At 37.7% G+C, this 128,069-nt stretch overlaps 3 protein-coding genes across 5 annotated transcripts; 1 reads left to right on the top strand and 2 right to left on the bottom strand.

Annotated features, from left to right (window-relative positions):
- The first annotated feature begins 9,866 nt into the window (after positions 1-9,866).
- LOC117997223 (uncharacterized) lies at positions 9,867-13,475 on the top strand. Its single transcript, XM_034985468.2, has 3 exons — positions 9,867-10,126; positions 11,959-12,150; positions 12,431-13,475. The coding sequence occupies exons 1-3, from the start codon at positions 10,039-10,041 to the stop codon at positions 12,595-12,597; spliced, it is 447 nt and encodes a 148-aa protein (XP_034841359.2). The 5' UTR covers positions 9,867-10,038; the 3' UTR covers positions 12,598-13,475.
- Positions 13,476-14,349: 874 nt separating this feature from the next.
- Positions 14,350-81,314, bottom strand: jbug (filamin-type immunoglobulin domains fbug). Its single transcript, XM_069498339.1, has 43 exons — positions 81,101-81,314; positions 80,405-80,531; positions 79,573-79,984; positions 78,945-79,120; positions 78,499-78,604; positions 77,726-77,897; positions 76,258-76,433; positions 74,358-74,449; positions 72,933-73,109; positions 46,982-47,121; positions 45,225-45,350; positions 43,921-44,041; positions 41,186-41,259; positions 40,274-40,430; positions 39,062-39,270; positions 38,465-38,644; positions 37,559-37,633; positions 37,042-37,201; positions 35,413-35,561; positions 34,940-35,012; positions 34,403-34,570; positions 33,576-33,745; positions 33,242-33,334; positions 32,471-32,615; positions 31,957-32,042; positions 31,450-31,642; positions 30,418-30,639; positions 29,421-29,584; positions 28,284-28,434; positions 27,022-27,270; positions 25,934-26,154; positions 25,197-25,404; positions 24,751-24,879; positions 24,114-24,278; positions 23,301-23,458; positions 22,579-22,758; positions 22,150-22,294; positions 21,508-21,723; positions 20,803-20,976; positions 19,998-20,173; positions 19,114-19,275; positions 17,989-18,168; positions 14,350-17,643 (listed from the first exon to the last, which is right to left on the bottom strand). Exons 1-43 carry the CDS (start codon positions 81,173-81,175, stop codon positions 17,506-17,508), a joined length of 6,870 nt encoding a protein of 2,289 aa, XP_069354440.1. The 5' UTR covers positions 81,176-81,314; the 3' UTR covers positions 14,350-17,505.
- A 1,583-nt stretch (positions 81,315-82,897) lies between these two features.
- Positions 82,898-116,026, bottom strand: LOC117982000 (filamin-A-like). Of its 3 annotated transcripts, none has more exons than XM_069498314.1 (10): positions 115,852-116,026; positions 95,484-95,778; positions 93,645-93,825; positions 93,240-93,339; positions 90,541-90,683; positions 88,317-88,540; positions 87,567-87,708; positions 84,505-84,668; positions 83,998-84,173; positions 82,898-83,556 (listed from the first exon to the last, which is right to left on the bottom strand). In XM_069498314.1, exons 2-10 carry the CDS (start codon positions 95,697-95,699, stop codon positions 83,469-83,471), a joined length of 1,434 nt encoding a protein of 477 aa, XP_069354415.1. In that variant the 5' UTR covers positions 95,700-95,778; positions 115,852-116,026; the 3' UTR covers positions 82,898-83,468. The 3 variants fall into 3 exon arrangements, with proteins under 3 accessions (XP_069354415.1, XP_069354416.1, XP_069354417.1); XM_069498315.1 differs by lacking the exon at positions 115,852-116,026 and adding an exon at positions 115,675-115,829; XM_069498316.1 differs by lacking the exon at positions 115,852-116,026 and adding an exon at positions 115,671-115,826.
- Positions 116,027-128,069: the final 12,043 nt, after the last annotated feature.

Below are 128,069 nucleotides of genomic sequence, written 5' to 3'. Positions count from 1 at the left end.
AAGGAGATCCACAGAACTCAGTGCCGCAACAGCGACTCTCAGGTCCTGGTCCTGGAGACTCGCTTGAGATCGTTGGACTAAGTACCTTATGGGGGAAAATTTAATATTAACAGCTTAAATAATTCTTACTCAAATCTCCCCTTTCCAGCTAATGGTATAGAATCATAGATTTCACCCTCCATTTCATAATGTTCTGTGAACCCAAAAAGCATTATTTAAGTAGGTAGATATGTACGTATAATTTAATAAATTAAAAAGTAATGTTTATACCTATTAATAATTTTAAAACCTTTTTATTCTAATTTCTAATATACTTACTTATAAATAGATTTGTACCTACTTGATTTAAATAGGATAGACGGAAAATTTAAACATAAATCAATGGCAATTTCATTCTTTATAAACTCTGTTTTATATAGTTGGTAGTTCCCAAGGCCACTGAAAGCTCCATTAGCAAAACCAGCGTGTAAGCTAAAATAAAAAATCTCAAAAAATCTTAGTCAATAATATCCAATAACGACAATATCCGTAGACACCTGCAGCCACTGCGCGGGCCCACACCTGCGCAGCGAATGCGAACTGTGGAAGGCTGGAGACAAGCCCACCTGTCGCAATTGCCAGAGTGCCAAACAAGATCGAGCGGACCACAATGGCTTCGACGAAAGCTGTCCGATAAGAAAGAAATGGGATGCTCTGGCAAGGGCGAGGGTGGCCTATTGCTAAAGGCTCCTCGGGCGAAACAAGCGAAGGGTATAAATTCATCCAAGCTAACCTCCAAAGAAAGCAGCTGGCCCTAAAAGAAATGTTCCTGGAGGCACAAAAGGGTGGGATTAGTCTGGCCCTCGTTCAGGAACCCTATGTGGGTGCGAAAGGAGAAATCGCGCAAAGTGGTGGCTTTAGGGTAGTTCAGCGATCGCAGAATCGGACAAAACCCGTTAAGGCTGCAATTGTAATATTTGATAACGACATGCAGATCGTCGAATGCCCTACAGCCACCACAGAGAATATAGCCGTTGCGATCCTCAAATCGAATAACTGGGAACTCGGAATCGTCTCCGTGTACTTCGAGGACAGCCAGCCCCTAGACTCATACTTATTACAACTCAAAACTATTGTGGAAAATCTAAAAACAAAATACATTCTAATAGGGGGGGACTTTAATTCATGGAGTCCATGGTGGGGCAGTGACTCAGAGGACCACCGAGGAAGGGAAGTGCTCGGAGTACTCTTGGAGACGAATCTACACGTCTTGAATGAGGGAAGGACTCCTACTTTTTATACGATCAGAAACGGTAGGGAATACAAGAGCAACGTGGACATTACCGTGTGCAGCCAGGAGCTCCTAGGGCTAGTTGAGGAGTGGAAGGTAGACGAAGGGATGACCAGTTCGGATCACAATGCCATAACTTTTACAGTAAAACTTAAGAAACCCACAGAAAAGCGTTTGACAAAATCCACAAGAATATATAACACCAAAAAGGCTAATTGGAAAAGATTTAAACAAGAGTTACAAAATGAACTAAATAGCAATAAAATGTCAACTACGGAAATTAACGAAATTAAAACAAAAGAAAATCTAGAAGAAATAGTAGACAAATTTATAGACTGTGTTAAAATATCATGCAAAAAAGCAGTACCATTAATAAATAAAAATAATAAAAAAGTGCACTTACCTTGGTGGAACGCCGACTTGGAGAAATTGAAAAAAGATATGACTACAAAGAAGCGCAGAATACGCTGCGCCGCACCATAACGTAAACAGATAGTGGTAAACGACTACCTCGAGTCAAAGGAAAAGTATGAAGAAGAAGCTGCAAAAGCACAGATTAGAAGTTGGAAAGAGTTTTGCCGCACCCAAGATCGAGAAAGCTTGTGGGACGGGATATACCGCGTTATAAGAAGGACGTCTGGCAGATACGAAGACAAACCGCTCGTGAACGATGGAATTGTTCTAAGTCCAGAAAATTCGGCAAAATTACTAGCAGCAACATTTTTCCCACAAGACTTAGAAACAGAAGATAGTATAGAACATTCGGAAACTAGAAATAAATCAAAAAATTCTGACAAATTGCTGCAAGACGATATACAGGATCCACCGTTCACGAGAGAGGAACTCGTATACGTAACGAACACCTTCAATCCCAAGAAAGCCCCCGGGCCGGACGGGTTCACTGCTGACATCTGCGCTGAAGCCATACTGTCCAACACGGAGGTGTTCCTCGCGATACTGAACAAGTGCCTCGAATTATATCACTTTCCAACATCTTGGAAGCTAGCCGTCATAGTGGTCCTACGGAAACCGGGAAAATCCGATTACAATCATGTCAAGTCGTATCGACCGATAGGGCTACTATCCATATTCGGCAAGATTTTGGAGAAGATGATGGTACGGAGAATCCGATGGCACTTGTTACCGAAAGCGAACCCCAGGCAGTACGGCTTCACACCTCAGCGCAGCACAGAGGACTCCCTCTATGACCTCGTGCAGCACATTCGTGAAAACTTGGTAAACAAATTGATCAATGTTGTGGTCTCGTTGGACATAGAGGGAGCCTTCGATAGCGCATGGTGGCCCGCCATCAAATGTCGGCTCGCGGAGCAAGGCTGCCCACATAACATACGAAAACTTGTCACTAGTTATTTTCAAGGCAGGAGGGTGAGCGTGCGATACGCTGACCAGGAGTGCACTACAGAAACAACAAAAGGGTGTGTGCAAGGGTCCATAGGGGGGCCCACTTTCTGGAATGCACTCCTGGATCCTTTGATCAACGGAATCGAAGAGAGAGGCGTATATTGCCAGGCGTTCGCCGACGATGTCGTTCTGGTGTTCTCCGGACACTCAGTCCCAAAAATAGAAGAGCAGGCCGATCGGGTCCTGGACTATGTGTATGAGTGGGGAGTGCAAAACAAATTAAAATTTGCACCGCACAAAACCAGCGCAATGGTCATAACTAAGAAATTAAAATATGACACCCCATGCATACACATGGCGGGCGCAATGATTGGCCTGGAAGAACAAATAAAAATCCTAGGGCTGATCATAGACAGAAAGTTGACATTTAACAGCCATGTTAAATATATTTGCACAAAAGTGCTAAATATTTACAAGCCTCTGTCTAGATCAGCCAAAATAAACTGGGGACTGAGATCGGAGATCATCAGGACGATCTACGTCTCGGTAATAGAGCCCATAGTGCTCTATGCAGCAAGCGTCTGGGCTACAGCCGCGCAGAAGCTGACCATTCAGAAGCACCTCAATGCCGTGCAAAGAGGGTTCGCTCAAAAAATCATAAAATCATATAGAACAGTGTCACTTCCCGCGGCTCTAGCCCTGGCCAGGCTACTTCCTCTAGATCTAAGGGTGCAAGAAGCAGCAAGACTGTATAGAGCCAAGAGAGGAAAACAACAAGATGTGTTAGGAGACAGATTGGTAGAGACAAAGAAGTGTTTTTTGGATGCTCTCCACCCTGCGCAAGAGATAGGCATTAACTACGCTAAACTAGAGGACATATCGGATCCCTCTGTTGGGAAGAGCGACCGGGAAGGGCTGCAAATATTCACGGATGGTAGCAAGATCGGCGGCAAGGTCGGCGCAGCTCTGGTGTACTGGAGAGATGGTATAGAAACCGGAAAAAAGAAATTCCTCTTGGAATCGTACTGCTCAGTATACCAGGCCGAAATGTATGCGCTGTACCGAGCCACCGATGTTGCTATCAAATGTAAAGATAAGCAGATAAACATTTACAGTGACTCAAAATCATCTTAGGAAACTATTCAAAATTTAAAATCTTATCACCCATTGGCATTCGAAATTAGACAAAATTTGAAAAAATTAAAAGATAAACAAAAAATAATCAGACTCTTCTGGATTAGGGCTCACGTCGGGGTCGAGGGCAATGAAAGAGCCGACCAGTTAGCTAAAGAAGCAGCAATAACTAAAAAGACAGCCCCCGACTACGACGCGTGCCCTATATCCTTTATCAAAAGACATATCAGATACGAAACCGTGAAAATTTGGCAACATAGATATAAAATAACTGAAAAGGCTGCAGTCACCAAGTCGTTCTTCCCAACAGTGGAAGGAGCTAATGCCATCTTGCGCAGGTTAACACTAACACCAGCTCTTGTTCAAGTGTTCAGTGGGCATGGCGGGTTTTCGGAGTACCTGCACAGGTTCAAGTGCAAGGAGGGTCCTGGCTGTGTCTGCGATGAGACTGTCGATGAGTCGATTTTACATCTACTCATCGACTGTCCGCAGCACAGCAGAATACGTGAGGACCTACACCAGCAAATACAAATAGAACTGTGCAGGGGCTCTATCCCCGCCATACTGGAGAGCACGGCAAGCCGGCAAATATTCTTAGAATTTTGCTTGAAAATTGCGAGAATAGTCATTGAAAGGAACAGAACCAGATAATAAAGGTCCAATGTTGTTTTATATTATAAGAATACATAAACTAACATGGACAGAAATTGCATGGTTCTGTTCCTTTCACATAAAATGACACTTCTGTCAACAAATAAAATTAAATAAATAAATTAAATAAATAACAAATTAGTGTAATTCAAAATTTATAAAGTCTAAAAAAGTCTCTGACATCTTGTCAGGGGAGCGGTGACACTTGTCATAGCGACAAGTAATATTTAAAAAAAAAAAAAAATAACGACAATAATACAATAACACCATAGGTTGAGGTCAAAATTATAGATACCTATAGTTTCTTAATTCCTTACCTCAAGGTATTTGCAGGCGAAGAAAATTCGACGTCTGTGTATTCGAAATGAAATGGATCCAAAATCGGCAACTCTTTTTCAGAATTTCCATTTTCTATAAAATATTTAAGCATTTCGAAGAGCTGTCGTATTATTGCACTGCTATTAAATTGACGGTCAAGTGTAGGTTGAAACGGAACAGCTAAAAAAAATTAGACGTTATTTTAAATGTACAGGACAAACAGGACAACTTAATATCTAATCAATTGCATAAGGTAGAGTTGTATTTAATTTGTAATAGCAGGGTACCTGAAATACTTCTTAACTTACTTAACTTAGTGAAATATTTACTTATCAGAAAGTTTAAAGGTCCATCTGAGTTCTTCATTGCCTTCTCGCATCTGGCAATTGGGACTGGAGGAAACTGTTTTGGAATTTTTAGTCGATACCTATAATAAATCTGTCATTTTTCTCTACTGTAAATAAACTACCTACAGAATCAATGGCATGTTGCCATCATGCATACATCATACATGCATCATGCATGAGCTATATATTTTATACTAGGTGATGCCCGCGATTTCGACCGCGTGAGTTTCGGTTTTCATAAATTCCGTGGGAATTTAATTTAATTTTTTGGGATAAAAAGCAGCCTATGTCATTCCCCGGGATGCGAGCTATATCTGTACCAAATTTCGTCAAAATCGGTTAAACGGATGGGCCGTGAAAAGCTAGCAGACAGATATTTTTGCGTTCATTATTTACTATGGATATGGACTATGGATTATGAAGACGTGCACATTGCACTTTCTGCCGAGTCGCTCACACTTGCGACACACCAGCACAGCGGTTTAATTGTCTGCACCTTTAAGCCAACCTTACCATTTGTTGTACTTCCAACTGCAATTACCGTGAGAAAAAAGACAATTTTCATGACTGTTAGCTATCAACTGTATGCTCTAAATTTTCGTCTAAGGTCTTAGGATTATATATCACGCAAGTTTGGCCGTGAATCAATTGATTAACCGCGACTCTATCTTCTTGCGGTTTCGAAATTGGGATAAGTTTTCTTATCTTGACTAATCCTGTTCTAAGTACAAACTGTTGTGGTAAATAATCTGTTGATTAGGTACTATGATATTTATTACGAGATACGGCATTGCTGTTTTGGATTTATATACCTATTAGCTTATGCCTGCGACTTCGTCCGGGTTGGCTAAGCAAATTTCAACCCCTATTTTATCCCCATAGGGTATGTCTGCTTCATATTATAGCTTGCTAGCTGCATGACTTCTAGTAGTTTGAGTGCGTTAATAGATCAGTCAGTCACCTTTTTCTTTTATATACTTATATAGATATAAGAAATATATTTAATTTACAAAAAAGTCCACGTCACTTGATGCCATGCATTTACACAATATTGTAGGTAGTGTTCCCTTAATAATTGAGGGAGGGAGGAATCAGAATTATTCTACGATCTCGATGGGCAGATTAACAAATTTCTCAAAAGGTATGGAAGTACCTACCTTGGGTACTCAAGATGTCATGGGCGGCGGTAATCACTTATCATCAGGTGATCTTCTTGCTTGCTGCATATTTATTCATTTGCGTTCATGAACATTTTAATAAATTATGGTAAGTAGATGCTTAAACATTTGCATAAAGAAGTGTTTGTAAGTTGTGATTTAGATTCAATCCCGGTGGTACGTATTTTTTTAAAGAATATTAGCCATGACATGTCTATCATGATTTATGAGCAATATTTCCCTTTCCCCTCCAAATAAGCGTAGGTAATGCTTGTGCTAGGAGTAGGTACGACAATAGCGCAACCGGGTTTGACCTGTCGACGTTTCGGATTTCAGTCCACTCCTTTAACCGTTGAGCTATTGAGGCTATTATTGCATGTAAGATCCTACCACAATAATCAAATTGCATGAATGTTATCGCGACTATAATGTACTTACATAGCAACCATATGATTGACTAGCTTCTGCCCGCGGCTTCGCCCGCGTGGCTTACAGGAAACAAATGGCATGTTTTTATTCAGAAACAAACATTATAACATCAGGTTGCGCACCCTGCACCAGCACCGAATAACACATATAACCTTCCAATCCCCATTTCATCCCTTGGGGGGATTTTCTCATAGTCGTTTCTTAGCTGACACCTAACCTCAAGAAAAAACCTACTTTCCAAATTTCAAGTTAATTATAATATCAATAATTAAAACTTTCCCATACAAACTTTCATCCCCTATTTTAACACCCTTATGGGCAAATTTTCCAAAAATCCTGAAACACGTATTTCTTCATTTGTGACCGAAAACCCAAATACCAATTTTCATGCAAATAACTTGAAAAATGACCGACTTTCATACAAACTTCCATCCCCCATTTAACCCACTTAGGGGTGGAATTTCGAAAAATCCTTTCTTAGTGGATACCTACTCTTTACAAAGAATAGACCCTCCAAATTTCATGTCTTTAGGACCAGCGGTTTAGGCTGTGCGTTGATATCTATGTCAGTCAGTCAGTCAGTCAGTCAGTCATGACTTTGAATTTTATATATATAGATTATAGAAACCACTATAGGTACTTTAGAATGGGTGGGCAGGTACGTTAGGTATGCATTGATAAAAATAAAAATTGAAACCTGATCTAGATTAATTTATTCCGATGACAATGTACAATATACCTTACCTAAGTAATTGTTGCATCTGACTATCTGACAAATTGCATTAGGCACATAGTTTGAAGAATGGTGGATAGGAAATAGATGCTGCCAAATGTTAACGTACCAATAAATCTTTTGGTTAAGCCCCATAACGCTCATTGAATGGTGTACTTTAATTGAATTAATTTCCCATGATGATAAAAGAAGCGGAACAACAATGGATGGCATGAACTCTATGGTATTCAGGACCTTGACACAATTTCGTAAAGTATATGAAACTAAGTCGTAAACGTATCGACGCTCCCATCTTATGCTTTGGATGTAAAACCGTAAAAGAAACGGTTTTCCTCAGGGCTGCCATGCAGTACTTATTTTATTTTAATTTTATAACCACTTTGCTAACAATAGATTTATTTGTTGGTATATTAAGTAAATAATAGATCTATTTGTTGGTTCCACTCAGGGTCGCCTCTGGCCCATGTAGCACCCGGGTGCAATCAATATCCTTGCCTACTCTACCCCTCTATTAAGCGGTATCAAAATGGAATAATACTTACAGTTATGATATTTTTACCAGTGCGATCGGAAATTCGGGTGCAAATGGTGCAGTTATAAATGACTTGTAACACAGATTTTTCTAACTTACTTCAGGGTTCCCGACACAATAATAATTGTGAAACGACTTATGTTTAACAATACATTTTCGTTTGATTTCATATTTTTATATTGCGGCGAGCTTATTTATGCTCACGACTTCATCCGCGTGGACTACATATTTAAATTTCAACCCCCCATTTAACCCACTTAGAGGTGGAATTTTGAAAAATCCTTTCTTAGTGGAGACCTACTCTTTACAAAAAACACACCTTCCAATTTTCATGTCTCTAGGACCAGAGGTTTAGGCTGTGCGTTGATATGTCAGTCAGTCAGTCAGGACTTTATTATATAGAGATATGTAGATTTTATACTTATATAGAGGCAATACCCCACTGACTTTGCTTGCGGTACGCCCTCCGTGGATTCCTCGTTCATTTCAAAAATATTTAACTTAAAAAGAGGGCCGTGAGCCACGCATGCTCTTTAGATGCGTCGCGAGCGTGCGCTCAGCTCTGAGTCTGCACCCGTGTGCGCTGCACACCCATCGATTACAGGGAAAAATGCACACCCTATACCATACGTAAAGCCGGCACTGGTTCCTCTCTCAGCGTGGCAACATAGCGATTGCATTGCGCGGCAGCACGGCTAGTAAGGTTTTTTCGACCGAGGTTTCGACGAGCAGCTGCAGCTGCTCAAATTGTTTAAGGTAGGTAACGGCTTGGCATATCCTTTTGTGTTTAGTCAGTGTAAGTAAATATTGTGTTGACAATATTACCTAGGTTCTTGAATCTGTTGGGTGTAATGATGAGTCATATCACCATATGATATGGCGTTAGTCTGTTAAAGCAAGGCTACATGGCCTAACAAGGCCCACTTTCAGTCTTTAACGAGCTGATGTCAGACATTTGTTTATTTTAACTGGCCTTGTTTTTTAAAGTGTATTTTTCATATAATACAGTGTTTGATTACTAAACTCGCGAGCAAGGAATTCGGCTTGGTTACTGCAACACAAACTATTGTGACCGATCCGGACTCTTGCTCGCGAGTTGAGAGACTGTATGGAGATGCACCTATCTATACTGCACACGAGTAAACTTATGTGCCTATGTTCTTGTGCGCGCGAAACGATGGGTTGACTGACGATCCGCACCTACTTACCTACTTTTCTATCTACCACCAAATACTTACTACGAAAAATCACCAACTGCGCAGGTTCAAGGTCATTGCTCTTTTTTCTTGACACCAGCTTCTTAAACAGTTCAAGACTATTGTATTAATCAATCTTACGACTCAACAGATTGATTTCTACCTACACTTTAAAAATAGGCCAACGCCTGATAATTGAAGTAGAGCATGACCAAAGGAAGCCACGGGAGTAATTAAATGACTTCTGAATTCTGATAGTAAACTACGTTTGTTACGATCAATCATAGTCCATACTTAATATTATAAATGCGAAAGTGTATGCGTCTTGTCTGCTGTCAGCTAGGTTTTTAAGGCCCAACTGATTTTGAGGGACCTACAGAGATAGATGCTTAGGTACTTATCAGTGTGCTTCATAATGCGTAAAACATGACTTCTCACGCGCTATTTTGACTTTGTGTCAAATTTCATGTCAAAATACGATTTTCGTCCTTATTTTAAGGTGAATCGTACTTTTGACATGACATAGTGAAAAAGCGCGTAAAAAGTCATTTTGTACGGATTACAAATTACTTTTAGCAGTTTCTTCAATGGAAATGCATAGACCGTACCTACTGTATAGTAATGCCACAGTTTTGAGAATAAAGTTTCAACGCGCGTAGCAGGAAGCTACGAATGTACATAAATCGAGATGAACTCGTAGAGCAGATCCGCAGGTAGATTTAGTTTTGGTACTGATTTAGTCGTGGACGCAACGCGAACCGCTCAAAGTTCTATTCCAAGTCTCGCGATATAAACTCCTTTTAATAAACAAGTCGGTTAAAATAAAAACAGTTTGTTAAAAGAATGTAGGCAGATTTTTTTTTAAATTTCAAAACAAGATTTTAAAGATACCTAGAACAATAAATCGAAATGGAAAAGCTATGGCGATGTGTGCTGTTCTTAGGGATTACGTTTTATGTGATGGTTTCGGTTATTACTGCTCCTGCAAATACTTATTGTAAGTACTATTACTTACCTACATTTTAGTTTCTAGGTTTTAGTTTAGTTTCTAGGTTATTATTATTACCTACACAGCAACAGCAACCTTTGAACAATCAACAAAACAACAACAATCACAATCACAATCACAATCACAACAACAACAATAACAATTTCAACAACAAACCATTCCTAAAGCAATTTTTAACAATCTTTGAATTCAAAACGTTCGAAAATATTCTATACCTAATACACGACGATTGGCTCGACCTTTCAGCCGGGAGTTCGCGGGGTCGATCCCGGGTACGCACCTTTAACTTTTCGGAGTTATAACTTATACCGCTACGATGCCGTGTAGAAACCAAGGGGCATGGGTTTCATAAAAACTACCATACCCATTCCAGGTTAGCCCGCTTCCATACTAGACTGCATCATCACTTACCACCAGGTGAGATTTCAGTCTAGGGCTAACTTGTATCTGAATAATAATAAAAATGACCACAATTTAATTTTTTTTGTGATGTAACCACCACAGTTTTTTAGATTTTTCCCCGAATGTCTGCCTACCTGCCAAATTTCATGATTCTAGGTCAACGGGAAGTACCCTGCAGGTTTCTTGACAGACCGACAGACAGACAGACAAACAGACAGACAGACAACAAAGTGATCCTTAAGTGATAAGGGTTCCGTTTTTTCTTTTGAGGTACGGAACCCTAAAATCAAAAATCTTACTTGATTACCTATAAAAATTACAACAAGTTATTGTGGCTCTCATAATTTTTTAAAAGATTGTACCTACCTAGGTAGGTACCTACCTACTATTGCTATAACTTACCTAATTATACAGGTTGATACAAGTATTATGTCATAGTCTCAACCAAGCCCTTAGAACTATTAGAGCGAATTACACCGTTATCTTCAACTAGTAGATACCTAACTAGGTACCTATCTAGTAAAGTCTAGATGTTGCGAAAGACGCTCGTTCTGGCTCGGCGATTCTAAAACTCAATAAACTTTCCGGAGTTTGGTGGTTTTATATCACTCGTTTTGACGGTGAAGGAAAACATAGTGAGAAAACCTGTGTTGAGTTTTCCATAATTTTCTCAAAGGAGTGTTAAATCAGCTAGTCCGCACTGGGCCAGCGTGGCTGACTATGGCCTAAACCCTTCTTTCTGACAGGAGACTTGTACTCAGTTGTGGCCCGGCGCGTGGCGATGGGTTGATCATGATGATGATGACGAAGCTTATCTATACTGCACAGTTGGTTACCTATAGATGAATAGGTAGGTACCACTTTTCTACCCCGTGGAACTACCTATTAGACAATCTACTGCATTTGATACTGTTTAGTAGTACCTACGATGAGAAAACAGGTCGTATACCTATCTACTTATTTTCCGGGCTAGTGTTTCCTGATGTATACCTAATCAGCCGATAGTTACCTAACAACGTATTAGTTCTCAAAGGACAAAATACATAAAATTTCTTATCCCTACCTAACCACCGTTACTTACAAGTTACAATAGAGTATTATTTAACTCAGCTGTTATCTAGCTGAATAGATATGTGCTAATTTTTTTAGACACACATCAATGAATCAATTTATTAGTGAACAATCAAGACGTGTTGTGTTGCTCGTCTGAAGCGCCGAAGTTGTATAGTCCGCGACAGGTCGAGATGGCAGTCGGGGTATCGGCGGGGGGACATCACGCTCACCCGCACGTCACCCGCGCTCGCCTGTACCGGGTTAGCGCGGGCGCTGTGCGGGGCGTTCCCTCCCCGATTAACCTGTTCCATTTCAACCTGTTGCGTACTAGGTTTTTTTTTATATTAGACATTTTAATTTTACAGCACGTGGGCCGCAATACACAATCAGTACGTCCAAGGTTAACAAGCAACCATACATCGAGGTGAAAAACGCGACATACCATGGGAGTGGTCCCAGAGAGGAAGCGCGTGCTATGTGCTCGGTCAAGACTCAAGAGGTCAATGCTACAGCCAACGCTACTATTACGAGGAGACTCCATGGAGTAGTCACATCAAGTAAGTAACTACGTCAGCAGTGGCAGATTATGGATATGTGTCTCGTTCACTCATTCACTCATACCTACTTATATGACGTTTTGTCGGTCTCAACTCTCAACAACAGATACAACGCGAACAGAACAACGAAATTTTATCAAAATCAATTAACTGTTGGGCCGTGAAAAGCTAGCAGACAGACAGACACACTTTCGCATTTATAATATTAAGTAGTATGCAGTATGGATTAGTATACATTTATCAGTCTGTTTGCTATCTTGAAACAATATTATCGTTTCAGGAGAACTCCATTCATCCATACAGCGATTGGAAGTGATCATCTACGGGCAGATGCAGCAGCTATGGCAGAGTCTGGATGCTCTACGCACACAAATGGCAGGCAGCGCTCGAGTGTCATACCCTGACCGTCGCAGTATCAGCTTTCGATATAGACCTAATGCATTATGAATTAAAACTAGACTGTTACATAATCCTATCTTACTAGGACACCAGTAGTGTTGGTGCAACCACGTCGCGCTACCAACAAAGTGTATGGGTACAGCTCTTGGAAGGTGAAGTACGCGACAAGTTGAGATTGTAATCGGGGAGGGAACAACCCGCACACTCGCACAGCCCCCGCGCTAACCCGGTGCGGGCGAGCGTGGATGTGCGGGGCATCCCCCCGCCTCATACCCCGGTTTGCCATCACGACCTGTCGCGTACCTACTATAGATCTGCTTTAAGTATACCTATATTTATATATAATACAGGTAATGTTTTAGGTGTTTTACATAATGCACGATTCCATGACTATCTATATAATGCCTAAAAATGACTCCTCACGCGCCATTTTAACTTTATATTGTGTCAAATTTCATGTTGTCAAAAGTACGATTTTATAATTTTCACAGATATTTAGTCCTTATTTTAAAGGCGAACCGTACTTTTGACATGACAGTTTACCCATAGTTGAAATGTCATGTGAGGAGTCGTTTTGTATGGACTATGCCTACCAACTAAGAACTTTGTATTTAAGTAGGTAGGTACCTAGCAGGTGTATATTTAGGTAATATGTGCCTCGCTATAAAATTCTTCTACGGTAAAATAATATCAAACAATATTCGTCAATACAGATTGTTTTTTTGTACTCTTTAAATAGGTTAGTATGAATTATTATTCATAGCAGTGTATGTACATACTCATATATTTAAAGCGTACGCCATGTGTTTTTAAATGGCCTTACTTTGTTGTAGGTATATTTTTTCTATAATGTTTGTTATTGTTTAATTCCTTTATTTCTTTGTTTAAACAAGAAGTGAATTGGTAATTAAATGCAGTGCGTAACACCTGTGTAGTGTATTTATAATTCGTACCTACCTATTTACTACGCGATAACTTAAACCTTGGTTCCTATAGTAGGTAAGTCATAGGTCGAAGTAGCGATCGGGGTATGAGGCGCGGGGCGTTTTCCCTCCCCGATTGCCATCTCGACTTGTCACGTGCGTTACGTAGCATTTTCTTTTTAAATTTAGAAACAATAGTTTTTGATAATTCGCATGTTTTTTGACGGTAACTCAAAAAACTATTTTTTAAGAGTTAACAGCTTTTTAAGTTTTTAGTAAAAAGTACTCTGTGCTTTTAGACAAGTACCTAAGTATATCTAAACTTCTAAAGACAGTAGCATAGTGGTTTTGCATTATGACGAGTTTTTCGCGCGCTTTTGAAGAGCACTAAACTGCAGTGACTAGCCGTTGAATTTTGCATCTCATAATTTAATTTAGTCAGTGTAATGTACCTACATATAGTCCACGACAGACTGAGATGGCTATCGGGGTATGAGGCGGGGGACGCCCCGCACCGGGTAAGCGCGGGGCTGTGGGTGTGCAAGGCGTTACCTCTTCGATTGCCATCTCGACCTGTCGTGCACTATAGTTGCTAACACTACAAAAAATGTCCACGCGGACGAAGTCGCAGGCATCATTTAGTTGTGTACAAAAATAGATTATTCTCTATATTATAAAAATGAATTACTAAATGCTCATCGCAAATCTCGAGAACCGCTGAACCGATTTCGCTAATTCTTTTTTATAATATTCCTTGAAGTACCTACGAGGATGGTTCTTACGGAGAGAAAAATTTAAAACCTCCCCCTCAATTTTCTAAACTCCACCCGAGCGAAGCTGGGGCGTGTCAGCTAGTTATAAATAAAAACAACAAAAGTAATAATGTTCAATTTATTAACAATTAGTAACTGATAATTATTCAGCATTTACCCAGTCAATTTGTAAATCAAGATGTAAACTAAACGTGCAGACAATAGTAGAGAAGGCACGAGCGTAGTACTATCCTTCTTTATTTATTTGTATTAAAATTTAACCACTTTATTGCATACAGTATATAACTAGTACGCGACAGGTCGCGTGATGGCAATCGATCAGGGAGGGAACACCTCGCACACCAGTACAGCCCCCGCGCTAACCCGGTGCGGGCGAGCGCGGGTGACGTGTGGGTGTGCGGGGCGTCCCCTCCGCCTCAAACCCCGAATGCCATCTGAACTTGTCGCGAACCATATACATATTAATCTATGTCGCGAACTGTACGCGCGTTTCGAACCCTCGTAGTTTTAAGTTTACGTAATTAATTATCACCACTGTAATATTATCATTCTCCAAATCCTACCTACTTTGAATAAATGATTATGATTTTGATTTTTGGTACAGAAAATATTATAATACTTGTAGAACGTAATGTATGTATTATGTTCTATTTAGTGCCTATAAAGGCTCGTACACACTTAGAATTGAAACGTAACGCGCAAGTTTAGTTTACATCGTACTTATACTTTAATACTAGGCCATAGTAACAAGAAACAAGTTAGTATACAAAAGTTAAATTATGACGCCTATATCTAAATACCTAGTTATTAATAAATATTAACATATAGAAAAATATTATGCTTCTTTCCTTTTAATTTTTTTGTATCCAAATGTACTTCATGTACCTACCTTAGTATTGGACAGTATGGATCGAATTTTATCATAGTGGTGAAAAATTGAATTAATACAAACAAAAAATGCACATTTGCAATCGTTTTTATAATGTCAAAAGATGGTTGTCCATTACAAATAATTTAATATAAAAATCATCCATAATTACACGTTTTATAAATATTTAAAAGAGAGAATATTATCTTGATTTATTATTAAAATAAAATCTTTGAAATACATTTCTAAATTAGATAAACAATAAAAGTTATGACTGTATTTTTTTTTATTAATTGATTTCATTGCAATTATTATATTATTTTTATGTATGGCAGAGAATGTATGTATAGATAAAGTATTTTATATTCCCGTGTATCCTATTTTAGTCCTTACAAACCTAAATATAAGGTACCTATCTAAATGACTCGTACCAACCTAATGATATAATAGAGATTCTTTTATTCGAGTAATTATTACTCTTACCTTATTCAAATGGTTTTAAGCATAGCTTGACAGCTCCTGCTAACTTTACTCACAATTTGGTTGTTACCAACATGGAATATAATGCGTACAAAATGATACACGCGCCATCTTAACTTTATGTGTCAACTGTCATGTCAAAAGTACGATTTTTTTAGCCCTTATTTTAAAAGTGAACCGTAGTTTTGACATGCCAGTTGACACAGTTAAAATGGCGCGTGAAAACTCAGTTTGTACGGACTATACATTAACAGGGTATTTTACCCTTTTTTGAAAAATGTCTTAATTTGATCCTAAAGTGATAATAAAGTACCAAAAAATTTACAAAAAATTTATTCGATTGATAAGTGCAATAAAAATGCATTTAAATTTTGCATTTTCGCTGCGAAAACGCTACCCGCCATCTTTTTAGGTTCATGGGGTGTTATGACGTCACACAGATTGGCAGGCAACGGTGCTTTCTTAGTGAAAAATTGAAATACATTACAATTTAAATCCATGTGACGTCACAGTCGCAGAATTAGCATGGCGGCTATGGTGTCATGCGTTTTGGATATTTGTAGAACAGATTAAAAAAGTGAAATCTTTAAAATGAATTATGAAATTCATTATTAAAATTTTATAAACTGAAATTAACATTTTCGATTATTTATTGCTAGTACTATCTTGTTTATACATTTTTGTCGGTTGGTGTAAAATACCATATCGTGATTAAAGTAAGTAGGAATCTACTGGTATTTGAATAGGGTAGGATTACGGATGAATGAATATGGGGCACTGAATATAATAAAAAATACCTAAATTTTAATATAACTTGTATATCGTATACATATATATACGTCACGCGAAATAAACAGCAGTTATTCGTTTTGTATTGCAGTGACGCAGTACTGTGTACATTAACCTTAATAGTAGATAGGCATTGACGCAAATTCTGCTGTGCCACAGAACATAAAAACTTAATAGAAAGAGAAATATAGTCATTGTCAAAACAAAAAGTTAGATGGAATTTTTAGACACAACTTTATATTTCATATTATTTTGTTCTTTTAATATTACAAATATTTTACACAGATTATTGTTTTGTTCGAATGAATATTGGCTTCTTAGCAATAAAATTATCTCTAATAATAATTCTGTTTATTTTCGGTTTAACAGTACAGGACAATATTTTAGAATAGTTAAAAAAGAGCTAGAGGATTGACGGGGTAGAGATTGGAACGCATTTCCTGAAGAATGTTCCAATTCAGAAGTTTACAACGGGATGATCACGGTAAAATGATATGTCGCATCGGGAAAGAAATATCCAGTAGCTTTAGTAGAAGATTTTACATGTGACCAACGTTGATAAAATTCGAGCTTCAAAAACACTTTAGAGTCAAATTAAAATGCACCATAATAGGCTTGTTTTAAAACTTTAGTTCGTCCTTGCCTCTAAAGCCAGCGCTTCAAGTTGAAACCTTGCGAAATTAAAGTCAGTGGTATTGCATTTTCGACTTTAACTCAAGAGAGTTAGGTCCATTTTAGTCTGACGTTTTTGTGTTGCGATGCTCGAATTCTATCAACGTTGGTGAGATGTCAAATCTCATAATAACCATACTACAGTCCGTTCACTATAACTTTTCCCCTGCCGTCAATGTTGGCACCATTGCTTTGTTTGCTTTATTTCTTAGAGCTTAGGGTTTATTATTGTGTGATTTGCAATGGTGCCAATATAACGTCAGGGGAAAAGTTATAGTGAACGGACTGAAGACATAATCGAAATATTTTTTTGATAACGTTTTCCAGAAAATACGTCCATGGGGCTCGAGAGCTGGAGCCATTTTGAAATGACACTGTAAGAGCTAAGATACCCTAGGTTGTAGAACTTGTATAATGATGATTTTGAATGGTGGTAAAGAGGACTAAAGTATTATGCGGCGGTGGCTTGTATGTATCTGCGCAGCTCTTCCTGTGTGTCGAATATCATAACGGGGAAAGGCGATCCGGGCACGTGGCGGCCCGCCCATCGCACTTCTACGCGGTAATCGCCAGGCTCGGTGGGAGAAAACTGGGAAACAATAAATAATTAATGTTAAAAGATTTTCTTGTTACTTGATTAGATAGGCTTTGGTATTCATTTTGAGGTTTATTCTTCGGATTTAAGTTTTAAAAATCCTGTGGGAACTCTATGATTTTCCGGGATAAAAGTAGCCTAAGACCTTCACCGGGATGCAAGCTATCTCTGTACCAAATTTAGTCAAAATAGGTTAAACGGATCAGCCGTGAATAGCTACCAGACAGACCCACTTTCGCATTATTAATATTAGTATGGATTTACAGGAATCATCCAGTTACAGTTTTATTATAAGTATAGTTGAAATGACTTTAAAATAATAATAATCATGCAGTATACCTTGCAAAGTATAGTGCGGTCCTTCTGGTTCTCGCGTTGCATTTCGACCCTGAACGCTCCCTTGGGCCCGCGCACGCGCACTGTGAGCTGGCCCGCGCCCGCGCCGCGCGTGTCGCACAGGAAGCGGGACTGGAACGTCGCTAGCACCCCTGGCTCCACGCCTGGACCGTACACTCGGACCTGGGACATAGATAAATAATTTGTAGGGAGTCAAGAAGGCGCCCCTGGATCAAGTAGCGGGGGTTAGGTAAACCCGCGATTGGTCCGATATAATAGAGGTTGGTGGGGCCATGGGAGGTGGAGGATTGGAGCTAGGATTTCAATTCTCAATTTATTAATATGACTATTTAATGTGACAAATTTTATCAAAACTATGTACACGTTGTTAGGTATATCATAATATATTGCATGCTAATAGGCAGAATTTGGCTGTACCTTTTTGTTTTGTAATATCTGCACTGTTTACCCTTATTCGCAATAAAGAAATTTGAATTAAATTGAATTTGAATTTATTTTCTTGGAACAATTAAAAAAAAAATGGCGAACAAGCGCCAGACAGGTCACCTGATGTTAAGTGGTTACCGCCGCCGAAGAACATTTGCTTGTACCAGAGGAACCACAAATGCGTTGCCGACCTTTCAGTAATTTAATTCAATTACAGGATTTTTTAAAATATAGGAACAATTTAAAAACTAGACAAGTTAGCCCCGTACTCGAGTCTCGCCTGGTGGTAAGTGATGATGCAGTCTAACAGGAAAGCGGACTAACTTGGAAGGGGTAAGACAGTTTCATTAAACCCGTACTCCTGATTAGTTTCTACGCGGCATCGTATTGGTGGCGCGGCTCTGCCGGTAGGGTGGTAACTAGCCACTGCCAAAGCCTCTCACCAGGTCAAACCAGAGAAAATTTAGAAATTATTATTAGAAACCATATTTCCCCCTTACAAGGCCATAGTGCTCACCGTACCAAGGATGTCCTAACTAAACACCCTTAAAAAACACGTGGACGAAGTCTGGCAATAGCTTTTAAGAAAAATACTACACTGCTCGACATACAAGGAATGTAGCATTCTATCAAAAAGTAGATAAAGAGAGAAATGATGTTTTATTTGCAAGAAAGTCTTACTTTCGAAGGATCGGGTGCACCCGCGACCTTGAGAACAAACGGCGAGCCGGGAACATGTTCTCCCGCGAACTGCACGCTCAGCACATGTCGGCCAGCCTCTGCGGGCTTCACGTTGAGCGTGAAAGTGCCATCGCCGTGCTCGTACAGCTCGCAGTATGCCACCTGGAATTCAACTAAATATATAAAAAGTCCTGACTCATCAGCGCTCAAAGCTAAAGCCCTTGGAGCTAAAAAGCTGGAAATTTTGCGCAGAATTAGTTTTATAACGTAGACAAGGAATATATAAGGCTGCTTTTTTTCCCGTAGTAATTTTAAAAATTAGTAGTCAGTGGCGGTCGTCAGTAAATAATAAAAAATTATATGTAATATTTTCTAGCCAAACATCTGTATTCATAAAAAGTCTAGTAAATTAGACTATAGTAGCTCTTCTCGTGTCTATCTAAGAGCGTACTATGTATTTCCCTGTCAATTACGACTCCCGCCAAACGAGCCCCGGAACAAACCACGTCGGAAGCATCGACGCTTTCTGAACTAGATCACTTTCACTGCCAGTGGACAATCTAAGGAAAATTTGATAGCAGGACGAGATCGTCTCGTATGACCTATCTATCCACGAGCGTATTTTCCTGCCAACGCGTCCATGTCTATGGCAAAACCGGCCCCAAAACAAACCACGCGGGAATCATCGTCGCATTCTAAACCAGATCACTTTCACTACCAATGGACAATCTAAATACAATTATATGAATCAACTGCCCAGGACGAGATCGTGTCGTAGGATCTATCTATTCAGGATTTTTATGCCAACTACACCTCCAGCCAAATAGGCCCTGGAGCAAACCACACTGCCACTGGGCAATTTAAGGACGATTTTATGGGTTTACCTTATTAGGTCCAGTACAGTGTGCAGTCAACTCCCCAGGGCCAGCTCGTCTCGTATCTATCCACGAGCGTATCTCTCTGCCAACTACACCTCCAGCCAAACCAGCCCCAGAGCAAACTACGCGGGAAGCATCGCCGCTTTCTGAACCGGCCATTACTTTCACTGTTAGTGGACAACCTGAGGACAATAATTTTCACTACCAACTTTGTTCACAAACAATATCAGTTTTTTATATTTCCAGCGAAAGAAAGTAGCCTGGATCACTTTTTGCAAGCCGCATCCGCATTTTTAAATCACGAGTTTTAGCTATTTTTTATAGCTAAAACGCGTGAATACAGCGATCGAAGGCAGAAAATTGACAAACCGCGATGTAGCGTTGATGTAGTCGCAAAATCGCTGACGATGAAATTAACATTCTACTAATATAACCTAAGTGGCTATTAACTAACTTCTTCTCAAGTAACTATACTACGCGACAGGTTGAAATGGCAATTAGGGAGGGAACGCCCCGCACACCCGCACAGGCCCCATGCGGGGCGTCCCCTGCCTCATACCCTAATTACCACCTCAACCTGTAGCGGACTATATAACATCTTATGAAATATATCTAGCTATACCCTAACCCTATCTAAACTATATTAATAACTATAACAACTAAACTGTACAGGAAATCCGACACGTCCCATACATTTTTGGTTTGAAGCCTTCACTTTCGATGCGAATGTAACGTATCAATATCTTTTTACATATGCCTACCTAATATCATTGATTACACCCACTTGTGTCTGTTTTACAATTCAACCTACCTTTAACAAGTCTTCCTGCCCACGTGACTCTAAGCTGGTGATCGCCAGGCCGCCTCGGCGTGTACGTAGCGCGCCACAGGCCCGGCCCCGCGGCTGCCAACGCCACGGATACCGACTCCCCTTCAGGCGATGTCAGCGACGCCTCGGGAGCTCCCGGCCCCGCTGCACTACCATCTGATACAAACACCAGGGTTAAAGTGGCGATTAGAGGTTACACGGTTAATAGAGCTCTATAACTCGGTTAGAGCAATAGAGCCCCTAAAATGGACATAATATAAAAGTCCGCTGAAAAAGATGTGCCATACAAAACGACAGTTATTACGCGTACAATTTGACAAAGGACTCGCCATATAAGGACTCTATGTGTCAACTGTCATTTGAAAAATACGGTATATCGTACTTTAGAGTAGGTGATGCCGAGTGAAGGAATAGTGGAGCGAGTCTTCTGGCCCATTTATAAAATAATTCAGTAAAAGTATTATTAAACGCCGAATCAAAAATTCAAACTATTGTATGTCTCTGAAGTAAAACCTAGGATTTACCGAGTGAATGCTAGTAGGTAATAGTCTGAAATTAACCATTAGCACAGAATAGTTCAGAGCTTTACTATTAAGACTGGGTAAATCTTAGGTTTTACCGGCAAATCCCAGGATTTCCCGTATAGTTGTTACTATAAAATATTAATTAGTATTCATCGTAACTCACCAATAGTAAACACAGCGGGTGTATGCGGCGCCGCGTGCGCCAATCCGCGTCCAGCTAAAGTCACTCTATCCGCGGTATTCCCTGACGCAACTAACGCCTTTCTAGGCGCACCAGCCACTAGAGCGCCGTTGTAGGTAAGTTCTAACTCTTGTTCCCCACTGACACCTTCAACCGCTGTTAGGGTAACTACCGCTCGGCCTGCTACTGTTTCTACTCCTGTATAAAAGATACGACAAATAAGATCGAGTTTTATGACATTTTTTAATCCATACTAATATCATAAATGCATAAGTAAGTGTCTGTCTGTCTTTCTGTTTATTTGGCTGTCTGCTAGCTTTTCACAGCCAAAGTGATTTTGATGAAATTTGGTACAGAGTTCGCTTTTACATCTCGGGGACGGACATGACGGCTAATTTTTACTCCGGAAAATCAAAAATTTCTCACGGGACTTTTGGAAAACCTAAATCCAAGCGGACGCAGTCGCGGGCATCATCTAGGACTTTATAAGTATATTTGTGAAGTAAAATGGTCCTGCCCTCAATCATTTTCCAAAACTACTCAAACCTATGTCCACCCATTTAGCTATATTATTGATTTAATACAATTGTAGCTAGCGACTATGCTCAATATAATGGTACTCACGTTGATGCCTTCCCGCTAATAAGCACTCCAGAGTTCCAGGACCAGCATTACTTGTATCTAATACAATCTTGGAAGGCGCTCGAACTCTACCAGAGTTATCCGTTCCCCACCCACCTACTGGTAATATGGCTGATGTGTCAATTACCTAAAACAAATGATTAAAGGTAAATAGTTTTTATAGGCGGGTAAGTACAAAGAATTAAGATAGAGGGAGGAGAGGAAGAGAGAGGAAGGGAGAGAGGGAGGAGAGGAAGAGAGATGGAGAGAAATAAGAGTTACTCGCTAGAAAGAGAGGCGTTTATTTGGGCCGCTGCGCTGTGCGAGCTGAATTGTACTTTATTTACTGCGTCGTAACAACAGTTGCGATTTATTTAAACGTCTTTGCGGAAAACCTGGAAGGTGATTAAAATATTCTGTGGTTATACTCACTTTAACAGAGAACGGGCTGCCAGGCAGTGGTCCAGAGGACGTGAATATCCGCACTTCGTACAGGCCCACCACTAGCGGGATGTACGCACACAGCCACTCCCGCGCCGCGCCCGCTACCACTCGACACTCCAGCAGACCTGAATCTGTGTTATCTTCCATGAGATCTGTCAGTTTTTCCACCTAAAACAATGCTTATTCCTTAAATTTCAGCATACATTTCCGACGGCCGGGTTTTCTGCCAAGTATTTACTTCAATACCTTCTTCTAGGCATCTTTTAGGCAAGCGCGCTCCAACCTCATCTTTTTGTAGTCCTCGGATTGTCGTCAAGCGTAAGCCTATCTCACAATAATAAAAAAACCCGCCATTAAAATATAATATCTACAGTGCGACAAGGCTGTCTTAGCGTGTGGCGAAAATCGGAACTAACGTTGCCGTCAAGTGGCCCCCTTGGTTTTGTTTGAATGTTCTAAGCCTTTGTTCTCCAACAGATCTCTCCTGTCAGTCATTCAAGTGCCAAGAGAGCCTAGTCGCACTGTAATTACAGATTAGTAGAGTATGAATTTTCCCAATCAAGACCGGCATATTATCAGGAAATTGTCTGTTAGAAAAAAATCGAAGCGCCGGAAAGCACTCTGTATACTTATTATGTGCTAAAACTCCATAGACATGCCGCTATATAGACTATATATAGACTAAAATGAAACATAAAATGCCGCCCTACCTGAACAGTGGGTGCAGTATCTTCGACACAGTTTATTGTGAAAGCGGCTTCTTTGCCCACGTGTGCATGCGCGAGTCCTGTGCCAGAGCATTTCGCAGCGTTACTTGCTTTGCCGCTTAGGACGCCGAGCGATACTGGACTCCCGACTACCGGCGCACCTACGAATTCAAAAAGCATTTTCAATACATCAACCATTTTTTTATAAGAAAGGTCTACTAAAAAAATATGAACAAAAAAACAGATTTTAACGTCATAAATATCCCATCATTTTGTGTATTGTTGCTGAATACCTTGTTTAAAGTACGGCGATCGAGAAAATCGAGAAAAGAGTTTGACACTTTAAAGTTTCCATCGAAACATCGGTCATCAGATTACAAATTGTCAGAAAATCATTCTGTCAGTTTATTTTAATAAATATTGATGACATACACAACTGGCTTCACTTTTAAGTTTAGGTACCCTTTTCCGCAAAAGTTAAGCTAAATTTTGAAAAGGATTTTTTTTAGTTTTCTTGCTAGGCAACACAACCTAAGCTATGAGTACTTAGAATGTATTGTGTTCTCAAGGATGTTTGGTCGCTAAACAAAAGGTAGCCTGTGCCCATTCCATGAGCAGAATATGTGTGTTCGCAGGGATAGGCCATCTTTGGTCTCTAAACAAAAGGTAACCTGTCCATCCCCGAGATGCAAGCTAACTCTGTACCAAATTTCGTCAAAACCCGTTAAAGGCCTGTGAAAAGCTAGCAATCAGACAGACAATTTCACATTTAAGTTAATATGGAAGTATGTATTTAAATATTTAATTCAAACTTACCCCCGTATGTAATATAAATACGGTAATGCGCCGGTACAGAAGGTCGTAGCCGAACTTTGTGAGTGTGTCCGTCTTCCCGTATATCGATAGGTAACCGCACTCTTCTGTCCCCCATCGCTTCGCAGACCACTTCTAATTCCCCGAGACCTGCGTCCTTTGTGTCGACTGTAATAAACCAAACCGCATTAGTACCAATGATATTAACACTATATATTTGTTACGTCCAGTTTAATATCGGACATGAGCAATATGCATAGCACAGCGTACAAAATATTCGCAGATACACATCATGACAATTGGGATGGTTTCAGTGGACTCCACATGGCACATGTCAAAAACCTCGTGAGCCGGATCGAGATACTTACTTGCGTTTTTTCTTCGTCTCGGCTTATTGTTGTTATTCGTCTTCAACCGAAGGTTGTGGCGATAACAGATTGATTAATGTATTTGTCTTCAGCCAGAAATCGACCTTCAGTCGGGCAAACAGACTTAAACCTCGGTTAACCTATATAATCGGTTTCAACTCAAAATCGTACAATGTTAAATCTATTGGTGCTACACTATATTAGCTGCGACTGAAGGAAGAAGAACTTATAAGGTCGGTACAAATCAGTACTTCAATGAATATTTAAATTACCTGTAAAATTGATAGGCGTCTGCGCGATAATATTCCCAGTTGGAAGGCCCGATAGAATGACTTTATGCGGGTCAAAGGATTCGCACGTAAATGGACTTCCAGTGACGGGTTTTGAGAGATGTAGTACTTCTGTAAAAGTATAAAAAAGATGTATCATAGGACCGACCAATTAAATACGTAACAGATAAGCAATAAAACCTACCTACATTATATAGGGTTCTAAAGCTACGTGTTTTGCTTTTGAGTAAAATCAAATTGACACATTAGGGTGTCGAGTGTCTTAGTGTTCCGTACGTCTGAATATAAAAATGGAACCCTTATAGGATCACTCGTGTGTCATAATTTTTTCATAATTTCAAAATAAACAGTTTAAGCTTAAGTTACTTAAAAATAGATGAAAGTTGATCATTCTCCCCCTTTCGTAAGCTAGGGCAAATCTATTTTACCTATGGTGCTTTGTCCAACTTCATTGATGGCAAATTCGGCTTGTAATAGTCCCGATTTGGTCTGGTAACATCTGACAGGTAAAGCTCTTGACCCGGGGCCTGAGACTACCACGTCGAACTCCCTGGCTGGGCGACCTAATGTGTCGATACTGAACGACGCCACTTTGCCCACTTGGGCCTGGTAGAGACCTAGACCTGATGCCGCTACCTGAAAACAAAGAGCTGGTTTCAAACAGAAAGTACTAGTAAGTAATAGAAGTAATAGGATTTAATAAAATAAGCGCGAATTAACACTCAGGATAATATTACAATATAATTAGAATATTTCTAAGGAGGGTTGGAACGTTTTTCAGAAAATACGTCCAATTCTAACGACTTCTAGACTAATAACGAACGCCCTGTTTTAAAGCATGAGCATGCTTCAAAACACGTGTCGTTTTCCCTAAAGATGCGTAGATTCTGCACCAATATCTATAGAGTTTGTATCGCTATGCGCTCGCATGCCACATACAAGCGTAAAAAAATCATTTTTAAATGCATGTTCGTAGGTGTCGTTTTCCCAAAACATGCGTAGGCACCGCGCCAGTGTCTATGCAGTCTGTGTCGCATTTATTTGCACGCATGCCACATACAATCGCACTAATTTCATTTTTAGCATCGTCATTTATAAAATAGGAATGTACGAACTTGACCTATACTGGAATGTTATATTGTCTTTATCTAATTCAAAAACTAACCTCTTGACCATGATGCGCGGGTAGAACATCAACAAGTAACGGCTCTTTTGAAATTGGAACGCCACTCCACAACAATGCCAGTCGATGCGTGGCTGCTCGCGAGGGATGCCACACTAGCTCCATCCTAGCTCCGCCTCGTCTCCGCACTGAATGTGCCACGGCTGATCCTCCGCACCACACTCGAGCTGATAGTCTACCCGCACCCGCCCCTGCCGTACTCACTGTAGGAAAACAGTCGCGTTATATTTGATTGCTCTAGTGATTCACATTTTAAAAGGTAAAACGATTCTAACGTGAGTGATTTCCATTATAAATACTATCTGTCCCGGCTTACTCACGTGTGTAGTTGACGTTAGCCCGACGGCGCGTGCGCGGACGGACTCCCTTGAAAAAGGACCCCGGATGGGTTCGAAACTAGTCGGGCTAACGTCGACTACACACGTGAGTAAGCCGGGACAGATAGTATTTATAACGATTCTAACAGTTTAGATACAGGTCAAAAATTTATTATGTAGTGGCGGTAGCTATAATATACACACTGTCATTGCGTCATCGTTCTCGAACTTGGATGAACACACTAGCGTGTGTCGTGGTCAAGATGATTTTGGGTTGTCTTAGTATGTTTGGATATTTGATAATCATATTTATACAATACTAGCTGCCCCGGCGAACTTCGTACCCCCTAACTGTCAATTCAAAGTTTTTAAATTTTTCCCTCCGTAAGAACCATCCTCGCACTTCAAGGAATATTATAAAAAAAATTAGCGAAATCGGTTCAGCTGTTCTCGAGATTTGCGATCAGCAACACATTCAGCGATTCATTTTTATATATAGAGAAAGATATTGCAAAATAAATTTGATTTGATTTGCTAATATTATAAATGCGAAAGTGTGTCTGTCTGTCTGCTAGCTTTTTACGGCCCATCCATTTGACGAAATTTGGTACAACGATAGCTTGCACCCGGGGATAGACAAAAGCTTCTTTTTGTCCTAGAAAATTAAAGAGTTTCTACTGGATTTCTAAACCTAAATCCAAGCAGACGAAGTCTTTACGACTATAAAGAAGAAGAAGAAGAAAACGTACTTACCAGTGAGTATCGCAGGTCTGTGAGCCACCGCGTCCCCGATAGACAGTACTTTGACCGCCGCAGCATCGAGCGCTTCGACTTCAGCTATCGGTCCTCTAGGACTCCTCACAAGGTACCTTCCTACTCGGTTGGCGGGGAATGTTAGGAGCCCAGTGTCCTCAAGGTTGGCTTCAGATATACGACTGCCGGTGGGCGATATCACTTCCACGTCCGATAGACTTTCATCCACTTCAATTGCCGCTACACCTCCTATGGTAAAAGTTAAGAAAGTGACGGCTGAAGTCGATCCCTCACTCTACTATTTTTTTGTAACATCATTTAGGTAGTTTCGTTCAATTCGTTGTTTAGAAATAGAAAGTAAAGTAAAAGTAATATATTCTTAATTGTTCACCAAATTTGCATAATGAAATCCATACTAATATTATAGATGCGAAAGTGTGTCTGTCTGCTAGCTTATCACGACTCAGCAGCTTAACCGATTTTGATGAAAGTTGGTACAAAGTTAGTTTACATCCCGGGGACGGACATTGGCTACTTTGTATCCCGCAAAATCAAAGAGTTCACACGGGATTTTAAAGAACCGAAATCCACGCAAACGAAGTCGCGGGCATCATCTAGTATACAATAAAGATGTTTGTACAGGCGGCCTTATCGCTAAAATAGCGATCTCATACAGGCAACCTTAGGGTAGAGGATATAATAAAAATTAAAGAAAGGGGAAGGGGTTTCAATTAGTACCTACTAATTAAATAAAAAAAACACAAATACTATATTATGTAGGTATATAATGTAAATGTATAAAAGTAAACAAGAGAGTAATAGACGACAGGTAAGAGGAATAAAAAAAAACAAATAAGCAAAAAAAAGTGATTTAGACTGTTTGTTATCCAAGGGGAGCGAGTTCGGTAGCAGTACAGCAGTGACAGTAAAAGATTTACCATAATTATATTGGGGACGAAGAGAAAAGAGTGGGTATCATAAAGGTGCTCAAATCGTTCTTAAAGATAAAGAAGAGGGGGTTCAGAGAGTTCCAATCAACTCCCTCATCAGATACAATCAATTGTATCTGTTGTCTTCCAAAGCTCGAGTGTTTGTAAGATTTCGATTCAATCGAATCGAAAATTAAAAGTAGCCGAAAAATCAGTTACCAATTTTACGACTGACTCTGAAAGACAATATACGAAGAAGTAGTTAACCTGATAAAAAAGAAAATAAGCAAGTAAATTATGTTAGGTTCAGCTAAAATTGCTTTATTATCTTACCAATTTGTACGTAAGTGTGCGGTTCGCTAACTCGACAGACAAAGGGGCTGCCGGGTACTGGCTGCTCATTGAAAGTGACGGACACGCGATGTGGCTCGCGCGACACCGGCACGAAGGTTACGTCGTAGAGACCGCGGGCCACAGCCACTACCTAAGGGAATACGAAATAAAGTTTATAGAACCAAATACTCATAGTATAGTCCGCAAGAGGTCGAGATGGCAATCGGGGCCTCATAGGCGGGGGGACGCCCCGCACATCCGCACGTCACCCACGCTCGTCCGCCCCGGGTTATCGTGATTACAGATGATTACTCCACATTCCGCAAAGAAGTTCAAATAAATAGCGACTCTTGTTCGGCACAATAAAGACCAATTCAAGCGCTGCGGCTTAAAATGTAATAAACGCCTCTCTTTTCATCACGTTAACTCTTTCTTCTCTTTCTCTCTCACATAATAATCAAAGGGGAGCGCCGTACGTATATTTCTCGGGTCACGTGACCAAGTGAGCCCAACTTGATAAGTAATGAATTCACCACGAAAACTAACATGTTTAAGGGCTAATTTTTCAACCGCCTAGTAAACTTTGAGAAACTATTTTGATGCTTTGAGAGTTTTGTATAGGAAGTTTTTGAATTGCGCAAAATTCATCATTTAAAGATTATTTCGTATTAGACTTTTGGTAGCTTTGGCAAATATTTAGACAGTTTTTTTTCTATAGACGTTTTTATTAGATAAAATTTAATGTGATATTTAAAGTCCAACCAAATTGAGTCCAACCTATTACTTATTTATCTATACTTCCTTATTGTGATGGATGTGACCCATCCACAATAATTGAAAGTAATCTATAGGTACTTCCATGAACTTACATCATAAATGCGAAAGTGTGTGTCTGTTTGCTAGTTTTTCACAGCCCAGCCGTAAACCGATTTTGACAAAATTTGGGACAGAGATAGCTTGCATCCCGGACATAGTCTACGTTTTATCCCCGAAAATTGAGTTCCCATGAGATTGTCAAAACCTAAATCCACGCGAACGAAGTCGCAGGCCTCATCTAGTACTAAGTAAAAGCAATCTTTTATACCATATTTTTACATTTTATAGCAGTTAACATGTAATGAAATGTACATAATTTACCTCAGCTTTAACTGTAGTTGTCGGTGTAGACACCACCAGTTCAAGGGTGCCCTCGCCAGCGCCGGCCGCGTCCACGCTGAAGGTGACGGCCTTTCCAACTTCCACTCCACGCTCCTCGTCACCACTTTCGTCTAGGCTTAGACCTTCTAGAGTGCCTTCCAGTTCTGTAGACAAAGTTAATTCTTTTTGGGGTTCCGTACCTCAAAAGGAAAAACGTAACCCTTATAGGATCACTTTGTTGTCTGTCTGTCTGTCAAGAAACCTATAGGGTACTTCCCGTTGACCTAGAATCATGAAATTTGGCAGGTAGGTAGATCTTATAGCTGACATTTGGGGAAAAATCTGAAAACCGTGAATTTAGGGTTAGATCACACAAAAAAAAATTAAATTGTGGTCATGAACTAATAATTAGTATTTTCAACTTTCGAAGTGAGATAACATATCAAGTGGGGTATCATATAAAAGGTCTTCACCTGTACATTCTAAAACAGATTTTTATTTATTTTTATGCATCATAATTTTTGAATTATCGTGCAAAATGTCGAAAAAATACGACTGTAGTACGGAACCCTCATTGCGCGAGCCTGACTCGCACTTGGCCGGTTTTTTTAGTTCATAGATCTACCCTTTACAATGGCTGAACATAGTCACAGAGCAAAGAATTATGATAATTACATATAGAAGTTCAATGAAGCCGTCTAGACATAGATCAATCATGCGGTAAGTGCGGGACGAAGGAGCGACTCGCATCCCTATGTTGAAGGGGTCGTCGTGGTCGTCATTTACGATATCAAAGGCGTCGGACTTATACTGTCGGTCACTGGTCTGTAATTCGTGTGACAATTTTATTTAAATTAGTTACTACAGTGTAAGAGTGTGAGAGCATCAACCGTCGCCTTGACTTGAAGCTGCGTCCAGTAAACTTGACGATGTATGGCTATCAGTCTGCATGACAAGTCGACTTGTCAGTTAGGTTCATTTAAACTGAACTACTTACCGCCAGCGCCAAGTCCCGTAACCCTCACGCGGCGAACGTCATACACGTTACAAGTGAACGGCGAGCCGGGAACGTGTCTCCCGGCGCACTGCACTTGCACGCTGTGTCTGCCCACCGCCTCGGGCGTGTAGGATCCCGTGTACCGACCGTCGCCAGTGGGAGTCACGCGCGTGCGCACGCTGCTGCCGCCGGGGCCAGTAACGAATATCGTAGGTTCACCAGCTATAAAAGATGAAATGAGAAACTTCCTTTTATAAAATCAATCGAAGAATTAAAAAAAACAAAGTGGAGTAGAGACCCTTGTTATTGAAGTCGTTAAAAAACTAAACTAAAGCAAAAGCGATGACTTAAAATATCTTAAGATTACAGTTGGCAACTGGACGTACTAACACATTTTTACCAACCCGCTTTCTTGTCGGTCTGTTTGTTTGTTTGCCTGTTCGGCAAAAATTTTACAATCGATTTGAAACTTCCTAATGAGCTAGAAGCTTGAAATTTTAAACGTAGTAGGTTGAAAACGGATGACTATGCAACATTAAATTGCTTTCAATATACTTAGTCAAAATTGTGATATTATGAACATCGTTAAAGAAATATCCAGGATATTTCTTTTGGGATGCTACGTCATATTATCGTAATCAATTTGTTCGTTTTTCAGGAAACCTTTACGTCCACTTTTGTCATCGAATTCATTGCGAGAGACAAAGATAGACAGTAAATAAAATTGATTATTGAAGAGTATGAAAACATACTGAAAAATAGAAGACTGCAATCCATGAAAGAATTATCACGTGTAACTTACTATGAAAGACAGTGAGGTGGATCTCAGCTGGTTCGCCCCTAGGCACTGAGCTTAACCCGGGCCCGGCGGCCCTCGCGTCCGCCGCTGCGGCCGGGGCCGACACTATACGCGTGAACGAAGACCCTGGTACTGAGTGACCGTTAAACTTGACCGATAGTGTGTGTGGCGCTGCTTAAGTTGGCTTGAAGTTCACCTATGATATAGGCAAAGAATAATCACAAGTAACTTACTATGAAAGCCAGTGAGGTGGATCTCAGCAGGTTCGCCCCTAGGCGCTGAGCTTAGCCCAGGCCCGGCGGCCCTCGCATCCGCCGCGGCGGCGGGGGCTGACACTATGCACGTAAACGGAGACCCTGGTACTGCGTGACCGTTGAACCTGACCGATAATGTGTGGGGCGCTGCTTCCGTTGGCTTGAAGTTCACCTGTGATAGGGAAAGAAATCTTTGGTATTTAAGAAATCTTTTTAAAGGTTTTTATTTGTTTGACTGGTCTGTATAGGACTTGTTCATTCCCACTAATGGCATATGACAGATATTCGTGTTTGGACTGGTTTTGTTCTCATGAGTAAGTTTCAATCCTATCCACAGTAGGTACATCACTTTTACTTTTAACCACTTTTAACGTTTACAGCGAGCAAGCAAGCATGATGTATTCAGGATTTTTTTGCTCTCAAATCTGGAATGTGAGTTGATGGAGATCGTGTCATTTGGTAAATTTTAAAAGAAGACAAACATACCTTAAATCGAGCATTTCCTTCACTCTGTACATAATTAGGTACATTTCTGCCGTTTACAGCTACTATGATTTCCAAGTTTCCAGCGCCTAGAAACAAAAAAATTACAATGATAAACAGACAGAAAATAGCATATAGCCATCCTCGGAATGCCAGCTATCTCTGCGTCAAAATCGGTTAAACGGATGGGCCGTGATAAGCTAGTGGTCAGATTTTCGCATTTACTAGCTGATACCCGCGACTTCATAGGCGTGGGTTTAGATTTTCAAAAATCCCGTTGGAACTCTTTGATTTTCTGGGATAGCCAACGTCATTTACCAGGTGTTATATCCATGTAGAAAATCAGGTTAACCCATTGCTCCGTTACGGCGCGATTGACAAATCAACAAACCAAGAAGAAACACCCTTTTACCACCACCCCACACCCATTTATAATATTATGGGTTATAGTATGGATAGATGCCCTGAAATGATAAGAAGCATTTCGACATTCAGCCATTAAGAAATATAAAGTTACCGGCATGAGAAGCGTTGATGGTAAAGGCCACAGGTCTACCCACGACTCCGGGAGAGATGTCAGTGACTGAGACGCGCGATGCACTGTAGGCTTTCACTAAGAACGGACTGCCTTCTACGTGACCGCCCATTGCGCCAGCCCGTACCTATGAAACAGATAAGATTATAAGATTCAATTTCATGCCAGTCTTCGACACAGTGCGTGTTGCCAGTTATGACATATGGATCCGAAACGTGGTCTATGGGCTTTATAAGAAAGCTCAGAGTCACTCAGCTGGCGATGGAGAGAGCTACGCTTCTAGTTTCTCTATGTGATCAAATCAGAAATGAGGAGATTCGTAGTGTCAACCAGAGTAGCTGACAAAGCTCAATGGGTTGCAACGCTAAAGTGGCGATAGGCGGGACATATAGTTCGAAAAAACGATAGACGTTGGGGTCCAAAGGTTGTAGAATGTACCTCGCACGGGAAAGCGCAGTCTCCACTAGATGAACAGGCAAGAAAACGAGTTGCAGGGAGCCGCTCGCTGGATTCAGGCGGTACAAGACGTCCGCGTGTGGAAGTCCCTACAAGAGATAACATGTCCAGCCGTTGACGTCTATCGGTTGGCGATGATGTTTCAATTTCATCATTGGCTAGTTACAAATAAATGGTCTTGCGTCTGTCTGTGAGATTCGCACATAATATAACCTAAATAGGTGACAGTTCGTACCTGTGTGGAACAAAGAAATAATAAATAATAGAATAAAAGTATAGGTATAAGAAGAATTTTACCTCAATACTGTGGTCTCCTACATCTACTGGTACGAAAGAGATTGTGTATCTTTTGCTTGGTTCATTTTCACCTACGGTCTCTTCAGCAGAAACCTGCAATAATAATTGAAAATGACATTTCGTTCTTCAAGTAAGAGAAAACGCAAGAAAGAAGCTGTAGATCTTAGTTTTTTTAACTTTTGTTTTAGCTGATGAAAGGAATCAAGAAGGAATTTGAACGAATAGGGTTAGGTTAGTTTGTCAACTAGAAATGGACATAATTTTTTTTTCGTTGATTCACTTCAATAGTTTGAGATTCACTCAACCTGCATTATTGGGGTTGGACAAAATTTACCTGTACGGGAACTGGTCTTCTAGCTGGTCCCAAAACCTCCACATGTGGGGAAGTGGGCGAATCCACGCTGAATGTATACGCATCGCCCACCGACACTTTATCCGGGGATTCCCCTGATCCCGCTCCTATGACTCGCGCAGGCGCAGAGACGTGGCACACAAATGGACTACCTGAAATACATTTCTACCTGAAGAGATTCTGTAACGGTCAATTAATTTTACAGACATGAATGATGTCTTCTATGAGCAAACTTGCAATGCTGGCGTGGATCAATATAGCTTATTTATCATAAGCTTAATTAGAAGGTATAGTACGCGACAGGCCGAGATGGCAATGGGGGTGGAGACGCCCCGCACATCCGCACAGCCATATGGGCTGACCAAATGCGGACGAGCGTGGGTGATGCGTGGGTCTAAGGGCGTCCCCCCGCCTCATACCCTGATTTCCATCTCGACCAGTCGCGTAGGTACTATATGTTTGCGTAAAGTTTTAAAAATGGTAGACACTAGACACTTTTAATAGACTCCTGCGGTAGTAGAGCGATGGGTGCGGGTGGGAGGGTGACAGTTGCTACAAGTTGCTTAAGCACTGAGCTCTCGCGTCACGTCATCACAACCCTGGGAGGGTTCACTACCGCAGGAACCTACTCAGTTATGCGTAATGCACGACAATAGCACAACGGACGAGGGCTTTAACCGATTCGAAACCACCCTGAAGAAAGGTGTCAGCTCAGCATAAAGCCTATCATTAATCGAAACTCTTGCAGATTCTACTTATTCTTTTATTTGTCTTATTCTTGACTTATTCTTTGGTTGACAGTAATTTACCGGGAACGTGGTCTCCGTTGAACCTCAGCTCGACGGTGTGTGGGCGCGGGTCCCTGGGCGTAAAGCTTATGGCGTATGTATGGGCGCCTTGCGCTGCAGCAGCCGTTGGCACGCGTCCACCGTTCACGGTCACCTCCAAGTTGCCAGGCCCCGCCGCCATTGTTTCCACTAGCCAAAAAGGGGAAAGATTACGTTACTTTCATAACTTGATAATAGCAGCACAGAATATGAAATAGTACCTTCCAGAAGAGAACCAGTACAGAAGGATCACTCCGCAAAGACGTTTAAATAAATTAAAACTCGTGTTACGAAGCAATAAAGTGCAATTCAGCTTGCACAGCGCTGTGGCCTAAAATTTAATAAACGCCTCTCTATTGTATAAACTCAAACAAAAGTCAGTAGAACAGTTTAATTATTTCGTTCGAGTCGGTATGTTGGTGCTACGACCGTAAAGCCGGATCGTTCCTAAATACCAAAGGCGACGTCTCGCTGTCATAACAAGATGTCTAAAGTTTTATGAAGCTTGTTAAGACTTACCTAGGAACGTTACAGGTTTTCCGACGGTGCCGTGTGCTACATCTTTGACTCGAATGGCGGTGACGTCGTATACCTGCGTAAAGCAAAATCGGTATTGAAAAAACAAAACTGAAACAGGGCATACTTACGTCAAAACTGTTCAAAATCGTTTACACACACAGTTCGGACTGCAGGCAGCATGATATCGCTTATATAAAACAAGCTTATGCTCGCGACTTCGTCCGCGTGGACTACACAAATTTCAAACCCCTATTTCACCCCCTTAGGGGTTGAATTTTCAAAAATCCTTAGCGGATGCCTACATCATAATAGCAATCTGCATGCCAAATTTCAGCCCGATCCGTCCAGTAGTTTGAGCTGTGCGTTGATAGATCAGTCACCTTTTTCTTTTATATATTTAGATTACTACGCGGATAAAAAGTTTCACTTCAAGAAGTAGTTGATAAATTCTTTATGTAGTATATAAAATTTACCTTCAAATGGAATGGGCTGGCAGGTATAGGTACGGAGTCCACAAGCACGTTCAGGCGATGCTCGCCAACGGCGCGCGGCACAAACTCCGCTCGGAAGGTGCCTGCCCCCGCGGCTGCTACCGCAGCCGGCACCGACGCTCCGTTGGGACCTACGCCCCACGATCTCTCAACTCACCGCTACGCCCTTACTCCATCTCTCTTACTCTTTCTTTCTCTTTTATCTTTATCTATTACTATATTTTCTATTTCTTTCTTACATCTTTTGTTCGAAGAGTGGCAGTTTCATTTATACATACAACTAGTTTTATAATATTTTGTGAATCTTTTGTCTTATTGTCCTACGATTGTTAGGAGTTAGGGCGAAGCGGATGAGCTTTGTAAACGAGTAAAAATGTATGTTAAATTATGCCTAAATAATAATATTTCAAGTCTTTATTTTGAAATCGATTGTATACACATCTAACAATATGTTAGTATTTTCTTTTGGTATTATTGTGAGCAAAAGATCTTAGCCTAAGTTAGTACAAAACTTCAATTTCAAAATAAATTGATAGTTTACGAAATATAAAAAAATATGATAACAAGCATGAGTTAAAAGGTGACGGTTAGTATTGCAAAGCGATTTTTTTTTTTCTTTTTTATTTTTTATTTTTGTTATCCTAACTACATTTTCTACTATTCAGTCATTCCTTCAAAACTTCTTCCCTTATATAAAGGTATATGCATTTTAATGATTTTGATTCTTTTCATGTCATCGTTCAAAATGATTATCTATTCTGTCTTTTATGCCAGCCTGTAAAAGAACCAAATTATGCATGAAAAAATGACTTGTGATCTTGTGATACTAAAATTTCAATACAAATGCAAGCAAAACACCATGACATGGCAATGTAACATGACAAGTGTTAGTTACACAAAAAAAAGTTTGTTTCTTTACAATATTTATACTAAGGTTAACTAGCGTATGCTCGCGACTTCGTGCGTGTGGACTACACAAACTTTAAACCCCTATTTCACCCCCTTAGGGATTGAATTTTCAAAAATACTTTCTTAGCGGATGCCTACGTCATAAGCTATCTGCATGCCAAATTTCAACCCAATCCGTCCAGTAGTTTGAGATGTGCTTTGATAGATCAGTCAGTCACCTTTTCTTTTATATATTTAGAAAACAGTTTTGTAATTTACGCTAAAACACAAGTCTTTAGCTTGAGAGGAAAAGTTTTTTTTTTCATGATAGCTTTAATTATAGTTAGCATAATAGCAAAAAACATTTTCAGCTTGTACCAAGAAAGTTGGTACTTTATAGTCGATTTCAAGGATCTGAGGCGAAGCAATCAAGTCTTGACTTTGCTCTGTGCAGCCTAAACAATAATTATGACTAGACTAATACAATAATCAAAATCTATTAGAGTAGGTATTGGTTGAATTTATGTTACTATTGCTGCGGCTGTGTATTTTAAACCAATAGCTTTTAGTCAGCAAAAACTGACTGCAATCATCACTCTAGATATTAAACTTCAGTGATAGAGGTTCTCTGGATTGTTACTGCCCAATTTTTATGGTTCATGGTGCATCCAGTAGATTTTAAGTGTTCAATTTTGTACTAAAATGGAATTGTTGATGCCTTACCCTCAACATTGACTTCAATCTGGTCCAGAGTGGCAGAGGAGTGATGTAATGTGAGCGAGGCAGGTTGGTGTAGTGGAACAGGGCCTGGCAAGGTGACTCTGGCGGCGATTCCACCACCTTCTGACACATCTATTATTAGAGGACATCCTGGGACACGCATCTGTGAAACAAGTTATAGATCAAAACTCAAAATCTGCTTAAATATCTTTCTTGTCATAATAGAATAAATAGGTCATATTGTTACATAATATCATTTATTTATGCTCATAGCTTAAGGTCCTGAGAAAAATTCACACAAAAATAACTTGTTATTGGTGATATTTTTGATACTGACGCTTTATAATTTATACAATAAGTATAATGATAATGATTTTGGTATGAAAAAAAGGTTCATTGTTCTTAATGTGTTGTTTGCCATGTTAGATTTGTCATAATTTCATATTATAAATTATATCATTACTTCACTTATATTTTATTATCTGCATTTTGTATGATTGCTAAAGAAGTGATTCCTTACCTTGTTGAAGGAAACATTGACTATATGTTCGCAAGCTTCTGTTGGTGTAAATGATACAGTGAACCTGGCATTTCCCTGTAACAACAGATTAAACTTTTCATTAATATCATAGCAGAATAAATATTTAGTAATAGCGGATGCCACGGGCGACATCAGATGAGTCGCAGGGAGCCGCTGGATTCAGGCGGCGCAAGACCGTGGCGTGTGCAAGTCCCTACAATAGACCTATGTCCAGCAGTGGACGTCTATCGGTTGATGATGATGATGATGATGAATAGCGGATGCATGATTCTTCGTCTCACAGTTATGTTAGTGCTTAAGTATAGGTTGTTTGGAGAGATCACTGAAGTGATAAGGTCACCCTTTGTTTTTAAAATATTTCCAGTATTTTTATTTTTAACTGGTTAGGAATAAAGGTGTTTAAATAAATAAGAAAATAATTATAAAATCCAGTATTAAGTTATTCATTGGCTTTTATCTCAATAGATAGATAACGAGTTTAGTTCTAGACATCTCTTCAAAAACCTGGTGTGACAGATGGAAAATTAGAGAGACAACTTTCATTCTTAGGAGTTTGGAGTAAAACAAGAAACCCTAATAGTTTCATCCAGTGTTATCTGTGTGTCACAGCCATTTTAAAAATAAATTGAAAGAGTTGCAAGGTTGAAATTTAGTATGAGCACTTTTTAGAAACAGGTTGGCAGATTTCTGCTCTAAAAATGAAATCTATAGAGCGTGCTTTGACTTTGCTTAGACTTAAGTCACTGTTAAAAATAGACAGATTTATGCCAGCTATATAACACTGTCTCGTTTTAACCATGTCTTAAGTCTGAGCAAAGTCAGAGTGCGCTGCGATAGATCTCACCCTAAGATGTAGATCTAAAATGTCTCATGTATTTTTCTCACTTGTGGATGAACTTGTGTTGGTATATTGAGTCCTCTTGCAGCCACTGTGATTTCTAGGTTTCCCTCACCGGCCTGAGCTGCATCCACCGCCAGCTGCACTGGCACTCCAATGCGAGCTGATGATCCACCAGTTACGCTAACTAGTTTACTATCATATGCTTTGCAGACAAATGGAGTACCCTGAAATGTAAATTAAATTTGCTATAAGACACCAAAAAAACACACACAGCTAATCCAAGCATTATTTTAGTTATATTATAATCTGTTGACTTACTGTAAAATATTAGTGCAGGTTCTTACTGAATAAGTATAACAACTAATTTATTAAGCACCTATTCTTAATTAATTAGCCTTTAGGTAAGTACATAGAAAGTCTGTAAGTACCTACTGAAATAAATTATTAAACTTCTTAAGTTAACTAAGTTAAGAAAGATACAAAATAAACTCCTAACTCTAATTAAATTGTATTCTCAACTAGGTAGTAAATATCAATGTAGTTTTCAAACTAGACTTTTTTAAATACCAAGACCAGTACATCTTTTCCTAAATAGGTAGTAGGTTTCCTACCTATTCAGTTTTTAATATTTTTAAACTTACAGGCACAGGTTGATTATTATAGTGGGCAGTCAAAGTGTGAGGTCCGACTTGCTTCGGTGTAAAGCTGGCCACGAGACCTGACAGAGCTTCGCCGGTGAGGCGCACTGGGACTTCGCCCCTCGGTCCGCGCACCGTCACGGTCAATTCGCCACCGCCGGCACCTTCTACTCGCACCGAACATGATGCCACCTCGCCGACCGATATAAGTTCTACAAATTTCATACAATAATCAAATTCAATTAAGAAAATTAGCTTTTGTTGTTTTTTATCGATGTTTAGTCGTTTTGTTTGTTTTGATTTTAAAACGTCAGTTGAAATTCATGTCCCTCATTGTCAGTGTCATTGTCAATTTGACGCGTTGGGTAAGTTCGGAAACGCCCAGGAAATTCCAATTTTTAGGGTTCCGTATCTCCAGAGACCTCTCTCTCCACTGGCCATATTTGCTCTATGTGTCAAACATAGTCGAACTGTTTTGTCGTGGTCGAAAGAGGTTTTAATTATCATATGGACTACAAAAGACAGTCTATTCTTTATACCTAATCTAAGGACTAAGTGCAATCAACTAAAAATCCTCGAAAAAGCTAAATCAAAATTAACTTTTACCACGACAGTTGACACATAGAACAAATAGTTATGGCGAGTCCGTTCTCAAGCAAAAGTACAGTGCGACAAGGCTTTCTTGGCGCGTGGTGAAAATCGGAACTACAAAGGGGACACTTGACGGCAACATTAGTTCCTATTTCCGGGACGCACCAAGATAGCCTTGTCGCACTGTACCTAGTTAACGTGGGTAATTTGGTAATGAGAGCCACGTGGTCACGTCGAAAAGCAACACATTAGCAGCATACAGCGATAATACGTAAATGTTCCACATACAGTACGTACAGAAAGTAATGTACATCGGCCTTTAGAATGACATTTCAGCTTTGTAGAGCGTTGTCTCTGTCATACCTATATGACGTTTTGTCAGTCTCAACGACAGAGATAATGCTCTCTACAAATCTGCTATCTCCTTCTAAAGGTACCTTCTGCTGCGTACTGTAACTCCGAAAAGTTAGAGGTGCGTGCCCAGGATCAAATCCCGGATCCCCCGAATAGGGGGCCGGCGTCTTACAACTAGGCTATCAGTTATCACAGCTTTTTATATCGCTGCACGCTGGACGTTTAGAAGGCAAATATTTTCATGATTTTGGTGCTGAAACAAACACTTACCAACTTGTGAAGTGTCTATCGTCACTCGCTGCGCGGGTGCTACGTGGAAGATGAAAGGCGACGAAGGCACGGGTTCACCATTGAATTTAATGTCTACTCGATGTGGTGTTGGTGTCTCCGGTCTCCAGAATACAAGGCAGCGACCGCCACCGACCACCTAGAAATAAAACAGTAGTAGTAATACTTATAATAGTAGTAGAAAATATTGTAAATCGACCTTTATTTAGAAAGAGATAGTGGTTTTGTAGAGCGTTGTCTCTGTCGTTGAGACCGATAAAACGTCACATTGTATGTGTTAGTTATTTGAACTAACACCGAAGATCCGATAGGCAGATCTTCTAATTTTTAGGTTCGGAGAAGGAACAATGAAACAACGTACTTCAGCGGAGTGTGTGTGTGTGTGTGTGTCAACGCTTATTATTAAGTTGACAGTGCGTTCGCGGCTTATCGGAACTATTATGTAGATTATGCCTAAAATTAGTCTACGGTCAGAAATTGTTCCTGTATTGTATTGTGTTGTCATGTAGAAGCATTGACAAATTATTATGTTCTTATTATTATAAACCAAAGAATTTCTAAGTACTACTTCGTAGTCGATGTTATAAACAGCATTTTTTTTCAAACCCTCAAACCTTTTATAATTCAACAGTAATACAATAAGTTTGAGTAATATTTATTACGTCAGCTAAATTCTACAGTAAAAGTTTTGAATAAATAATTTAATACAACTTCGCTTTGTAGTTTGTTCTAAATTAATAGTTACTTACCTACGAGGCCCTTCAAGGTATTTAATTTACTCGCAGAGTTTAGCTTATTAATAAGGCAAGTCTAGGCACTGTCAATAGCAGTGCCTTGCATGGTTTACTTAACGGAAGTTCGCTTAAGTTTATTAATATTAAGTTTATTACTTACTTGTACATGATTAGGGACTTCGCCCTCATTGATTGAAATTTCTAATTGCCCTTCACCCGCAGCGCTCGCGTCCACTGTAAAAAGAAACATCGTTTTATTTTAGCGTTTAAACTATCGTGAGTGATTTCCATTATATATATTGGAGGGTCGATATTGAAAGAGTTCTTACTGTATGTACACTCCGTGAAAAGAAACGTATAGGCGACCATAGGTAGGGTTAGGTTAGGGTGATCTGGTTGTGTTACGTTGATGGTTTCCATGTGCGATACGTTACTGAGAACTATTTGTAAAGAACATGGATTAAAGTACCTACTTATTAATTACTACCTTCTGATGTCGGCTAAAGATGAATAATAATTATCAGCCATCCTCCTGTTCTCCGACATATATAATATCTGTCCCGGCTTTACTCACGTGTTTAGTCGACGTTAGAAACAACGTTTTACCAACAATTACCTAACGCGATGTTTACACTTTATTTTTAGGGTTCTGCAGCTAAATGGTTACACAAAAAATTCAACATAGATTAACGTAAGGCATAGATATTTTTATTTAAAACTAGCTGACCCGCCCCGGCTTCGCTCGGGCGGAGTATTTCGGACTGGGAGTGTCATCGTGAAGCCGTTGCTTGATACCTAAAATATCAATTCACTATCAGAAATTCTAAAATCCCCACGATTTAGGACTTTAGTACTTTGCAGCATCAGGATTGAGGAGTTAGGATCCGAAGTTCAATGATGTAGCCTATGCTTAGTACCTAAATTAATTTTGCATCATCCGCAGTTGATGAAACATTATAGTTTAGGAGTGCTGTACCCTACATCATCAGGGTTGAGGAGTTGGGACTAAGTCTGAGAATAAAGTCGTTGCTTGGTACCTACAATATGAATTCACTATGAACACTTCCTGAATCTTGATAACTCAGGCGGGCAGTAACCCTGCAGCATCAGGATTAAGGAGTTGAATCCAGATTTTTTATGTGACCACCACGAAAGCTTTTTTTGTTGATTTAAAAAAAAATTGCAAATCGGTCCAGAAACCTCGAAAAAATCGATGTAGAAAAAAGAACCACCGCTTTTTTGACAGTCGGTTAAAAACCGATGACCTTGAAATATTTACGGAACAATCTTTAAAATATCCCCTTTCTAACAAAAAAAGAATGAATGAAATCGGACTACGCGTTAATGAATTACAACTCAGTATACATTTTAACTTTCATCCCCTCTCCTACGGGAACCATGCTGAATTTCGGGATAAAAAGTATCCTATATTCTTCCTCATCGTATGACCTCAAATCGTACCAAGTTTCATTGGAATCCATTCAGTAGTTTCAGCGTGATGCGCGGCCGTGATACAGACAGACAGACAGACAGACAGACAGACAGACAGACAGACAAAAATGAAAAATATTATAGTTTTGGGTTCAGTATCGATTATAGAGTGCCCTCGAAAAAAAAATTCAAAATATCTTCAATGTACAGAATTTGACCTGTTACAGTTTTATTATAAGTATTGATTATGAATCCTTTTATCACCCGATATTAAGTATCTAGATTCTAGGTATGCTAGAATAGCTATAGTGATATGGTGGTTTTTGAGCGTGAACGCAATTTCCATTTAGAAAATCAACACAAACAATCATTCTAAACAATGACACAAGTTTTATTACTGTGCAGGTTTATTTCGGTATAGAACATTAATTGATTTTCACTTTTCTATCTATTTTTTTTTTGTTGAAAACAACGAAAACGCGTTAACCGGAAATATAATAGGTAGGTAGGTAGGTACCTAAATGGATATTGGGAATTGAAATGGGTAGGCTTTGTCTGACATTTTTGCTTTATAATCCGAGCTTTGTGCGCGGAATATTCTATTTAGTGGTTCTCGTGTTCAGTTTCAAATTTCAATAGAAGTTTCATAATTCCATTGAACACAATTTATGTAAAAAATGTGCTACCCACAGTTACGATTTGTCGTTACGCGCTCTCTACCTGAATTAGGCGTGGCTATGGATCGATCGGCTGTTATGTGTGGTTTAAATAAATAACATACCTTGATCGAAAATCTCTAAAATCTGTTAATGGAATTTAAGATACTTTTATATCTAGGTAAAATTGCATATAGCAAGTAGTCGTAGCGCACTAAATATTTCCGATTGTATCTGAAATGCTTTTATAGTGCATTGTTGTAATTTGAACAATCATTATGCAAATACGACAACATTTCTCGAATAATGTACCTGTTCAAATTAAATTTCAATGAGTACATTATTCACATTGAAGTGCCCGTTGAAATGTTCAAAGCCTGATTAAAATACATATCGGTCTAACGTTTTATTGCAGATATTATAAGTATGATAATTCAGCGGAAAATGTCTCTATGACTCCCTCACTACCCACAAAGCGAAAGTGTGTTTGATTGCCGGTTTGCCCTTCAGTCACAACGATTTACGTTTTCAAAAATCCCGTGGAAACTCATTAGCCTTAGTGCCTTAGCTTAGATAATGAGTGCTGTGAACAGTTGTGAAATAAGTGCAAAAATACATCCGTGACAGGTCGAGATGGCAATCGTGGAGGAAGCAATACCCCGCACATCCGCTCAGCCCCCGCAATAACCCGATGCGGGCGAGAGCGTGTGACGTGTGGGTGTGCGGGGCATCTCCCCGCCTCATACCCCGATTGCCATCTCGACCTGTCGCCAACTATAGGTACTTGTTCAGTAAATAGTACACGCACCTCTGAACTGGCATTGTTGTCCTACAAGGGCGTTGCCAATATCCGTGACTTTTATAAGGCTTGCGTCGTAAACTTTCGCGACCAGTGGTCCAGCGGCCAGTTTATCTTCGCCGATGGAAACCTGTCAATAAAGGTTTTATGTAAATTTTAAACTTTAAGGGTGTCTGGCAGGTGGCAGAATACTATTCTGAAGAAAACATAAGAAAAATTATATCTTTATTACCTGTTAACTCCGAAAGCCACCATGATCCCAACAAACATCCAAACAAATGTTCCTCACATTGTTGGGGACAATACGCAAAGAAACAGGACATGACTACTTAGTGTGCCGACTTCCTCAGGCGTGAACTCGATGCGGTACACGCCAGGTCTCTCCGATACGTCCAGCACTCGTGCCGTGACCGGCCTTCGCGATGGAGCTGTTACTGTTACTCACATCAATCAAGTGCGTGCCGACTTCCTCAGGCGTGAACTCGATGCGGTACACGCCAGGTCTCTCCGACACGTCCAGCACTCGTGCCGTGACCGGCCTTCGCGATGGAGCTGTTACTGTTACTCACATCAATCCAGTGCGTGCCGACTTCCTCAGGCGTGAACTCGATGCGGTACACGCCAGGTCTCTCCGACACGTCCAGCACTCGTGCCGTGACCGGCCTTCGCGATGGAGCTGTTACTGTTACTCACATCAATCAAGTGCGTGCCGACTTCCTCAGGCGTGAACTCGATGCGGTACACGCCAGGTCTCTCCGACACGTCCAGCACTCGTGCCGTGACCGGCCTTCGCGATGGAGCTGTTACTGTTACTCACATCAATCAAGTGCGTGCCGACTTCCTCAGGCGTGAACTCGATGCGGTACACGCCAGGTCTCTCCGATACGTCCAGCACTCGTGCCGTGACCGGCCTTCGCGATGGAGCTGTTACTGTTACTCACATCAATCAAGTGCGTGCCGACTTCCTCAGGCGTGAACTCGATGCGGTACACGCCAGGTCTCTCCGACACGTCCAGCACTCGTGCCGTGACCGGCCTTCGCGATGGAGCTGTTACTGTTACTCACATCAATCAAGTGCGTGCCGACTTCCTCAGGCGTGAACTCGATGCGGTACACGCCAGGTCTCTCCGACACGTCCAGCACTCGTGCCGTGACCGGCCTTCGCGATGGAGCTGTTACTGTTACTCACATCAATCAAGTGCGTGCCGACTTCCTCAGGCGTGAACTCGATGCGGTACACGCCAGGTCTCTCCGACACGTCCAGCACTCGTGCCGTGACCGGCCTTCGCGATGGAGCTGTTACTGTTACTCACATCAATCAAGTGCGTGCCGACTTCCTCAGGCGTGAACTCGATGCGGTACACGCCAGGTCTCTCCGACACGTCCAGCACTCGTGCCGTGATCGGCCTTCGCGATGGAGCTGTTACTGTTACTCCAACCTGCATACACATTAAGAAATTAATTAGGTAGGTGCTTTCATATGGGTTGTTTTAGTTTTACCAGCTACTTTCGCGCGAAATATGAATGTCTGACGGCTGAACGCACATGTTAGCAGTTTACTCGACTAGTTTCGAACCCATCCGTGGTTTTTTACAAATGGGTCCTGCTCGCGACGCGAGAAGGAGACTGCGAGCCTCCAAACATTTAGGTACTTATATTTAAAATAGATATCACTCATGATAGTTTAATCGCTAAAATTTCGCAAGAAAATATAATTCACCGAAGTTTAGAAACATAAATGTACCTAACTATGTAGCAAATACGGCGAGAATTCTAAATGAAAATTGAAAATTCATGTCTCCGTACACGTAGCATCATCATCTATCAACGTATCATTATGTCGTTATTTTACAATGCGGGAGTGCTATCAGTCGAGTATCAGACAGCCCATTATGTTCGTCCTTCGTTTGTTTCGTTTGTCCTACTTATAGGTGTCAGTCTAAAGAAAAAATGCTTTCTGATCCTATAATCAAAGGACGTGTTTCTCTATTTGGGCCATTTTTTAAAAAGTACACCGATTTTTCCGCGGTTTTTAACATTGTAATAGGCGTTGTAATGTGTGCAATGCTTATGTCATTTCGCACTAGGCCAGCGTGGCAGATTATGCCCTATAAACCCTTGTCATTCCGAGAGTAAACCCGTGCTCAGTATAGTGGGTAAACTAGGAAAGTTAAACAAATTATCTCAATCCATTACCTATTTAAGTAGAAGCAGTTGAAGCACATACCTACTATAAACAAGAACTGCTTGTTTAAAATACATATAGGATTAAGCAATGAGGTTGCTTACTGTACCGTCAATTAGCTATCGGCTATACCGCGAGTTTGTTTAAAAAAGTTGAAATAGCGCTCTAAAAGTCTGCATTTCACACAAAGGGTTATATTATACTCGTGTTTTGAAAAACATTCATAACCGAGTCAAACAGCTGTTTGAAGGTAGAACCTACTACCTAGTGTTTATACAGTTGTATAAGCAATTACCTATGGTTTATTTGTTTAGAAAGTGGGACAGAGTATCGGGAGTTGTTATTCTACGGTATCGGGTAAATAAGTATTTAAAACGTGAGGTGGATTTACAAATCTTAATCTCCATTTACCATGTTTAATTTAGGTCTCAAAAGAAAATGTTGATAGAATACTATTATATAAATTAATTAAAAACATAAAATTATAAACCATCGCCCATCTCGTTAAAATTATGCTGTTACTCAACATATAGACTGTTTACATAATATGTCATACTGTAGATATGTCTCGCCTGTATGGCGTAAGTGTTGATAAATGCTTCCCGTAAAAATATCAAAGAAAAAAATAGCATGCTCTCACGCGTGACACTCAAGAGATCAACTAAGTGTCAAAGCATTTGAGCTGCGCTGCGCGACGAGGTGCGGCAAATACATAAATTATAAATTATATAAATTAATAATAATTTTTATAAATTAATATTATGTGTTTTTATGGAGCAAGGCGCTGCCGCGTCGCGTTATTGCGTTTGGACCTTTAGACAATTTTCGGTACCGCATGTGAATGCATCGATATGCTAAAGGCGATAGAGTACCTAAGGTAAATACCTCATTTTTGCTGAAAGTCGGTGCGCCTGGCGAGGTGGAGATCTCAAAGACGGCCGGCACTCGCGCAGGTATGAGCCTCGTGGGCTCCCCTCCGCCGCCGCCCGCCGGCCCTGCCATCACCTCTACCTTCCACGGAGATCCTGTGACAAAATTTATAATTATAAGTAGTTATTTTCATAAAAAACGTCGAGAGGTGTTCTGAGAGACCCGATAGAAACGAAGCTATTCTCTGTCTCACTGACAAATCCTATTAGTTTAGTGGAACCTAATCGTTTCAATTTTTTTTTGTCCTCAGATTGTTTCGTGTTTTTGCCGAATTATTTGTGATAGTAGGTAGGTATGTAGGAATGTAATAGTTAATTAGGCCCTCCTTGATTGATTGTATATTATTTAATCACTAGGTATTCGAGTTCTTCTAGCAAGATTTTTCTGATGCTTTTCAATTGCCAAATTTTCATCTTAATCAGGTGTGTGATTCTGATTATATTCGTACCTATCTACTCACATTGTTTTACTTTATTAAAGTTGGCAGTCATTCTCAGCCCATTAAAATAATAATACGAGTATTAAAACAGTAAAGATGATCGTTCGAATTTGTGTCTCGTGGAAATAATGGCAGTTGACTCAATGGTTTGAAATTTGAATTCTTACCTATAAGATATTAATTTATAGTAAGGTTACCAGATACCATGGATTCTGGAACTGTCCCGAAATCTTGTGGTTTGTGGTGTTGTAAGAGCCAGAAATATCGTAAAACTGTAACAGCTGTGGCCAATATTTCGTCGTATCTATTAGTAGGTATGTTTAAACATAAGGTTTAATAAGGATTTATTAATAAAATCATAAGGGAACTCTAAGCATAGCCCTATCCATCGCCCTTGAGAGACTCTGATCTTTCTTATGTGGCCCATAGTGTGACCATCGGGGTTATTCGTTAGCTCAGTGATTATCACTGAGTAAAAGCTACCAAGCTCATTCGATATTTATTTTTAATCCATTAAAAATTTGCTATGAACTACGAAATATTATTTTATATCGCTGTAGAACCAACCAATGTGAAATGAGTTTAATGGCTTTCATTTAGTGATGATCACTGAGTTAGCTAATGTCATCACTGACAACACGCACTGTTCGAAGACTTTGGTCTTCAAGCACTATGTTTGGAGTAACTCTACGTCATCAAATCAGAACTGAAGAGATCCGTAGCAGAACCAGAGTAACCGACATAGCTAGCGTGTGGATATCCCTACAAGAGACCTAGATTATGTCGAGCAGTGGACGTCTTTCGGTGGAGGTTAATAGTTATATTATAATACATGAGATTTCTAAATGTTGAGCGTCTCAGAAAAAACATTTTCGACCTGGTTACTATAGTCCACCGCGGTATAATTGCAGGAAAACAATTGTTCTCTGACAACAAAACAAAATGGTCTACTATCCATCATTTTGTCAAATTGTTTTTAGTTTGACGAGCGAATAAGAAAATGGTTTTATGTAAATGGACTTCGCAAATTGCTTCAAAATAAACTGTTTTGAATGCTTAGCGTAATTTTGATCGTTTTTTCAATTAATTTTTTATTGTTTCCTCGCAAATGGGAGAAAAGTACTATAAAAGTCCGAAATATCGACTACCAATCTCGTTTATTTGAAAAATCACTTGAGATTCGCCTCCGTCTTCCAATAATACTCGGCCAGTAATAGCTTTATTTGAGGCCTGGATGTACTATTATTTTCTGCATTATCCAATACTTAGATGCACTCAAAACACGTTTTCACGTTAAAATTCAAAGCGCTGAGGTTACTACTGTATTGGAACTTGTAAAGACATGTTTTAGCGTTGTTAAGATTCAAATATAAATATTGCAAAATGAAATATCTTTTGTATATTAATATGCCCCTTGCATCTATCTGCCCCACTTCCCCCTAGTCATTAGGCTGATCAGTTTAGAGAGTCTAATTAATGTAAATTCTACACAATCGCGAAAATCACTACCGGTATAGGATATTGACAACAGCCGTTCGAGACTGGGAACTTTACTGGGCAGGATGACTTCCAGTAGGTAATAAAGCAAGCGGCGAGGTAAAGGTGTCTTACCTCTTTCTCTCCGGTATCACATTAACACTGAAATTCATAGTCAAGATAGGCTTCTTTAGGGGACACATATCGTCTGAATGGCATTAAGGTTTAACATGAGCATATGGCACATGCCGTCTGAATGGTCCTCTAAAGAAGCCCCAAGCTTGAGTTGAACTGATGGGAAGACGAATTTTGCAGACTATAATTTTTATAATGCCAGAGTGTTGCGATTATTTTAAACCTCAATAACCTGAACTGACCTATCGGCGTGGCCCAATTTAATAATATAACCAAATCTAATTTTATAACTTCACATGACCCAATTTTGCAGCATGTCAACACGATCCAATAATATTATCATGAGGAAATTTTAGGTTAACGGAATAGCTGAATTTATTCATTAGCAAGAGGTAAATAGGTAAGGAAAATACACAATTAAAAAAAGAAGTAGGTAAATTTCTTTAGTATGACTTTATGACTAATAGGAATACTATTATGTATTTAGGTATATTGACTGTTACTAGAAAGTAGAAACAATAAATTGGGTGTGAAGATCAAAAAACTAAAATTTTGGAGCAAGAATATTTAGCCCATTCAATTTAGCTCAAAAATAGGAAAATTATAGACCAAATTATAAATATGTATGTATGTAATATCTCAGAATCGATGAATCTTAGGACAAAAAGTGTAAAGTCAAAGTATGATGATGATTTATCTGATTTTTAAATTCAGTGACACTGACTGATTTCACTTGAATAGAGCCTAATTGGCGATTGACAACCTCCCCGGCGCAGTGGTAAGCGCTGTGGTCGTATTAGTGGAAGGTCTCGGGTCCGATTCCTGGCAGGGAAATATATAATAATAAATTTCTAGTTTGGTCTGGTGCCAAAGCCGTGCAGCCGCCAAGCGATTTAGCGTTCCGGTACGATGCCGTGTAAAAACCAAAGGGGCATGGATTTATTAAAAACTGCCATACCCGTTCCAGGTTAGCCAGCTTCAATCTTAGACTGCATCGCCACTTACCACCAGGTGAGATTGCGGTGAAGGGCTAACATGTATCGGAACAAAATTTAAAAAAATTGGATTCTATTTTAGAGTCGGACCCAGGATGTCTCACTAATAAGGCAAGAGTGCGCGCAATACTTGTACCTGGGAGGTCAAAGGTTATTTATTAAAACATTGCGAGATTTATTTAACAGGCATTGGTAAATAGCAAACAACGCTGTAGCAGTCAAAACACGTCGGAACGAGGCGCGCCCTGTAATTTACGTTTTTCAATCTCGCCTCCCCCGGACTTCATCATTGGGACAGCGACGAAAACTTGAACTAATTAATGTCGGAAAACATAAGGGAGTATGCTTACTCGTAGCATTACGTAGCAGATGCGATAAGGAACTAACTGCACGTCCTATTCTGTACTAAGCTGTCCTACGCCACGGTACCGTAGTCACTACATGTGAATGTAGGTACTGGCTCTACTGAATGTGTCCAGGCCCTGAATTTTGTCTGATGTAATTTTAAAAAAATATTAAAATCTATGTTCAAACTAAGTCCATTTTTAGGGTTCCGTATTAAACAAGGAACCCTTATAGTTTCGCCATGTCCATCCGTCCGTCCGTCCGTCGGTTAATCTCAGAGACTATTAGTGCTAGAAATCTGTAATTTGCCATGGGAAAATGGTGAAATAAAATTGTGATAAATATTTCTTTTTAGGGTAGCTCCCCTACATGTAAAGTGGGGATTGTTTTTTTTTTCCTCGTCTACCCCATAGTGTGGGGTATCGTTGAATAGGTAGTATCTTTTAAAAATACTGTGGGTGTGGGAACATCATTTTTCGATTTCTAGATGCGTTTGTAAAATATGATGTTTTAAAGAATTTTATTAGAGTCAAGCGGAGTCAAGAGGAATTTATTGGAGCTGAGTTAAAATTAACAAGAAAATGAACAAAGGAGCAAAATGTGAACACGCCTTCATGTTTCAAGTCCCAGTACCAAATTATTGTAATTTGCGTCTTAAAATGATAACAGTTGAGAATTTGCTGGCATTGTCTTTGTTTCTTAATAAATTAAAAAACTGATTTAGGTATACGGTGCGCTCCGTCAATTTACCTACTTTAGTACGTTGGGCGTACCTGTTGGATATACGTTAACGACAAATATATTTTGATAAGTTTACATGAACTAATCGGTAGTTCGAACTTACTTAGATTAAGTACTAATCCATTAGAACTCACGGCCAGCCCACTTATGTAAATAAAACGACTGTTTATTTGTGTAGGTTACCTACACATCGTATCGTAGATATACGTTAGTTATCGTAGATAATGTCAAACTTTCAGTAAGCAAAAATAATATGGGTTTTAATTACATTTGTATTTGAGTGATGAAATGGTTTGCAAATTTTTTATAGCTAACCCAACATTACTTGCGTATTACAAAACGATATAGATATAACTTACATCCAATCAAGGCGCTCATAATTAAAAAAGTAAATAGGTAGTATCTAGGCAAGCAATCTTATGACAAAGAGTAAAGTTCACGTAATATCGCTAATAGCTTTTTATTTGTAACAGTGACTCAATTTGTTAATTAATTATGGCTTGGTCCCTAGGTAGGTATTATTATGTATATCTTTCATTTATGCAATTTTTATGTAGCTCAAGTAGGTAGGTGCTTACCTACTTATTACTTATCTAGCAACCTGCAGTCTATATTAAGTTTCTTGGTGAGATTTCTTAGAAGGTAGAATCATTTTTCGATCCGGTGGTACAGTTTTCACATATTCACTGACCTAAGACGGCCAAAAGAGGTCGTAGAAATCTATTTCTAATAAAACTTAAAGTATGCTGCTTTACTTTTCGGAGTGGTATGTCACTTGATTTAAAGGTGAAGGAAAATATCGCGAGTAAACCTGCATGCTGCGTAATGTTACTCAATGGTGACATTTAAAAAAGTGTGTGAGGTCTGCCAGTCCGCACTTGGCTAGCGTGGTAGACTACAGCTTACATCATTCTCATTCGGAGAGAAGACCCATTCCCAGAAGGGGCCCGCGAGGTCTCCTGAATTATTAATGATGATAACGATTTTAAAATGCAGCTTTAAAAAGCTTTTCTACGTGTTAAGATATTATGCGCTGCTGATATAGGTAGGTACATGATTGGTAAACTGACAAGGCAAGATTTGTTCACATTTGAATTTTGAACGTCGTGTATCGACGAACATATACCGCATTGCTTTAATCACTGAGTAGAATGTAGCTATATGGGTATTGGTTAGGTACATACATCTCGTGACTCACGTTATCTAACATTAGCTTTGCATTGACTTAGTAGTCTGAAACTTCCTAGTAGGTATCGTATCTTGCCAGTAACTACTCTGAAGTAAGTTTCAGGTATCACTCCTATTACTTACTATGTAAAGGATTATTTAAATGATAAGAACGCTAACAGCGATCACGCACTCATCCGATCCTAATCGGTAAACATACGGATATAAAAATATCTACGACTATGTCATAAGCTACCATACAAAACAAAAACCAACGTATTTTCACGGACTCGGAACAGATGAGTGCGTAACCGCCGTAAGGAACGAGTTGCTTTTAAGAGTTTTCGAGTTTGTTGTGCAATTGTCTGGTGGGAGGCTTCGGCCGTGGCTAGTTACCACCCTACCGGCAAAGCCGTGCCGCCAAGCGATTTAGCGTTCCGGTACGATGCCGTGTAGAAACCAAAGGGGTATGGGTTTAATAAAAACTGCCATACCCCTTCCAGGTTAGCCCGCTATCATCTTAGACTGCATCATCACTTACCACCAGGTGAGATTGCAGTCAAGGGCTAACTTGTATCTGAATAAAAAAAAAAAAAAATGCGCGTTGGAACCCTCGTCTCGTAGCTTTAGATTTAAGTTTACGTAACTAATTATAATTACGTCAACTCGCAGAACAAGCTGTGCGTCAACTATAGAAATTCAACAATTGACAATCAAAAAGTGTATACAGAATTTGAATAAAAGACTTCGACTTTGAATTTTGACTATGTTATTCAAGGAGACTAGCAACTACCATGATCTTTATATCAAGTTGCAGTTCCGTACGTCTTGACTTTCTATTGTAGGATATATCTTTGTTCCTGTAATCTCTTTTGAATTAGTACCTACTACACTAATCTTTTCGAAAATTCTGGATTTTCTTAAATTTTAACTAGATAAAGTCTAGGCAATGGGCAGGCAAATTATTAACACATTGCGATTTTTCAGATCTAATCATGAAATAGAAAAATTAATACCAGTTTCAACTGCAGTTCACTCGAATAGGTAAAAAGCCTCTTTGAATTAGTAGATAGGTACCTACTACACTAATCTTTTCAGAAAGTATGGATTTTCTTACGTTTAAACTAGATAAAGTCTGGGCAAAGCAGTAGGTTATTAACACATTGCGATTTTTCAGATCTAATCCTGAAATAGAAAAATTAATACCGGTTTCAACGGCAGTTCACATGAATAGGTAAAAAGCCAAAGTATGACGAAAAATGCAACGGTTCCCGTTCGTCCAATATTGAAAACGCGTAATAAATGAGTGCCCTAAAATGAAATATGGAGTGTTTAAAGTTAAGAATAAATTGTGGCAGGTGACGTCTAAACCCGTTACACCTTATACAACATAGACTTCGCCAGAGGCATGATGGCAGCGACGCGCGGCGGAAACCACGTCTCGGCTAACGTCACACTGAACGCGCGCGTACGTTTGTACGAACTGTATTGCTAGTAGTTCATCATCATCATGATCAAATTTTGTTGTAGCTAAATATTGAAAAGCTGTAATAACACCTATTTCCCTCACTCAAAAGGGAATCGCGTGCTTTTAAATTATAAATTGTATCAATGCATTTTTTTCATCAAAAAAAAAAAGATATATATTTTTATATCTTATTAGAACGGCAGTTCATACATTCTACGACACGTATTACGACTTATAGCTGCTTAGCACTGCTTTTGGCTTTGCCTGTAAGTACCTCCTAGTTTCGCTTGATAACGGTACACGTTATTCAATGCTCCATCGGGACTAATTAGTGGCCTAACTCAAAGCATAATGTCTCTTTTGCTGGAATTTCGAGTTGACTATTTAAGTCTTGTTCTTCATGCATTTAGTATTGTACCTGTCTCTCTCCCTATTAGGTAAAAGCAAAAAGCTAAAGTGACGGCTTATTAATGCCCTTCTGTAACAACCTCATTTCTCTCATTGTGAAATCCCATTCAAGCTGCTTCAGTGCAAATTTTAGAGTTATTTAAAGTTTGTGTAGTTAGGCAAATCGGTGATAATCTATTGGTTAAGACATCGGCTTCCTATTCGGGGAGTCTGGGATTCGTACGCATCTTCTCAGCTTCTTGGAGCTATGTGGGTTTAAGTAGCTACCGAATTAAATATCACTTCATTTCATAATATTCTCTGTGAAGACTGCCCATCCGCACTTGGCCAGCGTGGCGGATTATGGCCTAAGCCATTCTCATTCTGAGAGGAGACCATGCTCAGTAGTGGGCTGGCAATGGGTTGATCATATTTTTATAATTTTTATAAAGTGTTACCTACACTTCAAGGTCCATGATGCTGATAACGATTAAATCACTGATGGTTAATTGGATTGTTGAATAATTGGTCAGAAAAAATAGGACCACGTTTGAGTTGGGTTTAAAAAGAATCAGTTCAATTAACAAGACTGCTATAGTGTGCTTTTGCTTGTAATTATTCATATAAAGAATAAAGACTACAAAACGGTATTAACTAGACATGTGTCCGCTATAGCTTAACGTAACTGAAAACCGCTGCCGTGCCTATAGCGTACCGTAGCGTTATTGTCGTAGCTAGCAACGGTTATTAGTTAACATCTATGACGAACCACCTGACAACGCAACGCTGCCAACTGGCAACTGACAATGCATTGTTTGGTTTTTTGGTAACTAAAAACGCAATAATTAAGCCTTCTCTTTCTTTCTTTCACTGAAAGCTGAGAAGGAGCGGTTATTGGCTACCGGCTTAGTAACTAAGAACTTGATAAACCAAAGCCGACCTTATCTCTATTATGTTAAGGCTTAACTGTACAAGTACTTGTCCATTACACTTTGATCTATCAATTTTATTACAGTTAGCCTTAGAGTAATAGAGATAAGGTCCTTTTTGGTTTATCAATTGTCGTGAAATGTTTTTGGTTAACTGGACTGTGGCAAACTATCCGTGCAGACGTCCACTATAGTTTGACCTATGTCAATGATCATTATAATTAAACTTTGCTGCTATGAACTTAAGGTTGTGATTACTTTACGATATTCATGAAAGTAAAATTGGGTTTTTTTAGTGAAATATGCGCGCGCTAGCTATACAGACGGTATTGATACGTCAGCTAGCTTAATTACTACAACGGAAACCATTGCGCGTTGCGCATATTAAAGTTAAAACACAACTCTGATACCGATATTCGGCAACTGTTATCAATACCGGTATTGAAACTAAATAACTGTTGGATAACCGTAGCCAGAAATAGCCAATAACGCCCATCTCTAGTATTAACCGTTTGTGAAACGCTAACGTTAATATTAATAACACATAAATGCTGTTAATTGCATAAATAATACTTTGTTATTACTTATTGTTAAAGAAATACACATTTATTATTAGACCGTAGAGAACATAAGGTGAAAACGTTACTTGTCTAAGTTTTTCGTTCAACCGAAAGAAAAATACCCTCTTTCTAGGAATAGGTTTATAGGCCGACCTGATTTGGATTTCGCTGTTTTCGATTGCATAACTTTTACAATAATATTAACGACTAGATGATGCCAGTGACTTCGTCCGCGTGCATTTAGGTTTTTTAAAATCCCGTGGGAATTCTCTAATTTTCCGGGATCAAGTAGCCTATGTCCTTTACCGGGATCTCTATATCATATTTCATCTAAAACGGTAGAACGGATGGGTCGTGAAAAGCTAGCAGACAGACATACAGAGTTACAGAAAGACGGACATAAAGACAGACACATTTTCGCATTTATAATATTAGTATGGATTAAATCACAATCGCCTTACAGTTCAAAAACTATTGTGGCAACGACCATAATAATTGTGCTATTATATAAATCCGATCATTCTTTTTTTTAAGAATTTTTAGATTATTTTTTTAAGAAACATTATTTTCAAATTGGTCACAGTTACTTAATAGTTTGACCAGTTTCTAGCGTAGCATTCAAGTTGCATAAATCCTTCATGGTCAGTAAGGGATGGGTAAACGTCGTGATTTATCACCTCCTTATAAAATTAAAACAGATTTACGTATAGTTAACGTTACCTTGAAAAGTTTTAGAAACTCAGAGTTCTGCTTATAGCCTAATAGCCGTTACCATCGAGTGTCATATTATGCTCATAAGGCCTTGAAAGGTATAGGTACTTACCTAACTGAAACTGTGAAAATTTAAGAAGAATAACCAAGTAGGTACTTATCCCGGGGTCGGGCGACTACGGATAGGCTAATTTTTGTTCTAGAAAATACTTATAAAGTTCGCACGGGATTTTTAAAAACCTAAATCCACACGAGCGAAGCCGCGGGCATTAAATAAATAAATAAATAAATAAATAAACGTTTATTTCAGACCTTCATAGATCCATAGTTTGTTAGTATGTTAGTTACAATTTTTCCTTAAATAGTAAGTTAGTACCTATTGTTATTAGCCAGTGATTTATAGTAATTAAATTATGTATGATATTCTTTGTAGAAGGTATAAAACATAGTCGTCGTCCATGTTTGTTTGTCTGTCTATTCAACCGTCTGTAAAATACAACTGTTGAACTTTGCCTTTCTGGAATTTTATAATATCATTGTTACCTTTATAAAAAAATGTATTTATTGAAATCTTTGTAAGACCTATTTATAAGTATGTTTATTACGTAGGAATTGCGAAGCATGTATTCAATTTATTATCTTCAAGTACCACTCTTATTTTAGGTAAGTACCGCTTTTTCTCTTTTTAATAAAGCTTTATATCCTGTTGCGTGTACTTTTCTTCATATCAATCTTGTTTGCGAAATAACATTTGGTTGAATAGTAGAAATACTTATAAGGAATCCCGAAGATATTAATGTTCAGTTATCAATAACAAAGTGATCGCAGTTATTTGTATCGGAAATAAATGCTTTATTGGGTTTTTGCAGCATTTATATAAAATTGCTTACGGAACAGAGAATAATAAATAGGTAAGTACCTACGTGTTTATGTTATTACCCATATTTTTCATTATTTTATTTCTAGGACTAACTCAGCAGTGATCTGTCAAGGATCACAGATCAATTCCTTCTCAGTGAGTAGGTACGATAACGTATAAAACTATGGCCGCGGAGTCTGTCCTTTTATGCCAAGACAGGAATGGCTAGGCTACAAAGATCAACGGCCTCACAGCCAAGAACAAAAAATCGGCCGAGTCAGACTCGATTACCGAAGTTTTCATAGCTTATATTCTATTCTAATCTACACTATGCAGTCTCAACATAAAACTCCTCTTATTTTAACCCCAAAATTAAGTTTTTTATACAGGTTTATTGGTAATTTTAAAAAACAACAATAATTCTTATTATTATTTCAGATTTTTCGCTTTGCATGCTTAGGAAATGATCGGTATTTTTTTAACAAAAGATGCAGAAGCTGTCCTATTAATTTATGCAGCCTCAAGCCAAATAGGTAACCGCGACTGACGACTTCCTGGTGCGCTGTCTCTAGTCTGGTTTGGTGCGAGGATTTGTCCTTAGCTAGTTATCATTCTTCCAGCAAAGCTACTTACTCGTAAATGCTGTCAGGTAGTTTAAAATTCCGGTACGATGCCGTGTAGAAACCGATTGGAGTACATGGGTTTATTAAAACTGCTTACTGCCGTATGCCTTATAAATTAGGCCTGCTTCCTTTTTAAACTGCATCAGGTTACCACCAGATGAGATCGCAGTGAAGAGCATTTGTCATCGAATAAAAAATTAACCACACGATATCAACCTCAACTTGCAGTAGCATCTCCACCTGGGCACAGAATAATATAATAGTACTAACGTAACCTGGGTAGAGGTCGGTAAACTGTAGAGGTGGATCGAGGCACTGCCACGACTCACACCTTCTTCTTCTTCTTCTTCTTCTTCATTCTGGGCTGGTTTTCGCACTTAAACGTTTCCGTCTGTTGTGCGACTCACACCTTGTATGTCAAACTAAAGTGGGCGAAATGACAAAACACTCAATAATCTTGAATTCTATTATAATGCTGTAAATTAATAGTTCTAGTTCACATAAAAAATATAAACACAGACGGAAGCGTTGATGTTGATTTCATCTACCTACCTATTACGCAGAACTAAGTAATTTACATAAGGAATGGTCTTAAACACCATTACGGCATGCTTATATTTCGTAATGAGAAAAAGCAAGTCACCCAAAACATTAGGGTCTCCAAAAAGCACTTTTCCCAAGACTCCTCATTTTTTTTCTAAATTATCATCTGAGCTTTTTCTACGTTCTAAGATTATCCTGTTTTCTAAGTGATCCACCGCGCTATTTCCCTTTGAGATACCGCTTTAGCGGAAGCTTTCTACAGGAGAAAACACTTAAGACCTAGATAATTCAGGATAAATAGTTTTGACTTTTGTTCAGCACGTTTTTGTTGTAAGAATTAAAACTTCCAGGTGGAGTTGTATCTTTAAACTTAATTTCATAGTAACAATGTAAATATGTCCGTTTTCATGATATTTAGAGATGGTTGCACTACATTACACCTCGTAAGCCAAATATAGGTAATCTTCATGCTCCGCGGAATTTAATAGCGTATAGCAAGAATCGTAAGTTTGAAGAACCGGCGGTTCCGCATTTTTGAACTTAGAGAGTTACGACTACGTTCACTTTCTGAAAGAGCAATTGTTTATATCTAGTCAACATAACATGTTTAGAACCACTAGAACAAAGCCAGATCCACACATTCTGACCATCGGATAAGGGAGGGTCTTATAAATATCTTTAGCGTAGAAGACTTCTCACGAGGAATTTTATACCTTGTAAAACGCCTTCTGAGGTTATCTCCAGTACATAAATTGGGAGCTTATGAAATCTGCCATGTAACTGATTAAATCAGAAATGAAAAGATCCGTAGGAGAATCAGAGTAACCGACATAGCTGAGCAGTTCGCGAAGCTGAAGTGACAATAATTCGAAAAACCGATAGACGGTAGCCCAAAGTGCTAGAATGGTGACCTGGCTGCTGGCACCGGAAAGTGCAGTGTCAGAAGACCCGCCACTAGGTGGATAGATGGCATCAAACGAGTAGCAGGAAGCTGCTGAATTTAGACGGCGCAAGACCGTAGCGTGTGGAAGTCGCTACAAGAGACTTATGTCCAGCAGTGGACGTCTAGCGATTGACGGTGATGATTAAGATCATGAAATCTCCTAAGGATGGCTTATGGCTGCTCATGGCACGGTAAGCTGTCGTCATTCTAGGGTTGTCTAAGACTTAGAGATGGGGTATACCCCAGGCTCCATCTCTAAAGTCCTTTATGGTGAAAGTAGGTACGGTACACTTAGGGTCTAGGTAGGCCACCTAAAGGTCATAATATCTGGAAAGTGGCTGACATCGAATAGATAAGAAAGTCTGAGTATAGAGAATGTTAGCGCTATTTAAAAGAGGCCTAAGTCCAATAATGCAGTGAGTGCATATTTTCTGATCAGGGTGATGACGGGTACCTAGATATAATATAATATAGTGGAAGCAAATCGTTTGTTCAAAGTAGGCGCGGGTAGTGGTTGGTAGGTACTAGGTACTTTAGCCACCATAATCACTTATTATGGTGGCTAAAGTATTTTCTATCGTTGTAGCATCCGAATGAGTCACATAGCTCTTATAATTGCTCGCTGACCTTCAGATGAGAACCAGACTTGAGCGATATATATGTATTATACTGACTTATATCGTAGGTTGTAAACGTTCGAGTAATATATCGTCCTCCAGACAGTCATTTACGTACCGAAGTCATAAATATAAATATTACTTACGTCTTAGCATAAAAAAACCTCATAGTCTAAATTGGAAAATCACATGTATAAATAAGTTACTTTTATGTAAATTTTAGTTTTTTATTTAGTAAGTAAATATGCATGTTTTGGAGCGTTCAGATTTCAGGGTAAACAGCCGTTGTTTATAATAATTATATCATGAGAATGAAAAATAATAATATTTAAATCAAATGATTCATTAACTAGCCAGTTAACTTGTGCCGAAAAAGGAAAGTCAAGCATTGGTAGGTAGGTACATACTATTTTTGGAAGAGACAAACATGATGCAAAACACTACCATAGTGAAATAAGCCGTTCCAATCATATTACGTGGGTACCTCTTGACGCTCAGCAATATAATATTTTATAAGTACATCGTTAATTAACAATCATGGAAATTAATTGTTTATCATACCTACACCATAAACTATGTATATTTTCAAAGATGATGAATTTAATAAAGATGACACACATTTCAATAATAATTATAAATCATGATTACTAGTAATAGCCATAGCAACAAACTACAATTAATTCTTTTGAAGCGCGCTGGCTCTTAAAAAATTACAAGTTTTGTATCTTCAATCTTTATATAGAGAGATAAGTTTTCTGTATGTTGATTTAATTATAGATAAGTAGATAATAACTTCAGCCGGAAGAAAGGGCTAATCACTACCCATTATTAAGCGCAAGTGTGTTTGTTGGTTTATTGGTTTGTTGGTTTGTCCTTTAATCACGTCGCAACGGAGCAACGGATCGACGTGTTATTTGCATGGGTACTCAAAATTGCAAATAACAAATTAAGTGATCAGTTCTATTTGAAACTATACCTACCTACATAATATTTATTTATAGAAAAATTTCAAGAATGCATTTGTGAGTTGAACCTTTAGTAGGTATGCATCCGCTAAATCGTCCCTGCTCAGTGAGGTGAGTGGTATTTGACCTCCTTCCACGCGTAAAGCAACGGTTCTGCGACCTGCGTACCTTATCAGCATGTGATGCAAGTGCGGATGCCCACTTGTTACCACGACACTGAATATGGTATTGCGAATTTTTATTTTTGCCTCGATTTTTGATCTCTTGCTTTTGATTACATAATAATTATTGGTTGTTTTCTTATTGGATAGGTACCTAAAGCAGTGAGTTCCCAGGACGTTCTGCATTTATTTATGTCCCGAAGTTTTGTTACATAAATCAGTTAAGTTAGATCATAGAAACTTTTGATGAAAAGAGATTGTAGAACTTGTAGAACTCTAACGTAGCTAATTTTTTCAATTTGCAATTTCGTAGAGTTTCTTGATATTATATCTGTGCTAAAAGTAACAAAAACTCTTATGGTATCTACATAATATGGTTCTTTGTTTAAAACTGACTCAGTAATGATCTTACTTAAATATCAGACGTTTCTGGTTTTACAAAACTTCTGAATAATTTTGTTAATTTACCTAAATCCCAGGCATTTATACCTACTCTAAAAAGTATTCGCAGGATATCTAGAGCCTAAATAGCTCACTATGTTTATATTCATAGATAGATAGCTAGGATACTAGGAATATTGTAGAGAAAGAGTTAACGCGTCAGGGAAGGTCTGGCCCGTTATTTTATAAAAGCCGAAAGTTTCTCTGCGTATTGTCCCCAACACGGAGAAGAACGTTTGTATGGATGTTTGTTTGGATTATGTTGGCTTTGGGAGATAACAGGTAATAAAGGTGTAAAAAATCTAACGTCAAAATATAGTCTAATTTTTAAATATTTTCTTCAGAACAGTAGGTACCTATTAGAAATCACGTCATGCATTGCCAGACACTTAGTGTAGAGGCAACCCCTTACCACTCACCCTTAAACTTTAACAATTTATTAAACTTTAAGCATGACGTGATTTTTAATACTATTCTGAAGAAAATAAAAAAAAATGATTTTATACTCTGAAGGAAGATCTTTTACACCTTTATGCTAATTATTATTTCCCAAAGCCACTATTCCATTGTTTGTTATTCGTAGCTAGGATAATATTATTGAGTCTAGCCTTGTCTGTGTTCTTACACAAAATAAGTAACTACTTACTTCCAAGTTGGTAAAATGGTATTGTTTGCGCTCCGCGCCATGTTTGGGTATCAACATTTCACTCAGTCTTACCCAATACCCAAGGTGACGCACCGTGGTCAAATGGCCGTGTATACGCCAGTCAGATGTTTGAAAGGCCAATAAAGAAAAGACCAACTTTATGAAATGCTTAGAGAGCCAAAACTTACTAAAACAAATCTAACCAAAGGCGCAAAGCTTGTACTCGATTACTTTTTATAAAAGGAAGTCGGTTAATTACTAGCTGCTGCCCACGACTTCGTACATGTAGATTTAGGTTTTTAAAAATCCCGTGGGATTTCTTTGATTTTCCGGGATTCAAATAAGGTAGCGGTCTTTGGTCTTTAACTAGACCCAAGAAAAAAATCACGTCGATCCATTACTCGAATCGATTGAAGGACTAAACCAACAATCCAATAAACAAACACACTTTCGCATTATTTTATAATATGGGTAGTGATGAAAACATACGAGTACGTCACTTCAATTAAGTTTGAGTTTAAGTTAAAACTTAAAGATAGGTGTAACCCACCCACACATTTCTCACTCGCTCAACTGTCATGTTAAAAGTAGGAAAGCACCTTTAAAATAAGGACTAAAATCGTACTTTTGACATGAAATTTGACACATAAAGTTAAAATGGCGCGTGAGGAGTTAAATTTTACGCGTTATACCTATAACATTGCATAGTAGGCGAATCTATTAGGGTAATTGTATGGAGGTTGTAAGGTATCAATGTAACCATTCTCAGCCATTTACATACGCTCTATTGGTTAAATGTCAAACAGCTAGTGTTTCAGATTAATCAGATCGTGACTTGAGACTTGACCAGTCGGCCTTTACAGTGGCAGATTAAGCCCTAAACGCATGAGGCTCCGATTCTTGGGGGGGACCTCTTCTTTAGTCAAATTCTAAACCAGGCAGCTTGTAAGTAGTATGTCAAGTAAAGAGCCAGGTTGGAGTTGGAAATATTAACGAGTGAAAAAGTTCTGGCCTAAGGTTCGATTCTGTAAAATTATAAAAAAATTGTCATGATAATATTATGGTTTTCTATTCAAAACCAGTAAGATCATAATTTATAATCTTATAATCAATAATGATAAAAAATAATAAAATAAATTTAAATCTTATAATCATTATAACTGAGACACGTTCACTGAATAAAACCATTAAGAACTATGCAACCACTAGCTTATGATCGCGACTTCATCCGCGTGGACTGCACAAATTTCAAACCCCTATTTTACCCCCTTAGGGGTGGAATTTTCAAAAATCCTTTCTTAGCGGATGTCTACTCATAATAGCTATCTGCGTGCAAAATTTTAGCCTGATCCGTCCAGTGGTACGAGCTGTGCGTTGATAGATCAGTCAGTCAGTCGATCAGCTTTTCATTTTATACATATAATATCTATATATATTTAAATAAAAACATACTGTCAAGCTGTAAAATAATACGAATAGTAAAGTTAGGAGGCATAAGAAATGAAATACTTGCATTATGGTTGTTTGTACACGTATGCGGCGCGGACATGCAAAACAAGCAAAAATGACCACACTGTGGAAACAATGCCAAACAGGATAAAATTAATCGAACGAAGAATTATACTGTTTGCATTGATGCTCGCTGTGTATAAAGAATGCATTAAATATTTGTTGTCGGTCCACTTGTGCTTCTCAACGTGTATTATGGGAGATAAATTACCTTCCTTTTGTCCGACTCCGATCGTATCTCTTTGGTTCCTACCTATCTGTGTTAGATGTGCGTTTCTTGTGAATGGCCGAATACACGTATAAAGTCTTTGTACAGTAGGTACCTGTCGCAGATTATATAAATTGCCTGTCCTTTGTATGAAATATGGTATCCTTTTGAATGGAATATGCGCAGTGCATTCGACCGGGTGATTAATCCTCCACTATGCAGAGACAAATTAAAGGCGGCAATTAATGGTAGTTTCAAAACTAGTTCTTCCATTGCTGTTTCGAAAGCGGACGCAATGCAGTTCTTGACTAGTTTCCGTGGCTGTGTAACTTTTACATGCCATCTTGCTATGTGTGACTTATCTATTTAGCAATAGGTAAGTAGTAAGTACTTAACATTACTTAGTAGAAGCACCTACATAGTACCTACCTAGCCTGTATGCTTACGATAACCACTAATCACGATTCACTTGACGATTCAAAAGCAGTTTGTAGGAGTTTATTTGAATAAAAAATCTTTGCTTTTTTTAGACAATTTAGTTTATTTTCAAATAAATATATTGCGAGCAGATGAGCAAGAAAAAGCAAATCCTGATGTGATCTGATAATCGCCGCACATGCACATTTGCGTCCGATAAAAATACACATTTTGCGAAAACTCTCGGTTCAAGAGATATAGCCCGCTGACAGACGTCTGTCTGGACGGATTGACGGATGGACAGCGGAGGCTTAGTAGTTTCATATTTTTTTTAGAAATACTTAAATGCCAGTGGCGCCATTTTTTAATGTTTGTTTCAAGTCTTGAAGTTTTGTAACTACTGCGCTCGAACAATAATTTTGAACTTTCGATAAATTTTAGGCATGTTCCATAATTGCCTAGGTAAATCGTAATTTTTTAGACGATAGTCAAGTTCATGGTTACTAATTACCACATAAAAAACTTTCCAAGAACGTTCTACAGAAGAAGAAAAACCACTGACGGATGAAAATTATAAAAAAATCATTAAAAAAATCATATCTCCTAAACTACTGAAAATCGCTGAACATACATAGGGGTGATTTGGATACCCCTTAAAATAAGTTATTCAAATTTTTCTTTTAGACGTCACATCCCCGGCCACCCTGTATATTTAAAAATATATTAATAATACAATAAATACATATTAATAAATATAAAATAGTTTTTTAAGTTACTCAATCGACTTTTCAATAATAAAATGCTAAAACTGATACTAAAATCAAAGTAATGGCCATAAACGCAAACGATTATAACAGAATCGTAATAAATTTAGGTGTTCACACTTCTCTTATGTAAAAAGAAAGTGATAGTTTCTACGAGATATAAAGAAAATATTTTACTTATGCAAGTAAAGCTATATTTAAACGCGTTTACATAATATTTTACAACGTCGGTACACATGTGCTTTCGCCTGTTAATTAAATTATTATAAAATATGAATTTTATGACTGATTATAAAACCAACACTAATTTATTACATGACTAACATAATCAGTTACGAAGAAAATCGTTTTATATTTATTAGAAGTTTAATTAAATCAAAAATTTTGATAACTTATACCTATTTGGGGACAAGCTTATGCGCGCGACTGCATCCGCGTGGATTACACAAACAAACCCCTATTTTACCCCCTTAGGAGACGAATTTTCAAAATCCTTTCTAAGTGGATGTCTACGTCATAATAAAAGCTACATATTATCTGCATGCCTTCCAGCTCGATCCGTCTTGTAGTTTGAGTTGTGCGTTGATAGATCAGTCAGTTAGTCACTGTTTCTGTTAGATTTTGGATAACCTATGTCTAGGAGGGTACTACCTCTGCCTTTCAATTCAAACTTCAAAATGAAAAGCTGTATGTGATTGTAATTGAAATTGACCTACTAAGTAAGTAACCTACCTAACAAGGAACCTACTTAAAAAGGTAAAAGCAGGTGAAGCCGTTAACAATTCTAATATACCTATAGATACCTATATATTTCCCCAATAGGTATTATATTATTTCGCTGTCTCTGTACTGGTCACGCAACATTGAATCTAGCAATTAGGTGTTATATTACGACGACCATTACATCGGCTATGATAAATCTACTCTATCAATCAATTCTGGTCACTAACATACATAGTTATAAGGGAATTTTTTGTATGTATCATCAAGACAAGGGTGCGTGTGAAGTCCCTACAAAAGAGTTCAACGCTCGTTTCCGTATTGTCTTCGCGCGTTCAAGCGAAGCCAGGATATCCTCCGGTCTGCGTCATTTTAATTGCTTACACAATAAAATGGGTAAAAGAGATTTAAATAGGTTTTTCAGACAATCATGTTATGTAAGAGTTCTAGCACCTAATTATAATAGAATAGAGAGAATATAACCTCGCGACGCCGACGTAATGAATGTCACACAGATCGTGTACCGGTTTTCTATTAAACTTGTTAAACGTATGTAGGTCGGTTATTATTAGTAATTTTCAAATGCCTTACACTTTATTACTTACTGTAGAACAAGTTTAAAAGCAAATTATTTTAACATTAGATAAAATTAAGTAATGTTTATCTTGCGGGTAATCTATATAATTACCTAATACTGATTACAGATATTTAATTTAATTAATTTATGACTGATTCATTATTGAGGGTTGCTGAAGCTTAGATAATTAATTGTTACACGGTTAATATAATGAAATCCAGTGAAATATAACTCAAGTTATCAATTATTATCATTATACTAGTATCCTCCATAATAGCACAGTAGATATGTTTAAGCATATCCTTAATAGGTACCTCGCCTACCTATACATGGGTAGTATACGTACCAGTTGAGTGTAGGAAAAGAATTCACAAAAGGCAATGACGTGTCTCGCCCACACACCAGCTACATTACAGATGGATGCAAAGCTTAACTATATGCAAAATAGACTCACTTGAGACCTTCGAAACACGGAAACACTCCCCGACGACAGCTATCTAGGGCACCGTAATGACGTATGCCGGAAAGAAATCACAACAAACACTTTCATACACTCACTTGGGTAACACTAAATTTAGCACTAGCTTAAAAGACACGCTCAACTGTTCTTGATGTAAAGACCAGAGAGACACTGTTTGGTAACGATGCAAATGTTAATACGATTTATCTCGCACACGGAGTAATAAACGGCTAAACTGCATTTTGTATGACTGGAGGCATCGCCTCGTTCGAATGCGACTGCGGGCCCGAATGTCAGACGGTGCGCGGGCGCCGACTCGCCCGCGCCCAGCCTCGTGACGTCATTCAGGTATTTAAAATGGCGGCGTGGAATTCGAGAGCCTACCTACGTACCATCAGCAATTCAGCACTTAGCTCCAACTTGAGTTTTTAAAAGGGATTTTAGATACAAAAGTTTTTTTAGGTATATTATACATGCTGTTCACAGGTGCTCTACTTTTTGGATACAAGTACTCAGGTAATTTCTGCTCTAATACCGTATGTTCTGCCCAATTGCATATAAATTATATATAGATAGGTAGGCACAAGTATACTATCAAAAGGCATGATTAATTTATTTAGTTGTAAAAAGTCGCCAAGCTATTGTGCCAAGTAAGTACCTACTTTTTGTCTAAGTTTTATCTTCGAACCTTATCTGTGAGAGATTTTTCCACTTTTTTCTTTACTTAGAGATCATAAGCATTGAGATAGGTACTCACTATCTGATCTGTGTGATATTGGACAAAATGTGCGAACTCTGATACTGACCTACAGCCTACAAGTAAATCTACTCGTATTAATATGCAGTCGGTACCTAAGCCCCTTTCACTGACACGAATGAGATAGTCTGATGTGCGTTCATTCCTATGAATGAATGGTTCGCAACAGAAAGGGACAGGCGACAAGATCATGTGGACAGCCTTCGAAATAAAGTTGAATGTCGGTACCAACTTTTACCCTAGAGCATTCCCATGAGAACCGGGGCGAACTAAGTAATTTCTAGTACTTATTTTGGTTACTTGATATAGTCGTGCCACACATCATTTTGACTTAAATTGTTTCTTTCTAATGCAATACCATGTAAATACTAAGTAATTAGTAGATAAATAGATACACTTCTTGTGCCATAAAAAACTTACGAAGTACCTAAGTACTTATTTATTTAAGTATTCATTTTTTTATATTATGGTCTAAGAGCCAGCGCATGCCAGAACTTCCTTATTTTATAAAAGCTAAAAGTTTCTCTGCTTATTGTCCCCGACACTGGGAGGAACGTTTGTTTGGATCATGGTGGCTTTGGGAGTGACAGGTAATAAAGGTGTAAAAATCTTACGTCAAAGTATAACGTTAAATTTTCTTCGGAGTAGTATTAGAACGTCATGCATTGCCAGACACTTAGTATCGTGGGAACCCCCGCCAGACACCCTTAAACGTTAATAATTTATTAAACTTTAAAGGTGTCTGGCAGGGGGTTGCTACGTTTAAAGCTATTAGTTCATTTTTAATTTACATCAAAAAAATTGCCGTGGTTTAAAAAATAAGGCGTTTCAGATTTGATGTAGGTACCTACCTACTGCTGATTATTTCAGGATAATGATAAAAGTTTTTGTGCATTCTAAGCTTGAGAATTTGTACTTACAGCCTTAACGAACCTTATCTGAATCTCTATGGTTGAGCGAGCTTCGCATTATAATAAAATGCTGTATAATTTACATAACTATGTAGATAATTATAATTTTATGTTATAATCTGACTTCGGCTTCGCCTGTGTGAAATTTGGGTTAGACGTACCTACTTGGTTTGGGTCATTGAAGACAGAATTTGATCAAAGTTTAAGGCAGTAGGTTTTTAGGTCTAGTTAATTGTTTTCGAACTGAGAAAGTCCGTGATTCAATAAACAGACAATTTATAATTTTATACTAGAATAGCTTCATAAATCATATCGTAGCATGGGTGATAGTTTTGGAGTGGTATACATATAACGACTACCTGCCTATGTGCTGTGCCTACATAATAATATATATTATTACAATTGCTTATTGTTGACGAGTAATACAGACAGGTAGATCCTATATCTCGACAAGGCCGAGGTATAGAATATAATATATAGGTAGTGAATACATTATGTAATTTGATAATGGCGCTGTTTGCCGTAACAATGAATATGCATTATATTGTTATATATTAAATTCACATAGTACATGTCTACAGTGTAAATATAATACACTAGCTTGTGCATTGTATCTGCATAGTACACTAGAGATGTTACGGAGGTTCGATTCCGATTCCGAAAGTTCAGAACTTCCGATGGATTTTGCACTTTCGATTCCGATTTTGGTTTCTATAAATTTTAATCGGAAGTTATAACGGAAGCCGAAAATGCTAATGCTGCTTATATAACCACTTAATAAACCGCAAAATTGCACATCAGAGGATTTACGAAAAATAATCCTAACCTTCGTTGATAGTGTAACACTTGAGAAGATTATAACAGAATCAAATAGATACGTTGGAAATTGTTAATAATCAGCTGGTAAATTATGGAATGAAAAACGAGGGAGTGACGAAGTGAATGCTATTAGCAAAGGAACCAGACAAATACAAACTAGTGAGAGATAAAATTTACATGAAAAATAAGTAATTTTGTTTCTAACAATTATTCTTGTAGTTTACATTTTACAATAAGATTTTTTTATTTTTATTTATTTATTTTTATTTTTCATGTACCTACCAAAATTGTAGTTACAAAGTAATAATAAATTAAGTTACATTGGAAATGCTTATCTCTAAACAGAGATTTCTTCCAGCTTCCCATTTTTACTATTGTACGGAACTCTATACCTTATGCGTGTTATGATGCGCACTTGGACAGTTATTACGACGAATATACTTACTATTTCCTATTTTTTTTGGCTGTCTGTGAATATACCCGTCTTAGGGTATATGTAGGTATTTCTTCTCAGTAAAATGTAAATAATTTCGTTAGATGAAAGTAAGACTCGCTATAGTAGATACTTTGTAAAGTAAATACTACTTTTTAAAGTCTTCATGGCATCCAGCGTCAGGTTTCGCTTCTTTTTCATTTACTATTTGTGCTAAATTAATTTTTGTAAGGAGTAAAATAATTCTTGCAGTTGACATTTTGTACTCCTAAACTAATAGAAAAAAACTACCAAACAGAAGGTTGGTATTGACTATCAAAGTCGAATGTTCCTACTCAGCTGTAGACATTTAAATTGCTTAGATCAATCTAAATTATTTCTGAAAATATGCTTCAGTTCCAATAGTTGAGTTTTTCCGAACTCATATTTTTAATAGTAGATTATTGAACATGGAGGCACAGACCACCACATATAGACTATAGACGCATAATAACCGGACACCCTCAATCGCCAAGCAAAGGCTATTGCTTAGCATAAAAGTCGGCCTACGCCCGTTCGGTACCCTCATTACGCACATTGTCATTGACATTGATTTAAAATCATTAATCATTTAAACTTTTTAATTATACTTACTTTAATGTAATAATGGTGCATTTTTAAAAAGTAATATAAAAATTATGTTTTTATGTTATTTAAGTTTATGATGTGTAATTAGTTGTAACAGTAGGTATGTCGTAAGATACAGTTTACATAATATTATAATCTAAAATATGTAAAAGGAAAAGCTGACTGATTGACTGACTGACATGGCTGATCTATCAACGCACAGCTCCAACCACTGGACTGGTCGGGCTGAAATTTGGCATGCAGATAAGTATTATCACGTAGATATCCGCAAAGAAAAGATATTTAAAAATTCAATCCCTAAGGGGGTAAAATATTGTCCACGTGGACGAAGTTGGGAGCATAAGCTAGTATATAGGTACAGAAACGAACTTTATGTGCCTATTTGTTCGTCAAAAGCCGAGACACCGTCACAACATAGGTTTGCTTAGGCCCTATGGCAATCCTCAGGAGCGCCGAGCGTGGCCGAGCGATTAAGTCGAACTTTTGATCCTTGCCTAGCGTAAGTAGTCATAAGGTCTTTAATATTATGAAATTGGCTGTTGCGGCTCGGCTTAATAATAAATAATAAATATGATAATAAATCTGTTCTAAAATAAAACTGCACGTCCCACTTTCTAAATAACATTAAATTTTTCTGTTGTAACTATTCTATACTTAGTTAATAGACACAATATTTTAGTACCATACAGCATACCTACTATACCATAATATTGCCATTAGTCAATACATTTCGCACGGAACTCCAAAGCAAAATATGGCTTTCATTTGGAATGCGTGCAACCGCACCAAATTATACGCTTCAAAGTAACGTAAGGAAATTACTTTCTGTTAAAAGTTTTCTAAAACATTATGTCGAAAATTGCGTAGACATGGATCTTTTGATAACTGAAAACGTCTAGAGACATGCAAAGGTAATATTGTGTATGAACGTGTGAACGTAAACCACACCGTATCTATGTATCACAAAGAGTTGGCCACATCGGGCGTATCATAGAAATTCTAAAGGCGTCTTTAACAGCTTGACGCTTATATTTTTATGACCCCTGTTCACGCATTTTTTGGCGACCTTTATTGCTGTTGATATCATTAGAGCATTGTAAAAAACTGAAAAATGAGACATTGGCATTACTTTATCGGCTCTAGAGCCTTCTGCGGTCGTGTGCGATCTCTTAAAAATAAAGTATAGGTATGGTGCGCATGTGCGAGTGGTGGGTTTGATATTAAATTAATATTTATTTTAAGACATTTTGAATCAATACTCAATATCATAAATTCAAGGGAATCAAAACCTATAGGGTACACCCCATGGATCTAGAATTATGAAATTTGGCAAGAAGGTCTTATAGCAGAAGTAGGTAAATGGAACAATCCGAAAACTGTAATATTGTGGTTACGTAACAAAAAAAACAATTCTTGTACGATGACACGGAACCCTTCATTAAGTCCGACTCGCACTTGAACAGTTTTTTTATCTTTTCACAGCCCATCAGCTTGACCGATTTTGTAGAATTTTAGTATGTACCTACAGAGATACGGACTTGGACTTCTTTTTATCCTCGAAAATAAAAAAATCCTCGAAAACTTAAATCCACGCAAAATCGCGAATGTCATCTACTTAGTTAAAAATTAATTCACCAGTAAAAGTAGCGATATATATTACCATTGTTCCATTTTACAAATTTTCTTTTTGTCTTTTATAATGAAAATAATAATACCGCTTGATGGAATTTTCACAAAATTGTATTTTAGATGGGAAAGTAAAATAAAATGTGAAACAACCGTTTCTTGAACGTTTAATTGAATTTGTATTCACTGAACCAAGACTCGCCACAAGCTGAGAGGACAATTTTGGTTAAAAAGTAAAAACCTTGCTTTCATTTTACTTTTACTTATTAGCGCTAACTACATTTTGACAATATTATGGTACACGATTCAGATATTTTTAATACTTAGACCAATCTAATAAAAATACTCACTTATTTGAGATTTCTTCCAGTACAGTAAAATGTGGGAAAGTAATATTTTAATAATGCGGTAGGTACTGAAATTTCACACAATATGTTATAAATAGATAAATACTTATCCATTTGATACAGAGCTTGGAAGGGCAAAGGTAATTTTTATCCCAGAAAATCAAAGAGTTCCCACGCGATTTAAAAAAAACCTAAATCCACGCAGACGAAGTTGCGGGAATCATCTCGTAGTTTAAATAAACTGAAGCACTCACCGGCAGCATGCTCATTGTTGAACGTGACTCGTACTGAGTGCGGTCAGACCACGCGTGGCGTGAATGCGGCTATGTATTGGTTGCCGCCGAGTGGTCATACCGAACTGGAAACTAGTGTTTCATACCCGCCAGGAATCTAGCTTAAATAAACTGAGGCACTCACCGGCAGCATGTTCATCTTTGAACGTGACTCGTACTGAGTGCGGTCAGACCACGCGTGGCGTGAATGCGGTCATGTATTTGGTGCCGCCGAGTGACCGCACCGAACTGGAAACTACTGTTTCATTCCCGCCAGAAACCTAGTTTAAATAAACTGAAGCACTCACCGGCAACATGTTCATCGTTGAACGTAACTCGTACTGAGTGCGGTCGAACTACGCGTGGCGTGAATGCGGCTATGTATTTGTTGCCGCCGAGTGGTCGCACCGAACTGGCCACTAGTGTTCCATTCCCGCCAGAAACTTCCAGCTCCAACTGACCGGGCCCGGCTGAGCTAGCGTCCACTGCACACAGAAAACTTTCGTTTCGAATTTCAAACTAAAATTTATGGCTAAAAGTATATATTATACCAGTCCGTAATTAACTGAGTGTTTAAAACTAACGAACCTGCTGCGACTTCAATCAGTTGTTTTAAAATCACTTTCGTAGGGGGGGTCTTCGTGATACCTACCTAAATTAATATCTCAAGTTTCTAAACCCAGCGGCTTTTATGCATGGGTAGGTATACCTATAGTTAAAGATCTGGAGAGTAGGTACCATAGCTTAATTTTTATCTAGGACTACGGGAGTTTTAAAAACTAAATCCACGCGAACGAAGATACGGGTCATCAGCTAGTATAAAAAAAGATTCCGACGAATTGAGAACCTCCTCCTTTTTTGAAGTCGGTTAATTAAATATCCTTTCTGGACTCTGACTGACTCCTCAACGCCCAGCATAAACCCTTAGAAAGCTGAAAACACGCAAACGCTACGTAGATAGATAATAATATAATAGTCGGCGCAATGTATTCGAAACATGCTCGACACTGAAAATTTGAATGACGTCTGCAGCACGAGTGGAAATTCCACGACCCAGACCCACACCACACTGAATGCGTCAAAGAAATGTAAATGAATATAAGTTAAGTAAATGTCTGTTGGCTGCACTCACGTGTACGGTGTAAGTCGGAGTGTGCCCGACTAGCTTCAAAAAGTTAAACTTACACGTGAGTTCAACCGACAGATATTTTATGGATTTAAAACACTGAAATGTAAATGAGGTCATCAGCACACATTTTTTTATTATATTCATTGTTGTTGCTGAGGATATTACTTACCTACTACCATTTACAGTCCATAAAAAATATTTGCTGCTCTTGTCATCCTTGCGGAGCGAATAACGATCAGCAATATCGTAATATTTGGAGTTGGAACCTTAGACAGTCGGCCAGTAAAATTGATAGAGACGGCAAAAATCAGCCAAAACAAAACATTGATATGTACAATTTTAACACAAACGTCCTGTAAATAAATAGAGGCAAGAAAGTCTCATAATAATAATTATGACCAACTTTTGCCGACCCAATTCGATTTTTGGAGAGATACGGTAACATAGGATATGAGAGAATATGCACAGTTAACATAGACGACAGCTAGCTGCTGTGTGCATTGAGCTGATAAAATTTTATGCTACTTGTTCGTCTAATTGTGTTACAGCTACAAAGCGTTCGTCTGCCTTTAGCCTTAGATAAATATTACTTAAATCGACCCACCTATAAACTCGACAGGCTGTCCCACCACTCCTTTGTAAGTAGGTTTAATGATTATTCCTTTTGCACCTCTATTGTTATCCCTTTGAATTGGTCTGCAACAAATAAAACATTCATCAACAGAAATTATAAAGGTAGGGAAAAATAAGGCTGCGTTCTGATAAAACGCAAATTGAGGTTAAGAAAAGGCTTCATACGTATAGTGCCCGACAGGTTGAGATGGCAATCGGGGTATGAGGCGGGGGGACGCCCCGCACACCCACACGTCACCCGTGCTAACCCGCACCGCAGATTCTATACCGATATTCTCAAGCTACATTATATACGTAAATAAAACCTGTGTGTGAGTGTCTACTGACATAATTTAGGAATATCTAACTGCCTTTTATTAAGTTCATGTGGTTATTTTCACGTTATGAAAACTCCAACAACATTTAACAATTTTTTTCTGTCTGTCTATTTATTTCGCCAACGCTCCGAGATTATTTTCAAAATGGCTGAAACGCTTATGACGGTAGGCAAATTAGCAGGCAAGTTGAGTATGCACTGGAAGCGATCTAGCTAACTTATTATTTCAGGAAAACAAAGTGTTCCTACAAGATAAAACCACGCAGAGCGTTGCCAGCAAAAGTTACTTAGTTGCTAAACTGAATCAATTCAGTTAAATTCGGTACCGGTGACGACCTGTTCAATGCAATTAGAGGTCTTTGGTTCAACGTTGAGTTCATTGAAATCGGAAATCAATTATTTTGGAATCGCAGTAAACGCAAATAATTTTCATCATCTGAACGAAGCTTAAACAAGCACCCTCAAGTTTAACGCTTTATCTAAAATGAGCCTTTATTCTGGGAAAGTGAGAAATATTTCTCGCGTTGATAAGATGTTTATTGGCCGAGTTGAAATAGGCAACGGGATATTTAAAGTTTATTTAAGAGCTAAACTTTTAACGAACGGACTTGTCTTTGAAAGTTTTTATCGGGTTGATCAAGAGTTGATATTATACTTACCTAATTTGAACATATAAAAGGAAAAGCTGACCAACTAACTATTTAACTGATATATAAAAGTACAGGACAGATCGGGCTGAAATTTGGCATGCAGATAGCTGTTATGACGTAGACATCCGCTAAGAAAGGATTTTTGAAAATTAAATAAGTATTGGTTTGAAAGTGTAGTCCATGCGAACAAAGTCGCAGGGATAAGCTAATCGTAAATTATCATAAAAAATCTTTAAAAATCTGCTTCAAATGCATAAAACATTCTGGACACGGACATAGGCTACTTTTTATCTCGGATAATCAAAGAGCTACCAAGGGGTTTTTAAAGTTGCGTCCGTCCGCTTAACCGATTTAGATTTTGATAAAATTTGATCTAGAGATAGCTTGCATCCCAAAGACTAACATATCCCTTTATATCCCGAAAAATATAAAAGTTCCCACGAGATTTTTAACCCTAAAATCCTAAATACACGCGGACGAAGTCGCGGACATCATCTAGTAAAAATATAATGTTTGTTTCGTATTATACGGCAAACCAGACGATATATTAAAACTCTATTAGTTTCTTTGATAAATTGAATACAAAGATAAGTAAATAACATCGATTTAAGAGCAGACCAATGGAAGATCCTAAGCCCCAACAGCAGGTCGGGATTGTAGAGAATTTATAACATCGAGATCGTGTTTCGTTGGAGAGGTCTTTATATTTTCTTTATAGACTACTAATTATTTTATTCCGGACCGCAGTTTCAATCTTGCATCAGTACTATTTTATTTATATAGACAACAAAAATAACATTACGGTAAGATCGAAGTAAGTAGGTATATATTTTCTTTCGAAAGCTGAAATTCTTCCTACAAACATACAAAGTATATACATTTAACTAAAACTAAAAAGTATTTACCTGAAACGGGCGTGTGCAGCGTCCGTCTCAGTTAGGGCCCCCCCGGTAGGGTCGCGGGGGGGCCTATTGGATAAAAAAGACTGCTGTTGTTGTTGATGCTTTTCCTCCATACTGCTGAAAGAGGAGTCACGCACCACATATGAACTCTCTCGCACTTCGCGTTTTGTGATTTCTTGCTGTGGACAATTGAAGAATATTAACATTCTAATCCATACTATCCATACTTAATGTTATAAATGCGAAAGTGTTCAACTTTCCGGGATAAAAAGTAGCCTATGTCCTTCCCCGGGATATAAGCTAACTCTGTACCAAATTTCATCAAAATCGGTTGAACGGTTGGGCCGTGAAAAGCTAGCAGACAGACAGACAGACAACAAAGTGATCCTATAAGGGTTCCGTTTTTCCTTTTGAGGTATGGAACCCTAAAAATGCGTCAGCGGCGACACGTAACGGCAGCAGCGCGGCAGAACTTCACACTCATGTTTAGCGACTGAAACGTGTAGGTACTTGTACTAATATAACGTAGGTACTGAAACACGTTACACTGCACTGCAGAGTGAAGTTCCAACACAGTGTTAACTGTAATCGCCTTTATAAGTTGCCGTTACGCGTCGCTGCTGTCGAGGCCTTAAATTTAATTTCAATGGAAAATGTCCAAAAATGGAATTTAACGAAAATTGGAAATTAATGGAAAATGCAAATTAATGCAGACATGCCTAAACCATCATGATTTTTATTGTTTGTTGATTGCAGCTGAAATCAGAAACTTAAGATCGATTTTATGTCAGTAGCACGCTAATTTACACGGAACAGGGATAAGGTTGTGTACATGACGTTGGCGAGTAAACTAATTTATGTCTGACCGCATTTCCCTTTACATAGGACAACTTCATTAAAAAGCCAAGTTTACTCAGTACTCACACGGATCGTAGGTAGCGTATAGAGTTTGTCGATCTACCTATTTGTTATACTACGGAGCGATTAGTCTCTCGACTAGTTTAGTACAAGTCCGTTAAAATTTTTCCATTGACCTAGGTAATAGTACAAGTACATAATACATATATACTTATGTACATGGGCTAAAGCCGCAATTATACCTGTAAGTTTCACTCACGTAAGTAGCTTACATGGTTAACTTACGACTTTACCTACTAATGTAAGTGTAATTTACCTTAGTAAAGAAGGATGGGCATTTTTATATTGGCCTGATGATCAATAGAGTTCAACTTTTAATGTATTTTAATTTACTGCTTATAACCTACAGTAACGGCGGTTACGCACTCATCCGATCGAAATCGCCGTTACTGTAAGAGCGATTACGCACTGCACTTCCGTCATCCGAGTTATTGGATATGCCGGCCAACTTCTCCCATCCTCCTTTGTTGTCAACTAATTAAGTACGTGCGCTACTTACGTGTGTAAAACTTACAGGTGTAATCGCGGCCTCAGTAAAGGTAATTTTACTTACACGGCTTGTGTAAGTATCCGAATCGTGTTCATCGACCAATCGGTCGAGGTGCTTGTTGAAAGAGTCGTGCGAGTAGTCGCTGAACTTGTTCAACTTGTTCATTTGTGTGTTTCGTTGAGTTTCACGCTCCAGCGTGTTCTGTCCCACGTAACGGTCACCAGATGATTCCAAACTGCAAAAATATATAGTGTATTCAAAACTATACCTACATATTTGATATTTTCTACAAAATGTATCTGCTGTCAAAGATTTCCATAGTGAAATGAAAATTGTGAGGGAAAATCTGAACCTGTATACGTTGGTTTGTAAACACTGACTGATTATATACTTAGTAAAATAACTTAATAGAAATAAGTCATAGCTAGACAGACACACATGCCATCAAGCATTTAGAGCCTCAATAGCTCAACGGTTTGGGAGTGGATTGAATTCCGAAAAGTCGGCGGTTCAAACCCCATCCGTTGCACTATTGTCGTATCTACTCCTAGCACAAGCTTTATGCTTAGTTGGAGGGGAAAGGGGAATATTAGTCCTGATTTAGCTTTTTATGGCTAATATTCTTTAAAAAAGCAAGGTTTTATAAACATTTGTGAAGAAATGGGACGGGACTCTGACTCGGAAAGTGTGTAAAGTGAGTGATTCTCTCAAATTATTAAAGTTTTAGATTTAATCATAATTTGAAAATAATTTACTGTATAACATAACAACAATGGGGCTGGCATATAGGTGCCTTAAAAGCCCCTAAAATATCAGTTTTAAACAAGAACGCTCACCTATTATTACTAAACATCTGTCTAGTCTTTTCGACTGAGTCCCAAGAATCATTTTTTGGTCTATATCCACCAGGTTTTCCACCCGGATCACCTGTATCTACCATGCCTGTCAAATGAAAACAAAGTTATCCTGTTAATATTATAAAAAGAGAAGATTTGTTTGTTTGTAATCGATAAAATTTGTAAATACTGTACCGATTTTAATAAGTACGTTTCACCGTTAGAAAGCTACTTTATTCAGAAGTAACTACTTACATTTTCTTTCAGTAGGTAATAATAAGATTTCAGCTTAAAATGATGGTATTTGTAAAGCAAGCCAGGAAACAAGTTCTACCGAGTTGATTTATCCGCGTGCGTTGACTAAATGGTCCGTGTTACATAAATACTATAAGACGTATTATGCTACATACTCATACTATGCACAAGTGGGCTAAAAGATAACTTACTTGGACTTCCATATCGTTTGATACGATCTGTTTCTAATGAAGATAATGGACTACTTTGGTCAAGGTTGTCTTGAGAACCGCTATATGAACTGTACATTTTGTAGTTCGAGCGCTTTTCTACTACTCGCTTCGTCGTAGAAGTTACAGGGCTATATCTATCGGTGGGACTGCTCACTCTGTTCCAAACATAAAGTAAGTTTAAGATATATGTTTTGTTTGTCGGAGTATGCCCGACTAGTATCGAGCCCGTCCGGGCCGTCCGTCGAGCTTCCAGGGCTTCGCGACGCGAGTCGAGGTCTATTGAATAAAGCTCACGGATGGGTTTGATACTAGTCGGGCTCTCTCCGACAAACAGGTGAGTTAACTCGTCATACAGATATATTTTATCACTCATGATATAAACTTTTAACGCTAAAGTTTAAGATAACTACAGCAAAGAAGAAAATGTTTTCCAAGAGTACATCGTCACAACATCTATTGATACATTATATTGCACCTATCAGTTTAGTAGATAGACGGCTAGCAATAGAACGTGTTACAGGTATAAAGCTACTGACAATTAAAAACATCCGGAAGAAACACAACAGCTAACGAAGGCCGGTTTTCAAAATCAGACATATTCACGTACCGATTAATTGGACTAGCGGTCCTATTCAAAGGGCTGTCTTTTCTCGTTAATGGGCTTGTGCGCCCGATAGGACTCGTCGCTCTATATGGACTGCCAGCTCTGTATGGACTACTTGATCGACCGAAATCGAGTCTCGACCCGTTCCCTAGATGCTTTGATGTGATTGGACTTGCTGTTCTATTTCTAGGACTGTCATCGTATGTCGTATAATTCTCACGCTTGTTTATTCTCGAATTGGAAAATGAATCCGTAACGTCGTAAGTCTTTTCCTTGATATCGGGCCCAAATGATGACTTGTAATAGTCGTTTGAGTTCCGTCGCTCTTCGCGTCGATCTATTGAACTCGTGTGTTTTGTGTTTGAATCGTATAAATTGTAGTTGTTGTGGGGACTTTCCGATCTTAATCTTGTGACTGGAAGAAAATCGGAAAAGATGATTAATTAATTCAATACAGGAACTTTTATAGAAACTAATCTAAATATATAAAAGAAAAAGGTGATTGACTGACTGACTGACTGATCTATCAACGAACAGCTCAAACTACTGGACGGATCGGGCTGAAATTTGGCATGCAGATAGCTATTATGACGTAGGCATCCGCTAAGAAAGGATTTTTAAAAATTCAACCCCTAACGGGGTGAAATAGGGGTTTGAATTTTGTGTAGTCCACGCGGACGAAGTCGCGAGCATAAGCTAGTAAAACAATAAAACCTTTAAGTCCAATAGTTAAGCCTAGCCATCCAGCGAGGCAACAGCGCCAATGTAATTAGGAACCATGCTTCCAAGGTACCTAAGTACAAAAGCTATAATCATCAAGTAAATAAAGCCTTACCTGGACTCGATATTCTTGCAAACGCAGGTGAGGGACTCGAACTGTCGCGAGGTTTTTTGGAGCGTGACCCCACCCTGAACACGTGCGGCGACCCATGAACGTCATAACCGTTAAAATAAATGTACAGCTGTAAATTACGAGCAAATTAGTACAATTAAATGGAATTGTATTAAACGAGAAGGTTATATGGAGCACTACGGTACCTACGACGTTAACTTTTTGCGATAACTGTGTGGCAGTAAATGGTAAAAATAAAATTAATTACAGTTGAGTAATTAAAGTTTTAGTATCTCTATGTTGTATTGTAACTGTCACTAAACATGGCCGCTGCGGACAAGAATTTAGTTCGGAGAAGTATTTAAGCCCTGGAACTATATACAACTAACTTGACATTAGATTCATCCTGGTTTGGACGTATAGACGATTTTATTCTGGAAAATCAAAGTTCCCACGGGATTTTCAAAAACCTGAATCCACGTAAACGGAGTCGCGGTCTGTTACTGAGATAGCTTGCATCCACGACACGGATATAGGCTAATTTTTATCCCGGTAAAGCGAAGAACTCCCACGGGATTTAAAAACCCTTAAATCCACGCAGACGAAGTTGTGGGCATCACCTAGTTTATAATTGCTATTTGCTAAAGAATATTCAAGTCAAGTATTTTCATTACACAGGAAAGGGTTGAAGCTACTCACCCTATGCTTTCCTGGTGCTTTGGGCATAAACGTCGCCCGATATTTGGTCGACGACAATTTTTCTAAGGCGCACATAACACTTCTTTTGTCGTGAACGATATCCAACTGCAGGTCGCCTTTAACGCCGCATCCACTTGTGTCCAACTCGAAAGAGTGTGGTTTAAGGGGCTCAGCACCTTCCAGTGCTCCCTGACTGAGACGCACTCCAGCTGGGTCAAATACTTCGCAAGTAAATGGGCCACCCTAAAATACGACAAATTTTATAATAAGACCCGCTTTGGCTCTACTCTTAGTGAGGGTCTACGTTATACTACTATGCAAAATCTCAGATTTCTAAAACCAGCGCCTAAAGCTGTTCCTTTGTTGATGTGTCAGTCAGTTAGTTTATCCTTTAAAATGTATAGATTATTGAGAAATAATGCAAAATATCTAAAGTTAGCAGACAAAATGTTAGAGGATTTTGGTATTTCGACCCTAGTTAATTAAATGTAAGTATTAAGTAGGACCTAGTAGAGTCGAAAATTATTACGCATCAACACTAAGGCCTGTAAAGGCTTTGAGGCCGATGCTCATACATAACTCTGCAAAGAGTAAAATATCGATAGCTCAATGCAAAGAGTTTAAAATCTGACACTGTTCGGAAAAACGTTGACGAAATCTGAATAAATCTATTTTTACCAGTTTGTTTTATTCAAACGCTTCTAAATTCGAGTGTGAACAAAGCCTAAGACGGGATCACGTTATGGTTTATACTTTGTACCAATATGAGTCAAAAACACTTCATAAAAATCTTTAGCATCCTTCAAAGCACGAAGGCTTAATGACCGAACTCAATACCACCATTGATGATAGTCATTTATCAAATTGGATGAACGGCGTCAATATCGTACATAAAGCAACGTTGAGATATTGCATCTACATCGAACTTAACGTATTACATCGTTATTGCAGACGGATCAATGTTGAATAACTGAACTGAACGCTAAGGCGCTCCGAACACGGCACTTGACCGGCACTGGACGCAAATCGTTGTGTGTAAGTCGGCACTTAAAAAAAAAACAATTCGGCATCTGGCTTGGACCCTAATCTGTTGGCGGCAGGTTGTTATCGTGTGGCAATTTTGCGTGACATTGCACGCTCTATTAATATGACACCTCTCTGTATAGTAATTTTTCCTAACACAATTTTTTGCCTGTATATTAAGGTAAGGATCATTATATTATGCAATTACCTGAATATGCTCTCCTTTGTAAGTGATAGCGATCGTCCACACTCCAGCTTCGTCTGGTTGGAACGTGGCGCTGGAAGCTGTGGTGCCAGGTGCTGAAGGTGGGGGATGCCGGGGTTCTAACGGAACTGCTCGACCGCTGGGCGAGTGTGCAGTTACATCTATATCTTCACGTCTTGGTGCACCTTTAAAAATTAAATTAAGTAGGTATTTTGATACAGATTTCATTTAGTATTTTTATAGAGAACAAAAAGTTTATTTTCTAGCTTATTCGCGCGACTTCGTCCGTGTGGACTATACACAAATTTCAAACCTCTATTTTACCTCCTTAGGGGTTGAATTTTTATAAATCCTTTCTTAGCGGATGCCTACGTTATAATAGCTACCTGCATGCAAAATTTCAGCCCGATTCGTCTAGTGGTTTGAGCTGTGCATCGATAGATCAGTCAGTCAGTTAGTCAGCTTTTCTTTTAATCTTTAGATGACCACCCTAATGCTAGAGCACTATAATCGACACCCCCCCCCCCCCCACGACGTTAAGGGTTTTTACACCTTTTACCTGTTATCTCCCTAAGCCACCATGATCCAAACAAACGTTCCTCCCAGTGTTGGAGACAATACGGAGAGAAACTTTCAGCTTTTATAAAATAAGGAAGGTCTGGCACGCGCTAGCTCTTAGACCATTTTATTGCAAACTCACAGTAATAGTCATCCATTCAAAAAGATTTTCAGTACCTAACCTCTAGACTTTTGACAATCGTGGTATCTGCAATATGTTGACAGATGATTGCATATCCATACTATCCATACTTCCATACTAATCTTATATTATGCGAAAGTCTGTCTGTCTATCTACTAGCCGTTCAACCGATTTTGACGAAATTTGCTACAGGGATAGCTAGCATCCCGGGGACGGATATAAGGATTCTTTTTATACCGTAAAATCAAAGAGTTTTTGAAAACGTAAATCCACGTGGACGAAGTCGCGGGCATCATCTAGTTATTTATAATGGTGTCACGGTCATAACGCTCGCATAATGGCAGCTAGGAGCAATATCGACAAACAAGTAATTACTGTTATTGCAGTTCAAGTTTAACAGTCTGTAAAATCATTTAGCATTATCCAAGACTATTGTGTACCTACCTGATGTCATCACAGACGTAATCGCTGACGCATACCTTCGTTTGATCGGTGGCATATGTTCTGATAATACCATTTCGAGTGTTACTGTACAAAAACGGAGATCAGGTCTATCATACAATAAAAGTTACGGATATCATACAATAAAAATTAAGGTTCGTCAATCGGTTGGCCACCTATGCGCTCGCGCATCGTTCCTCTGAGTTGAAATTTTGTACAGTTGTTAACGCACTTGTGTGACTGTTTCTGACAGTACCATCAACGTAAAACTGGTGGCGTGCGAGTCGTTCAAACAAAAGAGGCAACGCATTTCTGGTATTAGCTAGTTAACGATTAATACTACGATAATGATTACGATTAATGCGTGAATTACGATTAATGCGTGCGTTTTAAAAATCCCGTGGGAACTGGGAATTATTTGATTTTCCAGGATAAAAAATAGCCTACGTAACTCTGCAGGTCTAAAACTATATTCATGCAAAAAATCACGTCGATCCGTTGCTCCGTTGCGACGAAGGTTCTTTTTACCTGATATCTTCAACAGTGAGTACGATCTCATGCATCCCAGCGTGTTCCGGTATAAATTCACCAGCACCTCTTGAGTCTAACTTTAATCTAGATTCCTGTTCTAAAGGATTAACTATTGATACTTTTACTTCAGACATCGATAACTCGTTCGATATACTTTCCACTTTAATAAAAGTCTGAAAAGAAGAAAGTAAGTCATAGTTAAATGATAATACCCAAAGAATCCATTCGGCATAAGCTTTTTTCGGGATAGAATTTGCATGAAAATTCTATAGTTATTTCTCGTGAAAAATGTCAGGCAGCTGAATTACTCACGTCTTAGTTGGAGTATGCCAAGGTGCCAAGTATGCCAATGTCCAAGGTCCTTTTGCAATGGATTACTACTCGCGACAGACCTTAACCCCAACCCCGACTGAGGATGGGTTCGAAACTGATCAGGCATACTCCAACTAACATGTGAGTTCAGGCGTCAGATATTTGTATTGTATAATCTAAAGTTATGCTTACTGGTTCTCCGACTCTTCCTGAAGTAGAGTCGAGAGCAACTCGTAGCATGTCGTGAACTGGCGGTCGAGGGGGAACATTTCGAAATTGTGCAGCCCATGCCATTACACCGAGATGTTCCACGTCACTTTGACTCATGTCCTTTGCTGACAGGACTGGCTGTACACCTGCAATGCGAGAGTAACCATAATTCGAAGAACGATTTAATACGTCAGCTTATATTCTAGAACAAAGTGGTGGTCTTAGTTTCAGAAGAAGCTTAGTCAACTTAACAGCTGTATATGGCGTAGTCATTCCCAGAAGAGTAGATAGTGATTAGCGAAAATAGCTACGGCAAACAATAAGTTTGTTCGTCGCGCAAATTTTATTAATGAAAATAGTTTCATGAATTTACTCAGAAACTTCATCAAAGCGTTCTCAAACAAGGATACTGAGAGAAATGTTGGTAAAGTAGCGTTATCTTTTTAATGTAATTATGTATCTTATGTTGTTTTTTTTAATTCTGAATTTTTCAAAGAATCTTTAAATCTCTATGAGATTATGTCAGTCCCATTACCCTAATTATATATCCATCAATCTTAAATCTTTTACACTATATTCTTCAGTTTTTTTACCACTAATTATTATTCTTATTATAAATTCATAAAGAGATCTTGCGGCTGAGGAAAAAGGCACTTTGAAAAATAGCCACATATGCTAAATTAAGGCTGCAGCCAGTGCTCAATATTTTCTAGATAGGCATCTAAGTTGAGCCTAACCGTAGCCTACTACCAACAGATAAAATCGAACGGCGCACTGAAGTGAGTGCAGGCAATGTTAGTGTCCGTGGTCCGATGTTACGCTTTAAAATTTATAGGAACATAAATCCTACGACGTAGTGTCTGTTTGGAACTGTGGAATATTAAGCTTGACCGCGGTTACCGTATCCCAACACTGCCTGAGTTTATTTGTAGAGCGCTCATAAAAATGTGGTTACTACATCTAGGTAGCTAATACCTTCCTTGCCTAGATACCTTCTGTTTTTAAAGTCGCATTTGTACATATAATAATATTATGTTAATTTAATTTCATACGGGTAAAATTTAAGTGAAATGGTTCAAGTAATTAGAGTACAGTATAGAGTACAGACTTGTGATAGTATTGTTACGAGCAACATGCCTACAATTAGTGTCTGACCGAAGGTTGTTTTCTGACCAAAGGTGTAATAATCCTAAAAACTTCAGTTCGCAAGATGATTGACTAGAAGTATACAAAATAATGTTCTTTTCAGTTTATGTTGATTGTTGTCTTGTTGAACTTGTCATAAAACACTTCGCTCTCGCGCATTCGTAACAGTTCGTTCAAATTAGACGCTTGCTAGAAACCTTCGACTTCGGCCAAAACTACGGCCCATTTTTAGCCGAAATCGAAGGTTTAGCCGAAGATGGTTTTTTGCCCAAAGGTGGCTGAAGCCTCGGTCAGACACTATTAGCACATGAGTAAATATATCTACTCGAGTGCTATTAGAATACATCGAATCTTAGAAAACAAATCTGGTTAATCCACTCTCCAGTTCGGGGAACGATCGATATTATAATCATTGTTCATTTATCCCAATTTAATGAAATTATCGTGATTCGTACGTAAAATGAAAAACATTGCCTGTAGATGTACTTATTAGTTCGAATATCTATACATTCCCAGGTGGACGGTTTACATTTAGATTATAATAATAACATACTGCAGTGTTGGTTCCCATAACATTTGTATTAAAATTTCGTTGCATATTCTGGAATACTGAAATTTCCCCGAAATGAAACGAATGCTTTGAAACTCATACATAGTTTGAAATGTAGGAACTAGAAATTGTTCAAATATAATCCAATATTTTAAGGTAGAAAGCCAACAATCTAGGCAAGTTTATTTGTAGAGCGCTCATAAAAATGTGGTTACTACATCTAGGTAGCTAATACCTTCCTTGCCTAGATACCTTCTGTTTTTAAAGTCGCATTTGTACATATAATAATATTATGTTAATTTAATTTCATACGGGTAAAATTTAAGTGAAATGGTTCAAGTAATTAGAGTACAGTATAGAGTACAGACTTGTGATAGTATTGTTACGAGCAACATGCCTACAATTAGTGTCTGACCGAAGGTTGTTTTCTGACCAAAGGTGTAATAATCCTAAAAACTTCAGTTCGCAAGATGATTGACTAGAAGTATACAAAATAATGTTCTTTTCAGTTTATGTTGATTGTTGTCTTGTTGAACTTGTCATAAAACACTTCGCTCTCGCGCATTCGTAACAGTTCGTTCAAATTAGACGCTTGCTAGAAACCTTCGACTTCGGCCAAAACTACGGCCCATTTTTAGCCGAAATCGAAGGTTTAGCCGAAGATGGTTTTTTGCCCAAAGGTGGCTGAAGCCTCGGTCAGACACTATTAGCACATGAGTAAATATATCTACTCGAGTGCTATTAGAATACATCGAATCTTAGAAAACAAATCTGGTTAATCCACTCTCCAGTTCGGGGAACGATCGATATTATAATCATTGTTCATTTATCCCAATTTAATGAAATTATCGTGATTCGTACGTAAAATGAAAAACATTGCCTGTAGATGTACTTATTAGTTCGAATATCTATACATTCCCAGGTGGACGGTTTACATTTAGATTATAATAATAACATACTGCAGTGTTGGTTCCCATAACATTTGTATTAAAATTTCGTTGCATATTCTGGAATACTGAAATTTCCCCGAAATGAAACGAATGCTTTGAAACTCATACATAGTTTGAAATGTAGGAACTAGAAATTGTTCAAATATAATCCAATATTTTAAGGTAGAAAGCCAACAATCTAGGCAAGCGCGCTCCAACCTACATTACGCGACAGGTCGAGATGGCAGTTGGGGTGGGGACCGGATAACCCATTGCAGGCGAGCGTGGGTGATGTGCCCCGAATGCCATCTTGATCTGTCGCGAACTATAGACCTCATCATTGCTTTTTTAAACATGATTATCGTCAAGCGCAATCACGCAATAAAAAAGTCACTTGTGGTCAAAATCAGCTGGTTTACCTAGTTTTTTCCCTGCATCAATAGCGTACTGGCAATTCTCCTCCCAGCGAGCAGGGTCTCGTCGCAATTTGCTTGGGTGAGGTGCTGGTCCTCCCATGGACCGTACCAATTCATTGGCCACTCGACCATCGTTCCAGTCCGTCTAAAACATATTAAATTAATCTTCAAAATGGAAGCACAGAGTTACGTTACGCTCCCAAATCTCATTATTATGAAAAGTACGTATCTACCTACTACCTCATCATCTCAATCCATCGCCAACCCATCTACTGAGCACGGATGTCCTGTCAGAATGAAAAGTGTTAAGTAGGTTATAGTCGCTGGCCAAGTGGAGATTGGCAGACCGAGAATATTAGGTACAGAGACTCTCAGGCATGCAGATTTCCGACTTTGCTTAAAACGCACATAAGTCATGAGAAATCTCGGAGCCTCCCAAAAAGAGCCCCCTGAGGGTGGCCACCGAGGGGGTTTTAGTGGGTAAGAATCCTACATAGTCCGATGTCTTTCTCAGGACATCGGGCATCTTTAGAAGATTTCCCCCCGTAAACAAAAAAAGTCCTAAAAGTTAAAGGTGCGAAATAGGTAGGTACTACCTACCTATTTCCTGTAAATCTTAGCTCTAGGGTCAAAATAATAATATATAGATGTATACGTCGAGCGTGTCTTTGGGGATTTACATATTAAATGAGTTATTGTGGTAGTTACTAGGTACCTACGTATTGTTTTATTTCTTTACACATTTATTCTTACCGTAAAATTTGTGATAGATCTCTCCAGACGAGAGTTGACCCAATCTAAAGTGGACTTGACTCCCGTAGCATCTGGCTTCATGAAATAGGAAAGGTAAGTCATGCCAGACAGTTCATCTAACCATGGCGATGCCAAATACTCTGGCTCTAGTACCATGGGCACGTCGAGTTCTCTGTGAGCCAGTTTCATAGCTCTTCGACAGTTTTCTATGGCTTCATGACGATCTGAAAAAAGTACCTAGTATGTTAATTGATATTGTGGTAGGTACAGTTGGTAGAGTTTTTAAATTCGAACTGTATAAAGGTTGCTTTACGCTGGACCAACAACATGCAACAATGTGGAGTTCTTAATATTGTGCAGCAGTATTTTATGTCGAGACAACATCGTCTACAGATGTCATACGACAGTCTGCAGATGATTGTTGCGACATTTTAAATTACTGTAATATACGGCCCTGTGGCATGCTACAATGTCACATTACGTTACTCTGGCATAAATGAAGCTTAAGTTTAAAAGCGAGAGAGACGACCCGTGACGGACGGAATCCGTCACGCGTCCTTGAATTACAAAACCGTCCTTGAGTATGCAAATCGTACGAGTGTAGGTACGATTTGTAAAGGGAATGAATAAAGGATATCAAACTGCAGAGAACAGTGCGCGCTTGCTGCAGCGCGGTAGATACATACGCGAGCTCTGCAATCGGATTGCCTTTATCAGTACCCTTATTATAAATGCGAAAGTGTGTTTGTTTGTTGGTTTGTCCTTAAATCACGTCGCAACGGTGCAACGGATTGACGTGATTTTTTGTATGGGTATAGATAAAGACCTGGAGAGTGACATAGGCTTTTTATCCCGGAAAATCAAAAAGTTCCCACGGGATTTAAAAAACCTAATTCCACGCGGACGAAATCGCGGGCATGAGCTAGTATTCCATGTTTTCTTTGTAATACAACTTATAAGTCCTAGGAGCCATGTTGAACACATTTCCGCAGCGACGCATTTTATTTGCATGTGCGGTGACGCCTTAAATCATGATCGTGGAAGTAGGAAGTAGGAAGAACTCTATGGGGCAACTAAGTAAGTCCCTACTAATTAAGGTTCATAAAATTAATTACTTATTAATGCAGAAGTGTGTTACAACTTACAATTGTAAAATCATTGCTTGTATCTCAAACACCTGCCTATATTTTGAACTAGTTTATGCTCGCGACTTCGTCCGCGTGGACTACATAACTTTTGAATCCCCATTTAACCCATTTAGGGGTGGAATTTAAAAAAAAAAACATTTCTTAGTGCATACCTACTCTTTACACAGAACACACCTTTGTTTCATGTCTCAAGGACCAGCGGTTTAAGATGTGCGTTGATATATAGGTAAGTCAGTCAGTCAGGACTTTGAATTTTATAGAATATACATATAATGATTTAGACATGATCAAAGCGTAAAATAGAATAAGAAATGTGTACAATAATAATACAGCGGCATTATCGAAAAATAATCAATCTTCCTTTGACGGCAGGTTGAAAAGCATTTATGTAGGGAATAATTAATATAAAAGCGGTGAGGAATGAGTTCTTATCTAGGGATATAAATTCTGACGAAGCCTCTTAATCAGAAAATCCTTTTAAAGAAATCCTTCAATCTTATAAATTAGAAAGACGTTTAATGAGGACGATGTCGTTCGGGAATATAAACACTTCATTTTTCAATTTAGTCTTGTTCGTTGACAATGGAAATTTAGGGTTATTGTTAGCCAAACCCTCTATAGCTCCACGGCAGATGTTTAAATTGAATGCGAAAGGTCGTAAGTTCAAATACGAACATCCAGAAGGAGAAATGGAGTAGTAAAAACATTCGAAATTCAATTCGAAAACATATTTATTTTGGTTTGTAATTGGTTGGTGCCTCAAAATGGTTAACGCCAAATTGAGATTTTTGTCTCTGTTATTTGTATATGGGCTTATGTAACAGAGAGAGCAGTATAGTTTGAAATAACAGTACCGTAAATACGTACAGCGGCAGTAAATAATGTACATCGACCTTTAGAAGGAGATAGCGGATTTGTAGAGCATTGTCTCTGTCGTTGAGACCGACTAAACGTCATATAGGTATGAGTGACAGAGACAACGCTCTACAAAGCCGAAATGCCATACAAAAGGCAGATTTACATTACTTTCTGCCGCGTACTGTAATTTATTTATTTAATCCTGTTACTATACTAACTTAATTCCTTCCAATGTGGGAAAATTCCAGGCTTGCAGTAGTCAAGAAGTGCGGACAATAAAACTCCACTATTCCAGTCCGTTGTAAGGTTTCCTACGCGACACTCGGGCAGCGCAGCCTGAAGCCATGATAACATCAGTTTCCTGAAAAGAAAGACTGAAATGCATCACAATTGCCATTCATTTGTAAAGAAAGGATTGGTAGCACTTTAACGACGCCTACTTGATTTAGTAGTTTATTTACTCATTCTTTAAAGATACATATTTTTGAGGCCTGAAATCTTTATATGTTGATGCATTGGTGACGACTCATAGAAAATTCTTGACGTTCATCCTAATTTCTCCTTAAAAAAATCCTTTCGAAGAGGAGAAGTTTTTCTTTTCAGAAGAAAAATTCTCTTAATTGTGTGTTATTTTATTTGCTAGGTATAATAATAATTGACAATTCTACTAAATAAACTTAAATCTAAATTAAAAGTAAAAAAATAATTAAAACTAAATTAAATCTAAAACGTCATCGAGACCACCCCAGCGAAGCATTGTACACAAGATGCCTGGCAGAACTACCCATTTGGATGGCCAAACTAATTCTTTGCAGCAAAAGTGTCTGCACACGTTGTATCCCAAACAAGCAACCTGCCCATTTTCCAAGAAACGAGCATCATACCATCATGTCTCTTGCCATCGCTACGCGCCAAACCTAAGGTTCTAGTACAACTGGCACATGGGTGGCAAATAAATAAATAAGTAAATAAATTAACTCCAAATGCAAGAAAAAAAGGTTTGTTCATTGTGTGTTACTAAGCAATACACTACGACGCTGTAAGTAAACACTGACAGTATAATATGAATAGTAGGTACTTAGGCATCGACGTGACCGATATCAGAAAGTACACTAGTTAATATTAGAACAAGGTACCTATGCTTAGGTATTCAGTATCAAATCGGCCATAATATAAATCAGTAACAACAAGTTACTGTAAGTTCTTTTGATTCCGTGATCCGTCCACGACGCTACGTAAAGGACATCGACCCACTACGTGCTACTACTGCATCATATCAAAGTAAAAACAACGTTACAACATAGAATTCGTTCGCCCGCTATCAGCGTTTTGCAATGGTGCAAAATATATGATGAAAGTGAACGAATAAGGTAATATACCTATTAGGATGTAACGCAATAGGCGTGTCTGCGCGTCGTGTTAATTGCCCTGCCCGGTCTTGGTTCGCGTCTCACATAATCTAGTGATGGGAAAATGAATTATTATTTTTAATCCAATCCCACATAACATTAAAAAAACCCGACAAGTGCAAGTTAGTCTCACTTGTTAGAATTATTTCTAGCAACTTTTCTATTAACTTTATTATTAATCGTCTTATCTTTTTTTATTTTAATTATTATTTATCTATTAACTTTTTTTAATTAGATATTTCGTCTTTTTTACACAGTCACACAGTTTTTTGCACAGTCTTCAGACTACATTATGAATCGGTAGACCCCGTGACAAAAATTCTATTCGTTAACGAAATAGTTTTGTATTTTTGACAATAGAAGCCAATAATTAGTTCGAAAGTATTAGACTAGAGTATCAGCACCTTTCTTGTTTATTTGCAAAGCACTAATTGCAAAATATTTCTAATTACCTACCTACTTTTATAAATTAAAAGTTTCCGATCCAGTTACTCATTAATCTGTTTCTTTATTATAAAAACTTTTTAGATAGAAAAGCTTTAATCGAAGAACTCTATATAGGCCGACGAGAAGTATAGGCATGATAATTGCGAGCAATTTCTTTATACCTTTTTAAGCTGATTCGACTTTGAGTGCGATGATTTTCATCTAGCATTATAGATACTGTGTATACTACGCGGCAGAAAATAATGTACATCGACCTTTAGAAAGAGGTAGCGGAGTTGTTTGTCTCGGTCGTTGAGACCGACAAAACGTTACATAGGTATGAGTGACAGAGACAACTCTCTACAAAGCCCAAATGTCATTCACTGTACATTGCACATTCATTGTACATTATTTTCCGCTGTACTGTACCTACCTACTGGTAAGCGTGGGTTTGCTAAATACAGTTACCTACTATAATATGTATTAAGCTACCATCCTATCTGATTCTGATATGTAATTACGAAAGATAATGTAATTTTGAAACCCTGAAATGTCTAAAATAATTTTATATGCATATATGCTTTCTGACTAAATGTTACAATAATTTTACTAAGGCTGAGATCTATTAAAGCGTAATGTGACTTTTTTATACCAGCGTTATAATACAGTATCTTAAGTCTGTGCAAAGTCTTTAACTTGCACTCTATAGATTTTTGTATAAGTACAAATACAAAGCAAATGAACAGGCGAATCACCTGATGTGAAGTGATTACCACCATGAACATTTGCATCAATAGAATAACCACCCATACGTTGCCACTTTCTTAGGAATTTCAGGAATTGGTTGAAATAAATAGATACATAAAAAACGTTTTGAATTTTAATAAAAAGTCAACTGATATTGAGTTACTTGCCGGTTCTTCTTTCCAACGCGGTGGTGTTGAAAAAAAATTACTATATTATACTATTATTTGAGATCTTATTTTTGTGGCTGATTTGGTTGCTGATAAAAAACACTCTTATGATGTTATTGCGATTTCGTGGAAAAGAAAAATTAATTTTCAAAAAAAAAAAAATCCTACCTGGGCGGGAATTTGCTCTTGCCAATTTGGTAACGGACGATGAGTGACCAGATTAATCCTAGTATCAATTTCAAATTTCCATTTACAATATCCACGTTACCTGAAAATAAATATTCAAAATATTATGTATTATTTACGAGAGATAGCATTCTCTCATGCAAAAACATTTTATAGTAGGTATAGTATTTTTATAACCCAATCCAATCCAATTTAGGAAACCTGGTAGCCTGTAAAAAATATAGGATAACAATGCATACAGTTAGGTTTATCTCATGTTTTGTCAATTTTTTAATTGCCAACGAATAGCGTTTAATGAAAATAGAAAGTAGTAAGATACCCGTATAAAATTATCTACTAGCGCTGATAAGGTACCTGGAGTAATTAGGTATAAGTACATTTTCTTACCGATATTAACAAGCTTAACACCATCGTCTTCGATGGCTTGTAGCGCAGTGGTAACGTTTTCCAGCCTGTGATGCTGGTTCGTGGGGTTGGAGCTCCATCCCTTTAGTCTGCGGCCCTGTAGTGCTTCCACAAGGGCACACAATACTGTTCCATCTCGCAGATCTTCTACTAGATCCACTACCTACAATCATATCGGGATACCTATTATTTTTATTAAATAAAATTTTAAGTCAAGGGTTATTTTAGTTGATTGAGCTGGTTAAGCAACGTTGTCCCAGTAACTGGTAGGAATAGTTATAAATATTGACGATCCAAACGTCTATGTATCTTAAGCCTTTGCTTTGTGCCTGAAAGGCTCCGCTTGTCACTAGCAGCTGACAAATTATCGTCAGAAAAGAGTCGAAACAGTAGTAGGTACCTAGGTATAGTCTGCGACAGGTCGAGAGGCAGTCGGGGTATGAGGTGGGGAGACGCCCCGCACGCTCGCACCTCATCTCCGCTCACCCGCACCGTGTTAGCGCGGGGGCTGTGCGGGTGTGTGCTACCTCCCCGATCATTGCCATATCGACCTGTCGCGTAGTATATTTGTATCTATGTGGAAGGATCTGGGATTCCACAACATTGGCATTTTTATCCCAAGAAAACCTCCACTGTTATGTGATTAATGATTCACAAATCCCTCATCAACAATGTGAAATACGACGTAGAAAAATATTGATTTTGTTTGGGCAAAGAACTCCTCTCTCATTGGAAAGAAGAATACCTACAAATCTAGGCAGAGAGTGCCCAGGATTAATATGGTCCCTAATCCCGAAATCCTTAGAAATTCTCCCGAAATATGCAGCTTTCTTCAAGTTTTCTTTTCCTCCACAGAGCATATTGATTTTTTATTTAAGGTACATATAAATATATTAAAACGAAAAGGTGACTGACTGACTGAGTAACTGTCTGACTGATCTATCAACACACAACTCAAACTACTGGACGGATCGAGCTGAAATTTGGCATGCAGATAGCTATTATGACGTAGATATCCGCTAAGAAAGTAATTTTGAAAATTCAACCCCTAAAGGGGTAAAATAGGGGTTCGAAATTTGTGTAGGACACGCGGAGGAAGTCGCGGGGATAAGCTAGTTAAAGCATATATTTGAAATACAGTTCGCCCGACGAAGATCTCTAATTTTAGTCACGCTATTGAAACACCAGTTGTCCGTAACATTTATTTCTTGTGTTGTTTTTATGAATTGCTAAATATTTTGTTTTCTGATGTGGAAAGTTAAACTTGAAGGTTAAACGAGTTGTAATAAGTATTATAACATATCGTCATGCTCAGTGGTTTGAGCTTGAGGGCTGAATCATATAAGAAAGATGTTGGCTGTGATTTCCACTCACAGATTTTAATCACCTTTGATGTCCGAGTTTGGGCTTTAAGTAGTTAGTTAAGTAGGGAGAATCATATGAATCGTTACACGCGATGGATATGACGGTGGTACAGTAGAACGTCTCACTGAACACGTGCACAATAAGTAAGGCTAGACACACATAACCACGGTCCGGCACCGTAACATTCTAAGGCTCGGCGCGGGCGCGGTGCGCCTTGCGGTTCTATGGCGCATTGCTGTAATGTTTTACTGTGCGGTGAGCGGTTACTGAAACACATACTGACTAATACTCAATAGCTTTAAAATAGCTTTATATTACAGCATATAAGAATAAATACGATAGTATAAAAACTTATTAGGTAATATGTAGGTCTGAAATTTAATAAGTACTTACTTTGCAAAGTCCTGACGGGGCTTCATGTTATTATTATAATGTTATTTAGATTTTAAATGTTACCTTTATATTCACAGGTTTGAGGGTCTCATTAACCCAGTTTCTGAACGTGTTGGCTTGGATTTCCACCCACAAATCTTCATGGCCCTTGATGGCCATTCCCTTAGCAGCAGTCCCTTCTGCACTTCGCGCTGCTAGACCGGCCTGGGTTATCCTACCAGCCGACCCTTCAGGCGTGTGCGCCTTCAACCCCTGATGCGTTACTCTAACGCCCTCCATGATTTAGTATTCGTCAGTTATTCTTGGATGATACTATTCTCGTATGTAGTTTTTTCATTATAGTATACATCTTCATCTTCTGAAAAAGACAAGACACAAATCTTTACATGCACCTTTAAGGTTTTCTATTTACAGATAGAAAGATGTAGTACAGATTTAAACCAAAATCCTAAATAGTCCTAACAGCGACCTTGCTTGTCAATGTGTGAATCGTGATTGACGTCAATGTCGCAGCGTAAAGTTGTTTGTAGATTGATCACACGTAAGGTTACTTTGCTTTGATTGATGACACCACCTGCGATTTTTTACGGTCTTACTCCTATATCACTCCTCGTGTATAACAATAAGTTTACAAAATATAGTTCTTCACAATATCATTATCGATCTGTAGCCAGGGTCGGCTCGTCCATAAAGGCGAACTATAGGCCTAGGGCGCTGAAAGGAGGGTGGCACGTCATTGACGAGGATACCTACTGGACAGGCCGTGTTAGCACGAGTTCCTTGCCTGGGCAGGATGGTTAGATCGCGCGTCTTTTCTGTTCTTCTGTGTGTAGCAGCATAGCAATAAAGAATTATAAGAATATACTTTCTATAAAATTGTATTAAATATCATCTGTCACCATTGAGTTCTAAGAATCACTACTGTAAAATAAAATTTAAAAAAAACTTTAATCTTTACGTTAAGATTTGTTTTGCAAAAATTACAAGATGCAAAAAAAATAACAAAAAATATGAAATAATAATAATAAAATGAAAATACAAACTCAAGTTTGCTCGCTCAAAATATTTCAAGCGATCTCAATATCTGGATTTGATTTCCTGTTACTAGTTTTTTTAAATTTATTACTTATGGTAGGAATTAATTTTCTCTATCTACTTGAGTTTAAGCACCATTTTGTAAAATTCAAGAAAAATTTCGCGCTTGCTTCGAAAACACACAAATGTCATTAAAATCGAGGCAATCCTACCTACCGCACCGTCCTGTCCTCGACAATAGAAAATTTAACGTCTCTCGCCTAAACAAAACTCTTGTCTTGAGTTATTTAAGTAAATTATTTGAATGATAATTATTTTGTTGCGACATTTAAGTTTCAAGAGCCGCGACTCCAGTAATTCGCCTTAGGTACCGAGTTTACTTGGGCCGGCGCGCGTTGTCTGTAGCGAGAACTTGGTCCTACCTATCCCTATTTCAATCCATGATAACGATTTAATTGTATATTTACGCTCCAAGTCTTTGCCTAATCAATCGATTTCAATAAATTGGGTAAAGATTCATCCTGGAGGTAAAACAAAGGAACTTTTTAGATCGTTAAAACAAAGGAAAGAACTGAATATTTCATTATTAAAACTTTGGTCGCCAAGGTGGATTGGTTGAAGAGAAAAAGGTGCCCAGGTGGTTCTACCAGATAGATAGACTCATGGCGTGAGTTTGCAAGTTGTCCTGCAGATTATGAATGGAGCTCGAATGATATATTACGTAGTTACGAGAGTTTTCCGTGATAATGATCATCGCTGTATCAATTTATTTCTAAGTGACATTTAATATAAACAACTGTTAATCTAAATAATTGTGAACCTCTTTTAAATGCTGTACTCAATTAAATAGTTATTAAGAGAAGTTTCCCTAGCGTGCTCTCATGGACAGCGCTCTCCATACCAACGTTGTTTGCTTTTCGTTTGAATATTAACCACTCGAAATCAATTGTAGACACGTTCTAGAAACCAATATCATGTGTTTGTGGTTTGCCAGATTTCCATGAAATTATGTAGTTTCAAACAAAGATTTGTATGTAAATCTTTAAACTCGTGTAAACTTTAACATTTTGTTAAGTTATGTGGTTATTATACAACTGACAAATTTCTAAATGACAAGGTTACATGGAAACAGCCAGCTTTTTATTCAGCAGCCCACAGGATAGTTACATTGCTTATGTACTGTATATTTATAAACATATATGTAGTAACATTTTTTTAAACTGCTGAGTTTTTGTCGGCTCTTCTCAGTAGAATCTATTTTCCGAACCGGCGGTAGAGTCTTAAAATACCATTATTAGTCGTAGACACAATATGCTGTCGTACCTATATGAAATCAATATATTTTTTAATTAAATTTAATTAATTTCGAAGGGATATTAGTTCCACACCTTCATCGGTTTCTACGCGGCACCATACCGGAACGAAATCTACGATCTAAAAGAACAGAAAATAAATAATAATAAATGGTCATGGCCGAAGCTGTCCACCAGAACAAACTAAGTAGAGTCAATTTAGAAATTTTAAATTCCCAAATTACCCCTGCCAAAAACGAGCTCAGGACCTCCCGCTTATAAGACTGCAGCGCTCACAACTCCGCCAGAGAGGTTCAAATCTAAGGACGAAGTCTAGCTGTTTACATGTAAAAAGAATCAGTTTTCATAACTGAAAAGTTGCAGCGTTTGCCATCACAACTACGTAACGGAAAAGCGCAGTAGGTATGTGATTTATTTGAAACTGAGTTACTATAGTTACTACGCCACGCCCGTGCCTTGTCCGGACATTGGAGTTTACACATTTTTGACACCTAGTAGCCAGGTGCGTGCCCGGGATCGAACCCCCTTTCGAAATCGAAACCTTTGCGTGTTTCATAAAATGGCGGCCTGCTACCAGGATTGCCGCAGCACAGGCCTCGTGCATGGTGTAAATGTTAAAGAGACTTAATTCTTTATTTTGTTGATCAAATCGTATTCTCCAAAGGAAAACTTTTTGTTAACGGACGGCAAAATTGAGCGACAATCGAGAAATACTTAGATTGCGTTGTTGACTGTTAAATAAAGCAAAGGACATAAAATCTAACATAAACCCCCCGTATACTTAAAACAGGTGGGTCCGCACTCTTTGAATTGCCTCTTTTAGGACTTCTTGCCGAAATCAATATACTTAGCCCCTGTAAGTTTTCCCCTCAGTAATTGCGGAGTCTTGTAAACAAAGTAAAGTCTTGTAAATAAACAAGCAGGTGTCTGCGACATCGTTTGCTAAAATAATTAATTGAGCATTCTGGTACGGCAAAATTATTGATGCCTGTAATAACGAGTTTAATTATTATGCCTTCGTAAGAAGCCTTCGTGTAATTATAAATTTTATTAATGAACTTTACTAGCAGGCAGTTTAACTATGAATGAATGTACCTAATTATGTCGGCAACTGACTCCTTTAGGATAGAGATATTTTATATTAATATTATTATAATATCTACATATTATAATATAGTAATCTAGGAGAAACACGAATAAGCAAAATTATTCGTAAGACCTGCAATAAAATGCCAAATTAAAATGGGCTGTTTTCTTACTTGAAATATATAACGTTTTCATAAACACATTAAGTAATTTCTATAATGAAAAAAATATACCTAATTAGTCTGCAAAGTAATTAATGAAAATGTTGTTTTACTTTCTATATAGCACTATACAGCACTTGAGAACCTAGCTAAATACCTACTATACATTGTACCTACTTAAGTAGGTTCTATGAAATACTCAATTTAGGAATATATTTATCATCCTAAATCAACGAAGTTGTAAATTTTAGTTTTTCGAGGTAAAATGAGGTAAACAGGGTATTTTACCCTTTTTTTTTAAAGTGTCTTAATATAAACTACCAAAAAATTTACAAAAATAATTATTCGATCGATAAGTGCAATAAAAATGCATTTCAATTTTGCATTTCAATTTTTTCCGCGAATACGCTACCCGCCATCTTTTTAGGTTTATGAGCTGTCATGACGTCACACGGATTGGTAAGCAATTTCTTACTGAAATACATTACAATTTCAATCCATGTAACGTCACAGTCAGAAATAACATTGCGGCTACGGTATCATGCGTTTTGGATATTTATAGAACAGATGAAAAAGTGAAATCTTTAATATGAATTTTTAAATTCTCTATATACTTCTAACATTTTTCGATTGTTAATTGCTTATACTATCTTGTTCATACATTTTTAGATTTATTTATCGCTTGGTGTAAAATATCGTATTGTAAAGGTAAACTCAGGTATTAAAATATTATATAACCTGCATAACAAAATTAAACAGGGTTCCATTGAACATGTATTCTGATTTCTGATATGAACTGAAATTAATAAATCACATTAAACCTAAACATTTTATCCGTAGTATTTTAAGTAGTTCTGGTTTTTGTATGAAAAGACGATCCAGTTGGTTTAAAGTAAATACTTACCTACTTACTCGTATTATGTAAGCACACCTACATTTTTTATTGAATAGCCTCTAACGATGCTCCGTTGATTTTTGTTTTAGTGAATTCGCTTACTTATATAAATATATTCATTCGCTAGCTTACATTAGTGGTGGTTAAAATTACTAGACCAAAAACAAAAGAAAATAGGTATATTTTTCCAAAACGATCCTACTGATTAGGTGTTCAGTAAAGGAGAAGTACCTAGACCCAAAGCACATGGTGCTCACCCATCGAGAGGATCGTTTAAACCATTACCATCAAGTGATATCAAGTTACTGACAACCCCAAAAATTTCTGTGTTTTTTAATGTTGTTTTAACATTATTTATTTATTATATGCACAAACAAATACAATAATTCCACAGTTTGTTGGCGAGTTGGCGTTAAAAAAGGACAAACCCTGCTAATAATAGGGTACTTACACTAAACTAACCTATTTAAACAATATTTATGCACAAAATAATTAGTTTAGTTACTAAAATTAATTAAGCTTATGGTGCTTATGTACAAAGAGGCTTAACCCCGTTTAAAATGGAACAGGGGCTGAAAAAGAAAATACTAAATCCAGGATGTCTATTTTGCAGGGCGAATCATCTCGCCGCTGTGTCAAAGAGCTCCTCCCTTTTCTGTACTTAAATAAAAGGCGACTGGCCTCATTATTAAATTATCTTCAAAAGTATGCGTGACTTTGATCGTAAATTAATTTTATACATTCCGAAAATTAATTTTAAATATGTCCGCGTGGGTATTACTACGTTTAAATTGGAGTGTCGCACGTCGTCGATAAATATTAATATTGTATCAAAAAACCGCAGTGGGCAGAGTAGGTATTTGCTGCGACGACGACCTCAGGTGTCGGCGTCATCTCTATTTTAGTTGGTCATGATCATCTGTCAATTTGTATTGTGATAAAACATACTTAGTAAGGCTTAGTAAGAAACTTGTACCTAGAAAAGGCGAGAAGCCGAGACACCTGTCTAGTCTCTTCCATAGGCTTTGAACAGAGATAGCTTAGAGGCCCTAGTTAGTTCAATTTGCTCTAGTGCAAGTTTTCAAGTTAAGAAAGTGACAGGCCTTAACCTGCCTTTGTATGGAGTAGTCAAATAGACTGTCCATATAAAATGACTAGCTTATTCCCGCGACATTGTCCGCGTGGACTACACAAATCAAATCCCTTAGGGATTGGATTTTTAAAAGTCCTTTCTTAGCAGTATAATATGTCTACGTCATAATAGCTATCTCCATGCCAAACTTCAGCCTAATCCGTCCAGTAGTTTGACCAGTAGGTACCTCCTTGTCGATATTTCGTGAAGGACTAGCGATCGTCGCAGATTTGCTCCTGTGGGGTGGACCGGCCTTATGCCTTTTCTACACTGTAAAGGGAACCACTTTGTAAATTTTTTCTTAATATTTTTTCCTCTAGTGAATCATTTCCATTATAAGTATATAATATTTTAATTATAAGTAGGTAAATAATGCCATGCTTTAAAATCATTTACACTAATACATAATATAAAAAAGTACCTATTTGTGAGTTTGAATTTAGGGGGTGAAACTAATGATCCAGGTGCTAGGCTATAAATCGTATCACGTGGACAAAGTCGCGAGAAAAAGCTAGTCCTACTTACCAATAAATACTATTATCTGTTTTATAGTAACTGAATATTAATAGTAAAAGGAAAAGTAAACATCGAATATTGAATGAATTCTACGCACGGTACAATATGATATTACCATAAAAGGCAAGAGAGTTAAATGCAGGAATTTATGCGAAAAAATAGTAATTCCTCATCTTATATGGTTAACAGCTAGTCACCACGCATTAGTAGGTAAACATTGAGTCATGTGACAATACATGCATCTAAATATCAAAGAACATGTTTATTCATAAACTTTGCTTTGTATAGTAGGTACATTATTAGATACCTATCTATATTAAATGCAAAGGTAAATCTGTCTGTCTGTCTGTCTGACTGGTACCTTTTCACGGCCCATCCGCTTAAAAAAATTTGGTCTTTATTACATAGATAACTTTCATCCCAGACGGACATTCTCTCCTCCTCCTTATTCCGAAATTCTCCTCCTTCTTATTCCGAAAAATCAGAATTCCCACGGGATTCATTGGGGCATCATCTCAAAAATAAATCTTGAATTTAATAGTAGGTAGGTAGTACCTATAAAAGCAGATTTAATTAATTTAAATGTTCAAAATCGAATAGATACCTACGTTATTAAAATGAATAGGTACTTACGTATTCTTAAAATACCATTCAATATCTATATATATAAAATAAAATATAAAAAGACTATAAAAGGACTGACTGACTGATCTATCAACGCACAGATCAACGGACACAGTCTACTGGACGCATCGGGTTGAAAGGCATGCAGAAAGCTATTATGACGTAGATATCCGCGAAGAAAGGATTTTTGAAAATTTAACCCCTGAAAAGTAGGGGTTTGAAATTTGTGTAGTCCACGCGAATAAAGTCGCGGGAATAAACTAGTGTCGTATATTATTTAATTTTTTTGAAACAAAGATCATATTTTTTATGATGTCATAAAAAATATGATCAACGATATCTTATAGTCAACGATAGGGAGGATACTGCCAATATCAACTTATTAACAATAATGAGTAAGTTGCTAATTATAAGGGAACCAATAAAATACACATTCCTATACAATATAGGTACATTAAAAAACCCCAAATCTGTTTATAGACCAAGGACTGATCGAATCGATATAGATAGAGAAAAAACATTCCTATATCCAGAGCCCTCATAAGCCTCTCGTAGTCGGGTAAATAGGTCGACTAATTACTTAGTAGATACCAACATGGTAACCAATAACCATCCGTACTAATATTATAAATGCGAAAGTGTGTCTGTCTGTCTGCACCTCGACGAAGGATATACGCTACTTTTGTCCCGGAAAATATAAGATTTCTCACGGCATGCGGCATGCACAAGGGATGCGGGCACAAAAGGGATGCCCGCGATTTGCGCGCGTACCCAAAGGGTAAAACGCGACCCAATTACTAAGATTCCGCTGTCCGTCCGTCTATCCGTCTGTCACCAAGCTGTATCTCATGAACCGCGATAGTTAGACAGTTGAAATTTTCACAGATGATGTATTTCTGTTGCCGCTATAACGAAAAATACTTGAGAAAAACAAACATGATTTACTTGCTCGTTTTTGCTTGATATTGATAACGTCAACTTAGGCGCTTGAAATATTCACAGAATATTTAGTTGTATATTCACTTTAAAAATAAATAATTAAATTAAAATAAAACAAATATTTAAGGGGGGCTCCCATACAACGAACGTGATTTTTTGCCGTTTTTACAGATAATGGTACGGAACCCTTCGTGTGTGAGTCCGACTCGCATTTGGCCGTTTTTTTTTGATACAGCGATAGATTGCACCCAGGAAATGACTATGACTACTTTTTATCCAAGGAAATCAAAGAGTTTCCACAGGGTTTTAAAAAACCTAAGTCCACGCTTATGAAGTGGCGGGTATCATCTAATAAGGTTATATAAATTGATAGCTCTACTTTGTTAAATATTTAGTAAGAATGTTGATGTAGAATCTAGATACCAAACTAAGATGTAAACTAATCTACGTGACATAAACGTGCAATACCATACTTGAAACATCCTCCAAGAGCGACATCGCTACTGTTAAACAATTTACTTAGTTTGCAAACAAGATTGAGCAAAATATGTAAACACTAAATATCTAACTCAACTAACTCAACGCTCAACAGTAAACATGCAATCTGTGGGTACGTTTTCCCTTTACGTACGTGTTCCGTCGTAGTCTATAATTATCTAAATATATAAAAAAAATTACAAAAAAAAATAAAAACCGACTTCTTTACACAAACACTAAAAATTGAAAAATAATTTAATTTATTACCGAATATATTATGTATACAAGAGTTAATATAGTTCCATAATAATATTTTTTGGTTCCGGTGCCAATTAGCTTTAGCTGCGCGAATCGTCTAGACTTCATATTTTTATAGGACTCCACAATGGCACCTCATTGGCACCGACCCCAAAAAATATTATTATGGAACTATATTAACTCTTGTATACATAATATATTCGGTAATAAATTAAATTATTTTTCAATTTTTAGTGTTTGTGTAACGAAGTCGGTTTTTATTTTTTTGTAAAAAAATTTTATTTCACAATTTTTAGTGGCTCCATGGAATTATGCTATGACTGGTTAAAAATCTACTGTTTACTAAGCTATTACACTGATCGCGAGCAATTTACTCTTATCCGTTGAGGAGTTCCAGTATCTATCTTCGAAGATGTTCATCAGATCTTCACCAAATTGAAATGGGACCAACTTTGAAGTATACCCTTTCAAACAAAAACAGAATTTTCAAAATCGGTCCAGGCGTTTTCGAGTAATCGGGGAACATACATAAAAAAAAAAAAAAAAAAAGATTCCGACGAATTGAGAACCTCCTCCTTTTTTTGAAGTCGGTTAAAAAGGAAAAGGACTGATTGACTAACTGACTGAATGATCTATCAATGCACAGCTCAAACTACTGGGCGGATTGGGCTGAAATTTGGTATGCAGATAGCTATTATGACGTAGACATCCGCTAAGAAAAGATTTTCAAAAATTCAACCTCTAAGGGGGTAAAATAGGGATTCGAAATGTGTGTCGGCCCCGCTTACGAAGTCGCGGGAATAAGCTAGTGCTTTCATATTTACTTATAATTCTTAAAGTCCTCTGTGCCCGAGAGGACCACCGAGGACGGACGGACGGACGGACGGACATGGCGAAACTATAAGGGTTCCTTGTTTACTACGGAACCCTAAAAAGCGGTCGTCTCCGTTAGCTTTTACATTATGTACGCGACAAGTCGAGATAGCAATCGGGGTATGAGGCGGGGCGTTCCCACCCCGATTGCCATATCAATCTGTCGCGTACTATATACATATAAGATAACAAAGTTTGTGAGCAATGAATATATAATTACTATGTAATTATACATCTACTATATTCATAATACAGCATTTGGAGGCATCGGGCCCTGTTTACATTTTATCTGTGTGTTGGAGGTGTAGTTATTAATTATTTATTTATGTAGATACCTAAGGTTGTCTTCGCACAGATTCAGAACATAATATTACTTACAATTATTAACTTATTGAAACTATAGTCTATTTTAGAATTATACCTAGTATCGTGAGTAAAGCTTAATTTCATACCGTCTAATCTATCTACTTACTTTGACTATGACAGCATGGATAGTCCTAAATGATAATATGATACATAAGCTTATAGATAATTTCCACAATGTCAGTCTATTTTACTTGAGTTAACACTGTTTCCTGTTTAAGAATTTATAGTGTAGTAAAACAATTTCCTTCGCCTACGATATTGCATTTTTTCACACTTTTCTTTGTTCACTGGCGTTGTACGTTCCCTCAACGTGAGTAAAAAATTAACGAGAATTCTTTCACCGGTTATATTTATCGGAATAAAGGGTTTCTATTAATGTTTACCTGTAAAGACGGAAAAATTACGTTTCGTACTCGTAGAGTTTGCAAAGATTGTTACAAGAGTTTTATGTTTATTGTTTATGCCAAAAATCCTTTGTCCTGTAGGTCCTGTAAGTATAACGTAAAAAAGTGTAGGTACCTCCCTACTCGTATGAAACTTTATAATACAAATTGCAAGGATAAAGATAATCTGGAAGATATTGACACGTTTTACATATTGCTAAGTAAACCGTTCCTTCATATTTATATGCAGTTCTAAAAAAGTTTTATTACACGAGGGCTTAGGTACAATAGGGATGTGCGAGGATATGACTAATTGCGAAGAATGTGTAAAATAAGATCGTTTATTTTCAACATAACTTCCTGAACTCCTTTTCTAACAGAGCTGAGTTTCGAGATATGAAAATGAATCAATCTTATTATTGGACTAAGAACCAGTGCGTGCCAGTCCTTCGTTATTGTATAAAGATGAAAGTTTATCTGCGTATTATCCCCAACACAGGAAGGAACGATTAGCGACTATGAAGTTTGGATCATGGTGGCTTTGGCAGATAATAAAAGTAATCTTACGTCAAAGCACAAAGTCATTTTTTTTGTATTTAGTTCGCAATAGCAGTAGAAATCACGTCATGCATTGCTAGACGTGACGTCATGCATTCATAGCTTTTTATAAAATAACGAAGGTCTGGCACGCACTGGCTCTCTCTATCTCTGTCATGCTTATAATTTTTTGAAAAGTGAACCGACTTCAATGAAAAACAGTCACTGCTTTTGAAGACAATTCACTTTAAAAAAAAGTTTTCCCATAGGGCACAATAATAATATGATTGATTACACCTATATTAGGTGCTAATAAAATATGTAGGTACCTACAAGTATTTTTTGTTAGTTAGCTGATTGGTCACTGCAGACCAGGCCGCCCACTGAGGAATCAATTATGGAAAGGTACCTGCCCTACAACTTCTTATTACAATTATTCAATGTTCATATAAATATAAGAAGACGCATATATCTACATTTGAATATTAATAACTACTTACCTACTTGTATATTGGACTACGAGCCAGCGCGTGACAGGGTTTTGTTATTTTATAAAAACTGAAAGTTTCTCTGCGTATTGCCCCTAACAATGGGAGGAACATTTGTTTGGATCATGGTGGCTTTGGGAGATAACGGGTAATAAAGGTGTACAAAATCTTACGTCAAAGTATAAAGTCTATTTTTATTTTATTTTCTTGGGAATCGTATTAGAAATCACGTCATGCATAGCCAGACACTTAGTATCATGGCGACCCTCTGACTAGTTTAGTTTAAAGGTCTCTACGGTAAACAGAACAAAATTTAAGTACCTAACGCTCGATGAGAGAGGCATATTATATTGCACTGTTTATCATCTACCGATAAGACCGACCGATCAACCGATAGACTTCCACTGCTGGACATAGACTCTTGTGGGTAGTTCCGCGCGCCACGGTCTTGCGCCGCTTTATCCAGAGCGTATCCCTGGAACTTTGTTTGACGCCGTCTGTCCAGTGTCCCACGGTGCACTTTCCGTTGCAAGGTCACCATGCTACCACCTTAGGACCCCAACATAATATCGGGTTTACTAACTATGTGCTCTGCCTATTGCCACTTTAGTTTCGCAAGCCATTATTTTCTGGTCCTCCTACGGATCTCCTCATTTCCAGTCAGAAACATGGCTCTCTCCATCGCCCGCTTTATACATAAGTAGTTACTTAGTCCTCTCCTGTAGTTAAACTGTGCTCAAACAACTTGCATCTTATTTCTAGCTGTCTCGAATTTTTAATTTCATTGTTTCAAGTCCGTGCGAAGTTTTTACATTGAAAAAGAAATGCAGCTTATAGTTTCTCAGCATTAAAAATATCGATGCGTCATCGGTTGCTTAAGGCGAAAGAGGTTATTGTTCTTTTTCCCGCGCTGTACCGAGCTGACCCTTATTTCTTATTTTGCCAGTTCCCCGAAACCAGTTGTAAACGTGCCGAGGTAGAAAAAACATACCAATTACAGACTGCAGTACCTACTGAGGGCCGAATTTATACGAAAGGTGAATTCCATGAGGAAAAGTCTCCGAGATATTGTCAGGCTATGAAAGATTCGCTACCAGTAAAACAACTTTATGATGATATTACCAATACTGTAGGTATGTTACTGACTTGTTTGCAAAAGCTAAGATAAATTATATACCTAATTCACTAGCTACCCTATCCCGGCTTCGCTCGATAGAATTTCGGAAACTTCATATATTTTTCAGTTTACTGTCTACAGCTACAGATTTACTTGCATCAAAGAGAAAAAACCTACATACCTACAGTCTTTTACACTGTGCATGCAGGTTTCCACACACAGTCACAGTTCACAATAGTTAAGGAAACTTGTAACAAAATGTCCAGGCAGGCATTGACGTCACTAACTAACGTAGCCTATGAATCGCCTATTTTTTTTTTTTTTTGAAAAATTTGATGATTTCACGTCACCTAATATATTATTTGACATAATATCGTCGATTCGACGATGTACGTTGATAAAGGAAAAATAGCATATTATGGAAGCAAAATCATTGAAGCTTATAAACTTTATCTTGGTACTAGAAATGAGGATCTATCTATTGTTTTGCTATTTCATTAGTTATTTGAATCATCATTAAGCGGGGACGGTTTTTGACGCCTCAGCTCTTCTATGGTCTGACTCTATTCTGACTCAATGCCTTGATCATGTATGAATGCATTTCATCGACTACGCGTATCATGTTTATCCACAAAGTAATATCAAACTTTACAGGAAGGAAGCGATCTGACTTCATGTATATTGTGTGCCAATAATTAACTTACGCGCATGCAAAACACGGCATTTGCGTAGGATGCTAATAGGTACATTGTTTGCATGAGAATTTATCATACTAACTTTAGTAATTATATTTTTACTTTTAAGTGATTCGCTGATAGATAAATTACAAAACTGGCGACTTCGATACAGATTTCGTATACTTCTACACTTATAATATATAATATAATATATAATATATAATAATATTATAAAGAGGAAAACTTTGTTTGTTTGTTTGTTTGTTTGTTTGTTTGTTTGTTTGTACTGAATAGGCTCAAAAACTACTGGACCGATTTTAAAAATTCTTTCACCATTCGAAAGCTACATTATCCACGAGTAACATAGGCTATATTTTATTTTGGAAAAAAATAGGGTTCCGTAAGATATTTGGGTTTTTCGGACACAAGGTGTAAAAAATCAACCAGAAAAGTTACTTATTTTGCGTACGCTGCCTAAACTATAAAAGATAGAACCATAAAATGTTCTAATTAATTGTAGATCTTATAAATATCTACAAAAAAGTCCGCGACACACTATACCCATCTATGTCGAGTGAGGCACAGCAACCATTTTTTTATTTAAAAATCTTGAATTTTTTTTGGACTACATTTAAACGCGTTTATTTTACTCATGCTATTAATCCTTATCAAAATAAATGATTTCATCACTAAGAACAGTTTATGGAGATAATATTTGGTCTTTGAATGATTAAAATTGGACGTTTGGTTTTGAAGTTATGGCGAAATTAAAATATTACAATTTCTGCTGCACGGCCCGTTGTCTACACTAATATTATAAAGAGGAAAACTTTGTTTGTTTGTTTGTTTGTTTGTTTGTTTGTTTGTTTGTTTGTTTGTACTGAATAGGCTCAAAAACTACTGGACCGATTTTAAAAATTCTTTCACCATTCGAAAGCTACATTATCCACGAGTAACATAGGCTATATTTTATTTTGGAAAAAAATAGGGTTCCGTAAGATATTTGGGTTTTTCGGACACAAGGTGTAAAAAATCAACCAGAAAAGTTACTTATTTTGCGTACGCTGCCTAAACTATAAAAGATAGAACCATAAAATGTTCTAATTAATTGTAGATCTTATAAATATCTACAAAAAAGTCCGCGACACACTATACCCATCTATGTCGAGTGAGGCACAGCAACCATTTTTTTATTTAAAAATCTTGAATTTTTTTTGGACTACATTTAAACGCGTTTATTTTACTCATGCTATTAATCCTTATCAAAATAAATGATTTCATCACTAAGAACAGTTTATGGAGATAATATTTGGTCTTCGAATGATTAAAATTGGACGTTTGGTTTTGAAGTTATGGCGAAATTAAAATATTACGATTTCTGCTGCACGGCCCGTTGTCTACATCTACACTAATATTATAAAGAGGAAAACTTTGTTTGTTTGTTTGTTTGTTTGTTTGTTTGTTTGTACTGAATAGGCTCAAAAACTACTGGACCGATTTTAAAAATTCTTTCACCATTCGAAAGCTACATTATCCACGAGTAACATAGGCTATATTTTATTTTGGAAAAAAATAGGGTTCCGTAAGATATTTGGGTTTTTCGGACACAAGGTGTAAAAAATCAACCAGAAAAGTTACTTATTTTGCGTACGCTGCCTAAACTATAAAAGATAGAACCATAAAATGTTCTAATTAATTGTAGATCTTATAAATATCTACAAAAAAGTCCGCGACACACTATACCCATCTATGTCGAGTGAGGCACAGCAACCATTTTTTTATTTAAAAATCTTGAATTTTTTTTGGACTACATTTAAACGCGTTTATTTTACTCATGCTATTAATCCTTATCAAAATAAATGATTTCATCACTAAGAACAGTTTATGGAGATAATATTTGGTCTTTGAATGATTAAAATTGGACGTTTGGTTTTGAAGTTATGGCGAAATTAAAATATTACGATTTCTGCTGCACGGCCCGTTGTATTATATAAAGAGGTAATGTCGTTAAGTTTGTTTGTAGGGGGTAATCTTTAGAACTACTGAACCGATTTTAAAAATTCTTTCACCAGTAGAAAGCTACATTATTCCTGAGTGACATAGGCTATACGGGATCTTTAAAAACCTAAATCTACGCGGGCGAAGCCGCGGGGATCAGCTAGTATTATATAAAGAGGTAATGTCGTTAAGTTTGTTTGTAGGGGGTAATCTTTAGAACTACTGAACCGATTTTAAAAATTCTTTCACCAGTAGAAAGCTACATTATTCCTGAGTGACATAGGCTATACGGGATCTTTAAAAACCTAAATCTACGCGGGCGAAGCCGCGGGGATCAGCTAGTATGTTATAAAGAGGTAAAATTTGTTAGTTAGTTTGTAAGTGGTGATCTCCGGAACTATATTAAGATTGGATTCCGAAAATTCTTTCAATGATTACATTACTATTATTCTTGAGTTCTATAAATAATATCGCAGGCGTGCTATAATGGTCGGTCCGAGGAGACAGCTTAAAAGACATTTACAACTTTTACGCTGATTTTCCACAAAAAAATGGTCCTACGAAAACTGGAGTAAGTAGTATATACTAATTTTATTGGAGAAAACCTAGAACATGTGGGTATGTGCTAATGCAGCCGACTATGTGCGCTGAGTCAGTGTAAAATCGGAGAACTCTTTCAGGACAACATTTGCCCAATAAAATCGGTCTCTGTTAAAAGCTGCCGTTTGTGTTAGACCTTTAAGTGCATATAATATGAAATTCAATTAAAATCACATCGTAAAGTACCCGTAGTACAAGATTTTACGTCTCACCAAACCAAACCAAATTCGAGAGTCGAAATACTTCCCCGTTACAGTAAACTGGATCTTAATAGCCTTGTTTTAAAGCTCAAGTTTGTCTACACTTTTACAGCCAGCGCTCCAAGCGGAAACATTGCTAAATTAAAATCAGTGGCATTGAATATTTGACTTCAATTCAAAGCTGTTTAGGTCCATTTTACTGTAACGCGGAAGTATTTCGACTCTCGAATTTAGTTTCGTTTGGTGAGACGTAAAATCTTGTACCTACTACGGGTACAGATACAGGTGTTAGTAGATAGATTCATGTTTAGTAATTAAGTAGGTATACTTATACGAAAATAAATAATGGGGAATCGCTGCTTAATTTATTGTACATGGGTAACATATAAAATACATAATTTTAATGAGGGAGACTAACGACTAGGCCCCCAACTGGAAATGAGTAGGTAAAGAAGTTATTTCCGTGATTTTAATTCGATATCCAGGAGTTGGACGTATAGTACGCGGCAGGTCGAGATGGCAATTGGGATGGTAACGCCCCGCACACCCGCACAGCCCCCGCGCTAACCCAGTGCGGAAGAGCGCGGGTGACGTGTGGGTGTGTGGGGCGTCCCTCCACTTCATACCCCAATTGCCATCTCCACCTGTCGCGTACTTGTATGTATGTCGCGGAAAATAAATTATTAATTTATTTTAATGAGAGGGTATTTAATCTTTACGTTGTTACAGATAAAATTCGGCAAATGCCTTCCAACCGCTCTATGCTAACCAAATTAAATTATTTACATTAATTCAGTTACATTGTTTTCAAAGGACAGTGTGGCTAATTCCGTTGTACACAATTTCTAAACTAAACTAAGATGACACGTCTAAATCTATTGCTATCCCTTTCATTATGTTGCTTGCGGAAAAGGAAAGCACTAGTTTTAGACCTGTTAATTTAGTTTAGTTTAGAGATTGTGTACAAGAGAATCGGCCCCAATAGCGTCCTCGTCCAGACCCACTAAGGGTTATTGGTGGGAAGGCTTAAAATTCCCCAGAATCGCGATGTCCCAGAAAATCTGGGATGGTTGACAGCCCTAGCAAAGACGGTTTTCGTGTTCCAATGTGTGAAACCATCCATGTAGAAAGATGTCCGCATACTTTCATAAGTCATATATAAGACACTGTGGATTGTGGAAATTCCTACTAAAGATTCCAACACTATTCCTACTAAACGTTGATTATAAAATTAACGATTTAACGATTGAGTATAAAACGGCGAAAGTTCCTTTTGAGGTGATTCTTAGCACACCTAAAGCAACACAGAATTTGCTCCATTTTAAATCGATATCGTAGTAGTTAACTCTCTCTATATTAGTGACAACTGACACTATCGAAAATTAAAATTGGCAGTCACTGTGGCTGATTCCGTTGTACACAATCTCTAAACTAAACTAAAATGGCACGTCTAAATCTATTGCTATCCCTTTCATAATGTTGCTCGCGGAAAAGGATAGCACTAGATTTCGATCTATTAATTTAGTTTAGTTTAGAGACTGTTTACAAGAGAATCGGCCCCAGTGACGACTACCGACCGAAGAGTAAAAATTTCAAACTATAAAAATATTACAGGGGTTTTTTGTTTTTGGATTTTCAAATTAATTGTATGTATAGTTAATAATAAATAGGTAGTAGGTATATAATTATCATACGCAAAATACGTCATAGGTACGTAGGTATAGCTACACATATAGATACCTAACTTTAGTATGTCGGTGACGCGACCTTAAAGTTTTTACCCATCCCAAAATCGCCCAACGCGCTTAAAGGAGGTACTTTCACTTCAAAAAATTAACACTTGTTTTTACAAACAGTAGGTACCTACCTACAGTACTTACAGTATTTTATAGTTTTAGTTTCTGTAATAGTTATGTAATATTTATTGTGTGCAATAAAGTATTTCTATCTATCTATCTTTCTATCTATCTACCTATACAAATAACAGTGCGTAAATCAGTATAAAGATAGAAGAAGAAGAAGATGTATAAAATAGTGATTTTACAAGCTCCTAATAATAACTTTAGAAGAGACTCTTGACGATAAGGACTTGTTTTCGTCGCTTTTAATATGATTATCGCTTTGATGTTTCATTAATTTGATTTTAAATTACGTCTTGAGCATGGCTAGACCACAAATCCATATTATAAAGACGACAAATGATTTTTAAAGTGAGTTATAAATAAACATAGGTGACTACATCATGACAAATGCAGTTATGTAAGTATAAAACTTGCGGTAAAACATGAAAGGAACCATCCGAGGAATAATTCATATCTCGTGGCCAAATAATTCATCAGCTAAATGACTTATAACCTTATAACGCTATTACAACTCAAGTGCAACAATTCGTACAAAATCATTAAGCGTTACTTAGAACAATGGATACTAATTCATAAATTATTTAATAAAAAAGTTTCCGCCTCAGCGTCCTTATCAAATGTCTTATCTTTTACATTAAACTATTAATGTTTGTAGGTAAGTATACCTGTGAATATAATTGCCAGTGTAAACTGCAAGGTAATTACACCGGTATTTCTTTACTAAATAGTAGATGTACCTATAGGTAAAACAAAGCCACAATCCGTGTTTTATCAAGACCAATCAGAACTAATAATATTTTATAGGTAGGTAATGAGATAATAGACAGGTAAACCCTCGTGGGTCCAACCAAGGACGGGACGAAACAACTCTTTAAAATTATTTTGAAAAGTTTAAATACCTACTACGTAGGCACCACTAGAAGAAAATACCTGATTACTGATTACCTAGGTACTAGAAAAATCAGTCCTCCTAATTTTATATTTTCTAAGTACGTAGGTATAAAGTCCCTACAGAATTGCTCGTCTTATAAAAATACTTAGGTAAGTACCTACTATTATTTATACATAATAAATATATCAAATTCATAATAAAAAACGTTTATCTTACTTTTAATATCATTTATCTTTGAACCAAAGTGGCGGGTTGAAAGGAAGTTATGTATTGGCATTCCGAATCTCTAGGGTCCTTTGTCGTATAGATGAGTTAGGTCCACCATTTTCCGAGTAACGAAACTATTAAAGGTAAAAGACTGACATACTGACATCTACGTTATGGCGGATAATTTGTTTTTATTAAGTGTTTTTAGTAAAGTTCCGTAGCCAAATGGCAAAAAACGGAACCCTTATAGATTCGTCATGTCTTTCTGTCTGTCTGTCCGTCCGTATGTCACAGCCACTTTTTTCCGGAACTATAAGAGCTATAGGTACTGCTGAAACTTGGTAAGTAGATGTATTCTGTAAACCGCATTGAGATTTTCACACAAAAATAGAAAAAAAAATTTTTTGGGGTTCCCCGTACTTAGAATTGAAACTCAATTTATTTTTTATTTTTTCCGTTAACTGGATTGGCAAATATTAAGGGCCCATCCCACGGCCATATTTGTGATCACCTGATCAGATATGACCAGAACATATTTATTTTCCTGTAAACTAATGATTATTATAACTTTTGACTAGGTACTTAATTACCTCTAAACAAAAAAAATAAAAAATGGACAATTTAAAAAATATAATTAAAATAATAATTATATTTTTATATTAATAGTTCTAGAATAAGTTTGGTATTTTTGTTTTTTGTATTAAAATTATTATTATTGTCAAATAAATTATATTTAATTAAAATAATAATTTAATAATATTATTTATTTTTGAAAATTCTTTTTAGGGTTGATTTTTTTGAACTAATTTTCAAGTTATTATAGATTGTTATAGCTTGTTAGATATCTAAGCATATTATGTAGATGATTTAAAGAAATTCTGCAGAACAAAAACATCAGTGATTTTTGAAGCAAAATAGCGCATTTTTCAAGATAACAAAATCGACATTATGAAACTGGTAGTGTTTAGGAGACCTAATCGAAAAATATTTAAAGATTCCGATTAGGGCTTTTACTTTACTTTAATTTTGTTATTTTTATTTTACTTAGTGCTCACTGCTCATTATTATTACCTAGAAATAAGGAATAAGCAATATATAATTTTATAAGAAATAAAAAATAGACCTGTTTTACTCCTTTTAGAGAAAAACCTGCGTTTTTTCTGAAATAGTTTTCAGAAAAAACGCAGGTACCTCAAAAATGAGCAACTTAACAAAAACTATTTAGGGTTCATTTAGTAGCATTAATTTGACCTTCCCTAGATACACTCCTCAAAATGGGACCTTAACCGGTTACCCTGTAAAATATCTGCATAAATAACTTTTTTAAATAAAATATTAGGTATATAATATTTTAGTCTCACAGAAAAAAATTATCGTTATTGTTCAAGATTGCGCTTTAAAAATAAATATAAATGTTCACGCAATCTATGCAACCTTAACACGTGCGATGTGGGCGGAGTGTGAACACTGAACATATCACAGGATGATGTCATTAAGTCGCCACTTCACATCTTTGTCACCCTTTTCTCGAAAAGGCTTCAAAGGTTCTATTGACACACTGCTCTATTTTGATTTTATTATGCGAGCAAGGCGCACGACCGGTTCGTATCGTACTTACTATCCATTCATGAAGATGTAAGTGATAAACACAGTATTGTCACTCAAAAAGTATATAACTCGACCAGCTATGATAACTGTTATAATATGTATTTGCACTGACTTGTAAATGCCCTTGCAGACCAAGTAATGTACCTACTCACGAAAAACTGTTATAGCAAATAAATCCACTGTTTACCTTATTCATTAACGTCTAAGCGAACATCACTAGAACTTTTCTGTCACTTCGTTTTGTTAACACTTTTACGTGTATCGGAATCGAGAGATTTTTTAAATTATCAGTTTCGTCGCGCTCGCGTATGGTCGCTCGGCATGCGCGGGCGAGGCACTGTGCGAGGTGTGACGGAGGCGCAGGTTGCGCGGGAGGTCTCCCTCCCGCCTCCCCGCGAGGCAAGGCTGCCCCGACGCAATGGCATTCCATCTGTGACGACAACCTGCCCATTTATGTCTTTGGACATGGTTGAGGGCCACAACGGCCATATGGTGTCTTGCAGTTGATTACGTTTTTCAATGGAGCTCTGTAATAGTGGTAAATTGCTTTAAGGTGTGGGATAATAATGGTGGAACTGCCTGTCACACGGCATCCCGTGGTGATTTGAAGTATTCACTGCAGGCGCGCAGTTACCTATTTGTTCACATTCCATTGTCGGCACCACATAATAACGTGACTGTTTGTAAAACGGCTCTACATTTTTAACCGACTTCCAAAAAGGAGGTGGTTCTCAATTCGGCCGATTTTTTGGCCGGTCAACTCCTCAACCCTAATGATGTACAGCACTCCTAAACTATAATGATTCAGGAACTGCGGATCATCCAGATGCAGTATTATTTTTGGTGCCAAGCATAGACTACACTATTGAACTTCGGATCCCAACTCCTCAATCTGATGCTGCAAGGTACTGAACTCCTAAGCCGTGTGGATTCGAGAATTTCTGATGGTGAATTGATATTTTAGGTATCAAGCAATGGCTTCATGTCCAAGTCCAAACTCCTTAAACCTGATGATGCATGGCACAGCACTCCTAAACTATAAAGATTCAGGAGCTGTTCCTGGTGAAATAATATTGTAAATGCCAAGCATAGACATATTATTGAATTCCAAGTCCCACGCATCGGCAGTTCCTCTGGCGGTACAAATGTTCATCGGCGGTGGTAATCACTTAACATCAGGTGACCCGCCTGCTCGTTTGCTCGCTATCTCTATTTAAAAGAAAGTACTGATGTAACCTAAGGATGGAGCGCGCTTGCCTAGAAGATGTCTATTCACTCTTGACTTGAACTTTCTCGAAAGACGGGAACATTAAGACGAGATTTTTCCAAAGACCACAACCACACCAGATAAGATCCAGATGAGAGTGAGTCAAGGGCTAACTGTAACTAAGCATCAAGTAAAAAAGACGTTCCTACCTAAGTAGTGTTTTAATTTTAATACTACATTTCTTTAGTAGGGGATCTCGATGACAATAATTTTGTGCTTGATTGATAAGATACGTGTTAAGTACGTACAATTACTGGCGACACAGATAGTTGACTGTTTTACGGATTTCAGTTTTCTGGTTTCAGGATGTTTAGTCTTTGTCAAAGCTTGGCACTTAGGGTGTTTGTGCACTCATCCGTGATTTCACGTATCCGTCAAAAAGATACGAATCGAATCACGGATACGAACCGAAGACGGAGGAGTGCACAAACACCCTTACGCAGAACTGTACAGTAGCTTTACACGATACGGATAGATTGATACACTTGTTAATACATATATTGAAACAACGATGGTTTTCTTTACGAACGTGCTAAATACCCTACCCGGCAGGAAATATTGTACATCGACCTTTTGAAAGTCAAGAGGTTTCGTAGAGCGTTGTCTCTGTCGTTGAGACCGACAAAACGTCACATATGTATGAGTGCTAGAGACAACGCTCTACAAAGCAGAAACCTCATTCTAAAGGTCGATGTACAATATTTCTTCAATAGGTATTTCAATTTTTATAAATTCCGTAATAAGTATTATGGAATTTATAAAAATGCGCTTGTTTTTGATGTACCTACGTTATTATAGGTACAGTTATTAACAGTACATTATTATACAGTACATGTATTATACAGTAATTACAGTTATTATTTTAAATTATAAATTTAAAATAATCCTGTTTTTGTTCACCGTGAATCTTATTGATTAACTTTGTTACATATTTGTTACGAAGGAATTCTCGTCAAGGAAAATCTTTTTGTGAATGTTGTCATCAATTTAATGTAATCTTTTGTAGCTATTGTGGTAATATTCTTCTCAATTTTAATTCAGTAGAAAGCCATATAAACCAGTTAGGTATATAATTACTTACTGTAAGTATAAATAAAGTTTTCGGATTTTACTTTTTAAGTTAATATACAACAATGTGAAAGTTTATGTATCAGTCAACCACAAATTCAGAATTCAAAACACAGCACTACAAACACCTCTCTAATCCTTGTATAGGAGTAAGTATTTACGGCAGTTGAGCGTTTGAGCCCCAAATCCGCTTGTTCACTGATGAATTCTACAAATGAACAAATTAAGTCAGTCTTACCATATGCGAGCAAATGGATATTTCATATGGTTGAAGAGATACAAGTCAAATTGTAGAACAAGCCATGGGGCGAAGGATATGCAGAGTATTCTCACTCGTGAATAAATTTGCATGCGAATAAGCGTAACCGACAACCTTCACCGTATAGGACAGATGGCTGTAAAACTGCTGATCTGTTCGAAAAACTTTGAGGTAAAGGTTAGTTTCTCCTAAGTACTTAGGTACTAGTTTATGCATTAACATTAAAAAAAAATATTGCCCTACAACTTTTTACCACAGTATCAATAAAAGTCTTCGTGGTGTTTGTGAACTTATTTTTGACACCTACATTAAGGAGTTGCAACCTAATATTCAACAATAAAGAATCATCACACAACTTTCAATCAGCTGATTCATCTTCGACATTATTTTAGTGGGCAGTAGGTACTTCTACTTACTCCTCTAGCACCAGGATTGCGAAGTTGGAACCACCAGTTCGCATATGCACGTTGTTTTGTTAGGAGGGTAAAATTCGTGAGCGAAGGCACGGTAATAGTAGGTACGAAGGCCCATTACAATCAGTAGGTACACGCATTTAAAAATCCGTCACAAGAGTTGAATCAATTTAGGAAAATGAAGCATATTATAATAAATAGAACGTGGGTAATATTATGGTAGAGGTTTACTTAGTTATTTTATGACAAGCTTCTGCTGCTACTTTTATTTTGCGAATTCCTTGGACTCGCGTTAAAGTTGTGCCATATTAAGTATATTAGACAAAAAAAACTTGTATTAAATATAATATGTAAATTTTATGGAACGAACATTTCCTAGTCTATTTAATTTTGCTCCCTAAATATACAAAGTGAATTCATTTCTTTTTGTCTGACCGAAAAAATACGACCGCTATAAAATTCTAATATATGGGTAACGTGATTCAAGTCAAGCGATAGGATCCGTTGGCTGGAGAATCACCTAACTCGTGAATAAATTTGAATGGATGAGCAGACGACGACATTTGGCCTTCGGACACAGGTGCAGTTTTTATGTGACAAAAAATTCGGGTTGATCCGAAATATGCTCAAAAAATTGTTAATAAGTAACATGATCTAACAAAATCAGCTGCATATTGATTATGATGATTCGTTTAACCCGTGGATCATTAAGTCTTAGTAGTAATACAAGCGAATCTGACACAAGTACTTATATAAATTACTAGGTGATGTTGTGGGCATCACCTAGTAATTTATATTACTTAGCTTAGCCCGTGTAGATTTAGGATTTTAAATATCCCGTGGGTAACTCTTTAATTTTCCGGCATAAATAGTAGCCTAAATAGGAATATTCATTTTCGAGATGCAAGCTATCGCTATAATAAATAGGGTTATTGTATTGTTGTAGGGTTATTGTAAGTATCAACTTGTTCGGTGTAGTTTTAGGTTTTGTAAAACACTGTGGGTCTATTTGATTTACCGGGACAAAAAATAGTCTAGTTATAGGTATGGTTTCCCGAAATGTTTGCTACCTCGATACCAAATTTCCTCAAAAAATGGTAAACACGGATGGGCCGTGAAAAGCTAGCAGACTGCAGGCAGACATATTTCTATATTTTGTAATATTAGTATGGACATGGATAAGTATTTACTTTTAATATTAAGTACTTATTTACGTGTTTAAAGTTTGAAAAGAAAATCGGAAATCGAGGTTCTAAGCAAAATTGAATTTGTGTTACATTCAAAGGAAAACTGTAAGGTACATGAAAAATAGAATTCCTTAGCGTCAAGTAAACGGAACGAGTGCTTTGCACCTTACGTCTCCACTCGTACGGTATTTTCGTGTCGTGTGCCGAGTTCCGCATTGCATGACAAATTGGTTTATCTCAAGCAATCACAATATCACGCAAGAGATGATCAGCAACAGTTTAAATTTTTCGATAGATAGTTCTCGTAGATACTAGGATCGTAGATATATTACAATAGGTAAAATACTGAAATAATTATTCATCATGACAATCTCAACTGCGGATTAAAAGACTTCACATAACTTTAAAATAGAATTACTAAGTTAGAGATGCGTGGCTGGGATCGAACCCCAAACTCTCCCATTAGCAGGCAAAAATTTTGGCCACTAGGCTATTATCACCACAATTATAATTATTGGGAAATAACTATTTACAGCTGTACTCAGAGTCGCTTAATCGTTACTTAAGTTTAGTTAAAACGAGACAGCTATATCTTTCACATAAATCTGTCTCGTTTTAACTCAATCTTAAGTAACGATTAGCGACTCTGAGTACGGCGGTTAGTGTTTGTTTATTTTGTACATAGGTAAGTACCTAACTCCTAAGATCAAAACGCAACTCTATCAAATCTATTCTCTACACTGCAAAACAACCATGTAAAAGCGAAGTACCCATATTATCCCCCGATGTAAGACCTACATGTACCTACTCACATTCCAGCGAATACGTTTATTTATTTATTTATTTTATTTATCTATAGGTATTTCTCTGTTAAGGGTTAGCTTAAAGATAAATAAATACCTTTAGGTATATTTTATAATTTTTAAAGTGTTTTACCTACACTTCAAGGAAATTTCTAAATAATTTTAAATACATATCAAAAATTGCGAACCGGCAGGAATCGAACCCGCGTCTCCTGGGATCGCGCCCGACGCTCTGACCACTAAGCTACAGCCCGCTTACTGTTAATTTTACCGCTACTAATTTTTGATATGTATTTAAAATTACCTTTAGGTAATATGGGCACCTGCGTTAGCGCAGGCGACTGCTTTTTGTCAGAGACCATATTTTGAGCCAACCGTAGACGATGACCAACCGGTCCAGATTTTACGCCAATTTTGAGTTGGGCGTTAGATAAAAACTGGTGTTGGCGTAAAACACACGAAATGTCGTTAATTGAAGTTAATGGGGCTTGTTTACATTTTATTTAGTCGCCAAGATCCTTGTGGAGCAGTCCTTGGATCTCTGAGAGTGGCTCACGTAGTGAGAAGGCTTTTCTCTGACTTCTTAGACATTCTGGGGACACGTCGTCCACTCAAAGCTACGTGATTCGCTTAGAGAACCAGTCGGTAAACTGAGGCTGTGGTACGGCCATCGATGGAAAAATACAATGAATACTACAGCTTTTATACTTACCTAAGTACTAGCATAGGAAAATCCTATACATTTTATTGAAGAATATGGTCTTTAACCTCCAGGATAGGAATTTGAGTAGATTCCGCCAAGAGGTAGAGGCACATAGTCCCTACTCTTAAGAATAATAAGAAGACATGAGAAGAACTACTACCATAATTTTATAAAAATATACGACAAATACCTACTAAGCAAAAAAGCATCCAATATCATAACTCTATGTATCCAATAAATTAATCCAATAAATAATAAAATTTATCATCCGATTAGGTAAGATTTCTAAGAAGTTAATTTCTTAAAAATTTTACTCTATGGATGTTTGTCAAATTACAATTTTTCTGTGATATTAGGATAGTGTATACAGATGGCCTAAAAATAAGTAGGGCGATTGCCTAAAACCTGCATCAATCATTATTACAATCTCAATTGTTGTGATTGGCTGAATTTGTGCGATTCTTATTGCAACAATGCATTGAAATAGTGAGCGATCTTTAACCAATCAGAGGTGATTGCGATCATGACATTGTAGCTGTCATTCTACCGCAACCGAGCCGGATTCGTTAAAGTAGTGTGTACCTCGGTACATGTTCATCTCCTTTAAGCAAATAGGCACAGTACTTAAATACAAAATGTGCAAATTATTTATTTTAATCTTTATTCATTGGCTGTGTCATTTGTTTTTTGGTTGTCTTATTTCGGGTACCGTAGTACTGAAACCTCAGACTGAAACCGATGCTAAATCTTGTCATGCCTGGTGTATAAGGTTGGTAGCAAGGGTTTCATGTATTATTCAAATTGTTCAATGATTCGGGGTCGCCTCAGCCTCTGCCCTGCGCGACGCTCGGCAGTGACGCATTTTCGTAATGGCAACATTTCCTAAGATTGAATGAAATCTTGGCCCCTGTGAATTTAAAGGGATAAAATAACAAATTCACAAATTTGATAGGTACCTATTATACTTAGGAGCATTTTTTAATTTTAATATCCTTCTTTTAGAAGCTAAGGTAGAGAAGATGGTTGTTGCTATTATAGAGCCTTTCGAATCATATTATTCCTGGGCCGATTTTTCAATCGCCAAATCTTCTACTTAAGGTCATTTTTTTTTTTACTTAATTTTTTTAGCGCAGTAGCACATGCCGGCTATCCGCTAGTAGAAATAAAAGAAGAATACAAAAGAAGTAAAACTTTCTCATAATTTCAATATCATTTACATATAAAGTCAGATTTTCTCGATGAGCGATAATGAGCTTATAACTATTTTGAAAAACAAACTACTTAGTGCTACTTTAGCATGCGAAAATCTCAACAACACTTGCGGGTAATGGATTTTGTATTATATCGTCGGAACTCGTTGGCACTTGATTTAAGAGCTGGAAGCTCCTGTCAGCTCACATTAACCTGGCATATATTTAACGCATTGTGTGTCAAAGGATCGATTGAAGAAGAAAGGAGGAATTAATTATTATTGATACTCAAAAAATCGAGTATTTTTTTTACAGAACTTTTATATAATATCACAAGTGAAATATCTAAAAGGTGTTTTTTATAATTAGCCGTTCTGGACAGCCTTTTGGTACCTCTATTATGTTTACTTGGTCATTTACCTATGTGTTTATGTCAGCTGTACGTTAAAAAAATACAATATGTAGACTAACTCACTGTTCTTCTAAATATTTTGTTCAGAGATAGCTTGCATGCCGGACCGGACACAAATGATTACTTGCTAGTTGCTACTTTTAATCCCGGAAAACCCTGCTGGATGTTTAAGAAACCTAAATCCACGGACTAAAACGCGGGTATCATCAGTAAAATATAAAGAAACTAATTGCCGCAGCTTCTTGTTAGTGGGAGGTCCCGGGTTCGATTCCCGGCAGGGGTTTGAAATTTTATAATTTCTAAATTCTGGTCGGAGGCTTCGGCCGAGGCTAGTTACCACCCTACCGGCAAAGCAAGCGATTTAGCGTTCCGGTAAGATTCCGAGTAGAAACCGATAGGGGTATGGGTTTAATAAAACTTCCATACCCCTTCCAAGTTAGCCCGCTTCGATCTTAGACTGCTTCAACACTTACCAAATTGGTAATGGAATAAAAAACATTCGGCTGCATTGATTCCATCTTAAAATTAAAGACAGCTGAGATCGGCAAAATTTATCAGTTTTTCTGAATTTGGCAGATCCGTACATAATGTAACATTATGCTGATGTTTCATCCAGCATTCAATGGAGGTAAAAAAATGTTTTGTGCATTTCAAGAATGTTTTCACTTGTAGGCACTATCAATTATTATAAAATATGTGAAAGTGTGCTCGATTGTTGGTTTATTGGACAGACAACAGATCGACGTGATTTTTACATGGATGTAACGGCCTGGATAGGCACCAGAAGCTACTTTTTATCCCAGAAAATTAAAGAGTTCCCATGGGATTTCGGGCATCAGCTAGTAAAATATTATTATAAAATGAAATCCTATCCGTCCTATCCTATCCTATCTCCTCTCCGTGAATGGAATAATCCTTCTAGCGAAATTGCGATAAAAAATAAATTAAAGAACTTTTACTTAAATGAACAGATAGAGGCAGCCAAATTTATTTACAATAAATATTTTTTATTAAGGATAGGCAAATTATTCTATGTATATTTTTGTTTTTAATTTATTTTATTTTTGTTTTGTTATAAGTACCTACACTAGAGGATATTGCTGTATATCACTGTTGTTTTTAAATGATTAAGTGCTTTATTCTCTAGGCCAAGCTGGGAAGGGACATTTATATTTATATTTATACTTTATTTTTTATTTACTGTTACTTTTAGATTTCGCTCTTTTTCTATGTCACTGTTTTTGGTTTAGTTTATGCAATTTTAATATCTTGATAACGCAACGGGCGCGGTGCGTCTTTATTAATCAATGCAAATTACGGCGCAAACTGAAAACCAGCGCTGAGCAGTGTGAGCGGTGCTCGGCTATGCTGATTTTGCGACCTTATTGTATATTGTTAGTTTTTAGTTTAGATATAATATTAGATAAAAACATTGTACATAGTTACTACTAGCAATAACGAAACAATAAACGATATTATTTATTTATTTATTTAAATATGATCCGGTGAAACAAAAAGAATATTTTCTTTCCTAAGAAATTTCTTTCCTAAGAAAATAATCGGTTTTAGGTTCGTGCTTCGTCCGGTATCCTCTTTACATCGGGAGAAAGCTAATCAAGTTAGTGAAATGGGAAACCATTTATTTCTTCATTCTTTGTTGTAGAAAACAACAGAAAAATTAATCTGTCAGTATTTTATTTTCCAACTAAGCTGTCTAACGGGCTCTGAGGTTCGATCCCAGGCACGCAACTCTAACTTAATTAAATATCACTTGCTTTAAGAAAGCTGCATGCCTGAAAGTTCTCAATATTATGTTCTCAAAGGTGTGCAAATCTGCCAATCCACACTTGGCCAGTGTAGTGAACTATGGCCAAACCCCTACTCATTCTAAGAGGAGATCCGTGCTCAGTAATGAATCCGCAATGGGTTGATGATGAAGATTTAATTTTCCAATATGGAATACAAGAATAGATGTTGATTTATCACGCGCTAAGAAAACTGATATAGTGTATTATTTATGGTAAGAAAAACATAGACTTATAATATATAAGTAAACAAACGTTTTTTAAAAGGCAATTTATACCTTAAGAATTAAGTTGATGTCACAGCAGAATATATGATGCTCGTAGCAAGAAAGAAAGAGTGGGCAAGAAATTTTAAAATGCCGCGACAGATTATCCGAGGCACAAAGCGGCGAAGGCGCTCTCCGCGCCACGACATTTACTGTCTTGTTGCAACATTTTTCATTCCTCCACTGGAAAACAATTTTTTTGCTCAATTTCCAGCTCGGGTTTTAGGTTCCAGGTTAGAAAAATGAGTTTTATTTTTGTTTCTACGTTAACTGTATTGAAATTTTGTTATTGGAGTTAGTTATCTGTTATGTTTTTTTAAACCCCGACGACTACAAACGGGAGTTATAAGTTTAACGTGTGCAGGCATCCTTGTGTCTGCGTATCTGTGTGACTGTCTGTGACGTCGTAGCGCTCAAACGGATAGACCAATTTAAATACATTTTTTTCATTCTAAAGCTGAAAATTCGCTCAACAGTTTGCAGATTATCAGCTGTTTTCTCAGCCAGCACGGGTGTAGGGATCTCAGTCCTCCAATTGATATAATTTACGTTACTTGCACCGGACTCGGTGCATATTGTTCCGGCTACAATAAGTACCATGCTATAGTAACCTTGATTTAAATTTTTAGTTTACACTCGTTTTAATAAATATTCTTTTTTTCTTTTCTTTAAATTTTTTTTTGAAGAAAAACTTTTCTTTTAAAACCACGCGCGACAAGCGTAATCGATATTTAATTATTTTCTCGCAGCCTTTTAATCGACATAGCATTGTCTTGGAAAAATCGTGACAGTAATGTTATGTTACACGATTGTGGCATAAGAAGCGCATTTATCATAATTGAAAATTAGCGTAACGTCAGCAGCATCGAGCGCGTTGTAGAAATGCATGAGACTGTCCTCAGGAGAAATCACTTTAGCTCCGAACTTTCTTCATCATCTCAACCCATCACTGGCCCATTTCTGGGCACGGGTCTCCTCTCAGAATGAGAAAGATTTAAGCCATAGTACACCACGCTGATTAATTGCGGATTGGCAGACTTCATAATTATACCTATGCAGGTTTTCTTACGATATTTTCCGTTTACCATTAAACCAAGAGATATTTAATTACTTCAAACGCAGATAACTCCAAAAAGTTAGAGTTTTGTGTCCGGGCTCAAACTCCAGATCCTCCTAACAGGAAGCTGAAATCTTAACCACTAGGTTATCTGCACATTATTTCTTTGGACTGTAGACAGTAATTCTATGGACTATATTATTCTTTACTACTTTATTCCCTTTAACACGACATCGTAAAAACAACAAAGGGCCGTTTCCACAGTACCCAACAGTTGATTCAGCTCGGCTGCACCAACTTTAACAGGAAAAGGTACATAATTTATAAAAGACGTTTACGTATAATAATTTTGCAAATGATGTGCTTTATGATGAAACTTCATTACCATAAAGTCGTTGGCTTAAAAAGCATTTGATATATTTTTCTTTTAACTCTGTTTAGTTTTTAGGGTTCCGTACCTCAAAAGGAATAGACTTCTACTGTTAATTTAAAAAATCCAAATCGGGCCAGACACCTCGAAATAATCGGTGTACATACATTTAAATAAACGAGCCGAATTGACAACCACCTCCTTTTTGCAAGTCGGTTAAAAAGGAACCGTTATAGGATCACCTCGTTGTCCGTCTGTCTGACGTGTCTGTCAAGAAACCTATAGGGTACTTCCCATTGACCTAGAATCATGAGATTTGGCAGGTAGGTTGGTCTTATAGAACCACCTAAGAGGGAAATCTGAAAACCGTCAATTTGCGGTTACATCACAAGAAATTAGTTAAAATGTGTTCATGAATAAATATTTTCAACATTAAAAGTATTAAGACTTAATATACTAAAAGGGGATTATCATATGAAAGGGCTTTACCTGTACAATTTTGTTTATTTTTATGCATAATAGTTTTTGATTTATCCTGCAAAATGTTGAAATAATACGCCTAGCCTAGTACACGTTTTATTTGAATTTACAAACTAACTGGCTGATGCCTACGACTTTGTTTGCGTGGATTTAGGGTTTTAAAAGTCCCGTGGGAATTCTTTGAATTTCCGAGATAAAAAGTAGCCTTTGTCACTTTCCAGGTTTTTAGCTATATCCATGCAAAAAATAACGTCAATTCGTTGCTCCATGGCAAAGTGATTGAAGGACAAATCAACAAACAAACACACGTTTGCATTTATAATATAGGTGCATAGAGATTTTAATTAAAAGCTCAAAACTTAAGAAACACAAGAGAATCAAGGGTTCCCACGGGACTTTAGGAAAACCTTTATTGACGTGGTATTCGTCTTTTTATTTATTTATAACCGACTTCAAAAAAAGGAGGAGGTTCTCAATTCGTCGGAATCTTTTTTTTTGTATAATTTTTTTCTAAGCAGTATTGTATAGCTTTATTTGCCAGTATACCTTGGTACTGCTAAATAGAGCAATAAACCCAAAAAAGCCTGGTAATACAAAAATTACTCTTATAAAGCTTAAAAGCTTTATTAATACTTATTAGCCCTTTTAGTAATTCTAGAAGGCAGAAACATCCGACTGAAGCTGTGCTTATAATGAAGAAAAGGTACGCCAAAGGTGTAATCGAGCAAAATATTTACCTACCTAAAGGAAAATGTTGGATAAAAAATAAAACTCATTTTGCGTCGCGAATGTGCGCTAACCACTTGATATTGCGTAGCCCTTTGAGTGTCACAAATTAAATAAATATTTGAGTATTGAGTACAGCTGTTCCAATTTTCGTCGATAAGTACTACACTTTTATACGATTTCGTAAGAACTCATTTCATTAAAAGAGAGGCGCTCCTATAAGCTTCTTCACCCCATAAGACTTTACAATTATTATTAAACCCCCTTGAGACTCTTTTGAATACAATACAATTGTTGTTGAGTCTCTATTTACTCTAAAAACGACGAAAATTTAAATCCTTTGGGCCCTTGATTGTGTTTCTCATTTCATGACGTTCACTTCTATATTTATGGATTTAT

The sequence above is a fragment of the Maniola hyperantus genome, chromosome 4 (assembly GCF_902806685.2).
Source record: "Maniola hyperantus chromosome 4, iAphHyp1.2, whole genome shotgun sequence".
NCBI classification, from domain to species: domain Eukaryota; kingdom Metazoa; phylum Arthropoda; class Insecta; order Lepidoptera; family Nymphalidae; genus Maniola; species Maniola hyperantus.
Note: the sequence above shows the minus strand (reverse complement) of the source record. Positions and strands in the feature narration are given on the sequence as shown.

What these genes read in the sequence shown, in the direction of transcription:
- LOC117997223 (XM_034985468.2), top strand. Translation starts at nt 10,039, where the DNA reads ATGGAAAAGCTATGGCGATGTGTGCTGTTCTTAGGGATTACGTTTTAT. An exon ending in TGCTCCTGCAAATACTTATT is followed by an intron (nt 10,127 to 11,958) that starts GTAAGTACTATT and finishes TTAATTTTACAG; the next exon opens with CACGTGGGCCGCAATACACA. An exon ending in CCATGGAGTAGTCACATCAA is followed by an intron (nt 12,151 to 12,430) that starts GTAAGTAACTAC and finishes TTATCGTTTCAG; the next exon opens with GAGAACTCCATTCATCCATA.
- LOC117982000 (XM_069498314.1), bottom strand. Translation starts at nt 95,699, where the DNA reads ATGGAGGGCGTTAGAGTAACGCATCAGGGGTTGAAGGCGCACACGCCT. An exon ending in TGTTAAGCTTGTTAATATCG is followed by an intron (nt 93,340 to 93,644) that starts GTAAGAAAATGT and finishes ATTTATTTTCAG; the next exon opens with GTAACGTGGATATTGTAAAT. An exon ending in AAGAGCAAATTCCCGCCCAG is followed by an intron (nt 90,684 to 93,239) that starts GTAGGATTTTTT and finishes CTTTCTTTTCAG; the next exon opens with GAAACTGATGTTATCATGGC.
- jbug (XM_069498339.1), bottom strand. Translation starts at nt 81,175, where the DNA reads ATGTGCGCCTTAGAAAAATTGTCGTCGACCAAATATCGGGCGACGTTT. An exon ending in CGGATACTTACACAAGCCGT is followed by an intron (nt 76,434 to 77,725) that starts GTAAGTAAAATT and finishes AATTGTCCACAG; the next exon opens with CAAGAAATCACAAAACGCGA. An exon ending in GATAGACACTTCACAAGTTG is followed by an intron (nt 39,271 to 40,273) that starts GTAAGTGTTTGT and finishes TGAAATTTGTAG; the next exon opens with AACTTATATCGGTCGGCGAG.